General features: G+C 41.6%; 4 protein-coding genes across 5 annotated transcripts; all 4 read right to left on the reverse strand.

Annotated features, from left to right (window-relative positions):
- Window positions 1-13,201: 13,201 nt before the first annotated feature.
- TTC32 (tetratricopeptide repeat domain 32) lies at window positions 13,202-14,763 on the reverse strand. Its single transcript, XM_075708397.1, has 2 exons — window positions 14,445-14,763; window positions 13,202-13,377 (listed from the first exon to the last, which is right to left on the reverse strand). Exons 1-2 carry the CDS (start codon window positions 14,761-14,763, stop codon window positions 13,250-13,252), a joined length of 447 nt encoding a protein of 148 aa, XP_075564512.1. The 3' UTR covers window positions 13,202-13,249.
- Window positions 14,764-16,794: 2,031 nt separating this feature from the next.
- On the reverse strand, window positions 16,795-62,494 carry WDR35 (WD repeat domain 35). 2 transcript variants are annotated; one of them, XM_075707350.1, is made up of 28 exons: window positions 62,471-62,494; window positions 61,682-61,799; window positions 60,943-61,014; window positions 58,686-58,778; window positions 57,065-57,193; window positions 56,720-56,853; window positions 55,094-55,259; window positions 54,852-54,997; window positions 52,604-52,729; window positions 48,358-48,543; window positions 47,739-47,771; window positions 45,521-45,581; window positions 36,041-36,185; window positions 34,741-34,810; window positions 33,962-34,015; window positions 32,110-32,219; window positions 30,313-30,523; window positions 29,645-29,725; window positions 29,379-29,515; window positions 26,460-26,663; window positions 24,412-24,558; window positions 23,159-23,291; window positions 22,089-22,199; window positions 20,832-20,996; window positions 19,624-19,764; window positions 18,665-18,821; window positions 17,759-17,999; window positions 16,795-16,942 (listed from the first exon to the last, which is right to left on the reverse strand). In XM_075707350.1, the coding sequence occupies exons 1-28, from the start codon at window positions 62,492-62,494 to the stop codon at window positions 16,795-16,797; spliced, it is 3,543 nt and encodes a 1,180-aa protein (XP_075563465.1). The 2 variants fall into 2 exon arrangements, with proteins under 2 accessions (XP_075563465.1, XP_075563466.1); XM_075707351.1 differs by lacking the exon at window positions 47,739-47,771.
- A 4,208-nt stretch (window positions 62,495-66,702) lies between these two features.
- Window positions 66,703-83,055, reverse strand: MATN3 (matrilin 3). Its single transcript, XM_075707741.1, has 9 exons — window positions 82,999-83,055; window positions 82,878-82,968; window positions 80,356-80,925; window positions 76,601-76,723; window positions 76,044-76,166; window positions 74,807-74,929; window positions 73,105-73,227; window positions 68,503-68,610; window positions 66,703-67,174 (listed from the first exon to the last, which is right to left on the reverse strand). Exons 1-9 carry the CDS (start codon window positions 83,053-83,055, stop codon window positions 67,119-67,121), a joined length of 1,374 nt encoding a protein of 457 aa, XP_075563856.1. The 3' UTR covers window positions 66,703-67,118.
- A 3,580-nt stretch (window positions 83,056-86,635) lies between these two features.
- LAPTM4A (lysosomal protein transmembrane 4 alpha) lies at window positions 86,636-100,546 on the reverse strand. Its single transcript, XM_075707832.1, has 7 exons — window positions 100,409-100,546; window positions 93,295-93,415; window positions 90,927-91,003; window positions 90,703-90,825; window positions 89,408-89,503; window positions 87,938-88,036; window positions 86,636-87,425 (listed from the first exon to the last, which is right to left on the reverse strand). The coding sequence occupies exons 1-7, from the start codon at window positions 100,505-100,507 to the stop codon at window positions 87,351-87,353; spliced, it is 690 nt and encodes a 229-aa protein (XP_075563947.1). The 5' UTR covers window positions 100,508-100,546; the 3' UTR covers window positions 86,636-87,350.
- Window positions 100,547-144,179: the final 43,633 nt, after the last annotated feature.

A 144,179-nucleotide genomic window follows, 5' to 3' on the forward strand; every position in this document is an offset into this window, starting at 1 on the left:
TTGTGCCATCCAGTGGTGCAGTAATGTTTTTTTAATGAAATTTTCCAATGCATTAAGACACTAAACATCTTTGGAGCTCTCTGGATAACTGATACAGAAAGAAAAAGAAGCCTCTTAGCATACATTATGACAGTTTTTCTGTATTTTATGTGACTGAACTAGATTCTAGATTTCTTTATAGGAAGGTCATTGCACATCTTAATGCACCTCTAGAAAGTTACTGAACCCACTTTCTATAAAGTTGTGTGTATTTGTTGTTAATCTCCTGCAGCTTGAAGCAATTCCCATCTACTCAAGAGTATTTCAGATCTGACTAGAACACAAACACTCATTAATCAGAGCCATTAAAGAGATGGCTGTTGGCTAAGTTTCCTGGAACTTGAATGGGAGGCCACCCCAACTGTCTTCATTGCTTGATCCACATCAGCAGTAATTTGATGTTCTCTCCCTACAGATACTCTGCCAGAGGAAAGGCTATTTAATGTTGCATTTGGACACTTTCTTCCCGATGTCTCTCTGGTGGCAATTGCAATAGGAAATGTGCCATTTACCCTCAGGGAAGCACAGCACCACGGGTTTAAGATTTATGAAACTCCCTTTTCTAACAGAACGAAAGGATTTATCCTGGAAGTCTCTTTTGATGATCCGTACGTTCTAAAGGAGGTAAGATACAGCAGAGGTCACTTCAGCAGCTGAGTGGAGGAGGTAGGGCAGTCTGTTTTCAGAACACTGTCTGGCTTTTATTAACCAACAACTGTCCCTCAATCATAAAGGTGTCAATGAGTCTGAGCTCATCTGAATTAAGATTAGAGGCTTGTATGTCCCCACCTTGCTCTCCCTAGATCTCTGGGAGACATGCAGCATCAAATGTGATTAGATGGTATGAAATATGACTTCCTGTAGTGTCTGTCAGCATGGTTAATGTCCAAGCACACACGCAGCAGGAAGGGGTTTGTCAAATCTCTATTAAATGCTGTCCCTTGAAACAGGAGGCCTTGGAAAAATAAATCAATTACTGCAATCCTGCAAACACCAGTTACCAACATCCAGTAATTCCTGAACCTACTGTTTATGCAGAGCCATTTGACCGCTGGCACAGGCCATGCACCGTGCAAGCATGTACAGGCAGGCTCAGGGTATTCTAAATATAATTTTGTTAAGCTTCAGACCGTTTGTAATCTAAATATTTGTAAAAAGTATAAACTCACAGAAGGAATTCCGCCTCTCATTTCAGTGGAAGGATGCATAACTGCAAGTCCTCTACCACTGTTTCAACCAAATCACGCAGAGCTGTGATGCTATTTTTTGTTACAAGGAACAACATTGTGAATGCAGAGGATCAGGACTTGCACAAATAGTTTTCAGGCTACAGTCAAACCACAGTTAAATCGCATTAAGGATCAAAGCAAGCCAAAAATTTTCAGAAGTATTTCTTTCAGGTTGAACAGCAGGTTTTGCTTTGGGAGCACTTTCAGTGAAGAAAATGAGGATATTGAGAGGGATCTCTCATAGCATCTCCTCACACCTTCTGTTTTACCAATTACTTACTCTCCTGGGTTCAGCCCACACTCTGAGTAAAGAAAAATAAGGATTTGGACCCAGATCTCCCTCTACCAGCTCTTTCACCAGTGGGCTACAGAGGAAAAACCACTGTGTTCACTTCTGCCTCCATTTTCTGAACAGGCACTACATTCTCCACATTTATGTTTGGCTGAAAGAGCTGTTGAATCCAGCCCAGATTTCTGAATAGTTTTAGGCCAACTGAAGCGATGTTTTTGGAGACTGAGCTATTTGCAGGGGAGAGGAGGGTGTTGGAATAATTATTTAGTGCTGCTCAGGATATACATGCCTGTCTGTGCTGGAAGCCATTGCTACTGCAGCCTTACACTTCTCTCTCTTTCAGTATGTGAATAGAAATGAAACAAAATATACCCTCCTTGTTAACTATACTATAAGTGTGGGTCCGGAGATGACACTCTATTATCATTCGGCAGAGGTGGAGTGTGTGATTGCTGATATCGGTAAGCTTTCCCCTGATATTAACTGGTTTGCATCAACAGCATGGATCAGATTTTCAGTGAATTCAGTGAGAACGTCATTAGACTGAGGATGAGAGCTTTTGGGAAAACCCCACCCTTCAATAGCTCATTATTGGTAACATAGCCAACTTGCTGCTTTTCTGATGGCAGCTCTTCTGCATACTGGCAAGACAGTCTGCCCTCAAGACACTGAGAGCAATAAAAACTAGTGTGTAGAAGAAGTTGGCTTGCAAACTCAGCGAACAAGATGCCTCATAACTTGAACATACATCTACTGGCAAAACTTGCAGACATTGCTACGAGTTTCAGTTTGTCCTCAAATGCAATTCTGCCTCTGCATCCAGGGCAGAACTCAACTGACTCAAATAAATTGCTGTGAACTCCAAAGACAGCATTTCTGTAAGGAGACAATCATCCACTAAGAGCTGTACTTAGGTTGCTATTGAAACAGTCAGGAGGTCTGATTGGTATTTTGTCAAGCTTCTTAGATTTTGGATGCCACGAAGGTGACAGTCTCCTCACTGTCCTATTTTATCTTTGAAATAGCTTTGGGTTTAACCCAAAGAAGGCCAACCAAAAAAAAATATATTTACATACATAACTCAGCTTGCCTTACTGAAAGAGCGAGTAGTCCTGGAAGCAGGCTGGCAGGCCACCGCTAAAGCATGAGGATTCCCAATCCTGCCAATTGTGAGCTGCTACATCCACAACGTAGCCAAAGCCCTGCAGACGATGCCAGCATGCACGTAACAGCACTGCTGCAGTGCCAGTGCAAAATCTACCCGTGATAGAAGCCTCTGCCTGCGTCAAACATCATCGCTCTAACCTTCCTTCATTGTTAACTCTTCATCCCGCCTTCTTCCCACAGAACTACCAGAAGCAGTTGGTTACTGTGACGAAGAAAACCTGTATCTAGCCATCCCTACTTATGGCTTGCACCAGTATTGGAACCTGTATCTTGGTAACAAGCTCCTGAACCGCCACGTTGCGCTTACCAATGGGTATCTTGCAGCTACCAATTCTACACACCTGATCTTGCAAATACCTCTGTTTGCTGTGGGAGTTATCTATAAGGTACATGAACTGTATAGCAATGCCTTCTTTAAAGCACATAGGACTGTTTCCTCATACAGCCACAGTCCTACAGCCAGTTTGTAGTGCTGTAGTATCACACATATTGGAAAACCTCCAGAAGGAAGGACTCTAAGGCAGTGCAAGTAGGACAAGGGGTATCGGGCATGGACCCTTCTGGTAATGTCATGTATTATGTAATCTGCAGTGCTAAGTTGGCTCTAAAAGATATGCATCGAGTCTTCAAAAACAAACTCCTCAGTATTTTGAGTAAGATGAGGCAAAATGTCCCATCTGCACTGAGGCAGAAACAATATTTCAATATAGCTTTTATGAAAGAAGGTCTTTTGAAGGGACATTTTGTAGAAATGTTAACACATGGCAGGGGAAAACTGATGCTGTAATAAGCATCTGAATTATTCTACAATAATCTGCCAAACTTTATCTCTGTGACAGTGACCAATTAGTTCATACAAGAAAACTTCTGCCCCCATGCTGCATCAGGCTCAAGTCTTCACACTGACTTAACTCTTGTGACTTGTTAGTATTCAAGTGGCACAAGCTAAAGAGCAGAACTTTCTACATATGGATCACATGCCTTAACAGGAGACCTCTTCCATCACCTCCTTCACAGGAAGTGTCCTTTCAGAAAATTAAAGCAAGGTTTGATGTTGCCCTAAGGAAAGTGAGAACTATGGAGACCTTACAGATGTTCTCTGTTAGCTGCAGTTTTAATTCTTCAGCATTTATAAGTAAGTTATACAACAGATCAATCAATAAAAAGATCTGTGATTCTTTCCTTGAGTTTATAACCAACTCTCTGATTTTCTCAGTATGCCACCCAGATGGTACCATAATGATATCTGCCCAAATGAAGACAGTTCCTGCCATCGATATGAGTAAAACCAAACTAAGGGATAGCTCTTGCAAGCCTAGAGAGTATGATGAAGGACATGCCTTCTTCAAGTTCCATGTCACTACCTGTGGCACTTCAGTAAGGGTAAGCCCATGGCCAGAGCAGATACATCTGTTGGAAGTCTCTGTCTCTCTTGCATTTTCTGTTTTGTTCCCCTGCCCCAGCTCCTGAGAAGATTCAATTTTTAATGAGCTTCCCATATGCACAGTTTGAAGGTGATCACATTATTTATGAAAATGAAATCTCTTATGAGAAAGAGACTCTTCCAGGACAGAGCATGCCAACAATCACAAGAGATCCAGACTACAGGTAGGAGCTGCTGCTCACTGACACTGCTCACTTTGGTACAGCTGCTGGAAAGTAAAAGTGAACACAAAAATTACCCTTTCTCCTATTGTAGACTAACAGTCTTGTGCTACTATCGAGCAAAAGAGACCCTAGTGCTAGGTGCCTTTGCTAGTGATCCATCCACATCACCTCCCTTCGGCTCAGGTACAATGGTACCAAGATCAAATACTGCAGGTAGGCAATCCTCTCCCTCCATTTTTAAACTTCTGTGACTCTTTCAGTTATAAGTTTCCTTGTTAAGACAAGCTCTGCTTCCTACTGAAGAACCTTACTAACATTTCCTTTTCTGCAGTATACAGAAGGATAAGACAAGCCCTGAATGTAGTTTCAAGAGTGTCCAAAGGTAAGTCTCCTCCTAAGAAAATCAGAAAATTTCCAAACATATTTTAATTTAAATAAAAATAAACAACAACAAAATCTCCTGACATTTTCCTGAGATGAATCTTTCATGGAATTCTACGAGCCCAACATGGCAATACTCAAGCGACCTGTGGAGCCTGTGTTTCTTGAGCTGGAGCTGAAAGATGAGAGCCCTGACACCGAGTTATACCTGGAAAACTGCTGGGTAACCAGGTCTCTAGATTTCAATAGCACCCCAAGATGGAACATCACTGTGGACGGGCAAGTAGTTATTGAATGACCAATGCACACATCAGCAAAGCCCTGATTTCTTCTAGATCTGTTGATCTGTTCTCTCAAACAGGTGTGAGATTAACGGCAGTGAGTATGTTGCAGAGTTCTCTCCAGTAGCTGTTAGCCCCAGGGTGAGACACCCTTCTCATTTTAAAAGGCTAGCAGTAAGAACCCTGGCACATCGACTGGAACAGGTAAGATCAAGTGAAAGGCTCACCTCCCACTCATGGACCCTATGCTCTGAACTTCTTAAGATCATTTTAAAAATGGCCAATTTAAACACCTCACCAACTTAAGACCTAGCCAGCATTCAACCCAAGTAGCCTGACCAGTGCGCAGCTTTAATTTAGTTCTCTTCTCAAATCTGCTCTGCAACACAGTTTCAGTGACTTGAGATTGGACTGGCTGGAGTAAACAAAAGAGTTTGGTAGGTAAATATGATTTTTATATGGTGTTTCTGACTTTTATAGGATCAGATTCATAGCACTTCAGCTCAAAATGTCTAGAACAGAAAAGTCAACTTATATGCCATAATATCCACATGAAGTTCAGCTCTGTTCAGTTCCCATCCATCTCAGCCAGTCAACCATGTCCTCAGATGCCAGCCCGATGGGCAGGGAAGCAGAGGCATGTGTGTTTGGTCTTACACATTTGAGGTTCTGTCCTCCTCTAACAGATGTAAGAAGAGCAAAGAAAACCCAGGACAGTCACCTGAGAGTGCTTTGCTCCTAGTGCACCCAGTTGAGTGGACATGTACTGATACGAGCCGTGGCAGTACCCCTGCCTGGGCAGTTTAAATAACCACATAATTTTTTGACTTGGCCGTTCATAAGCAGTTCAACTCATGAACTTGCTAGAAATGAACATGATGCAATTCTGGCTTGTGCTGCTTCCTAAGTGCACAGCTGCATCTAGCACTAGATTGAGTTTCTGTCTAGCTTTGATACATAGCCTCAGTGCAGCTCATGAGGTTTTAACTTCTCCTGTCTCAGCCTCTCAGTTACCAAACTGCCTGAGGACTTCTTTGACAGCAAATTTGAAATTCAAAGCAGGTTCAGCTAGAAGGTGCTGCATGCAAGTGTTCAGACAAACCTGAGTCTAATCAGCTGTAACTTCTGCAAAAGGCAGACTATAGACAAAATGATGCTCTGCAAAGCGGGATTTGATATGGACCAAGTGGTACTTTTTCTTATTCTCAGGTGTATGTGCACTGTTTGGTGGCAGCGTGCTCTCCTACCAACATACTACCTGGCAGCCCCTGCAGAGGACAGTGCAGCTCAAGCAGGGAGAGGAAGGGTAGGTGTTCAGAAGAGCCATTGCAAAGCTCTCCTGACCTGATGTTTTTAAGGGATTTAGGACCTCTGGCTTCGGCATCTGAAATGCCTCGAACGTGGACTGTGTAACATTACCTTTAGTTCATACTTTAATACATTAACACCTAACGTGAAGCATGTATGTATTCTTTAAAAAATACACAAATACACTGTGTATCATTCTCGGTCTTTCCAGGTCACTGTTCAGCCAATCTCCAGGGCTATGCACTTGCTGGACCAGTCTGGATTGTTGATCCAGATCTAAGATGATGCATGTAAACTGAATTTGGTAAGAACACCAGGCCCTGCCTACTCACCTAGAGAGGTCACCATGCTTTGTGGAACAAACAGTGCATAGTCTGTCCTTCAAGACCTTAGAACTGTAAGTTTAGGACAAGAACTAGGGAACAGGCAGGGTTTGCAGTCTCCTGGTCTAATCTTGAGCCTGTACGAGAGGGAAGAAGCAGAGCTACCTGCCAAGCCAAACACAGGTGGCATGGCTCTGGAGAAGATGCCAGCAGTAGAGCAGGGCAGGTTGGGCTGTAGCAGGCAGTTTTGGAACCAGATATTATTTCAACAGATTTGCAACTGGACTGCCCCCAGTCTGAAAGAAAACGGATCCAAAATTTTAGAAACAAACACTAAGGCACAAATCACTGTCATATTCCAAATTCTTTTGAAGGGTCCAAATCCTCCAAACTGTTAAGGTTTACCCTATAGCTTCATCTGCCCTTGGAGAACCAGAGCTATTCATCTGTGTGCTCCAGCCTCACTCCTCACTTTGCTCTGTGTGTGTCTCCAACAGCACCTGAAGGCTCTGCTGTGCTGGCTGCTTTCTAAATGGGGCAACTAGACACAGGAGCTACCTCTTTCAGTGACCACCAGAACAATCTTGCTTGAAGTGAAAAGACCAGACGGTGGGACTCAGGACAGCACCACAACACTGGAAGGTGCTAGGGTCTGCTAACAGGATTAGTAAATGTTGTAGTCTGTTGCCCCTCTGAAGGGACCACAAAAGAAAACTTCCCAGAAAATAACCCAAGGCTGCAAAATAACACTTCTTGTTTCTACCAGCTGTTGAAATATGGACTTGCAGATCACTAAAATTATTCCAGCCCTGATTATGGCTGCTTCTTGTAATATTTCATAAAGTGATTGCCAATCCTCCCATGTGAATGCAAAGTGCAAATCTGAAAAGTCAAATAAAAATACATACGAAGTAATGTAAGTGCAGAATCTCCTTGCTAATGTGCAACAGGAGCCATCTGGTGTACCAACGTTTGCTTCAAAGAGCCAAGCAATCTGCTACGTAGGGCCTCTTCCACATGCAACACAATGGCACACTTTTGTTTTCCTTTTAATTCAGATTTTTGTCTATAACATTTCATTGATCTGAATGTCTTGGAAACCTGTTAGTTCCTCACTTTCCTCTCACCTGCCCCTGTATGGAAAAGGCTAACTCGACAAAATGGGAAAAGACAGATGCTCTAACATGAGTAAAAAGAACAACTTCCCTGGTATTTTGTTTTCCGTGCCCACAGAAAACATTTTTTTTTTAATTCTTTTCTAGAGATCAAGGACAAACCAGACACATGACCACCTGTAATCACTCTCAGGAGTGCCTACACTGTAACTGAAGGTGTGCCTGCAGCACGAGTAGGTGTTCAACAGCAGCGAAGAGAGGGCAATCGCACTGATGCCGATGCAGGCTAATAGCGCACGCGTGCAGTCCCCAGTGGGTTTGCACAGCTCGTCCGGCCTCTGTCTTCACAGGCTGGCTGGTTAGACACGCTGATTCGTGCATATACGCGGCATGCTTCCCAAAAGCTTGCAGTCATGCCTGTGATGATTGCTGAATAAATGTAGTCTTAAAGCTGTATCTACTGAAGGACTAAGTTTTGTAAAAAGGAATCGGAGGGTACTGGGTTCCCAAGACCCCCTTCAGCGGCAGCCTGGGAGATGCTTTCCTCTCTGCTGTATGAGCAGTGCACTCTGCTGTCCAGAGCTAACACTGCAGAGTCAAACAAGCTTACTGCTCACACATGTTTTCCGAGAGAGCACATTCCCCATTTTTAATGTTAACAGTAATAAACTCATTAGTTTAGGTTAACTTTCTGTTAATCTAAAAAGCAATCCTTTTGAAATTTGTCAGCTGGGATGAAGGTTAAATAATGATGATGAAATGCTAGCTCTTCCTTTCCCAGTGCTCGTGGGACACTGGCTAGTTCCACGCAGATGAGCGTCAGGTCTGCTGGTGTGTCACTAAGGTTCACTCGCTCTGCAGTCTTGCAGAGTAGGTTCAGGCAAACTTGTCTGCAGCAAGTGGGATATCCCAGATCTTTCCCTTTTGCCCTGGAAAGCCATGAAGGGGTCCAGCAGTGTTCCATACAAGTCCACCCACCACCCGGCAGATGGGAAGAATTTTCTCTTCCAGATACATTGGGAGGGAAAGGGAGAAGGTGAGACAGACATGCATTCCCATTCCAACAGGCATTTCAGGTTCACACATTCCCACAGACAAGCCAGAAAAATTCCACATCCTTGGCTTCCTCCTCCTACCTTGGTTGCTGCTCATGGAGGATGATGTTTTTTACACGGAATCACACAAGTGTGTTAGGGTTCTTTGTCTACCTTTGAGGGTGTCTTTCCCAAGCTATGACTCAGCCACTCTATTGCATGGTGTATTGCTCTGCAGCTAGGTTCTCCTGGGATTACTCCCTCCTCCCAGGTGTTGCAGATGGAACTGCGGCACCTAACTCATGTCCTAGTTTGCAGTTTTCAGGCCTATGGGCTTAAACTCTGTCTTGAATTAGGTTTTCAGGAACCACTCTAGTCATACCACTATAGTTGAACAAGCCTTCATTATTCAGCCGATGTGGAGAAAAGGAATTTGGAAGGTACAAGAGAGCTGTTAAACGCACAGATGCAGGCACACAGGAGTCCCCATACAAGCCTGGAAAGCACTGAACTTTGGACCCTCCTTTTCCATAGTAATAGGAGTTAGGTTGAAACCTACTGCTGTGATGTCTATGACAGGGTTGGACTCGCTGTTCCTTGCTGGGAGATGAAGATATCCTTCAGGTCCATTTCACTTGCTTATTGTACAACACAGAGACATGAATGATGAAAAACCTGATCGTCATGGGCTGTAGGAAGCGATGCTGTGGGCTGCATCCAATCCCTCCCTGCTCATGGACTAAAGGGATCTTACAAGGAAAATCTTGGAAACAGTTAACCTTCAGAAACAGATTAGAGTTCAACTCAAATGATCACAACATGCTGCTAGGTGGGTCTCCACCTTTACCAGATCTCACAGCAAACTTTTTTCATAAAAAGCAACCAGCCCTTCCATCATGCACCAAAGCCACAGGCTGAGGTTGAATCTGTTCTACTGATCCAGCCTCTGCCTCTATTAAAAGGATTAGCCAGACCGACAATAATCTGCTAACACAAAAGAATATAGAATATTATCCTTGTACTAGCAATCTTCAGTTCTGAACATTTTTGTCTCTTTCTGAACCCTTCTTTTTCCGGTAGTCAGGGGAGAGCATGACCCGCATAGCTGAGCTTGATTGATACAAACACATTCATTCCACACACAGTGTGAATAGTGCACCTTTCACCACTAATTTGCTTTTTACCAAGGTTACCTACCAAACAGGACAGTGCATACTGTAGTCCTTAGTTGTAACAGCCAAAGATTTTCCAAGTTTTTAATGCTGACTTACCTCTGTTGCCCACTCGGAGGGAAAGCACGTGGAAGAGGAACGTATTCTGGCCACTTCATGACCTAGCCCTTTCCCCGCAATGTGCCACAGCTTTCCCTTCGGAATGGCTCTCCTTGCTCCCCACACTGCATCTCACACTGAATGTATATGAAACACTTCTCATACTGCTCTGCGCCTTGCTAACCTGGGATTTTTGTGACCTTTTCCTATCTTTCTGCAAAAGCAAGGGAAAGGCTTTGCAACACTGCAAGTGGTGTGACAACTCCTCCTCCTGTGTTTCAGGAGAAGGACAAATGGGGTACTAGGGAAAAGCATAGGGTGATGTTATTCTTTGCCTTGTTCTCTGAGAAGTAAGATTTTACGAGACTGTTGTTCAACATACTGAGGAGGAAAAAACCCCATTCTGTAATGTGTGGAGGAAAAACGCATTTTTTGTAAGTTTAGAGGTAAATCACCAGGTGAGAACACTGTTATTCATTGCCAAATTAATCCCAGCTACAGGGAACAAACCAAACAGAGGGGCTGCCAGTGAAGGTTGTGTGAAGGAAAGAGTCAAGGGCTTTTGGAGAGTAGGTTTATAGGTAGGAAACCTTGGGAAAGCGGCTGTGAATTATTCACGTCTGAAACATTTCTGGCCAGAGTAGAGAGTCAACGCACATTAGCAGCAACCACCTGTTGGCCTCACTGGTACAGCGCCATGACTGACTAGCAAACGCTTCGCAAGGGCGATGGAGCGGGCAGACAGGATTGACCCAGACGCTCTACAGAGGTTTATAATTTTTGAGCAGAGACAACCCCTAAATCCCGGTGAAGGTGTAAAGCCACAGTACCGCTGCATTGCGAAGCATCCAAAGCACACAACCCTTGCTCCTTTTACAAGCTGAGAGGTTGTCTGAATTTCTTGTGGAAACGACATAAAAAGAATTTTACCACTCTCCATTAGACTTTTAATTCTTCAAGTATTACGAACAGGAAACTTTGCAGGACAAGGGGAGTTAGTAAACACAACCTCCTCTTGATTTTTTTTTTTTTATATCAGTAACGACGGTTTATACCCTTTCAACAGGCCCAAGTGAAAGACCACCACACAATACTATTTAATAATTTCAGACTGAAAACCCCAATTAGTCTTGTGAGGTAAAGCCAGAGAACTAAGTGACTCATGTGTGCACGTGAAAGGGAAAGATGCGTGCGAGAACCTTACTGGCCAAAATTACCTTGAAAGAACTCCAAATGGTGCTGAAATGCACCATGACAGTTCATCTTTTTACAGGAGAGAGAAGGAAATACTGTGATACTGTAATAAAATTGCTCCCAGTCCAGTGAAATATTTCTGTGCCAACAATGAATGCATTAGAATTGAGCAACACTCACAAAATGACACAAGCTGGGACTAGGAGGGATATTATCACTAGCATCTTTGTTTTCTGAAATACTTATTTGCTGTTAATCTTTTGATTTTTATCTATATCCTGTCATTTAAACGGTGTTCTGCGCAGAACCACATCTGTGGTCTCTCCTCTCACAGTAAAACTTCGTAGGTCATATTCAACTGTTCATACTGTCTTTTTAATTTTCTCAGCATGTTAAGTCAGGAACAGGCTCAGTTCTAACTCACCTTCTTGCCATCAACCAAGAGCTGGTATGATTTCTCAATTTTTGAGACTGAGGTGGCACGAAACGTGCCAAGTCCTTAAATGATCAATGTTGTTCTGGAGACAGAGCACCAAGATATAAAAATGAAATAAAAGCATGTGCTTAATATTCCCAGAAAACTCCAAAATTAAACTTTTGAAAAAAATGGTCATTGTTATGACATCACAGCCTGCTTTCCAAACTGTATATGGCCACATCCTGCTATCATGCATTGTATTTATGTAACTTCAAAATTGCTGCTCTCAGGTGTCATGGAGCACGAGAGGTAAATGCAGCGTTTTCTCAGTCCCGTGCTCCAAATCTGCTCACTGCAGCTGTTGCGGAGTTTCATCCCAAAGCTGAAAGTGATCTCAGCAGGGTTGCTGGGGAAGACGTTCAGAGGCTCAAGTCTGTTCTCATGACTTACCCCAAAGGGTCCCACCATCTTCAGTGAGCCCTGCACTTGTGCAGGCTCCAGGATCATCCACGGAGAAACTCACCGTAAGAAGCAGAACTGTCATTAGCATAATTTATTTAAAATACTTTTAAAAAAAAATCCTAATTCAAAGACTACTTCTTTTATTAGGACGTGTATTGTTATGAACATGCAAGGGTGTTTTTTATTGATGATTTACAGATTTCAGCAATGGTCCTGGTCGCATCACATGAGAAATGAAGCTGCCAGTTTAATCAGATAGATTTCACATTACATTTTGCAAGCAACTGACCTTTTCAATAAAAAGGAGAAAGCCACAATTCCTCCTGTGAATAGCCACATTCTTTACCATTAGCTCTTTACAGACAATCATGAGATAAAAAGTACATGTTCATTTTTCTTCATTCAATTACTAATCTGTCCAATACTTTTACAACGGGATTACAAAATACAGGTATGCTCTGTTCCTGCCTGTTGACATAATGTAAAACCACTTCTAGGAGTGAACATACTTCTGACAAACTAAATGCTTATACCACGTTCCTCCTGCAAGGTACGGATGGTGTTACCTAAAAAGATCTTATTGTTTTTAATACAGAAACATTCTGAAGTGAAAAGAAAATCCACTACCAGAGCATCTCAAAGACAGCACCTCATAGTTAACTGCACTTTTAGCTTAAATCAAATTTACATTTAAATGTGGACAAACACTATCATTATTAAACCAATGTACTTCTCATGAGTTCCAATCTTAAGTATTTAAATGTTTTATGTAGTTTCTCTTCCCAATGAAAGACTGTTCAAAACAATCTGTGAAAGAGTACAGAAGCACAGTTTTAATAACAGACCTACAGACTTCATTTGCTGTTACTGAGCTTCCAACACCTTTATGAAGTACTTTTGTACATCATCTGTACAAGTATCTCATACAGATCTAACATTATGGTTTTCCTCAACACTAAGAATATCCAAAAATATTTTGCAATCAGAATCCATTTTTAACGTATTTACCCAAGCATGAGGTTTCTTCAGTAGGTCATAACAGATGTAAATGATCTTGAGTTCCATCCATCAGCGACAACAATCACGTAAGTGTTCAGCAAAACCTTTTCACACCACTAGCTGCATTTTCAATAACCCCGCTTTTGTTTTTCTTCTTTATCAAGAATAGCCTGTTTTAGACTCAGTGCAGCATCTTCAAACTGGGGGTTTAACTCTAATGCTTTCCTGAAATCTTTCATGGCCTCGTCAAAGCATCCTGTCCCCGAAAAAAAAAAGAAAGAATTATCTCTCTGTAACTGCCCAAACTCACAAACCACAACTGTAGAGTAACTCCTAATACTTTCACTAACAAAAAGCAGCAACTGTACTTACTGGACCCACTACACCTGGATTCTCCCAAGGCCCAAGTTGGCGTCAAAGATCTTCAGGGCAAGAACCCAAGTGCCTATTTTTGAACCCGAAACGGGCTTAAGGCTCTATTCAGCCAGGTTATTCCAAGAGAAGGAGCCAAAAGGCCCCCACTCAGGCAGCCAACAGCCAGGCTGCCTTAACGCTGGAGCACAGGCGTGCTGCTTCCCAGCGGACGCCCTCGGCCAGGCTCCATTCTCCCTAGTGCCCTCTCTAGTGCCTCAGCCCCTGGGTCCTGGCTTTGCAATGGCCAAGCTCCAACCAAAGGAACAGGGGCGTCACTGTCTAACAGCATATTCAAAACTTGGGCAGCAAATTCCGCAGATGGGGGTGACTGAGAGCCCACTGCAAACCGAGAAGGCTGCGCTCCCTATGGCTGCACCAGCAGCAGAGACGCTTCATCTTCGGTTTAATGGCAATGTTTGGAACCGGCTGGTTTTACCCCAATGTGCATTTTTCCGAAACGGAAACTGCAACTTTCGCCCTATTTTTCCCTGAATATTATCATTTCAAATGCCACAGCAGTGCATCCGCCGACAGGGATATCTAATTGCAGACGCAGCGTCCTGTGACCGAGAAAAACGCGTCTGCGTCTGCACCGTTTACCCCTGGTGCGACGCCTTGCCCCTGCCGGTGCCAAGCAGGTCCCTCCGTCTGTGAAACGGAGGGAATTGCTCTGGAGCTTCGGGTGAATCCCGGGATAAGGCGGCGCTCCGGGCTGTCGGCCAGCCCCGGGCGGGCTCCCTGCCCTCCCCCTGCGCTGGGCGGCACCGGCGGGGGGGGTCGGGGCGGGGTGCGGGTGGGTCCGGGTAGCGCAGGGGGACCCGGGCCTGCGCCCTCGGCCCTCAGGGCCGAGGGCGCAGGCCCGGGTCCCCCTGCGCTGCCCGGCCCCGGGCCAGGCGGCGCGGCGCGTACCCAGGCGGTAGAGCACCAGGCCCCGGTTGTAGTAGGGCACCTCGAAGGCGGGCTGGCACTCGATGGCGGCCGTGTAGTCCTCCACGGCGGCGGCGAACTCCACCCGGCAGTACTTGATGAGGCCGCGGTCGTTGAGGGCGGTGGCGAGGCGGCGGGCGGCGCGCGGCGACAGAGCGGGGGCGGCCGTTGCGGCGGGCGGCGCGCGCCGGGCGATGAGGCGACCGTACAGCTCCTCCGCCGCCGACAGCCGCCGCGCCGACAACTGCGCCTGCGCAGCCGCCAGCAGCTCCGCCGCGCCGCCCGCCGCCTCCCGCTCCATGCCCGCGCCGGCACGTCACGGCCTGGGGCGGCAGCCGGAAGGGGATGCGAGCGGCTAGGGCGGGAAGCTGTGACGGTGAGGGACAGCGGGCCCTGCCCCCGCGCGTCCTGCAGGCGGAGCGCGGGATGGCGTGTGGAATCATAGAAGCGTTTAGGTTGGAAAAGGCCTCCAAGATCATCCAGTCCAACCATTAACCCACGCTACCAAGTCCACGCTAAGCCAGTCAAGGGTAGACTAGATTAAACCATGTCCCCAAGTGCCACATCTACCCGTTTTCTTGAACACTTCCAGGGATGGTGACTCCACCACCTCTCTGGGCAGCCTGTTCCAATGCTTGACCACCCTTTCCGTAAAGAAATTTTTCCTAATTTCCAATCTAAACCTCCCCTGGAGCAGCTTAAGCCCATTTCCTCTCATCCTATCGCTAGCTACTTGGGAGAAGAGACCAACACCCACCTCACTACAACCTCCTTTCAGGTAGTTGTAGAGAGCGATAAGGTCTCCCCTCAGCCTCCTCTTCTCCAGGCTAAACAACCCCAGTTCCCTCAGCCGCTCCTCATAAGGCCTGTGCTCCAGACCCTTCTCCAGCCTTGTTGCCCTTCTCTGAACACGCTCCAGCACCTCAATGTCTTTCTTGTATTGAGGGGCCCAAAACTGGACACAGTATTCCAGGTGCGGCCTCACCAGTGCCCAGTACAGGGGGACAATCACCTCCCTGCTCCTGCTGGCCACACTATTCCTGATACAAGCCAGGATGCTGTTGGCCTTCTTGGCCACCTGGGCACACTGCTGGCTCATGTTCAGAACATCAGAACTGCAGAGCCCGCAATGACGTAACTGGCGGAGCCCCCTAATACACATTTCTACTAAAGAAAAAGAAGCTCAAATATCAGGACGGTGTGGAAAAAAAAAATAGTCATATTTAATATTGTATATACAAAATGGGGTTTATTCTTAGCTAACCTAAGTTCAACCAGGCCACGAAAGACGGCGCCAAAGAGGCCACCCGCTCTCTGCGGAAACACGCGCACAACAGGAACGTCGAGGCGACCACGCGCTCTCCGCGGAAACACGCGCACAACAGGAACGTCGAGGCTCGTGGCCGCTGCCAGGTGCCGGCCGGTCTTGTCCTGGGGAGCGTGGAGCGAGGACCCACAGCACTTCCAGAGCAGAGGCTCGAATCCAGCAGTAAAACAGAACATCGAAGTGAAACAGCATTCCTTAAACCTTCGGGTATAACGAGGATGGATGACAGTTCAGCTCTTGAAATCTGTTCAACAGATGTCTGTCAGCTGCTCACTTCAAGCTACTTCAAAAAGTAGCTCATGACCAGATTCCGGTTTGAAGGCTCATAGAGTTTTCCTTAACTGGTTGAAGACATCACCGAAGCTCAAGAACCCAGATGCAGGCTGACAGCACTGGTGGCTGAATGTCTGCAAGCCCTTTACTGCTGTGGTGGCTTGAAACACACTCGGCAAAAGAAAATAATACAGATATATGCCTAAACTGGTACTGCCGCTCTAGTAAAACAGAAAAACGTACACAATATTATCACAACCACTGTGGCATTATTCCAACTCAGGAATTACTTCCTTCAAAAAATTGTGAATTTTGAGAAAACCCAGAAATTTCCTATGGAATTTAAAAAAAAAAAAAAAAAAAAAAAAAAAAAAGGGCGCTGCTTCCTGAGAGTAAAACGTATTAAGATGAACCTACATTCAATTTGCATGGTTTTTTAACTAGGCTCAATTTACAATTAGAAAAGAATGCTTTTACCTTAAAACTTTGTAAAAAAAAGTAACAAAAAAAATGGAGTCTATTAGCACAGTTATTTCTTCACATAAATGGAACCAGTAAAAGGTTTCTCCTGTGGGGTTTTTTGAGGCTTTTTTAAATGTTTCTCTAATAGGGGCACTATCTGTTACAATATATACCTGAATTGTATTGTAAAATCTAATACATCGGTAACATTTCAGAGAGTATTTTTAGGAGACTTAACAGATACAAGGATAAACAGTCCTTTATCCTCTGCTATGCTGTACTGTGGCACAGAGGACAGAAGTTATAATTGTTTGCTTCTTTGGCTTTCATGCAGTGCTTACATACACTGCACATCCAGAATCGATACTCCAGGATAGGCTCTCCTGTTGCAACACATACAGGAAGCTTCCCATCTCCACTATTTAAAAAAAAAAAAAAAAAAGGAGTAAGGAAAGCTGAAAGAATAAAAACCATGGTTTTAAAATAGCAACGAATACCTGTTCTGTAGAAATTTGCAGAACAGCATAAATACCTAATTGTGTGCCTACAGCTAATTAGAAAACTTGTGATGCTCATCTGTTAAATACTGCTGCTCTATTCAGTACATCTGCACAGTAAAATCAAACAAGACAGGTTAAAATCCTATTCATTAAAAAGAAAATTGATTCACAATCAATTTCCAGACTCACAAATTCCATGCTGTTAGCAGGAAGCATATGTCAAAGACACCATTGTGGGTATAGCCACTGCAAGGACTTGCCCCTTAAGTGTGCCTTTCATATTCTAATTCTTTCACTTGACATACCTTCTCACACCATGTAGATTTAGGTAATTCACAAAACACTGGAGACTTACTGGTTAATAATAGTTAAACATTCACTTGTTGACATTTGCATCGCACCACAATGGTGATGCAAACAGTAACATTTTTACTTTAATGGCACATGACACTTTGTCAAAGGCCCTGAAACTCCTGCGCTCTGTCCACATGCATTTCAACTTAAGATGAAGTTAGATCTTTATGCCCAGTTCCTCGAATATAGTCAGTGTCTGTTCTCCCAAATGACCCTTTCTGCAAACTCGCTAACACCTGCAACATTCTTGGCCAATATTTGGTTTAAGCAGCAAAGCACCTAATTAACTTGGTCACACAAAACCTGCTAAAACCCAGAATGCGGACAATGGCAGAAAAAACTGGTAGTGTTATTACTGTGTCATATAAATATAAACCCACCTCTCAAGAACATCATCCAGATCAGAGTTTTTGTTATACTTTGGACAATGTCTCGTGAATATCTCTAGAGCAAGGTCTTCATACTGTTGCCTCTGCTCTGGCCTAAGAGTTTCCAAGGATTCTAGTTTAACGAAGGCTTTTGAACAAATATCAAATGCTCTGTTTGCACATGCACAGAGAGCCAAAAGGGAATATATTTCAACTGCAGGGATAATGTCTTCATAATCTCGCAAATGAAGAGCTAAGAAATGAAACAAACAGACAAAAAAAAAAAAATCCAAGGAAATTATTATGTGTCTTCTGAGAAGTGCAAGCATCTGTATGAAATGTTTGCTACTAGTAGACAGTATTAATCTTACAAATAGGACAGAATGAACCAAAGTCTTTTCATTGACATGACTGTCAAGCATGCATGGTTCAACACTTTTTAAAAATAAACAGAAATAAGGGGATTTGACTGGGAAATTAAAGTGTCTTTTTGGGACACTGGGTTTTTTTTTAAAACGTATTAGAAGTATTTAAAATGGACCTTCATTACTTGGACAAAGTATAGGCCACTATTTGCTTCTCTAACTCCCACAATTTTTTATAAAGCTCTACAGGCAGGTCTGATGTGAATTCAGGCATGCCTTATAATTTATAGAGAGAAACAAAACAGTCAACAGAACACCTACAGAGATCATCAAATTTAACCAGGTAACATTTGGTAAGTTAGATTTGCATTGTCTCCAAGAAAATACTTTCCAGGTATCTTGACTGCAGCCATATTCAATTCATTATATGGTTTTGTTTTAAATTCCACAGATCTAGCAATAGGAAAATGTGCCAACTATAAATTAAATGGTGTGCTGTGCAGGTCTGTAAAATTAGAACAGTTTCTTTACAGGGTTAAAAATGAAGTCTTACCTGTTTTAAGTGCTGCATCTACAGAACCTTTATAGAGCTGTCTTTGTGCAAGTATGAAAAAATGGTAAGCCTCAGCTCCTCGCCAAGCATTGTCTGCAAAGCGATTAGTTGAAGAAAGAACATCTTCTTCTAGCAAACCAGCCAAAGCTGAAGCAGTCTGAAAACAAAGCAGTATCACAAGTAATTTTTATAGGAAACAGATACAGCAGGAAATGGGGATATATGAAAAGAACTTTTCTGTACTTGGTGATTACACCACTGTCTGTGTTAACTAGGGAAAATATAAATACATGGACCTAAAGTGAACATTGTTAGGTATTTTATACAGTGCATAGGCAGAACATATGGTGCACATTTTCCAAGATTAATATCATATACATGTGTACAAATATATTCTGTGCACATCTGCAGACTGGTTCATAGTTTGGATTAATATTGCATTTCAACACCAGAGCTCTTAAAACTTTGTTTAAACCATTTCATTTGTGAATATGAAGATGAAAGTGTGAGCAGAAAAAAAAAATTCTTCCATTTGCTTCCCCCATATCTGGAGCCGTCTCCCTGCTAAATTATAGCCAATATAGCTTAATCTAATCACAGATCTCTCTTTGGGATTGATAGCCATAAATAACAGGAAAGCAAGAGTATCGCAGGAAAATACAATCTGGAGTTTCTTAGTATGATTTTCATTGTTATAGTGAAAACATTAAGAAAAACAGAAAACTTTGGAAGTAAAATATCTATTAATACATATGATTTAAATGTTTTAAAATAATACTTTAAACAGTATGTTTTCATGGAAGACTTGCTTTACGGAAAGCTTTGTTCTTAGCCGGAAAAAGCATTTTTAAAAAAACATAATAGCCTCACATGAAGATAGCTTGCTTTATTCTGACTAGGTAGCACATACCAGAATTCAGAAAGGGCGGGGGGGGGGGGGGGAAGACAAGACACTCTACCTCTGAACTTTTTCCTTTAACTTTTCCCCTTTGTGCATTTTGCATTTGTTCATGGCACTGTTCTATAAGTAAGGCTGATAATACATAAAGCTTTTTAACTCGCAAAGGCTTTGTCCTTTTCTTTGCCTCTTCATCTGCAATCTTAAAAAACAAAACCAAGGAATTTAATGTAGATTTAAAAAAAAAAACCCAAAAAACCCCAAAAAACCAAACAAACCCATTAGAAGAGTCGCTTCATTCTCTTGGACAATTGCATGCTTGTACAAACCTAGGAAGTCATGCCAAAAAACGATTCTGCATTTAACTGTAATAATTTAGACTGCAAACAGAACTATAAATGAAAACGTCAAAGTGAAGAATGCACATTATCCTATATTTATTTAGCTAACAAGTATATGAAGCCAGATTCTTGGGAAGGATAAGTCAGTGTAACCATGTATAAGTCTATTGACTTAATATAAAAATAAACTAAAAAATAGTGATTTTTAAACACTGAAGTTTGAGAAATACGTAGCTTTCAATAAGGTCTGGTGGGTTTCCCAGAAAAGAAGAATGGCTTTTGAAAGTAACACACACACACAGACACACACACAGACACACACACATTTTACAATAAATATTTGCTGTAAAAACTACATGTCACTCTTACAGACTTTATAAGCTATGTACAGAAATCTCTGCAGCCAAACCAAATCTAAGCAACATCTTTATCTTAAAAGCACACCACAACAGTTTCTAATTGAAGGTACCAATTGAAGAAATACCAAAATTTAACTTCTAGTTAATTATATTGCTATTTTTAAAAATAAAGGAGATAAAACTAATCCACACAACATATAAAATAATGCGGATGTTGCACCCAGACCGATCTGCTACACTCCTTTACTAGGCAATGCAGGGCAACAAGACTTTTCTGAGGTGCAGTTGATCTCATTCTGAAGTGAAAGTCTCAAAATAAATGTGATGGCTTGTGTCCTGAAAGTCTCCTCTCCACTGGCTACAGAGGACATCCAGGGTAACTATTTCAGATAGAGATAGCTGAACTTAGGAGTTGGATTCATCTTTGCAATATCCTGTATAATGACAGCTGCTTATTGCCTGGACATTGTTAACACTAATATAACCCCAAGAAAATGAAAGTAGCATGGAAACAGTAAAAGCTAGTCCAAAACCCCAGGTATTTGACATAAAAATAAAACCTGCAATACCTTGAACATGAGCTTAGCAGCTTCAAAGAAATAATTGGCTTTACGATAGAGTTCTATAGCATCAAGGATTTTATTCTTTTCCAGTAAATGACTTGCATATCTGGCTAACAAGGATCCAATCTCTTTCATATTGTGATTTTTAGCCAGCTCCACAGCTTTATTCCACTAGAAATGAAAGCAGACAATCATCAACCTCATTTTTTTCAAATACATTCTCAGAACAAGCTGGTTATCCATGAATAGTCTGCAACATTTGTGTGCAATACTTCACCATTTAGAACCAGGCTACTATAAAATTAAAGTAAAAAGCAAGAGAATACAAATGCTAACATCATTGCCAATCATGTGACACAGCAGGCCTGTGAAACAAATGCTGGACCTCTGTCCAAAACCACATACAAAGCAGTTGCTTCTGCTTTGGTAAAAGCTTTGCACAATCACTTCATTGATGCTCATAGCTGGACGTGTGGATTTCAACACTTCTGATATGACTAAAACCCAGACTCTCAAAAGCATGTCTAGAAGAGGACTTCAGCTGATAAGCTTAAGGCACAAACAGTAACACTTTATTTATCCTTCTATACGCTTCATTTTGTCTGTCAGTCTTCCTGATCTTCAACAGTTTGGCTACTGTGTTTGCCCCAGATCAAAAGTTTGGCAGGACTGAGAAATGTAGCCGAATCTCATACCTAATAGCCCTTCAGATCCATAAACTAGACACTCCTGCCGTACTCGTACCTCAAGTTCCTCACAGCCATCCTCAGTTTCTCTCTTATTTCTGTTGACACAAATGTTTGCACAGGTAAGTCATACTGGGGAATGGCTCTAGCTGTAAATACATAGATCATTTTTCAGATCAGTTGTTTTCCAGCTACATCCTAACGCAGCCACAAATACATTTGCATCTGTACAAGGAAGGAGGGGGTTGTGGAAAATGAGCAGCCAGAAGCTCTCCAGACTTCCTCCCATTCCATGAGAAAGCAGCACAGCCTGGCTCTACAAAGGCCACAAACGTCTGTGTGCTGAGCATGCTTACCACAGACACACACACGGGTAGCACTGCTGCATGTAGCTTTGTTCCTCCAATGGTCTAATCCTAATTTCAGGTAACTGGCTTAAGCACTGACATAGGAATTTTCCAGAAATCATGACTAATCATCAGACACTTAACAAGCACTTCTATTTAACTGGGCATTAGGATAGAAATCTCACTGTTAAATTGGTATTGGTAAAGCAGATTATCAACTGCTGTTTTACCTGGTTAAGATGTACACAGGTATCTACTGCATCCTTTGGTCGATTACATTTCAGAAAGGCTGACACAGCTTGTTCACACATCCCCACTCTTACAAACATATAAGCTATATCCTGCAAAAAGCATCAGCACCACGTTAAATTCACTTCCAGATTTTTAGTACATTGTGTAGCAACTGCGATGCTATTATATTCTTGTTTAATTTAATTCCAAGAAGTTGGAGGAAGGGGGTTGTTTGCTTCATGGATTCCGTAAAGACAACACGCACTGCTGTAAATCTTTAGAAGTGTGCTACTTTCACATACTCCTGCTAAATTTAAAAAAAAAAGTGCTGTTTAAAAAATTTTCTTTCAAATCAAATCATACCTTGTTCTTACTATTTAGAGTATTTCACAAAACTTCACTATTAGAAAGAGGTTAAAAAAGAAAGTGCTATGTCTTGCTTTGTTCAAACAACTGAAAATGGCATTAAGTGACCATGTTTTGCATTTTTCAAGCATTTTGGATTAATCAGTCATACCATAGTTTTACATTAGCTGTTACTTACTAGGTCATTTCAGGCTATACCTCCTACTTTCATCAGAGTATCTTCAATTTTCACTGTACAGTAGCATTCCCACCAGAGATACCATGTAAGAAGTTAAACCAGGGATAGCAACCAGGAAAAATTTGGGGGAAAAAAAAAACCAGTGTAGACTAGAGAACAAATGAAAGCTAGAGTAAGTGTTCAGCCAAGAGGAGTGACTTCTTAGTGAAGGATAGCTATTTTAGAGAGAAATGCCACAATCAGGGGAGGGAAGCAGTGAATTATGGACTTAGCCATGTGGCCATAAAGCATGATGAATAATCAGGTCTTTCTGAGGAACCTGGACAATAAAGGAAAGGAAGAATGATGGAGTATGAAAACAAGAGTAATATTGGAGATTAATACCAAAGTAACACCATTATGCTTAAGTGAATAGGTCATATACTGCATTCTTTCTCTCCTTCTTTCTTAATCCTCCCAAGATGGGAAATTTTAAATAAATAGTTGAGCATAAAACAATGAAAAATAAAGGTGTTTTTTGCTTACAGGGAGCAATTTATTATTCTCTGGAAGCGAGTTAGCTAGATTCTCCAGTCCTTGGTAGTCCTCTAGCATATAGTAACATTCAGCTAAACGTTCCTGGTTTCGACCTTGTACATAATACTGTACAGCATTTAACCTAATAAGAAAAAAAAATGTGATATATAAATCTGATATATAAACATAAGTGAAGCTTCTCATTCTAAGTTTTAACTTTCAGAGATTGTTATATTGAAGTAGTAGCAAGATTGATTCTCTGACTAGCATAAGATTAGGAAGTCAAGGAATCTTAAAACTGTATTGCCACATCTGTGCAGATCACAGCTGATAACGGACAACTTCCAACTAAACATTCAGAAAAGGGCTTTACTGTTGTGCTTCCATATTTTAAAACACAAGCACTATGATCTCCAAGACTATACTGCAGAGTTACCGAAGGCATCTAAAAATCAACTTTCAAAATCTAATCACAAGTTTTCAGCTGCTTCAGGACCCAAGTTCTTTGTGATAATATAGTTTGGGTAATTGCACTACATAGTGGAGCTGTGGAACTCTATGAGACACACTGTTCTGGATGCTAAAAGTTCACATGGGCTTAGAAGGCAACAAGAGAAGTTCATGAAAGAAAATTTCTCTGCAAGTTATGAACTACAAAGACGTCACTTCTGGCTCAGTAAGTACCTGACTGCAAAATGTGTTCTGGAGAAATACTATTACACGCATACACTGTTCTTAAAATCTTCCTTGGGTGCGCAGTTTGGGCAATAGCTGGAGACAGATCCAGGTCAGAGAGAACTCTGGACATTTTTAAATATTTGTGGGTTTAAGCACTCTAGAAAGTTTGTGTTAGTTTTGAAATTCACTGATGTTTAATAATTCCCTCCTACTTTTTAACTGGATTTTTTTTTTCTTTAATACTTTCTATAACCAGCCTAATACAACTGTATATGTATAGGTATTTCTCCTCCCTCCCCCCCCACCCCCCCTGCTTTGAAGCAAACAGACTTCTGGCAAAACTGAGATTTTTATCACCTTCATTCTTTATACAGTTGATCAACAGCTCTCTGTTTAAAGGTACATGCAGCGATGGAACCATAAAGGTCTGAGCTAAATCTCATCATTCCAAAATTATCCCATGTATTGCATCCTGACTTTCCTGACATCTGTCCCTCCTCATAAATTAAGTCTTGGTGAAACTGTCACCAGTTTTATCATTTTCTTTGTAATTTCCTTCTTACTAGGTCCTCTACAGAACATACCATTTCTGACGGTCTGCAAAATAATCTCCAATAGCATTGTGTGCTTGTTCAAGAAGGGCATCATCTGAAGCACCTGAGCCAGTTTTCAATAGCTGCAATACTCGAAACCAGTCTCCCAGTTTTATCCGTAGTCCAATGGCAAGATCTCTAATATAAACAGAAAATAGCAGGAAAAAGTCAAAGACGATAAAATAGCTAACAAAAATCTTGAGAAAAGCATACAAAAGTATTTTCATGTTCATAACCTACATTGCAAGTATCACAATGATCCCGGATAGCTTGTTTACAATTTAAACAGTATTCCATAAAAGCAAATGCTCAGAGAGCTCACAGGTTATATCATACGTATGCACTTCCCTATTAGCCATACTCTGTTGTGAGGAGTTAAATGAGCAGCTGTCGAGACAGTTGGGCTGATGCTACTTCAGGTTTCCTCTTATTCCATATACCATTCTTTAGCTTTCACTGCTGACAGCTACAATAGATGGCAGCAGCTGCAAAAGGCTAAAAGCAGAGGGAGATGAGGGGAAAGACCAAGGAGCAAGGAATACGAATAATGGAGGCTAAAGCCGAGATGTAATAAAATAAATTTCAGAGACTTCTCTTTCAGATTCAAGATGACTTTGGATCAAGGAGAAAGGACTCAGAAGTAGTCTTTCCTTTTTATTACTCTTGCATACATATGACCCACCATGTGTCTGTCTGGCACGTTTTTTCCACCATATAGAATAATTCTATATTACTTCATATAGAACTAATTCTGCAGGTGCATAGAAAATAAACGGGAAGAGATCTATACACTTCTTTTAAAAATGCCCTAAACTTACAAGTGAGTTAAGGAAGGCAATAGCAAGTCAGTGCAGTCAGCTAAATAAGAGCATCTGTCTAAAAAATTTAAAATTGTATTTGAAAAATAGATTTATTTCAGCCTGATTTATGGTAGGTCCTTATCAAGATTTTTCTAGAGGTGAGGAGCCACATAAGGTCAATACAGAATTCCCATATTCTTGTAGCTGAAGAATAAGATGTTCTACTGTTGAAGACGCCAGTAAAAAAAAAAAAAGTCTTTGACTTCTGCAATCCTATAATGGCCAAATTTCTCTTCAGCCATGTGGAAAGGAATGTGCCATATCTAAAAATCTGTGTTGCAGTGCAACTGAAGTGCGTATGAGGCAGTCCACCTCTCCAAACCAGCATACTTCCATTGGCTAATTAATTACGTGCAAGAGTTTTCTGTTACGAGGCTCTAATATGCATCTCTCCCCAGCTCCTGCCTCCTCCCACCTTACTGAGGAAGAGGAAGGTTTCTCATTCTTACAGCATGAAAGAAGAAATAATTTCTTCTCCATCATTCCCTACTTTTTTTCATGGGTCCATTAATCAAAGCTTAAAAATTTCATGTGTGCATAAGTGATTCATGCTTCTCCATGTTTGACTACCACCTACAGGCTACATCATCAACTGCTGCTTATTATTTCTCATTATCCTTTTTTCAGTAAAGATGGTGCTCTACCTAATTACTTAGCATTAATTTATTTTTCCCAGTAATATTGTAATTTTGCTTTGTTTGTTTTCATTCCTGAGCAAAAATTCCATTGATTGGTCCACAATTTCATCCAGAGTCCTTTCTGTTTCTCCAGAGATTACAGTTCATTAAAAACTGTGGTTTTTGTATATGTAATTAGAAAGAATGTGTACTTCGCCACTAGCTAAGAGCAACAGTACATAAATTAAGCATTAGTGAAGATTGTTTGTTTGTATTTTTGAAATCCCAGTTGAAATACCGACAAAATACTTGGAAAAAACATCTATGAAACACAGCACTACCTAGAGCAGCTGAGGTTTTGCAAACAGTTTGGAATGTGCTGATTTACATATAGAATTGGTCATCTATAGATACAACAAAATTCTCTCTATCTGATCCTTTTCTGTCTTTCCAGAAACTGGTAAAGAGTCTTCAGTGCTAAAACAGCCATTCCATACTAAGGCAAGAGGTTCTTTCAGACCCTTTTTATTTATTTGCTGCTGAGATGACTACACGCAATTACCTTCTGTCCATATCCAGATACATTCTTTCAGCTTCTTCAAATCTGCTAAAATAGGCTGCCACTTCCGCTTGCTTCATTGATTCGCTCTGCAGGTTGCCTAGACGCTTCACAAATTTAATACCTTGATAATCTTTGCAACGTACAAAAGCTTGTTCAGCAGTCTGCAGATCCAGCTTCTGAAGAGCAGCTTCAGCCAGGAGACGCCTGTGTGAAAAACAAACATAACAGATGGAAAACCAGCTATAAAGTAAATTAAATGAGGATCCATTTAACTAGTCATTATTTAAAGACGACATTCAAGTTACTGCAATTGTATTGTTTGTTTGTCCCCAGTATGTTCTGTGATCTATCCATTACTTGCTCAGGGAATGATGTTCAAATAATTGCTAATAGTCTTTTGTTCAGCTCTTCAAATGGACACTGGCTCGGGAGGCATGGGCAGGGTTTGAGTATTACAGTTGTCCTATGTGAAATGAGTTGCTGGTCTCGATGCAGTTCCATTTAGATATTTCTACCTATGCATCTATCGTAACTTTATGCCTTAATGGCAGCCTCAGTCTCATGGCAGGCTCAGTTGGAGCCTCAGCCTCCAACCAAATTGGCCATGAAGAATAAATTATCTTTCTAGTGCATCTGGATGTTCCTTGTCCAGTTAGGACAGCAGACTGGGAGAGCAGGGCAGTTTGGGAAACCTTGTACTGGTACTGCCCCATTGGTTAGTTCTGCAGATAGAGAATTTCTACCTTCAGGCCAACCTATGTCCAGAAGGTGCTTGAATGAGCTCTAGAATTTTCTGAAAAAATAAGGCTAGGTAAATTTAGACTGGCTGATTGACATTGTGAAACAAAGTCAGTGCAGTAGGGCACTGACAAAACCAATAATATTGTTGTTGTATTCACTGACCTAAGCCATGCTTCAGTATCAACGCAGTATTTTTGAATCAATTTGGGAAGGTTAGTATCACTACAACTCAAGTGCTCATCACTGACATCAGTGAAACGAAGAGAAAAACAGTATGGCAAATTCAATCAATCTGTGACACACATCATCCTGTTTGTTGCATTCTAGCAGTAAGGGCACTGTCCCATTCTGATCTAGAATATATTTGCCTTATATCCAGCACTTCTAATCCATCTCTTCTGTGTAAGTATGTGACATATCGTATGTTTCCTTGCATAATGAAAATTAAGTTCATGGCAATTTTGGAGCAAGGTGAACAGCATTTGACGTATATTTTTTGATTTTACAATATAAAACTTTTACTGAGACACTGACTTTCAAAACTAATAGTCGTTTTATATTAAATAAATAGACGGTACTAGCAAAAAGCATGAACAACTTAAAAACTGCAAAAATCTTCAGCTAGTTCAAGACATTAGTAAAAATGAAGACTCGCAAAACTAACTTTTACCCTACATACTCAAACTAATAAAATTACAGTACTATTGCAGAAACTTTCAACATGTAGCTATCAAATCCTGTTTTTCAGAATGTGCATTCTACAGACAAAAGCACAGCTGGGTAGGAAGGAATGCTTTTTGGAACAAACTTTTAAAGCAAGTTGTCTTGGCCAGTCTTTCAGCAGTTGTAAATTCCCTTCTGAACTGTGAGAATTAAGAGAACTCTCAACCCCCGTTGATGCAAGCCAAACATCCCATACTGCAACAAATTAGTTAGCTTGAAAACAGAGCCAACATTACTAAAGAAAGGTACAGGTAGAGAAAAAAATCTCCAGAGAGTTAAAAAGAATTAGTATCATTCAACAAGTAACTTATCAATGAAGTTTTAGTTTCTGCTACTGACCTTTCATTAAATTATCTACTGAGGCATTTACTCTTCCAGCCCTTACGACACAGGATGTTAAATAGATTTCCAGAATTGTTTTCACAGGTTTATTCTTACACGTTTGCTGTGCAGGCTTTGTTTACTTTAATAGCTGAGTCCATGTTTGGTTTAAACATGCCAACATCTTGTTTTCTTAAGTACCCAGCCCTTCTCATTTCTGTCCTTTCTGGCCTGTCCAAAATGCTACAAGGTCAGTCAACTGCCCTTATCCTGTGATCATTCTAATGTGCTCCCTTTACTGGGTTTTAAAGATCTTTGTCATCAAGGTTCAATACAAAATATATAAATAAATAAATGCCCTCTCAACTTATGACCAATTTGAATTTTAATTTAACCAACTTAAAGTTAGCTTTCTGCCAGCTTTTTTGTTTCCTTTAGATTTGCCCCTAAAGCAGGAAGCACTGTGTTTTGGGGCTCACACAGCATAGAGCAAAAAGGTGTCCTGAGCCTGTACCCTATACCCACTACCATGACACACACAGCATGCCTTCCATTCTAGGTGCTACAACATTCATAAAATCATAGAGTTCTAATTTAACAACGGCCCACTTTTTTGGGTTCGAGAACTAGGAGCCTGGGGAAGCACTGGCCCTACGTTCTTTTTCAAGATGGCTGCTGAGGAGTCTTGAACACTTGGCTCAGCATCTCCCGAAACATGAATTCTCGAATGCTCAGGAACAAAAACCTCAGTTTCTTGCACTCTGGGAAATCGTAACGCCACACAGCTTGAAACTGCCCATACACGCCAACTGCAAAAGAGGAGCCAGGCTAGCAGCGGACTGCAAGGCTCTCTCTGGGCCTTCCCTCAAGGCTGTAATATCCTCTGGAGGTGATGCAGCCCTATAAAGAGACATTCTCAGTTACAATAGCAGCCCTTCAGATTGCAGCTGAGCACTGTTCCTTTTTTTTTTTTTTCCCCTCTTTTTCTTTTTCTTAAATGATTCTGTTTAAAGTATATACTGCTTTGGCTGGTTTTGATTTGAGGTTTGTACTTTAATACTAGATCTGTCTGAACAGGAAAAGAATACAAAAGAACACAAATTCAAGCAAAGCTGGCTTATAAAGAGATTTTACCAAAGTCTGGGATGTGGATTGTCTTCTATGAATTGGGAAGATTCCTCAATGCCAACTTTTTCAATCAATGCTCGACTGTCTCGCAATGACCGAATCTCGAAATTGATGATGTAATCTTTGTTAGGATGTTCAGGATTCTAACATAATGGATAAAAAAACATAGTTTTATCCCATGTCACCTTTATTTTCACCCAACATAGATATCTACTGTTCAAAGCATGGACAGAAACCAACTTTTCCTACAAAATAAAATTAATTATACCTACCTTTAATATTTCATCCAGAAGAACAGATTTGATTTCTAAGTCTTCAAAGTTGCAAATATATCCAGAAGTTTGTATAGGTTCCTTAAATAAGTTACAAAGGAATGAACTTAAATTCTGTCTGATTAAATCCTAACCAAATCTGTTAGGTATACATAAAGATACTTTCTTATTCTCCAAACTAGGATTTAATTGCATTTCCAACAGGAAACAAATACTAAAATCATTAACATTATTGACAATTCCGTATACACAGACATAATTAAAAATTCTCATGTTTTCTATAACTAAATTATGAGAAAGAGATAAAGGAACAGCTGCCAATATTTAGATTCAACTGAACTGTGTTTTATAAATATCTTTACTAAAATTGTGTTTATATTTTCCAAAGCATACAAAAAATACGCTCCTGAAAATACCTCATACATTTAAGAAAAATATGACAGCATTTTTATCTTTCCAGCACTGATAGTTCGTTCACTTAATTGTTCCTAAACAACACTCCCACATTAGAGTTGACAAGATTTTGAGATTCCCAGAAGCAAGTTTATTTATTTCTATAAACACTTGCCTAATTGAACAGTAAGCACAAGAATACTACTAGTCAACATAGAGCCATTAACTTCCGAGCGAATTTGTAAAATGCATAGTTTATGTATGATAATATTTACCTCCGGATCCAAGTTTCTGAAAACATACATTCTTGTTTTCTCCATCATTGCAAACAGATCTGGGTTATCTTTGGCCCATTTCATATCCCAGACATCTTTGCGTTCCAGTTTCAGCTGCTCACCTATCACTTGCTGTCCTGTACTGTCTACTACCCGTGTATCCAAGTCAAAGAAAGTCAAAACACCTGAAAGGTCTATGATAGCAACACGACTACAGAAAAACAAAGGAAGAAAAAAGAAGACTGCTAAATAATACTATTCAAGGTTGTAATTCTGAAATAGTTCCCTAAACTGGCACACTCAGGCCAAACTTCCCCTCTAATCTAATACCAGTATAATTCCATAGATTCAGTGAGATGCATGTGATTTTCATTGATCTGCACAGCAGAGAGTGACCAGAGACATGGAAACAAGGATTTCATCTGCTCATACGGGATCTGGCCCTGCAAAGGTTCTGAAATGTGCCCATTTTTCATCCAGCATTTTGAAGATCCTTAGTACTTCCGATACCAAGTTGAGTAAATTGCAGGTTCTGCCCCTCGCCACACTGTTCTTGACAGAGCCTAAAATTAACAACTGAACAGAATTGTTTTTCATTATTTCCCAGGAGGCAATGAAGCAGATTCTTAAATTAAAAAGACACTGTGGTCATGCAGACTGTTAATCTCTAAAACAGGATTTCTTATATTTCTACAAAAGGTATTGTTTATTTTTTTTCCAGACAATATGAAGGATAACCCAATTAATCTTTGAAGTAATTTAAAATATGGGAAAAACACAATTTCTAAAGGGTTACATTTGAAAATTTCCAGTTACATAGGTATTCAGTGAATCATAGTAGCCTGTATTTACTACAATGCCATTTTAAAAGCATTTATAAATATTGAAAGTATATAGACACCCCTAATCCCTATTAAAATTTCAAAAGCAATTTAGAAAATTAACTTCAAAACACTTATGGATCTGAGCCTTTTTCACTAGCACAAAGTCATTTAGGAAGGATTCAAAACAAAACTAATGTGGTTCTAACTAGATTGCATTGCCTGAGAGCAATCTACACACATATTATGAATTTTGTTTAAAATTATAAAGTTATTTTAAAGTGATTAAAATTGTCTTACAAGTCCTCTTTAGTCAGTATATTTTTGCCTTTTCTGCCAAGACACTCACGTGTGCTCTCACAAAAAAATAGCTGCTAAGTAGAAAGCAACCAGTATTGGCACAGCTGAAGCTTAGGAAAAATCAATCTTGCTAGAAGCATTGCCACCAGCTACAGCTTGTAACAATGAAAAATAACATGGTATGAACAAAGTTTCCAGGCATTAGAAGGACATAGAAATAGAAAGAAGCCTTAGAGATACAAAATTTCAGGTTATGGCATAATTTTGTAAATTCGTGTCATGATCACAGGAAGCTTATGTTTAGTTCATCTAATAAAACAAAGGTATTTTTCATGTATATGTTTCCTTAAACTTCCCACACACACCCTGAAGAGTTTAAAGCATAAGAGAACTTTACTAACACAGTCTCTCAGGGTAATCTCATGACTGGCCAGATGTAATTAATTAGTAATAAATAAATGGCTAAGCAACCATGAAAACAACTAAAATTAATAAGTAGTTTATATTTATAAAATTATGTTATATATTTTTATATATGATATAAAATAAAATAATAAATATATTAAAGTAAAATCAGTACATAATTATTGTAGAATCATAGAATTAGTATTTTCACAAATTGTAGTGGTTTATTTTAAAATCGAATAGCTGCATTAGAAGCAGATCTGTAACTTACCTGGAGTTGCAATTCAGAGACAGCTGATACGCACGACAGTTCAGGGTATACTTCTGTACCATACCAACACTAGGAAGACTGTATCTCTGAATAGTGCCAGATTCTCTTCCCTAGAAAAGCAACGATTGCTTATTGAGAAAATTTTTAAATAATAAATAAATATAAAAAGATACTTTCCTAAGATGCTACAATTTACAGATCTGCTTAAATCAGGCATGTTAAAACGAAAAGCCATAGTCCACATACAGCCCACAGAACAGTTTCAGTAGCCCGACAATTCCCTATGAACCTTCAGACATGGTCTACATAACAAAAAAGGAGAAAAGTGAAAAGATCCCTGTCCCACGCTGGTAAATCCACTCAAACAGTGGCATATGACAGTACCAGCTCGGGTCTGAAAGCAGTACAGCTGTGTTCATGTAGAGCTGTCTGCATGTTAACAAGTCTCACCAATTACTTCAAGACCTGAGCTAGCTTTAAATGTAAATGCTGTAAAATATACTGGTTATTCAAAGGCTTGAGTAACAGTAAACAAATCTAAGTACCAATGTGGTTTATCTTTATTTTTCCAAATGACACACCCATGCCCTGTGTCAAGACACTATCAGACCAACAGTCTAAAATGAGTTTGACACCCCTGGACTGAAATGATCATGGCCACTATTTTCTCATGGTGTTTCTGTAGACTGAACAACATACCTAGCTTATTTTACCTGCTGTTTAACCCTTATGCTGGAAATGAGTCAATACTAAACTTTAAGGTAGTCCAAACTTTATTCCTTCCCCCCCCTGCAAAGCTACCCCTAAGATCCTCAGCATAAATCACCTTTCATCTTCGACTTTTTCACATCTGTATACCCTATAAACTGAAAAGCAGATGTGGTCAGAAGCGTTAGAAATTCTAACCACTGTAATATGCATTCAGCTTCAGCACATTTATCCAGACCTAGTCTCAAAGGCATTTCCTCTCATTCCCTTCCTTTTAACAAAATTCACTGATTAATTGTCCTCTTAATTTCATTTTCTCACTCTTATTCTTCAAGCACAAACAAAATCCCATAGTCACCTACTAACCATCACACTCCTTTCATTCATGTATTTTCCTGTGACCCACTGATCTTGTAAAATCCAGTCAAAGGATATAACCAAAAAAAAAAAAATCACTGCAGTAGGAACATGGGAAAACATCAAAATCTTTCTTGGGAAGGTGGACAAAATGAAGAAACAGTGTTCTTTTTCTATCTTTGTTCTGCTCAGTTAGTTTGTTTTAAAGCCTACCTGTATGTCTGTTCATCTAATAAGATCACTCTTCAGATCAGGAAAAAAAAAAAAAATGCACCAGCTGTTTGGCATGATACAATACCTCATACATAATAGGTATGTATAATCCCTAAATGTATTAATATGTATATTATACATATAGTATAGCATACTAAATACATGTGATATTATTTGTCATCATACATTATACCATTAATATGTAAATAGACAAACTTTGTATATGTTTGTGCATTTACAGACAGCCTAGAAGAGACCTCCCAGAACTCAGATTACAGAATTAAGTCCTGACCTGGACTTTATCAAACCTTACATATAAGTACTAACTCAGGCAACTAGTCTATACATAAATTGTAAGCACTTAGTGAATTAGTCCTCCTAAAGAAAGAGTCCAGGTTAACAGAACAACCTGTTAGAATTATCTTTGAGGACATCTAGAAAGATATTTCATCTGTATAAATTCTAAATTCAGAAATGCTTTGAAATTATGACTTCTTATGAACACGTTGCCAAAGAATCGCCTGCTTACAAGCACAAGAGGCACAAGAGGAGTTATTTTAATCATGTAACTTACCACAAGTAGTATCTTATCAGATGCTGTTATTGCACAAATTGGATCTCTTGTTCCCTGAAAGTATACAAGCGATATCAATATCAGTTTTAATGCAACCGTAAGAATGCACCGCTAAAGAAAGAAGTTTTATTTAAATATACAAGAATGTTGTTAAGTATCCACATAAAAAGGCGCTATCGAACCTTATCAGTATACAGTAAATGGACAGTTTATGATAGTAGCAGCCTTTGTTATGGGAAACATGACAAAAATAATATTAACAGCTTCCTTTCTTCTCCTGCCCCTCCTCCAGAAAAATAAGAAAGCCAAAATGTAACAGGTGTTTAACAGAAAACACAAGAAGGCAACTAACCCTGACTTGTGAGGCCTGTAATTAATTTCAGGTATATTCGTAAGTACAAAAGTGAGCACGTGTGCGCACACACACACATATAAAGTGAAAAAGGACGAAAATAATAAAAAAGATTACTTTGTTGAAGTAAGGAGAGCTGCTTCTCACCAAGACAACAGCAGGTGTCTACATACTGGACCCCAGAATGTACTTTTTCTATGTTCCCTACAGTTTGGTGTGTATTTCCAGTAATACATAATGACACAGTAACAACACACTAACTACAGGGAAGAAAAATAACACGTATGTACAAAAGGTAGAAGTAAAAGAAAGTTTAAGTATGACCACTTCTACTAATGAAAATTTATGAAAATAAATACAGCAATGCTAACATTCTCTTTCAAGCTACCAGTGACACCACAATAAACTAGTTAAAAACATCACTCACTTCAATCGCTCTGCTGTAATCAAGGTGTCCATCTGCAGATCCTGAAGGACTGTCATCAATATGATAAATCCTGTAGAAAAGGAAAGTTTGAAGAAAAAGTGACCCCCAAAGAAAGGATCATTTTTGACAGCGTATAGGTATCTTCAATCCTTGGAGAAGAAACCATTGCAATTGGAAAAGAGAATAAAAGCTATGCCTGTAACCCTGCTTTGTATTGATATAAAGATATGGCACTTGGTTTCACTTTCACAGGCCCTGATGGTGTATTCCTATATGATCTATAAACTTTCATTCTGCAACAAGAAGTTCCTGCAAGCCATCAACCACCCCAGCTGTCTCTTTTCAAACATGTACTTCCATATTTCCTTAGGTTCTTCTCCATACTTATGAAGAGCTTCCCCTTCATATCCACAAAAGTTATGTATTACTGTATTCAATACTTCATAATAACTTCTCTTTTGCCTTAAAAAGTAGCATGAGGAAAGATTTTAGAACGCTATAATCATAGTTTATGCTGAATTACAACTATTTACTTTTTCAGTATTACTATCAAATTTACAATCTTGTCCAAGGCTAGGACATTCAGATACTAGAACAATATAAGTTGTTACACCATGTACAAATAATTACTCATTATTATGGATACATGGTGGCAGGAGATGGTAGATTTATAGAAAGATGCCATAGCATCTCTATGGAAGAAAACATAAAATAACACAAAAGAAAATCATAACAAAGTTGCAAGCTTGTGGAGGTGACAGAAAAGTTAATGCCACTAATGAGCATCTGGGCAGGAAACGTTCTGGAGGCAAGATGATGTTGACTTTGGCTTGTTTCACTTGAGAGGATGAAAGTCCATACAGGATTAGACATCAAAGACACACTCACACACAAGTGTATTTAGAGAGGAACTAGGTGGATAGACTATGTCCTTACAGCCATTGACACACAAGAAGCAGTTAAACTTATCAGAGGGAATACAGCTACCTAGAAACTAAGAGTATGGAGGAGAAAAAGAGGAGGAGGAAAAAAGCATCAAGACATACAGCTCTGTAAGGGAAGCACGCAGAGAGCAAATGGAGACACTGAACAGAAACTAATCCAAAAAAGTCTAAGAGATTTGGATAACAAACACACATTTGTTATGAAAACTATTCTTTAGTATTTAATCTTACATGCCTGCAAGTCAACAAATCTAAGCAGAAAAATGAGAAGACAGGGGTTCATATTTTAGGCATGGGAGAACGATATCAACGATACCAATGCAAAGGAAGAAAAATGACAAAGCCTGAAGACAAACCTTTCCCTGCCTTCTTTTCTGGTCCGTGCTAGCTGATTAATTTCCATTGCTGTGAGCTTCTTGGCCACACGATACTGCCAGATGTAAAACGCTTCTTTTGAAGCTGCTATCACATGCGTTTTGGTCATTGTGACAAACAACGGCCCTGTTATGAAACCCAAATGGTTGTAAAATTAGAGTGGCAAATAATTTGTGCTAATTTGTAAATTTTTTCCCAGATGGATGAAACCAAATCTCCATAGGTTAAAAGCAAAAAGTAAAAAAAACCCAAAACCAAAAACAAAAACCACACCACACACAACCTAGCAGCAGTTTTCATTAATTGCTAAGAAATTTCACTAGGGCCTTGTGGCCTTGTTCAGAAGAACAGAGAAATTTTTTTACAAGTTCTCGTTTTAAAATTAACACTTTTCTTCTTATTATTTCAGCAGATTTCCATGCGCTAATGCAGAAGACATCAAATAAATATAGACAAATTTTCAGGTTAATGACCAGTTCAGAAATATCTCAAATCTCTAACAAGATCTATAAAATACTTCTGTATCTGACATATTTGTAATTATTCAAATATAAATAAAAGGAAGACTACTAAAAAGTTGACAATCTAGAAGAGATTCTTTGATTAGCACCCCTTAAAAACAGTTAACAAATCTTGAGTTAGACAAGACCTAGAAATGCTGGTTTTATCTTAGTTAATAGCCAGGCCAAATAACAATTCTTTACCTGCATGGCAGCAAATTAAATGTTTAGCAAAGTGTGTGCTTAGTCTTACGTTATTGCATCCAAAGATCACAGCATAGGAAGGCAGGGCATTTTCTTTAGCCCTAAGCCCCTTTAGAATATGTGGATAAATTGAGTATCTCATTCCTGCTGTCAACGTTGAGTGAACAAAGAAAAAAAAAATATATATATGCACTCAAAGCATTACATTATTCTTTATAATACACTGTCTTGACTGTATTGTGGCGCTCTTTTTTTTTCCTTTTACAATCCTTTGCTTCATCTTCCTGAAAACCAGTGAATGCACATAAAAAGGCATAGAAAAATGTAGAAACCTATTAAGTAAATCCCCCAATGTCTTCAAATTCTACAAGTAAATCAGTATGCTACCAGACAAAACAGGCAAATTCAAAAGAATTTTGTAGCCCAGCCTGTTAGTGAAACACTGAGTCATACACATAACACGCTGTGAGCACAAAATCTGATTCTTTTACAGTGAATCTCAATTTTTTTCTGTATTTTAGCACTGAACAGAACTCTGGAGGGAGCTATAAGCCTGCCATAAAGAAGAGCAGTGCTGCAAGAGACAGATGGGGGAAGACTGGTTGAACAGATTTTATTTCTTTGAAACCAAGAGGATTATATAAGGTACCTGATGGCTGTAGAATACTTTTTCATATAAATGTAAATACTGGATAAGAAGGCTTACTGATGATGCTTAACATGTGAGCAGTACAGTTGTTTACATTATATGCAACTCTGTGTATTTCTTATAGCACATTCGTTTCAATAATTAGTCACATACAACTGAAGGATACAGTCTCCTCTGTTTCATTAACAGCATGAATAAATTCCATGTATTTGCTCTGTTCTTCTATTACCTTGCAGCTGTACATGCCATAACAATCAATGCTTTTACCCTTTAAAAATGAAACACGAGAATCTCCTGACCTGTGAGGGAGTAAGGTTTCCTCTTGCTCATATCACAATATTTTAGTACTAAGCCTCGTATTTGGACTCAGCTTAGTCAATGTCTAAACACTTTACTCCAAGACAATACTAAACCAAGCCCACATCTGAAAGCCATGGGCATTTCTCAGACTCACTAGGCAACTCCCCACTTGACCTACAGCTTCCATGGAGCCCAAACTTACTCAATTGTGCACACCTCGAAGTACCCCAATCTGGGAAAAAAGGATATTCACATCAGTTCTGTTGTGATCCAGAAACAAGATGGCAACACATCTATGCTTTATCCAGAGGAATACAATCAATTAAGCATTTTATGAACATGCCTAAAACTTTAACTGATTGTTGCTGTCAAAAAAACCCCACGCACCAACCCCTGACACATTTCCCTGCAACTTCTTGTGTATCAGCTCTAGCAGTAGCTTGACCACAGAGTAAGTTGGATCAGTTCATTCATCTAACTGAGCTCAGAATTAAATAAATAAAAGATTAGTTTAAGTTGGATTAAAGAGAAAATCACAAATGCTGAAGATGGCAGGAATGAGCAGCCAGCATGGAGGGCAGGGCCTTCCCTTCCTTGCAACAGCAGGCTAAATGATGATTGGATTTAAGCAAATGTGAAATCACAGGGAGAAAGATACACAACACAGAGACACAATCATCAGGATCAGATCCATTCAAAACCACATCCGGAAAAGCAGGATCTATATGTGGGAACCAATGCTTTTACAAAATTGCCCATGTAGCTTAAACAATTGCATAAAAGTAGGATGTGGGATTTTTTCTAGAATTGCTTTAGCATTTTATAGTAGACAGTCATTAAACAAGCAAACACACACAAAAAAACACAAACAGAAAAATCTGTGGAAAAAGAAACTAAAATCCAAGTCTAGACTGGACATTAGGAAGCATTTCTTTACCGAGAGGGTGGTCAAACACTGGAACAGGCTTCTTGGAACTACCTTCAGAGGTGGTTGATGCCCCAAGCCTGTCAGTGTTTAAGAGGCATTTGGACAATGCCCTTAATAACATGTTTTAACTTTTGGTCAGCCCTGGAGTGGTCAGGCAGTTGGACCACATGATTGTTGTAGATCCCTTCCAACTGAAACTATTCTATTCCATTCTATTCCCCTTTCTCACCTCAGAGCCTTAATCACTGGGCTACACTCTGCTCCTAAAATGCTCTCCTTCTTGGCTGCGTAACAGCACAGATTCAACACGAGGAAAGGATGCCCCAGCCACCCCAGCTTTGGGCTGTTGCTGGAATGGAGAAGGAAGGAATGGGATTTGTCCTTTCCTGGGAAAGGAAAGATGCTCATTTCAAACCCTTCAGGCTGGGGAAGATCTAGAATCCCTTTCTAGGCAGCTGGTTTAACTACTTAATTTCCTTTAGTGTAGGGAAGTATTATCTTATACAGTGGCCTTGATTTCAGCAGCAAGTGCTGCTCACTTGGGCATCAGTGCCCTTCAAAGAATTCGTGCTCTGACTATTAAGCAGACAGAAAAGCATGCGGCTTAAGTCAGAAAGAGGCAAGAGATTCAGACATTCCTCTGCACAGCATTTCCACTGCATAGCAGCTTTCCATGCTAAACATGGGGACTTCTTAGATTGTCTAGCTCTTCCCACAGACTTTGCAGATAGCTGACTTCAGTATTAATGTCTTCATGCTTAATTTTCAGACCTTGAAAATATGTATGGAAAACATTTAAACAGGCGCCTTACTTTTCTGTGATCAAATACTGAAAAGGACGAAACACACCATCCCATCAAAACAACGCCAACGTGTGAAACAACTGCCCTTTTAAGTTTTCTCTGGACCTTCCTTCTCTCCTCACCTCATTTCTCTTCACTGTTCCTTCATAAAACCTCTTCCCTGGAGGAGAGAAATCTTACTTCTTAGATATCCAGGAATCTCAAATAACCTTCTGCAATGTCTGTATTTCATCCACACTCACTCCATCTCACTTGAAAACAGTTAGAAAACACCTGCTTTCATGTCTATTCTTCTTTAAAACCAGTGAATGGAAAACAAACTTAATCCATGACTACATTACTTTGCTACAGAAAAAGCTGAGACACTCTCTAGTATATAAAATAGGATATACAAACAGAAGAGAGACAAGTAATCCCACCTAAATATGTTGGAAAGGAAGCAATCTGACAGACACAAGACTGAATTGTTTTCATACAAACCTGTTACAGGCTATTCCTGAGAAACTGGGACAAACTTAGTCTGATCAATAACATCTACCTAATTTTAGAGCTTGATTCAAATGTCTCTGAAAGTGTTAGCTCATAAATAGAAGAAAATGTCAGACAGCAGCAGGGACAACTGACCTGCACATGGGACAACTCATGAATGACCACAGTTTACAGAATGTGAAGAAATACTAAAAATAAGTTATAGTTTACTTTAAAGTGATCAACTGTAAGTAACAGCAATTCAAGTGCTGTTTCATATATAGTTCAGTCATCCTTGTTAAGGTGTCCAGGAGGGAGGCGAGACAGCTAGGCATGACTCCAGCACTCTGCCTTTAATCCACCTGTATGTTGATCAGGCCGTTTCACTGGGCGCTAACACACATGCGAAAGATAAGTCAACACTTCGCTATGTCAGTGCTCCTAAGCGCATGTAAGAAGATGATATAATCCAGCCTGAGCGGCATTTTCTTAGCAGATACCATCTGTTATGTTCCCATTAAAAAGATATTATATAACAAGGTATTTAACCTTCTGTAGTTTATATTTAGTTATTCATGAAAGGACTTTGACAGAAAGCCTGTGAGCCTGTGAAACAAGCAAAGAAGAAACTGTGTTGGTTAATTTTTGTACCTTAGTAGGATGGAACATCATAATGTTAGACAATGGAAAAAAGACTAATTTATGGGCTAGCAAACACTAGCTACTGTGAAGGACCCTAAAAACAAGGTACAGGAAGCACAGGAAGAAAAATGCCCTTGGACAAAATAAAGAGCGACATGAGGGAGATCTTTAAGGTGTAACCATCCATCAATGTCTAAAGAAAGTTGAAGTGATGGCCTTTCACTAGACAATGACCGATTAATCCTTTTTTGCCATCATTAGCAGAGACAAGCATTAGAAAGCTAATGACATAATTAAAAATTCAACAGAATAAAGGGAATAAGCACTTTTTTTTTTTTGAGCTCTTCTTGAACTATTAGCTTAGAGCCCAACAACGTAAGATTTGCATTCCTGGGGGTGAATCAAACATTGCGCACTGTCACAATTACTTTGACATTAGGAGGTTAATAGCACTTTGTTGAAACAATGTTATAAAATGTTATAAATTGGCAATTCGTACAAATTGTGCCTTAACACACGTTTTCAGATGCATTATTCAAATGCTCCATCAGCTACTTGGCATGCCTAGATTAGCAATCTTTTTTCTCCACTATCAATTTCCTACCAGGTCAAAGCCCAAGAGACCTGCAGGCACCAAAGTCTCAAGGAGGAGTAAAATCTTTATGCTCAGTAGAGTGCCAGGTGATAGCTATTCCAACAAGGGGCAGTCTGGTAAAAACCAAAGATATTGTGTGTTCCATTTGCAGTAATTACAGCCAGTCAACAAATACAGTTTAGACTCATGGCAGTCAAGAGCGCCCACTTAAGAACAAGCAGGAGCACACAGATACTGAGTGGTCTGTTGAGAAACATCCTACTATATGAGAAGGCATTTTTCATAAGCATTTATGAAAATCAAATAAAGTAACAACCTAAGTGTTTTTAAACCTCTCTGAAAGATGGCACTTCGAAGTCTGAAACAAGAACAAGAGTTCAAAGAAAAATTACCTAAGCAACTTATTTTCTGGACAGAAATCAATGCAACAATTTATCACTTTACTAAAAGAGAGTAGCCCAAAAAATTGTTTTGGTAGAAAGAAAAGAAATAAAAAGAATTTCACAGACAGATAATATATTTTTCATAAGTCAGTAACACCACTCCAATTATCCTGAGTAAGAGATATGTTAATTTTACTTTTGTACTGCTTGTATCTTAAACTGTTAATGATTACTCTCACCTGATAATTGATTTAAAGCTGATTTTTTTCATTTATAAACAGGACAAAAGGATAATGATTCTGTTAGAAATTATGCACCAACCGGAATCTTGAAGGAACTTACAGAAAGGTTTTCTGCCTTTGAGGTTTTACAAGGTCTTCTCTCTCTATTGGCCTAAGCAAGGCCAGCCAGCTGCTTAAGTTCAGCACCCTGTCAAACTGCAACAATTATACTTTCTACTGCCAAGAAGCTCCAACTGTGATAAACAGCATAATATACTGTATATTAAGACCTTGACCATGTACAAGTGTCTACACCTTGTACAAACTGACATTATCTTATAAATATTTCAAGTTGTTCTATAAAGTTGTATCTTCAAAGGTTACAAAAAAGGAAAGCAACTATGATAAAACCAGTGCAATGTGTTCCAAAAGTGTTGCATTTATAGGTGTTTGCTTTTCACTTTCACCTTCAATCCCTTCTGTAAGTTTGGTGGGCTAACTTTAAAGGAGTCTTACAGGATGCATATATTTAAAAAAAAAGGTTGACCCTTTGGCTGTGTTTACCATACAGCAATGAAAGACTTGCTTGTTATGTTTGAACTACTGAGACTACAGAAGTTTTTCAGGACTCAAAAATGTGAAACTCCTAACCTCAAGTATTTGCCCGTCTATGAGCTTGAAGGCTATAATGCCTAGCATTTTCACAAATGAACTCACACTAGGAAAGAGCACTGTAAATCTATGCACTACACTGATCCTCTGACACTGGAGGGAATGGAAGCAGACTGCAGAAAGCTTAGTTAAGCTAAAGGAAGAGAAGCTTTTTCCAGATTGTTTAACCTTTTCAGCACAATTCAAATACAGCTGGAACAGCAGCAGCATTTTTCAATTAAAATAGCATTTCTCTTTAACTGTTTTCATTCACTGGAGAAAACTCTTGTGTACAGACAGCTGTAGAGACAGGTCATAATGGGGGAATCATTTGATACCTTTGTTTATAATGTAAATAAAAAAAACTATCACAGACAGAAAGCTCACATAAACATAAACAGAACACTAGAAAAATGCAAAGAAAAGAGTTTAAATGCAGAGTTAGAAGCGTACATGCAATGCTAATTTTGACCATCTGAGTGGGATTTGTCTCACCTAATTTTAGACATCTCTGACAGAGATGAGCTGGTTGCCCTGGGCTGCTCTGCACCAAATAAAGGCCAAAACGACCCCTTTCAGGAATGATTCACTGAACTTATTTTAGATGTCAACTGTAGAAATGAGATGAACTACTCCGTGTAAGTTCCCAAATCCTCCTCCCACCACCCAAATCCCACCTGTCAAGTAGGTCCAGGAGACTAGTAGGCACATACAGTGCAGAGATATGATCAGGAGAGGGGACAGGACAGGGGGAATACAGCAGACACACCACCCACATCGCTACTGCCCACCACATCATCTTACTTCAGTGCTTAGGTTTTGGGTTTTTTTTTTTTCCCCTCCACCCACTGTGAAATCCTTGGTATTAAATTTCCTGGGCACTTTATTCCTTGATGAGCCACTCCTATTGTAAAAGGTGGCAAGAAAGCATCAAATTGACAAACAGAAATGACGAGACTAAAAAGTACCACAATATTTCATACACATTCTATAGGACAAAGAAGTCAAACTCATTCATCAGAGCAGGATACTCTTCATTTTAATTATGATCTACAATACAGGGCACAAATTTCACAATATATATTTGACTCACAGCTGATTTTCTCCTGCTATCACTGAAAAACTGAACAATGTTAGAAAATGACACTTAGAAACTTAGTTAATATATAGTAAAACTGTCTAGTAGCACTAGTTGAGAAAAACAATAATATTCATGATCTCAACTATTTCTGTTCTTTAGCTGATTTTTTTTCCCTGCCTATATTCTTTGGTGAATTATTGTTACTTCCTTGTCTTACAGTTCTTTACCTTACTTTCCTCATCATTTCTATCTCACCAAAACTTTGCTAGACACTTTTCCCATCTATTTTATCAGACAGAATGGCTGTCTGTTTATTGTTTAATACTAACACCAAGTATTAGCACTATGGCTTGGAACTAACTTCTCTAACGAGACAAATTTAGACAGAAGAGTTACTTTTTGCAGAGAGGATGAAACAATGGCTCTAGGAGGCAATTTACATCGAAAAAAGTTCATAGGGTTTCTTGTCATAATAGCTACATCTCTTTTTGGCACAGGTAGGGAAAAGATTTTGGTGTGGTTTGTTTAAAAATTAAACCTAATTTCTACAGAATCAGAGCATGTAAGTTCCAAAGCTATATACACATATTAAGTAGACACCTTTACATTAATAAAATAAGCAGAGAGGAATTCTTCCAGGTTTACAATAAGCAATCTAGTTTTATCCATAACCTGTTCCAATATGGCTATGCTCCTCTGCTGTATCAACCATGCACCGAATTTTTTTTTCCTAAGTATTTTAGTGTGCTCAGAAAGCACGATACCACTGCGCACAGCAGCAGTATAGCATATCCCACCTTTCTAACATAGTGGAATCACATTAGATGTCTACTGCCAAATACATCATCTATTTATCATGATTTTAGCTAAGAGGTTCTAAAAATAAGTATGTACTTTTCATTTAAATAACTATACTCTCCTCTCTCATTCAAAAGCAAATAAGTATTTTTGCTAAAACTTCATTACAAATGATTTAGCCTTTCAACAAAACAGAAAAGTTAATCAAAGAATCAAGCTTCAAAAAGAAAACTGCAAATGGAGTTCACAGTGTCTGTTCTGAATCCAGATTCAGATCTGTTTGGATAACAAACCAAAAATAAAGCAAAAACCAGAACAAAGGTGGATTAATTAATCCAAAAGCTGATTAATTTGTTAGTTTGTCCACACTTCCCTCATCTGTTTGAAGGGAAAAATCAATGATCTTTACTCTCTAGCAAAACTTCCAGAAAACAGTGGTTTGCAATTACTTGGCAATCTTCTGTACCATACCTGCAGCAAACCAGCAGTAGGGAAAGCCTGGAGTTCAGATCTGTTTAGGATTTGGGGGTATTTTCGTACTGTTATAAACCCACTGATTTTTTTTTTTTTTAATTTAGAATCTGAAACTATTTAGATAAAACAATTGTGAGGAAGATGATAAGATAAAGATATTATCAACATTGAAATATGAGAAATTGATCTTTAAGGTATTTGGGAAGCAGCAACATGTTATTTTTAAATGACAGTCCAGATCAAACTATTTCAATTCCTCTGAGAAACAGGACCCTCTTAAAAAAAGTACATCTTCTTAAAAAGGAGTTGAATTACCACTGTTGTGAAGGAAAATCTGAATCACCAAGATCATCCATTAAAAAACAACAAAAAAGAAGTAGTACAAATTTTTAAAAATTCTATTGTAAATAGTTTGTATTAACTGGAAGAATCAGTTTAAATTTAGCCAATTTTTACAAGGAATAGGACTGGTTTTATAAGCCACTATTTTTATTAACAGAGTAATTAATAGGTCATTTCCAACACAAATTACAGTTCACAACATGGGAACCCCTGATTACATGTTTTTTACATTTAGGGAGAGTTCAAGTAGAAGTGAGAAGCCAATATAAAATCATAGTTACAACCACACATAGAATGGAAGGTCACAACATTTAGATGCAAGGGGTGTTACCACATAGTGATTGCTTCACTGAACAGACTTGCATAATAATTATAAAGACTAGAAAAAAAATAACGTAATAAGACTATTGCAAGTTGCTTACCAATATCAATATATTTTGGGTCCAAGGGAGTGCCAATAGAATTGCAGAGAACCAGCACATACTGTATGGAAATAAAAGCAAGTGTCATTACTACCACATTTTTTGGAAATAAAAGCAAGTGTCATTACTACCACATTTTTTGTAAATTAGTAAGCTGTACAAAGTTTTCTGTGAAGGTGCATCTCCTAACCCACATCCCACGCAATCTAATGCTGATCAGCAACAGAATACCATGACTGCAGTAAAAATAAAGCAGTGTAAGCATGAGAGCAATAACATATTTGCCAATTAGCACTATAAACAAAGCCAAGCACAAAACAGGAAAATGACCAGCTGTTTCAAGTGAAGCAGCAAATCTACCAGACAAAATACAATACGCAGGATGTACCACCAGCAGGGTCCACAGATAACATGCGGGCAAGACAGCCAGCGCCTCACCCCCTGCTCTGCGGGGCACACGCTGTACTGCGATCATTTACCAGCATGATACACCAGCAATTTCTCAGTGACTCAACTCTATCCGTTGCATGAACAGCTAGGCGAACCTAATAAACTGCACCAGACCCCCTCGCTAGCTCCCAGAAGTTAGGACCCTTGTTCTATCCTTTGCAGACCTCCATTTCCTTGAACCTCCAAGAGAGCTACAATGTGGGGAGAATTGTGAATAAGGCTATCCCTCCGCCCTGCAGTATCACAGATACTACAAAACTGATGAGTTTTGTTAGTTTTGCCCTTCTTGTAATCCTGCTCGGGAAGACTTTGATAGTACAGATACCTCAGATTGGTCTGTTAAACTCAGGAAGATGCAGATAAGTAAAAATTGACCTAGACACCAATGCTTCATTGGTGTTGTCGATGTATTTATTTTTCCAGACCTATATCAAGGATTAAATAGCTTTACGATGATTGCACAGGGAAATAAGAATGTCTTGAATGAGAAGTAGCAACTTTCACTGTAAAGTCTTTAGATTAAAAAAAATATATATATACAGGGCTGCCAAAAACTTGAATCACCTAACAGCGGTTATCCTGACTCCCCAGCAAATGGAAGATAATTAGTTCTTCATAGCTCTTTCACCTCCAGAAAAATTCATGTAATTGTGGTAGCAGACTGCAGCAACTGTACAGCTTACCCCTTTAAACTGTCAGAACGATAGCTTATTAATCACATGAGAATGGCCGAATTTAGGTTTTCGGCTACTGTATGAACTTCATTCTTTCAAAGAATAAGATCCGAACAAGGATTTCTTTTCATGAAATAATTTATTTTGCTGGTTCTGCCAATAAATACCTCTCAAAAACAGTATTTTTATTTCTTTGTTCATGAGTTAAACTCTCCACCAGCATTCCCAAATTTCTCTTTTCCAAAAAATATGTTATATGTTGAGCCTGCACCTCTGTAGGAAACCACACCTGGCTTTTTAAACTATTTATTGTTTGTTTCCATTATGTTTATATTAATTCTTCTCTGGTAAATTATCCCAACATTCACTCTTTAATCAATTTCTCTTTTATGGCCTTTTTACTTATTTCTGAGACTCTAATCAGTAGATCAGAGACTGCCAAGGGGTGATGGAGTAACAGTATCCAGGACAGAGGCTGCATGAGCTACGCAGGGCAGTGCCAGGACAAGGGAGTTTGCATTGTCTGATTTGATCAAAGCAGAAAGTTCAAGCCTTGCTATCGGTATCAGCATTAAGTTCTTCATAACTTACTGCCATTCACATCCGCTTGCAATACGCTTAAACAGCTCCTGCTGAAATTAGTCTTTGTTGCCCCATCAGCTATTGCTGTACATTTTGCCATCTTGAAATCACAATTCTAATGACCCAAGTCTATTGCAAAACAAATCTGTTTTTCCAAAAGCAACTCTAATGAACTGCTACCCAAAAGATAAGCTTGTTCACTTCATTTTCTAAGAACTGACTCCCCACCGTGTTAATAATTATACTGGAGCCATTGAGAAAAAATTAGAAGATGCTTATTAACTGTAATTTTCAGATGCTAAAATTAAATCTCTTTCTTATGCTCAAGAAAGTTACACTAAGTCCCTCCACTGTTTTTTTTCCTATTTTAAAAATACGACACAGAAAAATCTCATTTTATTACACTCAGTTTCACCAAATGGTTTTGGCCACGTATACCATATTTTCAATCCATATAACAGTACACCATTTATTACACAATCAAGCAAAGCAGCACTAAAGCATTTTTTTACCGTTGCACCAATTGACTCCATCTCATGCTCCTCCTTTGTAAGCAATATACAAGTGATACAGAAAATAATTCAGAAGTGAATGTAGTAAGAAAAACTGTTTAACAGTTAGCATCACGCTAACCGAACATCCATTAACCAAAGAAACATTTATGAGACCATTTGTCACTACATTTAAAATAAATAAACAAACAGAGCAGTGTGTAGTAACATGTGATTTGTATCACCTTAAAAATTCCCCTTTTTTTTTCCCCACTTCTGACTGATTAAATATTCGTTACCATTCTGATGTTCTGCTTTTAGCTTTTCTATGGAGAACTGTTCTAAATATTTCTAAAGAAACATTAATCTTGAAGGCTGCAGTCTTCATTAAGTTACTAATGGCTAAAAGGAGTTAAAATACAGAGGCAGTTAATCGGTTCTGCACATGTTTGCTTTTACTTTTTTGTTTGTTGGGGTTGTTTTTAAACACTGAGCCCATCCAAGTACCATTCTGTCAAATGACAACTGAGTGACACACTCTGAGACAGATTCAGAATTTTACATCTCATCTTATTCTGGCTGTAAAGCACCGACATGTGGAACAGAGCGTTTCAAGTGAAAGTTAGAAGAAAGACTTTACCTGAGGTTGATTTTCATCTGCTTTAGTTGCTAAAACACAGAAGTCTCCGTAAGTTGTTATGGAAATCAAGCTCTTGACATATTTCACATACTTCTCATTGTTTTTTGTGTCCCAAAAGACTACACAGTATTCTGGACGATCAGGTCGGGTATATGCATAAACAACCGTATTGGAGCAGTAACCCCACTGTCAAGAGAGATAATTTTGATAAAACCTACCAGTTACAAGAGTTCAATAATAAATTGTTCACAGCTATGAAAGAAAGTGTTTATTTCATATACACAATCAGTATTCAATATTCTTTACCTGTCAAGTGATGAACTGATTTATTAGAACTATATGAACACAGCTCCAGTAATAAGTTCTTTGCATAATATTAAACTGGCAAAAGAAGCGTTCCCATCACACAGAATAACCTATCGCAATCAGAATTCGAGGATCAACCTCAAAACATGACAAGATCTCACTTCCCCTTGTTTATTCCTTGTTCAGTGGGTACACAGAAATACCACTTTGATGATGGGTTTTGCCATGAAAATGCTTTCTCTATGACTATTGATTTGAAAACCCAAAGTTTGTTTCCCAAGGGAAATATAATAAACACCTCAAACAGTTCAGTTCCTGAAGCAGACAAAAATAAGCAATTATATTAGAGCACTATAACAACTCACGTTACCTCTTCCATATTAGTAACACAAGACAAACCCTCCCTTCCCCCCAGAAGAATATAATTATTCATGTTAACAAGTAGGAGAAAGGGCAAAAAGGCAAAAGAAGAAATGGAATATCCAGACACTGTAAAAGCCAAGAAGATGCATTTTATGGCATTGAACTGATTTAAATTATAGAAATAATAGAAATTATAGAAATAATGAAAACCCTTTCTAACACAGCAGAATCAGAAAACAGCTCAGAAAGGAGGTAAAGCTGACAAACAAAAGAAATATAAAGCAAACCACTTAAGGATGATGATGCAATTGTAGAAAAACTAATGCAATTCTTTGCATCAGCATTTACTAGAGAGAGGAGAAAGATTGTTAGAGAGCTGGCCAGAAGGGCTCCCACGCACTACAGGGAATGAAACCAAGACAAACTAAAGTATCGGCAAAACAACTTTTAGAATAGATCTATAGACTCAATGGCAATAAATTGTCAGAACCCAATGGTTTTCACTAAGTAGAGTTCTACAGGAATTCAAACACAATGCTGTGGAATATAGCCAGAGGAACAGCAGTGGGCAGATGGAAAAAGCGTTATGATTCTGGGAATCACAAATCAGTAAATCCAGCTTTCACAAAAGGTAGATATGTAAAAAAAATAATAATATAATAAATAATGGAATTAGATGGACATGGATAAATACAACACACTGGGCAGTCGTGTTTCTAGCCCTGGAAGTTGTACCTCATTCATTTATTATTATAATTTATTATTATTTATTATCTTTCAGAGAGGCAACAGGCTTGCGAATGAAGATGACCCAACTGATATGACCTACTTGGACTTTCAAGAAAAATCAAGCTCATTTTGGATACAGGAAGAAAAAGAAAAGGATTGGAATAAAGGAAGTGTTTGACAACGAGAGCACTACGCATAAGATGCTTCCCAAAGATGCAAACTGGAACTTACATTATTCTGAATATTCAAAATTTATACGAAAGGAGTAAGTTATGAGGTAACAAGTCACTAAACTGTAAAACACATTTGTCAAATCTAAAACTGATTTCAAGAAGTGTAAAAGGACCCCAGAATGCTGGATGATGAGGATATAAAGTGAAATCCGACACAGATTTGAACAAGGTAATAAACACCAGAAGAAATGTAACTAGAGCTATAGACTCTAAATCAGTATTACAACTCCAGAAAGATACCATGTAAACTATGAATAGTTTAAAAAAGATGAGCTCAATTCATAGTTTTTACTGTCATATTAATTTAGAATCCCCTTTCTCTTGTTATGGTAATACTTGAAAAATACAGGAAACCGGATTATTCAGTAGATTGGTAATGTGATACTTACACTTCATCTCCAGGTCATTAATTCCAATCCAGCCTAAGCTAATGACAGCTTTGAATCACTACTACTTAATGACTGTCACCTTTTAGAATATCTCATTCCTCAAAGGGAATTACTGATATAATCAGAAAGAACATAGAAGTAGTAATGTGCTTTATTTATTGAAGGACAACACATATCATTCACCAAAAAAATATTTAACATTGAAACTGAATATACCACCATCAGGTTAAGAGTTTATTTGCTGCAGAAATAAATGAATTTGAGTACATCTTTTTCCACTTTAAATATGCAAAGGGGAAAAAAAAGCTCACACATGCAGTTTCTAAAAATAAGGTTTCAAAATATTATTCATTTGCAAACTGTGCCAGATCTTGAAATACACACGGTCTCATAGATACTGAGGGGTTTAAGAAAAAGCAATAGGCTTGTGTTCCAGCTGTTACATGTTTCCCAGAATAAACATTAGGTAGCATTTCCTGCAAGACTAATTTCCAGCTCAAATTTCCAAAGTCTCTTCCAACAGATTTACAACAAACTATGTGAGATTGCTCCCTAGCAGATTTGTGTTTAGAAGTCCCTGACCAATGATTTTTCACAACCAAGTGGAACAATACATTTCAATATAGCTGCAGTATGTTCCTCACATTACACTCACTCTCTCTCTTTAATCACGGAGGTTACACGCTGATGATTAAAGAACACATCCTGTGCTGGAGAGAAAAAAATATACAATACCGTATACTGGACAGTAATCACTATTTTTTGTTAAACTGTAAATTTAAGTGAAATAGTCCTAACTCTTTAAAACAAACTAACAACAAACAAACAAACAAAAAAATCCCATACAGTAGACAAGATAAAAACATTATTTAGAATTAGCTGAATATACACTTGTAAAAAGTATACTGGGAATTGAAATATAAGTAGAAGTATGCCTATGAGGTTGCATTCGTTTCTACTGTTCAGGTTTCTACACAACTCTCCTTGTTCAAACTAATAATTCACCACCAAAAAAAATGACAGTAAAAGTGAGTCTCAACCAATTCCCATTGTATCAATTAGCCTACTCAGTTTAGAATCATAGAATCATAGAATCATAGAATCATCTAGGTTGGAAAAGACCTTTAAGATCATCCAGTCCAACCATTAACCTACACTACCAAGCCCACTCTAGACTAATCAAGGGTAGACCAGACTAAACCATATCCCGAAGTGCCACATCTACCCGTTTTTTAAACGCCTCCAGGGATGGTGACTCCACCACCTCTCTGGGCAGCCTGTTCCAATGCCTGACCACCCTTTCCGTAAAGAAATTTTTCCTAATTTCCAGTCTAAACCTCCCCTGGCGCAGCTTAAGCCCATTTCCTCTTGTCCTATCGCTAGCTACTTGGGAGAAGAGGCCAACACCCACCTCACTACAACCTCCTTTCAGGTAGTTGTAGAGAGCGATAAGGTCTCCCCTCAGCCTCCTCTTTTCCAGGCTAAACAACCCCAGTTCCCTCAGCCGCTCCTCATAAGGCCTGTGCTCCAGACCCTTCACCAGCTTCGTTGCCCGCCTCTGAACACGCTCCAGCACCTCAATGTCTTTCTTGTTCTGAGGGGCCCAAAACTGGACACAGTATTCCAGGTGCGGCCTCACCAGCGCCGAGTACAGGGGGACAATCACCTCCCTGCTCCTGCTGGCCACAGCATTCCTGATACAAGCCAGGATGCTGTTGGCCTTCTTGGCCACCTGGGCACACTGCTGGCTCATGTTCAGCCGGCTATCTACTAACACCCCCAGGTCCTTTTCGGCCAGGCAGCTTTCCAGCCACTCCTCCCCAAGCCTGTAGCGTTGCATGGGGTTGTTGTGACCGAAGTGCAGGACCCAGCACTTGGCCTTGTTGAACCTTGTTTAACCAAAGAGCAATGAAAACACTGGAGCCTTACCTATATGAGAGCCTCAATTACTATCAAATTTAGAATCATGCCCAATTCTGTTAATATTAACAAAGCATACACTTCCTTATTATGAAAATAAAATCACAAATTAATTAAAAAAGCAAAGGCTAAGTCATTCCAAGACAGACACTCACATTCCACTAAAACTTCAATTCAGCAGTGTTGATCAAACAGTAATCATGTTAAGCATTGATTTATGTATTAGAGAAAGCTACTTTTTCAACCCATTCAAAAAAAGAATAAATAACAGGAATTAATACAGTTAAGTGCCACATTATTACATACCTTGTAATCTGGACGAATGTTTGCAAAATATATGTAAGAATCAACAGCTAGTGCAATTTTCAGTCCGCTTCCCTCCCAAGACAAGGCAGATATCTGTTTGCCAGGAACTTTCAGTGTGCGCAAATGCTTTTTTAAAACAAGGAAAGAAAAAGATTCTGAATTTATGATAGGAAAACCACTCTAAGATACATAAGCAACAGTTTTGATAGTTGATGAAAACCAAACATAGATCTTTAGAGTACCCCATAATGACTCCCGAATTACAATACACATGCAAACAAAGGGGGACATATTTAACATGCATTACCATAAAGTGTTCTTTTGCCTCAATTCTTTTTTTATCAGAAAGGAAGAAAAAACAGGACTCAGTGATAGTTCAAACTTACAAAAATAAATAATAGATGAAAAATGACAGTATAAACATTTTTTCCTTTGTTGGTAATTTGTATCACCTTTATAATTTCAGTTGCTACTAAAATAAACACAACAGTAGCACTGATACCTGACATGCCTCAGAAGTTTCATTTCTGCTGAAAGTGTATTAGTCAGGTGAGATACAATGCCCTTAACTACAGCTGATAATTTAAACAAATAAAAACATACAGCTAATCTATGTCAAGAGCATACAATGAACCAGCTGCAGAGGTACACAATTTGCAGTGAGGCAATGGAGATTTTCCTCTTCTCTATTCCCTTTCAAAAAAAGTCTAAGAAAGGCAGTTAGGTGCCCATTTACAATGTAAGAGAGCAAAGAAATACACTTTCCATCTTTTTTTATGTCTTTATTTTGCTGTAGAATTTGAAGTTGAATGAAGGAAACAATTGAAAAAATATTGTTTTCAAAAACTATAAACATAGTCCCACAGAGCACTTTTTTGTGGGAAGCTTTTTTGTTTGCAAATAATATAGATGTATATAATAAAGGATACGTTAATCTACTATTTACTGTAAGATTTTGAATAAGCTTAGGCTTTAAAAAAATACAGCTTTGTACTGAGCAGAACACTGACACTTAGTCTTAGATCTAACTTTCCTTTTGAGGGCATAACTTTGTGGTAATAAACTGTTGTCAATGAACTTACACAGTTTAGTACCTATTTCATGCTTTTGATCAGATGCAAATACCAAGTCCAAATACCAGTCACACATTATTCACAGAAGATACCATCTTCCAAAAAGTTAAATACGTACCTGAATATCAGAACTAGTACAAAACAATTCTAAAATCTAAAGAATTTACTTCTAAACACTAGATACAGAATCTGGAACACCTGTTTCAGTTAATCTGAAGAACATTAGCAACCAGAGATGTAACATTATTGCCAAAACCTTTGATTCCATTTAATACTTTCAACTAAGGAAAGCCCTACAGATGATGTTGGATCTTAACCCCTTTCACAGCACGGCTCACAGCTCTATCCTTACCACAGTAACCCTCAGGGCTGATGAGCACTTCCTCTGTACAAGGGATAAACTTCCTCACACGCTTATACCTAACACTAACTTACTGATTTCCAGGTATCTTCCTAGGAGGGAAAGTGAAATTACCTGAAATTACTTTGCAAGGCAAGAGTAGCACCATGAACAAAAGTATATAGGAAAGTTGTCTCTCAACTGCTGAACATTTAACATCTTATGAAAAAAGACAGGAAGTACAAGAAACATTTACAAAACAATATCCCCAACAGACAAATGAAGATTAGAAACAGTTTACCTTTTCTGAGGTTTCTGAGCCATTGCGTTTACTGACACCAGATGCCATTTTCTCAGTTTTACTGATTCCATAAAAATAGAGGGGAGCATTCACTGCTTTATTTTACACTCCTAATCTAGAGATGCCTAGGTCTCTTACAGAGCCAGTGGCGAAAGACAAGTACTTCCAGATTTGATACACAGATGTTAAGTGAGCCTCTTAACTGCTGCCTAAGTGTTCCAAACCGCTTACTGACTATAGTCTGAACTCAGGTATCTGAGTTAAGTGTTCAAAGTTAGAGGCTATACATATCCCATTATTTAGCGGTTTATGAGATGCACTCGGATTATTACACCAGCCACTAACTCGCTGTTCTAAAAGAGTACCTGGTCCTGTGTCATCTTTCCAGATCCAGGTGGACAGCCTAGATACCGTAGAGCACGTTAAACACACTAAATACCTACATTTTGGCATCCAAATTCCACCAGTAATGACCACATAGACAAAACATATAGCTCAAATGTTTTTTTATCGTAGCATATTAACTATTTTTACCTCACCAAACGGAGTATAGAACTGCACAATGTTTACATCTTTATCTTGAGAAGTTGCTTTTAGGGAGCCTGCCACCGCCAAGACACTTCCACAATGGTTCCACTGAATACATACTACATTCATACCAGTGTCAATCAAAACAGGATCTAGTTTTTAAGAAATAAACATTAAGAATATGAACACAAGTAGACATTTTGGGTCAAGAGTAGCTCAGTAATTAGCACTCCACATTTTGTACATACTGTGGTCATTCTCATCTCTCATTATTTGACATCTTCCATTGTCGTAACAGACAGCAAGACAAGGACAATCTGGTTCAATGTAGCCTTCTGTACCGTGATACCAATGTATCCCAGCAATACTGAATGCTCCAGTTAAGTTCACCAAACAACTCAGTTTCATTTTCACCTAGAGAAGAATGGTTAATTATTTAAAAGTCACATACAACATGCTATTTAGAAGAAGAACTTATATCTCTACTGATACCTTGCAAAAGGCCAGACGTCTACGCAAAATCTTTTTCCTGTCCCAAGAAAAATTTTCACATTCCCCAAATTTTAAGAGTTTGAAAAACTTCCTTATTCAAAGCCAGATCAGACATATGAAGACATATATTTTAACTACAAAGAAGTACTTTAATGTTGGCATTTTTGTTCTTTGAAAAGTAACTGAAAAACAAAGAAAACAAACAAAAAAAACCCCCAAAAAAAACCCCACCACACACACACACACACAAGGAACCCCACTGGAATTTTCAAAAAAAAAAAAAAAAATTTCAAACCATTCCTGGCCACAAGATTTTTTTTAAAAAGAAACCTTTTGTCAGCTTTTTCTTGATAAAAGTATCTTGAATAATATACAGAAATAATTGGAAAAAATAAGTGTCCAAATTAGAATACCAATTAAGATAAGTTTACTTTTGTAATAATTAGCCCTGTACATCTGGTAACACAGGTAAGGGCTTTTTCTGAAAGATAAAGAGTATACCTGGATCACTTTGAGGAGGGCTACCAGGTAACTTGAAGGGAGCACACACAACCACACATATTGTTGATAAAAGGTCGGGGCAAGCAACAACAACTTATATAAAGAATTTCAGTAATTTACAGCACATGCTAGAAACATGCTAGAAACACCATGACTCATACAGTGGAAAGAAAGAAAAATACAGTGGAGGGTTAAAAAAAAGAAAATGGGAAGGGTAACAGATATTTTCTTAGGGAAGGGAAAGAAAGGAAAGGATGAGAAAATTCACTATAATAGACATCTAAAAGTCAAGAACATGGTTCCAAATACATTGCTCTTCTCAAAGTCAGTGTTTCACTGATGGTTAGCATTTTGTCATAGTTGTATTCAAATATTCCCAATAAGTAGATAAAAATAAATAAGTAAATCGAAGTTGTAGGAATGCAGCAATATTATAGTTACTTCCTTTCATTTTTCCACTTATTACCAGGTTTTCCCTGAAGTATGTAACATTCCTTATGTAATAAAGAATGACAGGAGCAATAGGAAAATAAACTACTGCTTTATTCTAAAAGCACACTAGTACTTTTAACATAAGCTTCATTTAATTTAATTATCATTCAATTTAGTATCACCATACATATTTTTACATCTTCAATAACTATTGCAAGGCAAAAAAGGATTAGTTGATGTGATATTCATTTAGCTACCAAGAAAGAAATATTTATATGAGAAAGCTGCAGCTGCGTAAATCTTGAATAAAAACATTGTGCCCAAGACATTGTCCAGTTCTCAGTACTGAAGTCCGCCAACTAAACAAACAAATATGAAATAAATTAAGAGGAAGTTGAATTTTTATGCCTGTTGAAGTTAGTACCTTTATTATACCACCATGAACTTACAATAAAATTCCCCTGATTGTCATAAATGTGAATCTCTCCATTTGCCATTCCAAAGAGTAAAACTTTGCTGTCGGAGGACCAGGCCACGTGGCACAGGTGGGTACCTTTCAAGTCTTTTCCCCAAATGCGATTGCCTGTAACAGGACATTGATTGTACTTAATAAACATACCACAAAATTAAAAATAGGATGCAATGTAAAAATTGAAACAGCTAAAGAAAGTCAAAGCAACAATTAGAAAGTAACTATTAATTGTATTTCTCTAGAGAAACAGAGCCACTATGTACATAATACTGCAAACAAAAGCTATGTAATAGCACAACAATTAGTAGAGCTTAAATTTTACCATCCACTGATCCAACAATCACAGCTCCATCTTCATATACAATACAAATCTTTTGTCCATCAGCATTCCAGCTCATACTTCGAACAACGGATTTGTTTCTATTGTTAATCATCTCTTCATACCAAGCACCTAGTGGCAGTGAATGAAAAACTGAGTTATACTTCTGACTTGATAATCCTCTAGTGGATTCAAGATACACACTAATCACTGAATTCAAAGACTAAAATTACTCTCAATTAAAAAGATTTGCAAATAGGATGATAATGACGTTTCTTAGCAATGCGAATTCCTGAAGTTGTTAAAAAAAGACACACAAACAGCTTATAAAAGTTACCAAGCAATCAAATTAGGTGTTCAATGAAATGGAGAAACCTGAGAATGGTCTGCTTATAAGTAAACATGAGATAGTAGGTTACATATGACTCTGCAATGTAATATACAACAAAAAGGTACAGAAGCAATGGATTTTGGAAAGGAATTAAAAACAAAGTTGTTCCACCCTTTCTGTAAAAGTCTAGCAAGACTACGCTATAGTGTCCCCCCGACTACACAGACATAATTATTGCAGTGTTCAGATGTGAGCTACTTATTTCCAAAAAGACCCTGACAAATAAAGAATCGGAGAGGGGAGCCAAAGTCCAGGAGGAGCCCTACAGGAAGAGATCTGTGCTTACATCATTTTAGAACTGACAAGAATATACTAGGAAACATAAACGAAGGGAACAACTGTCTTTGATAGGAATATGATTAAGGAATTTACTGGTTCTTTTCCAAAAGTAAGAGATGATTTATGTGACAGTAGCCACCACATATCAGGCAGAAAGACTAATCAAGTGATATTATTTATTCCTGAAATGAGAAGCTGAGCTGAGATTTTATTTGTTTCCATTTTTCATTAAACAAAAATCCCTAAGAGAAAAAGAAAACCCTCTATTTTCTTTTTCTTTCCCACATGTGTTGGAAAGTGGTTAATCTGAGTGAGAGGTTTGCTGGCTTTCAAATTAATTTAAGCGTACCAAAGAAGTACATGTATGTGAAAAGGTCAAGAACAATAGAAGCCAATTACAGCAATACACTGGTTAGTCATATTAGTTCACTGCCTTAATTAAACATTTCTAAAGCTTGTTTTTATGAAAGTATTTAATTGATGTTCTAAGCAGGGTTGCTAAGTTCTTGTAGTTCTACCAGTATGTCTGTGCTTGATGCACTTTGCTGAACTATTTAAATATTACAGTGATACCCAGAGCAGAACCTACACAAAGAAGCACTGCTTCTTTTTTTTTTGTTCAATATACTATATTCCTCCAAGGGAATAAAGTAGCAGAGATAAGAAAGTAAGAAATTTAGAGCAGTTTACCAAGCATATGACTAGGAACTGATATCTTCTCCCAAGGTAGCTCCACAGGACAAATGCCTTTTTATTTGTGACTACACTACAAAAAATGTAGGCAAGTATTACAATAAAAACTTGGAAACTGATTTAAATCTATTTTGAACTTTACAGTCTGCAAAATAAAAAGTCTGAAAAAGAATTGTAAAAATTGCTGGGGGAAAAAAAAAAGAAAAAATATTTCTCACAACATGGAATATTATCCCATCTCAAATTTGTCCTGTAGAATACCTTTATACAGCATCCACACAATGATGAGTCCATTTTGATCGCTGGTAGTCAGTTTTTGATACTGTTCATTCCATGTCACCACTTGCACAGAACCTAGAAAATGAAACAAGTTTTTTATTTACACTGTATAAATAAGTTAATAAAACCCACCACATCTGACTTAATCAACCTGGAGGTTTTCAGAAATTTGCACTGCTGACTTTGATTTAGTTTTAGGCATTCTTTCTGTACCACTCATTTCCTCTTTCAAAATTCTGCTAAACAGCTCCTTTTGCTTCTGTATTCACCCACTTGAATAACATCCTCTCCAAATTCTGCTCAGAATATTGCTTCAATATGCAAAACCCAAATCATAGTTTTGCAGTTTCTGACCACCTCTGATGTGTTAGTTTGGGAAGCTGACAAAACTCTACTGTTGTAAGAAGTTTTGGGTTTTTTCTTCCTCTTAGTATTTTGATCCTCAGTAGTGCTGCACTTTTTAAAACAAAATCTCCCTCCCAATTACCAAAAAGAGCACTTTACACACAATTCCTTCAGACCCATGAGTCTCATATGGGATCCTATACATAAATATTTGACTTGACTTGAAACATCTTCAGACCATTTCTAAGCAGCATCTTATTTCATCAGTTCAACACTGGATATGAACTTGGCCACTTCAAGCATCACACTCTTTCATGCCCTCACCGCTAGTCATCCATTGCCTCTGTATCCTTTCCATTTTTCAGCATTTCAGTCGTGAACTTTATCAACAGATGCAATCAAAGATATCCTGAACGTTGGGGATTTTTGACGGTAACAGTAATCTATTTCAGAATTGAAGACATCCATTCAAAATATCAACTAAATCAATTCCTCACAATTCATTTTTTGATCGTATTTAACCAGGCCCCTAAAATAACCTGACTGTTGGCAGGTTTCAACTGCAAATCCTCATAAAAAGAACATTTCTTTAAATAATGTAAGGATTTTAGCATTCTCTTCATATCCCATTGTACACAGATGATAACCATGTAACATTTCTCCCTTGAGAGTTTAATTCCTCCCTGTCTGATTTCCCTGCATTCAATTTTTACTTTCACACACTATCGTTCTCTAGCCTGTTTTCTAACATCTCTAAACTTTGTCTGTATACTATACTGCAGCCTACATACGTACCCATTCTGTAGTCTGTCAGTAAAGGGAAAATGAAGATATATTTCAGACAGAGATCAGGTTTGCTGAACTAACTTTGATTTCTTCAGAAGAAAATGTAAAGCTACCCATAACATATAAGCAAATCTCACAGACACTATCAAAAAAGCCAGGCTTATCCACACATGTGTCACTAGAAAAATGCTCAAGAAGGCTTTTAGTCTCATTTCTCATTTTAGCTTATTGTACAGAGGTTAAAATTTCATATATTCAGTGTAAGAGGAAATCGTTCTTTTTTTTTTTTTTAAAGACAGTAGAACATAATTGTTTCTTTAACTCAGAAATTCCAGCATCAACCGCCCCCCAGTTTAGCTTTTCTCTTCTGCTCTTAAGCATTCTTTGTCTGTCATCTACCAAGGCAATATGTGAACAAAAGTACTGGAGCAAATGTATCATGATCTCTTATGTAAACACCTACAAATACTTTCCAGTGCCATACAACTGATTAGCACTTCCAGATTAATCGTGCTGAAGTTGGCAATAACAAGTACTATACCAGCCGCACTGCACAACTGGGGAAAAAAAAAAAAAAAAAAAGGAAAAAGGTCCCTGTGTAATATAACACATACAATAGCATCATCCACTTAAACAGAAATCAATACTTCCTTCTCAGGATAATGAATGGGGACCAAGTAATTTGGAAAAAGCAAAACCTGAGCTAATACAAAACACAAGTTAGGCTGTAATGTCAAAGTTCACAGACTTAACCTTGCAAAATCCATAAGCAAACTTTAAATTGTAAGAGGCAGAGCACAGCTTGGTTTGTGCAGCATGCACTCTGCATCACACATACTGTATCAGCCAGGAGAACTGAGGTAAGGCTAGATCAGTTTGATTCTCAACCCAGTAATTCACTCACAGATCATGAAAGATTGACTGTAGATCTTTCATCAGACAACTTGGAAAAAAGATAGCCAGGCTGCTACATACCTGAGTTGAATACTGCTAATCTTTATTTCAGGCTTATAATAAAGTTACAGCAAAATTACTCTATCAACTTCACAAAATCTTGTATTTTTTTGAATTCTAATCAAAAGTACATTAAATGCCTGAAGACACTTACCACTATGACCTTCAAGAGTTTGATTCACAGAAAGATTGCTAGGAGCTGCAAGTCCCTTTATTTTTGCTTCATCTAAAAATAACAAAAATAGCTATAAAACAAACCTAATAAAGCATACACATCACTGTGTCTCTATCAATACTGAAACTCTAATCACTATTTACGTAGATAACATTACTTCACCTAAAAGTATGTAAATTGTAACTGCAGGATGAATTTTCCACCCTTCAGTTCAATGTGTTTGCTATTCGCATCTGTCATCCAAATTCATATACTTTTTATGATCTAGCAGTTTCTCAGGAAAAAAACAACAAAACAAATATATTAGATTTTACTTTTCTTAGAATGTATTTATTTTTTAAAAAAATACACAGCTTTCTCCCTAAAATAATGAAGATGGTACAGAACACTTAAACAAAATATAAGTTCCAAAATAAACTGGAAGCCTATACAAAAAGAACAAGAATGAAACATATGCCCTGAAAAAAAAGAAGCACTGAAGAAAACTTCAGCAGAGATAACAGACAGACAAATTACGTGTGCCATGTAACACAAGCTGGAGGAAAACAGTGTTCAAAAGAAAGTGACAGCACATTTGATGTTTATGCAAATATATAAATATCTATGTACAGATTTAAAACATATGCATATTGTCAAGTAACTTGTGGAAGGAGTTATGCTTTCAGAATTCTGCAGTGCGGTGCATTTTGCTCTTAAAAAAAAAAAAAGTCTTATTTACCTGTCTGTGTTTCTAATTTTAAAACTTTCAGTAATCCATCCTCTCCACCACAGGCTATGAAACCTTGATCCTTATTCCAGGAAATACATCTTAATCGAACATTACCAGGAATTGCAATCTGAAAAAGAAATATTTTGTATCTCTACATAGTTCTAAGAATCATGTTTTATTTTAAAAGTCTATTGGAACACCTCAAAGACACCTATGACAGCATGCATGCAAGATAAACTTAATTCTACGAACAGACCAGTACATGCAAAAAGAAGATAGAGTTACAAGCACTAGTGAAACTGAGCAACACAACACTTAAGGGAAATCTAACATATGCAGTAAATAATAACAACAGGACATCTTCAAAGTGTGCAGAGAAGGCGCCACGAGCAACAAAAGAGGTGAGAGGGATGACACAGTGCACAGGGCTTCCCAACGAGCAGGTCTGCAGCTGAAGGGCCACGTCCAAACTCTCCTGGGGGAGCAGTCGCATAGGAAACAGCTGAAGACCAAAGAAACCCCAAGGCCCAAACCCAGACCGAGAGGGAGCAGGCAGGACAGAGCAGGGCAGCACTCCGGGCAGGGACCAAGCCCACGGCCGCACCACCAGCGCCAGCAGAGCCGCAGGGCCCGCAGGCAGCGAGGGGGAGCCCCGAGGGTCCCCTCAGCGCCCCGAGGCCTCCGCGCTCCCGATCCCCGGGGGCTCACGGGGGAGTGGGGGGGGAGCGGGAACCCGGCCTGCCCCGAGGGCTGCCTGCCCCCCGCCGCCCCGACTCTTCCTCCGTGCCCCAGGAGCACCTTCTTGCACAGGTAGATGAACATCCTGGGGGAGCGGGCGGGCGAGGGGTGCCGACCCACACCGCTCCTCAGGGCAGGGCGGCGCGGCGCGACGGGCCCGGCGCGGCCTCCCTGGTAACCGCGTCACCCTGGCAACCGCCACCGGAAGTTCGCCCGGGCGCGCGCTCCTCTACTTCCGGGAGCGGGAGAAGAAAGGCCCGACTCACGCGCTGCCGCCCGCCTGCCCGGTGCCTGCCCGCAGCTCGCCCGCAGCTCGCCCGCAGCTGGCCCGCAGCCTGCCCGCAGCTCGCCGGAGGCTGGGCCCCGGAGCGGGGAGGTGGCTGGGGGTTTGCCCGCCCGGGCAGCAGCGGGCAGCACATTCCGGGTCGTGCTCAACTTGGGTAGAAAGCACCGGTAGTTCATGAGTAAAGGCCACTCTGCTTATCCACCAAGGGCAACCTGAAAGGTTGCGAATCCCGAAGCGGCTGCGCACGGTGGTTTTAGCGTAACTTACACCAACGCATCGCCAGGGTCGTGGTTTAGCCCCAGCCAGCAGCTCAGCGCCTCGCAGCTGCTCTCTCACTGCCCCTGCCCCTGCGGGATGGGGGAGAGAATCGGAGGAGTGAGAGTGAGAAACACTCCTGGGTTGAGATAAGAACAGTTTAATAATTGAAATAAAGTAAAGTAAAATAATAACAATAATAGTAATAACAATATACAAAGCAAGTGATGCACAATGCAATTGCTCACCACCTGCCGACCGATACCCAGACAGTCCCCAAGCAGCGATCGCTGCTCCCTGGCCAACCCCCCCCAGTTTCTATACTGAGCATATGGTATGGAATAGCCCTTTGGTCAGTTTGGATCAACTATTCTGGCTGTGCCCCCTCCCAGTTTCTTGTGCCCCTGGCAGAGCATGGGAAGCTGAAAAGTCCTTGACTAGCATAAGCAGTACTCAGCAACAACTAAACCATCAGCGTGTTATCAACATTCTTCTCCTACTAAATCCAAAACACAGCACTATGCCTGCTACTAGGAAGAAAATTAACTCTATCCCAGCCGAAACCAGGACACAGAGCTACCCAACCGCGGTTGCCCCGGGCGTCTCCGTTCGCCCAGGCCACCGGTGGCGGCGGCTCAGGGGCCATTCACTCCCTCAGGAGCTGCTGCTGGCGCCCGCGGCCCGGCCCGCTCGGTCACGTACACGATGCATAATGCTCGATCGGTGAGTTAGAGAGGGTGAGCGAGCCCCATGGCCGCTGTTACGAAGCTCTGGGACACCGAGCAGGGCAGGGGGAAGGATGGAGCCCAGGTTTGTGCCCGCAGGAGGGGTCAGGGGGCTTCAGCAGCCGCTGGGCTCCGCAGCACTGACTCCAAGCTAGGTTGGACCCAGCTGCAAAATAAGTATTTTCCATACTGAGGCTGTTTTGTAGCTGACGGACAGAAAAGGGGAACATGGGGGATGTACAGAAGCTGGGCTGTCCTGTGCCTTCTGCATCCTGCTCTAAAAACGCGCCTGCTTGACACGGGAGGAATAGGAGTGCCATGTCTCCCAGGGCATCCCCCTTGCTTCCACAGCGGCTAAGCACTCCACAGTGCAATTAGATACAACACAAACACTGAAATACAAGCCATTTTTTTTAATGTCAAAGGAGGATCATGACGAAGCCAAGTTCTCAAGCCTGTGTCTCGTCAAGTTTAGCGCGTTCCCCTCTTCTCAGAGAGGCTGTCTGGAAATGGAGAGAAATAGAACCAGCCATGGGTTATCGTCACATCATTTTATTCAAGTTACATGAACGTGCAACAGTGAGGAGCACCGGTGTCGTGGTTTAGCCCCAGCCAGCAACTAAGCACCACGCAGCCGCTCGCTCACTCCCCCTGCCCCGGTGGGATGGGGGAGAGAATCGGAGGAGTAAGAGTGAGAAACACTCCTGGGTAGAGATAAGAACAGTTTAATAATTGAAATAAAGTAAAATAGTAATGCTAATAGTAACAGTATAATAATGATAATAATAATAATGATATACGAAGCAAGTGATGCACAATGCAATTGCTCACCACCCGCCGACCGATACCCAGACAGTTCCCGAGCAGCGATCGCTGCTCCCCGGCCAACCCCCCCCAGTTTCTATACTGAGCATGACATCATATGGTATGGAATAGCCCTTTGGTCAGTTTGGATCAGCTATTCTGGCTGTGCCCCCTCCCAGTTTCTTGTGCGCCTGGCAGAGCATGGGAAGCTGAAAAAGTCCTTGACTGGCATAAGCAGTACTCAGCAACAACTAAAAACATCAGCGTGTTATCAACATTCTCCTCCGAAATCCAAAACACAGCACTATGCCTGCTGCTAGGAAGAAAATTAACTCTGTCCCAGCCGAAACCAGGACAACCGGGCATCCAGCTTTTTGACTGATGCCAACTTAGAAGCAAATACGTAAGACAGAACTGTAAAGCAAAGCTGGCTGAACCCCTCTAAGCATCTTAGAGCTGGGCAAGATAGCTAAAGGTAATTTAGAAAAATGCCAGTGGTCTGGCAGCTGGACTAGATGATCGTTGTAGGTCCCTTCCAACTGAAATATTCTAGTCTAGTCTAGTCTAGTCTAGTCTATTTTAAGCAGAATAAAAATAATTTAAATATACCATCCAAGAGATTAAATTTAGTTCTTTTCGTAACAGTTCTCTGCATTAGTCTACATTAGTTCTACTGCCCCAATAATTAAAACAGTATAATTACTCATTCCATATCAACAGGTACATCTGTATTTAAAATAAAAATGTGCAGTCCTATGTGCTATTTTAAAGAAATCAGTTATATCACTTTGGAATTTTATATGGTGCTCACAAACACAGTGAGACAAGATAATTGCTCAGGGGAATTGAATGTAAATACTATCATTTGTAACGTAAAATGGAGTTACGAATACTAATGCACGAGCAAAGCCTGCACAGCTGACAGCTTACAAGACACATCTGGCCTCCAGGACAATTTTCCACTATCGTATAAAATTATACATCTCATCTGACAACTGGCCTTAGTGTAAATGGGACTGATGTCATCTGCTCCCAATTGCCAAGAAGTTGAAAAGTCTTGCATTAGATTTACAACTTGTTTATTCTTACCAATTACGGAGGCCAAGGCATACTTCTGGCCCTGTAAATCCTTATCTAATACCCACGTCTAAGCAGAGGACATGCAAGTAAGCAAAGTAGAGTGCTGGATATAAAATTCCGTGACTTACAGAAAAACTATACACACACAGCCCTTTGAGGAAGAAAGTGTAGCATACCTAGGTTGTCCCACACTAACTTTAATTGAACTACAGCGAGTCAGTATTAGTGGGGACACATCACAAAATATCAACCACAGACCAAGCCAGCAGTCTTGGAGAGTTTATAGTCCCATTTTTAGCCCTTGATGAAGCTGTGTCCCATGTTCACCTGTGCTGTTTATATTATATTCTAACATTACTGTCTAGACGTATCTGAAGTCTCACTCGTGTGCAGTGAACACAACTGAATTTCTGCCCACCCATTTTCCTTGCAATTTTTTGTATGTATTATGTGGAGGGTAGAAGCAAGCACATATGTCGTTATAATATGTCCTTGACATACCAGCTACTGATACAATATTTTGTGTAATTATATTGCAAAGCTCTACAAAATATGTCGGATTTTTCAATTCTAAAAAAAAAAAAAGAATAATCATCATAGTTTTGACTCCAAATTTATTTAAGTATAGTTTCTAAAGCATTTGGATGATTACAAATGCCAAGTGTACAAAACAAGTGGATTCCTTTAACAATTACATTTTTAAATTGTTAGCTTGTGTGTTTTAGCCTGCAAGCCCAATTGACTCAAGTAGTCCCAGTAAAGTCCGTGGTATGACAACAGGAATGACTGACTAATATAAGTAAATCTTGCAGGATAAAAACCTTAAATTGGAGGATGTCTTTCATCCTTCTGAGTGTTAAACAACATTATTAATACTTGAAATTACTATTAAACTTTTTATCTGTATTAACAAGGACTTGTAGGTTTTAAAATCAAACGGTTCTTTTTCCAACTATGTGACTTGGGGATAGTATCCTGTTTAATTATGTTTCTTCCATTTATGCCTGCTTTATCTTTTGTTTCCTTGTTTCTGTTAAACACTTTATTTCATAACACACATCCTTTAACTTGTATACAAAAAAATTCCAACATCAGTGTGCTGATCGTACTTTGTTTTATTAAAATAAGTTACAAGACCCCAGATTACTTTCCCATTTAATGGACAGATGACATAGGCACATTTTTTACTCTGCTTTTCCATTTCATGTTTTTATATAATGTGATATACCGTATCCATTCATTTTTTTCTCTATTTACTTTTATATAAGAGAATAAAAATGAGGTTACTGCAGAAAAGCAGTACCTGCTGTACTACTTGTAGTACAAACTGAAGCACAGCAGACATAGGTGGCTTTATGGTTGTAAGGTGACTGTACGTGAAGATCCTCAGGGTCACTGTTATTTTGAAGACTGTTGTCTTCCTGAAGTCTTCTTGACATTTGTCAATAATAACAAACCAACTGCTGTTTTGTAAGCTGTGCAACAAAATAAAGCTGGCTGAACACAATAAAAAGGATTGCTTCTGAAAGATTATTTTAAAATTAAGTAGAACGGTAGCTCAGACAACCTGCTGTCTGCCTTGATACGCCTGCAGCTTCTCAGACACTTCATCTAGTGGTCAGTTGTTAAGGGCAATATAATAGATGGCTATAAGGTTGGTTTATTTATAATCTTTCTCATTGCTGCATTTTCAACAAACAGTCTGATTTCTAAATGAGGTCAATACATTCTTGAACCAGAGATTTCAAAACATTTTAGAGATCTGTCAAGGTCTGGCCACTTCTTAAATGATCTCAACAACCCTGATTTCTTAGAAGGGGTTGGACCAAGTGGCATTCAGGGCTCAGGAGCAGCAAGTGATTGTCTCTGCTGCTTTTTCCAGGTTGTCTTGAAAGGATGCTAGGGATACAAATTGCCCACCAAAGAATGACTTTGAAAGAAAGCGTCAGTTCTTTCTGATAAAGTACTCCCCTAAATCAATTACTATTTGAACAAGAGCAGCTTTTACAGAAAAAAGCATGTAGTATCAGAAATTTCCAGTGATGAAAATCTTGGTAAGTTGTCACAGTGATTAACCACTCTCACTTCTAAAAATTGTGCCTTATGTTGAATCACAGCTTGCCCAACTTTAATGTCTAGTTATTAGTTCCTGCCATGCCATCTGAGGGCATTTATTTTCCAGCATTCATGTTTGCTGTGGTACCACAGAGTTCACCACTTTCTCTTTTTTTTTTTTTCCCTGTCCCACATGTTTGTGAAATGTGTAATCCAGGGGCTGACCACATTTCTCTTCACTGCCGCAGGCGCCGCGCTGCAGCAAATGAAGCCGGCAAATTCCAGCACAGCGTGGCTGGCACCCACCAGCCTGCACCACGTCCCATGGACCTGAGGCTTGCCCAGTGCCTCCAGCTTCGGCACCCTGCCTCGCAGCTATCCTATTCACGAACATCCCAGCATCTGGATATTAACAGGCTAGCACATTTTCACGGAAAAGAGAAGGTGCGTGAAAATTGCCTGGGACAGTGCCTGCCTGTGGAGGTGGGAATACCGCAGCTCATGGGACTACTGTCACACTGCCTGTGAAGTTGTCCTGAAAATTTTGGGACATAATAGGAGGGCTCAAAACAGAGCATTTGCTGTAACAGTAAAAGTCATCTGAAAGAATTATGAACAGAGCAATGCTTGATGTTCAACATAGCGTATATAATCTAGGGGATGTGGGCACATGCATTTTTTCTCTATCTTGATACTAAAGCCCTTCAGTGAAATGTGAAAGCATAATATTTGCAACAACCAAGATTTTGCTCCATAATATTTCTAAAATCACCACGAAAACAATTCCTATTTTGAGGGATGTTCCTTCCCTGGCTTGTATCAAAACAGCTCCCTCTAAAATACCAGTAAAGAGCTGAATGCAGAAGATCATGTAAGAAAAAGGATATATTTTCTGGACAGAGCTTCAAGGCGTGAGGTGACTGAGTCCTGCAGGGCAGCTATGGCTTCACACTTACAGGATTCTTCAGTTGTTGTAAGGCTGCTTGTTACAGCTCCTAAGAGAGAAAACAGCATTTAGAATATTTATGACAATTATCAAACATTTAAATTCCAGGAAAATGCTTGATTCTGCAACGGGGGTTGAACTCATGCTGTTGAGAATACAGCACGCGCTGCAACCAGGGCATTCGGGAGGGAGGGAGGGACAGGGTGGGCAGGGGCCAGCGTGTAGCCAGAGACACGACTGTCATAGTCCAGAAACAGGCCAGGCCAGAGAGGGCTTGACTCTGACTGAGGAGGAGTTCCTAGCCTGCCTACCTGGATCCTCTGCACACTTTAAATTAGACCATTATTGAGTAAAAAATAAAAAGAGGCCTGGTGCAGGGACCAACCAGCCTTCCCCATCAACTCTAATAGCTAGACTAGAGTGAATCTTCCCTTCACCTGTTCTCTCTCCCTCTCATCCAGAATATCCCCCACCTCAAAATGTAAGGCACCCCGGGAAGTAGAATGAGTATATTCAAGGGACACAGACTGAGAAGGACCTGCAGTCCAGGTCTCCATCTTGTACATAGTACTTTGACCATCAGACTATCCACACAGAGGAAGGCCACTGGCATCACTGTAAACAGAATCTATAAACTTAGCTGTATTTAAGGCAATGACTAACTTGGGCTTCTCTTCAGAAGAGTCACTGAATCACAAAATGGTTTGGCTTGGAAGGGACCTTTTAAGATCATCTACTCTAACCACCCTGCCATAGGCAGAGACATCTTTCACTAGACCAGGTTGCTCAAAGGCCCATCCGACCTGACCTTGAACACTTCCAGGGATGGGGCACCCACAACTTCTCTGGGCAACCTGTTCCAGTGCCTCACCACCCTCATAGAAAAGGATCTCTTCCTTTTATCTAAACAGATCTCTCTATAAAAATCAAGGTTGCTGCCCTGTCAAAGCTGGATTGTAATGGCATTTGGGGTACCCATCACTCCCAAACACAGCACTTCTGAGAATGCATTAAAGTCCAAAATTATGCCTCCAGGGAGTTTTGCAAGCCAAGCAGGAAGGCACCGAGTGATTTTAGGCACATAAAGAGTTGGTCAGTGTCAGAAATTGGTCAGTTTGCATCAGTTTCTGAGATGTGGGTGGAATTTAGGTACCTAAGTCTTAGCTTGGGAAGGAATTAGAAGAGCTGAATTTACCACTTGGTAAATAATACAAAAATGAAAGCCGGAACACATGGATTAATTTTACATACTAAGCGATAGAGGTTCAGCTAAACCATCAATGCGTATCACCTCACAAGTACTCTTGGTGTGTAACATCGGCACTACACATGCATAGGCAGTATCATTTTTGATTCATCAAGAGGTGTGAACGCGGGTCCATTCCAATGTCACGTGAATATGGATGGAGGGAACAACAACGTTCAAATGGGCCAAAATGAATTTAAAAATCTGGTAGAAAGGCACAGCAATATTAATGGAGGAGTCGGTTAGTATAACAGAAAAGTAATCAGTCTCTTAGGAAAGAGAAAACAAGCATTGCCATACTCTGCAGTGCTTCCATTGAATCTGTTCCTAGGCCTTGTCCTCAGTCTTCCAGACTTACCAGGGACCAGCCTCAGCTGTCCTCAAGAATTCCTGTTTCTCCATAATCCACCACAAAAACAGGGATGATCACAAAGGGCTGAGAGAGGTGATAATTTCATTGTTGAATAATAACATGTCAGGCATCAGCTGATGGCTGTGAGTTCTTAGCTGCATGAAAGGCAACTTAACGTCACCTACTCCATAAAGAAAATAGGAGTTAAGGCAAGCTGCACCACTTGCTGCAGGCTAAGAGCAAACATATCAACAGCTACTGAAGCACCACTACTGTCTACATTACTGTCTACGTCTGAGACCAGAATAATAAGCTTCCAAAGGCAGAGCCTCCTTAAAAGAGGGTCTACAATTATGAAATACCCTTTCAACAAATTATCAAGAAGGATTACTTGTATATAATACCTGTCACTTTATACGTGTATTTTTATGTTGCTTGCAAAGGCAATGACAGCAGATTATGCAATTATTTTTTCTGTAAATATATAAATGTATAGCTGATCAATGCCAAACAAATTATTTGAGCATTATAACAGTAAAACAATAGAAATATTATACCTGGATACAATTTCTCTTTTTTTCTGAATTGTTTTGGTTTCTCTTTTTGCTTACCAATCATGCCACGGATATTTCAATTTCGCAAGGAAACTGATGGCTGCTTGAATTACAGAAAAATGACTGAAATATATCCATTTCAAAAGATTGTTCATTCAATGTTTCACTGAAAAAATCTATGAACAGATTCATTTCTAGCAGTGTGGAAGTTCATTTGTCTTAGAGCCAATGTTGAAACTGGTGTCTTCTTGATTCCACTGAGCCTGTATTTGTTCAGCTCCCTTCTTTGGAACATTCCACCAGCTTTGGTTGATGTACAAAGAAGAGCTGTTCAAGATTCAGCTGGAGGAAGGCCAGTTCAAAATATCACACCAACGTACTTGGTTTCCCGAACTGCCAGTTACATTTTCATGTTTGCATTTAAATTCTCCAGCGACAGATACAGATCCTCCTTGGATTATGTCTGTTCTAACAAAATTACTTTTCCAACCAGCTTTGGCAACTGCCCAAGTGTACCCTGAAGTCTTCTACAGTCCTTCTGTGAAATTTAGAGTGTTCCAGTATTTCATATTCATCCCATTGCCACTGGGATGCCCAACAGGTCATAAAAAACATGCTAGATGTTTTTTTACACTGCATTTATGTTTAAGTCCAGACCTACAAAAAATTACTATTTTTGCACATGGTGTTTGGCTATATCCACCTATTTTATAACTTTGCTCTTACATAGGGTCCTTAGCCACTTGATGTAATGGCAAATGATTCCTGCTGTGAACCAGAGATCAGATTAGATACTTCTTGAGGTCCTTTCTAACCCAACTTTACTTATGATTCTACATCAAATGGTGCAGAGGTTCTGCCAACAGTTGATGCCATTATTGCCCATGTGAAAGGAAAGCAGTTGGTGAGTTCATGCTTGCCCCACTCAGCTTGGAGGAGTGGACAAGAACACATGGTTTAGCACTGCAGTAGTTCTTCTGACACCAGTTCTGTTCCCTGCTGGCCCCCCACCATCCTCCAAATGCTGGTACGCAGTTGAGTCCCATGCCCCAGAGACAGATGCCCCAGAACCCTGCCTTGCCAATCCCCCCAGTTATTCCCATTTCATAAGGAAATGCAGATTATAATAGATTTTTTTTTTTAATACGGTATAGTCCTTAAATGTGTGGTGATAGGTAAGAGTCAACTGTAGTTTTAAATACAGTAATTGCCATAACTAAACGAGAAGGATCAAACCAACTCAAAATATTATTGGAAACAGGCAGAAAAGAATGAAAAGGGATTATACTTTCAGGGAGTGAGTGAATTGACAGAATGTTTCTCAAATAGATTAAAAGGATTTAACACATTAAAGAGAGGTACTTCAATAAATATATTCAGGGAAAAAAGCCATTAAATTATTACTTGAGCATGTTTTCTCATCTGGATTCAAGGTAAAGCCTTCATAGCAGTCACAGCTATACGATCCACCATTGCTGACACAGACCTGCTCACAGTCATGGGTTCCTGGTGCACACACATCAGTTCCTACAGAATGCATTTTGGAGAAACAGTCATCCAAAAACAAAATAACATTTTTTAATGCTTCCCAATGGCAATGCTTTTTCACGCTGGGAGCCTGTCCTATGTGAATCTTACCAGGAACTACTGAGATGTGTACCTGATCCTGCCTTGGGGCAGCGAGGTGAACTAACTGCCTTGCTGGGGTCTCCCTCGTTGCCCTGCTGGGCTCTCCCTCAGTCCTTACTTTGTACAGTCTATGCTCCGTCTGACTGCAGTTGCCTAACCCTACCAGGTGTGAAGTGCCAGATCACCTCCAAAGGCACGCTACGAAAAGTTTCCAGCACACAGTAACTTTACAGTAAGGAGACCGGGAAGGAAAGAAACATTTTTTAAAAAATTGCATTTTTACTCTAACACAAAGATAGCTGAGAAGCTAAAGAAACAAACAGCAACGTGAAATTCAGCCCGGAGGGAAGGACACCACCTCAAACTGCCTCCTGCATGGTGGTACGCGGTTTCCACAGTACTGCAGGGTGTGTGACTGTGTGACTAATCCCAGCTCTTCTCTCTTCAATTATTTCTCAGTTCTGGGTTTGCTGAATATTGCATAATTGCAGTTTGTTAAATACAGTGAAGGCCTTAGTTATTAGGTGATAAAGAAAGACCAAATGGTAAACAGTTACTAGCATTGGTGCATATAAAGTGCTTTGTATCTCTGAATGTTGCTTGAAGTGGAAATGGCAGAGTGACATAGAACTGTCTTATAACACTTGAATGCATGTGAAAGTTTCTCAAAGAGATCCAAAACCTGCTAATGAGAGCTATTTCAATACGTGTACTTAGCTGGGGAGGGTATGGGGGGGATAGGGAACAGCAACCTGCTCTTACTTGAGCAAGTCTTCTTGTCTGGATTCAGGGTGTAGCCTTGGTAGCAGTCACAGGTATAGAACAGATCATCTCTCACGCAGACCTGCTCACAGTCATGCCTTCCAGGTGCACACATGTCAACAGCTAAGGAAGGCGTTTGAGAAGAGAAAAATATTAATCAATACCCAAACTTCAGCCTTTTTAGGTGGTGTTAGTAATTCCCATTTGCAAACATATCTTCATTTGGATTCAAACCAGGATGTTTTTATTGCATGTCAGCACGCTATTAGCCATAGTAGGGTATACAGAGTGTGTTTTTATCTGGCTATCAACAAAATTAATACAATTTTCGGAATACTGGCCACCTCTTCTGCAGTTGTAACAGACTGCAAAAGGAAGTGAACTAGCAGTGACCCAGTTACAAAATAATTACCCAAAGGAATTTCAGAGAACAAGTATCTGGATTTTAAGATACTATTTGGCATTATTTCAGCTCTAATTGAGTTGGATAAGACTGTTTTATGGAATGAAAAGATCATAAACAGAAGGGTAGACATGGCTCCTAAAAAAAGAGACGTGGCACCCGCTGCCCGTTACAAAGTGGGTACTTTATGTGCGACACTGATGTTTTCTGCCAAATTTAACACGTCAACTCTGAAAGGGCAAGCTGAGAAGGAGTTCCTGTATTTGGATATCTTTGCAGTAAGGAGGTCCAGTAAGGCACAAGCAAAGAAAGAAAGAAAGAAAGAAAGAAGGAGGGAAGGAAGGAAGGAGGAAAGGAAGGAAGGAGGGAAGGAGGGAAGGAGCGAGCCCCTCCTGGACCTAGACTATTTTTATTGTATCACAAAGACCTGGATGGTTGAGAAATCATTAGCAGCATACTGCAAAATGAGATTCAAAAGGAAAAAAAAGCAAGCATATTGGGGAAATAATCTGAAATTTGACTATGCAGGGGGAGAATCAGTGCTGTGAAAGGAGGTTCAGGATTGGACTCCCAGAAGGGATGCCTAACTGAATTCACATTCCCTCACAGATGTTTATTGCATCTATATAATGCCAGGTGAGAGTTAATCTTAGGAACTGTATTTACAATATCAGCTCCTGAACTAGGCAGGAAGAAATATTGAAGCCCTCTGGCTTCGCCTCTTCAAGATGCGACACATATGACTTAATTGGAGAGATCTGCCTAGGAACCTCCTGGAATTGGAAGCCTAGGTGCAGTGCTTTGTCATACAAAGTGTAGTAAGGAAAGGGATTATGATGGAAGTGGAAAAAAGGATGTTGCGTGAATAAATCATCAATGAGACGTGCAAAGAAATGAAGAGTGAAGTTCAAATCCTAATCAGGTGAAAATAATATAGAATACATATTAATTTGTAGGTGCTATATTCTTATACGTACATCCTGAAGTACCACCTACATCTGTGCTCCTGTTCTCCACAAGAGCCCAGCACTGGGAAAGAACATTTCCCTCCATCCTCTAGAGCTCTAAGGCTGGAGTATTTTTTAAGGTCCAAACACATCCACCAGAAAGAGTGATCGCACTCATGATGCACAGGTCTCAAATTATTACTGCAAACATGTAGAAAAAAAGTTGCACTGTGTTTTCAGGAATTGTACAGAAACTCTTCGATAATTTGTCAGAAGAATAACATAAATTAACCTGATTTTTTAAAGTTACTTGGTTTTAGCTGAACACAATATTTCCTTGATCAGGTCTTACCTGAGCAAGTCTTCTTATCTGGATTCAGAGTGTATCCTTCAAAGCAGTCACAGCTGTAGGTTCCATCATTACTCAGACAGACTTGTGCACAATCATGCCTTCCAGCTGCGCACATGTCCATGGCTGTGGTGAACCATGTTTTAGAGACAAAAGCTGTTAAACCCTCCCAGACAGTCAAGCGTTTTAAAAGCTTCAACATTTATAAGTATAATTTAATTAGGATTCAAATTAGGATTCAACCAGTGCCCTACTGCATTATTATATTATGTTGCAGACAACTGAATTCAGTTAGTAATTGTTTAATGCAGGAGGTAGATATCTGGACTGCAAGACATTACTATACCACGTCTCACGCAATCTGATTTTCATCAGCAATTCTAACAGCCCTGAATAACCCCAGTAAGGATGAGGCTAAAACACCATCCTGAGATGAGCAACAACCTGCCACGTGTCAAGGCAGAAGTTGTTGCAATATTAGCAGTAACTATGGCGAATCCAAATTTAACTTCATACTTTCATGCATGAGCTGAAGGCAGGCACAAAAGCCAGGCATGATATGTAGAAATGCTATTACATGGCAAAGAGATATAAAGCCTAGTGAGAAAAGCAAGCAAACAAACAAAAAAGCAGGAGCACTAGAACATTATGTTCTCTCTTCAGAAATAAGAAGAGTGAAAACTTCAGTGAGAAGAATGCTTATGTGCTCTCAAAAGGAAGGATGCCCCCACCAGTCATAAAATAGCTACCCTAAGGCTGGTGCTGCTCAAAACTTCCGGATTTAAAGAAACAGCTCCAGAGAAGTATTTGGGAAAAAAGAGTTTTTATAATAGGCTAAAAAAAAGAGTTCTGACAGGAGAGATGGAGAGGACAGGGGAAAATCATCAGGTTTTAAGTTCTCTATGCACTAGTGGTACTCGCTCTCCAATGGAGACACAGTGCTGGTGGACATCTCTGGAATAGGTTCATCCTCTCCCAGGGACTAAGTGATGTTTATGAAGTAATGTGAAGACCATAAAATGGTAGATAAGTGCCAAATTGCATTTTTGTAATCAACACATTTAAAGAAAAATGCAGTTTTACTGTTACTGGAACCAAGGGGAAAGTGTACAGGTGAATTATCATTTTAAGAGTTGATGTCTGCAAGCAATTTTTCAATTGGAAATAATGAAGGTAACACACAGAAAACACATCCATGTCTCCATGAGTTTTATATATTATAGTAGCCTTTAATTCTTACCTGAACAAGTCTTCTTATCTGGATTCAGGGTGTAGCCTTCATAGCATTCACAGACATAGGATCCATTGTTACTCACACAGATCTGATCACACTCATGCCTTCCAGGTGCACACATGTCCACAGCTGCAAGACACACATTGCAGAAACAATTTGTTCTTAATAAAAAGTAGGTTTGGGGAGTGCATATTCACATTTTCAAATATATTTCTATTTGGAATCAGCTCAGAAATGGCAGTAGTAATTGAAGGAATTAGAGGAAGTCATAAGAGGAAATATCTATACAGTTTCTACATCTGAAGACTTTGTTTTGGCATCTGGCCCTAATGAATGGTTCTGTGGGCATAATAAAAAGGATGGTGATGGAATCAAACTACTTCTCGCTATTACTTGCAGTAGACTTATTTATTCATTATTTATTATTAGATTTATTATTATTGAAGGAGATACAGATGTTCACTGTTTCAACAGAAGTACTCGAGTAGCTTCTCAAATCCAATTATGGTATTAAAAAGTGATTTTTTGTTTCCAGTTGAACACATTTACCGAAGAGGTAATACCTGAGCAGGTTCTCTTATCTGGATTGAGAGTGTAGCCTTCATAGCAATCACAAAGGTAGGATCCGCCGTTACTCACACAGACCTGCTCGCAGTCATGGGTCCCAAGCGCACATACATTCGCAGCTACAAAGAGCATTTACAGAAAAGGCATTTCAGTCATCCCAGAGGAGAGAAACAGTCATTAATAATTTATGCTCACAAAAGTACGTCTTGAACTGTTTGCTGGATTAGTAGTAGTAAGTGTCAGTGCTGTGTCACTGTCACAGAAGTTACAGCCATCTTTTGCATCACTCTGTAGCCAGAAGAAAGAGGTCATAAACAACACTGGAACAACTACGCTGAAATAACTCACCACCTGATGTGGCAGAAAGATAAGATTAATCTGAAAAGGGTACAACAGGGAGACAGAGATTTTAAGCATTTAGTAACGTTACACTGGAAATGAGAACTCAGCAATGAAAAGGACCTTCTGGCTTATTGTATCCAGTCCCTTTCTATTACAGAGAACCGGTTTAAATAATCCCAAAATATCAGTCACTGTCTGACAGCATACTAAATTCTCACTGGCATAAAACCTGATTTATGAATTCCTGCTGCACTGTAAAAAACTCCCATGTAAACTGAAACGCGACAGAAAGCACAATAAATAAAATAAAGTAAAAACCAAAACAAAATAAACTCAACTAAACTGCAGTAGAAAGAGCATCAAGACCAGGAGGAAAAGAAAAATGACTCAGAGGCACGAGGATAACACACTGTCTTCTCAGGGATGAAGAAAGTGTCTGCGTAATGATGGTCCAGATGTATCAGCCAGCAAAGAAACCCACCAGTGTAAGATGGGTATGTGAGGGCTGCAGCTGCCTTGTTCCGTCAGGTTTAAAAAGTCAAGACCAAAAGAGGATATGGGGGAAAGTTTCTACAGTGAGGTAGCTTTACAGGCATGTGAACGTCCTAATTGAAGGACAGTGCAGAAATAATGTCCAAACCTCAAACAACTGAGAAGCTGAAACTGCAAAATGAGATTCAATTTTCGGGGACCAGCTAATTCCCCAGCAGACAGCACGGCTATCTCATCAGACTGAGAAAACAGAAAACAGTGATAGGAAAAGCAGCGTGATGGATGGCAGCTGATCCGAGTGTGTTGTGGTGACAGGGCAGACAAAATGACTGTTGTAATGCTGGGCTCTCTCTGCAAGGCACTGTGTGTGCTGACAGTCTTTTCCTTCACAGATGGTCTAGCTAAGTAACTAATTAACTTCTGACCAGTTTTTCTCAAGTGTATTTAGCTGTGGATCTACTGCTTCTTTGGTCTCCTCCAGATGCCTCTGTTTCTCTCCACAGACTGTAAAGGAACCCTAGATACTCACTTAAACTTAGATGATTTTTAGATTACTAAATTTAGATGAGATGAAAAAGGGAAGGGGATAGGAAAAAAAAAAGGTGGAGGAAAAAAGTGGGAAGGGGACAAAAAGGGGAAAGGAAGGAAAGAAAGAAGGAGGAAACAAAAGCGAAAAGGAGAAAAATAGGAAGACAAGTCTGTTATTAGCTGAGATTTTAATTAGATGAGTAGTTATGATGTGGATATTGACTACTGATAAAATCAAACTCCAAAGCAACAGTGGTGAGATAAGAAATGAGAAGCAAGAGTGCTTGAATCCTCTCATGTATTTCTGAATGCAAGGCAACATTGCCCATTTTCTAAAACGTGGAAAATTTAGATGTCCCCTAATAAGGCTGATAGAAAATGTGTCTTGTATTTCCATCGGCAAAAACAAATTTCAAACCAAGACAGCATCTTTTCATTCTGCTACACCCTTGGGAGTAAGAGAATTAATCTCCATGACTCTGTGGGTGATATTTTCAACCATAACTGAGAAGCTCAGACTCAAACAGTCAGATTTTTGTGGTAGGAAAGTCAAGCTTCCACTGACTTGGACACCAGTTCAAGGCTAAGATTTTCCATCTCCAGGATGGTCTTATGTTGAATGATGCTCTCAATGCATCAAGAACTTGATCTCAGCCAACTATTTTGCCCCTGAACATAAGTTTTCCTGTTTTCAGTTCACCCTACAAACAAATTTATTTGGCTTGGCCAAAGCAAAGAAAATCCTCATTGTCACTGGTGAGTCTAGATTTCTGACCAAAAAGCAGCCTGGAGCTGGAAAAGACCCAGTTTACCCACACTGTCTTACAAGACCCTCTTAGACTCATTTGGTTTGTAGGAACCTTTTGAAAAACTATTCCCTTTACCCCATTTTTGTCCATGAACCCCACAGATTCTTCCTAATTGCATGCAGACAACTCAGAGTTACATTGGAAGGGTGTATGTGAGAGCTCTCTCTGGTTTATCCTCCAGCTTAGCAGGGGCGTAATTCCTATGCTTCAGCACAATAAACAGTACGTTTACTCTTAAGAACAACAGATTTTTCTTTGGTGCTATGAAAGGACTTGCTTTGGCGAGAACATAGGTGGAAAATTAGTGCTATGTTCACAGCACACATACCTGTCCAGCTAGGTGGGCACTTGTACCCACTTCCAGCTACCAGAGAGAGATGTGGTCACATCAGCCACACAACACGATGCCAAGCCAAACCTCAAGGCCTTTCCTATGTTAACTATTGGGCAAAGTGTCCTGTCTACAGATGGTCCTACACATTTATTTCCTACCTAGAAAAAGAGGTCTGTTCACTCAAAGCATATTGAAAAGGCATGGTGGTAATTTTTAATAAGGCTCTGAAATAACAAAGTAACACATTGCCAACCAAGTTCCCAAGGCAATGGCTGTTATTTTAATTCTCTTACAATGTTCTTTACACCTGATTTTACCCATTACTTACCAGAGACTTATTTTACAAGTAATTTCCTTAGAAATTTACTAGAAAAATCTACTTCTTACAAGTTTTTTAATTGTCAAAAAGTCGTCGTTTGATTTTTGTGGGTAGGGCTGTGGCATAGCTAGCTATAGGCAGTTCTAAATACTCCAGATACATGACCTTTCTTTTTCTGCAAATGCCAATAACAACCCACGCTGGCCTAGCATTGTTAGTGGAGTTCTAGCCCAAACCAAATACACATCCAGCATTTTTCCAAGACCCGCCCTCAAAGAGCAAAGCTAATTCGACCCATCCAACAGGAGGTGCAGATACAGCTCCCTGTCTTAATCAAGTTGCAGAGAAAGGTGTGAATCTGGCACACGCAAAAAGCCCAGCAATGCCTGCAGAGTGAAAGCCCATCCTGAGATGACCTGCCGTGGTGTTGGGGCACTTCATCCTGCACCAAACTTCTCAAGCTAGCATGGCGTTTCACCCGACACACTGATTTTCCTACTCTGAATCTCTAAGGAGCCCTTCAGAACCACACTTCCACCCTCCTTGCTTCCCAGCCAGGTGGGAAAAGAAACGAGCAGACTGCACAGCTCCGGTGTGCGCTCTCAGTAAGTCAGTAAATACACATAGCTGAATCCTGGCCAGATTGTCATGCTTTCTCTTGCACTAAATCAGACCAACTGCTCAAGGAGGTCCACTGAAATCAGGCCTGTTACTTGCATGGTAGGGTCACTATTCAAAATGAAAGGTCATTACTTGGCCTCCAGTGAATAAAAGGGTTGACTTGTTTGCCCAACAGATAGCAAAGGAAGTGTTTAAATGTGATACACAACACTTCTCAAAAAGAAAAACTTCTTTCTTAGGGAGTGGAACCACAGTAGGAGCCAAAAGGATCCAAATTACACCACCCTCTTGGACTGAGCACCTTACCACAGAAAGTCTCTCTGAATTTGGATGTCAGCTTTTCGATCACACCATAGGTCTCCACATAAAAGACGTGTTCATCCAGCGGTTCGCTGGCCATTAGCCTCAGCGACTGCATGTCTGCCCGGTCTACCCCAACTGCATAGATCTCAATGCCAGCTGTCCGGGCGCTTGCTGCCACGTCTTGAACCTGGTCTTGCGGTCGTCCATCTGTCACAACAATGACCACCTTGGGGATATTGAAGGTTGCTGGCCGGGTGCCCATTTCCTCAGTGAAGACTTCATCCATGGCAGTTTGGATGGCAAGGCCGGTCATTGTGCCAGTAGACAGGGGCTCAATGTGAGAGATAGCCTCCTTCATAGATGCTTTATCAAAGTAGGTCTGGAGGGGAAACTCCACCTTGACAGTGCTAGCATAGTTCATGACCGCCACATGGGTTGTTCTTTCACCAACGTCCAGAGTATCAATCATTTTTGACAAAAAGATTTTCACTTTCTCAAACTCTTCAGGTCGGACACTACGGGAACTGTCTATGATGAAGACGAGGTCTAGGGGCCGGTTCTTGCAGGCAGCATCTGTCAAGAAGGAAGGAAAACACTTCAGTCATCTCCTACACAGGACCGGAGCTCTCACCCTAGGGCAGTGAGAGCTGTCATGGCAAACTGCTCCTACCAGATAAATGCTGGCACTCGATTCTCTAGGAAGAGGCTTAAAATTATAGTGAGCAACACATCATTTTATATATCTGTAATATATATATAAAAATAAAAAAGATCTGTGCATATATATTAAATATATATATATTTATGTTATATAAATTCTTAAATGCTCATTTTGACAAGTAATAAATAATTGAACTTTTCTAAGCATTAAAAGATGGGTCCACATTTGAGCCCACAAAATGTCTAACTATCCTTGAAACAAAGGGTTGTAGTTTGCATGTAAAAGCCAACACAGAAATGTAGCAATGATATATAAGTGTACTTACTTTTTATTTTTATAAAAATAAAGCCTGAATTCCATTTTTGTAAGCTACAGAAATAAAGTGGTAAAACAACTGGCTCGATTAGATCGTGAACAGATCCTAACAATATTTTTTATGATAGTTATAATATAGATTGCTGATTAGGAATTATTTCTTGTTTGTAATTCACAATCCAAAGTACACAACAAGAAGAAAGAAAGGCCAACAGGAAAAAGATGCAAACGATGCTGTGATAAAGGCTTCTTTAGAAGTTGTTACTGTTTAAAGGCTTCTAGAGCAGAGAAGAAAAAACTTATTTATGAAGTAATTTTACATATAAAATGAACATTTAAACAAATATTTCTAGCTTCTAAAATTCCTCGCTGACATATACAACTAGACTGAAAGAGAAAAGCCATAGCTCAGATCAGAGACAAGCATCACTTCCAGGAAGACAAAAAAGAATCAAGACAGCAACAGCAAGCAACCGAAGCTGTACCCTCCCTGTCCTGACATCCTCGCCCGACATTGACGATACCATCAAGGTATGGATTTGTACTGCTGGGTTATGAAAACCAGACAACCCAAAAGCACAGTATTTGTACAAAACAGACATTCCTGCTCAACAGTGCATTAAATAGCAAAATGTGAGGTGTTTGGTTTGAATATATTCCCTGAAGAGCTGTTTTGGGAATGTGACACACCTTTCCCAGCTACTATCAGGTTGACTTTTATTATCCCATTCCAGTTAAAAAATATAAAAATTCTTCACAAGTCTCTTAAAAGTAGAGGTGAAAACAGCACTTTTTTTTTTTCAATGCATTAAAAATCTTCTTGTCTTGTGCAAGTGAAAAGGGAGGGAAAAAAATCGAATTGCACAGATACATCTTACTTCCATCAGGAAAGAGTAGTAGAGTTGACTTTGCCTTTGGACAGAGAAACGGACTGGATGAATTTAGGATCCCGTCCAGGTATAGTATATATAATTCTACATGCATCGCATAACTCAGTTTTCGCAGAAGGATTTAGAAGAATGGCTTTGTGCCCTTTGGAAAGCTGAGAAAACAGGGAGAACCGTTTGTGCATGCATGCGTAGCTTAAGACAGGAAAGAAGAAGACACACAATGTTTGTCCTACAAAAAAAGACCAAACCCCAGATTTGCAGGCAGAATTGTCTTTTTTAGATTAGGGGGGGAAAAAAAAAATGTATTTTCAGCAGCCCGATCCTTCTGTGAGTTTGAAAAAGATGTTTTGAGAAATGAACACAGGTAGGGAGCAGTTATTTAGGTTTCAGAGGTTAGCAAAGTCAGCTTTGCATAAAAAACAAAACCAAACCAAAACTCCTGGTACTTCTGCCTACAAGCGCCTGGTGCGCGGACGGCGGCAGCTGCAGCCAGGTGTCCCCGGGCGCCCCTGCAGCCGCTTGTAACGCCACGGTGCAGGGCAGCGTCCCCGGGTCCCCGGGGCCGCGGCGGCAGCGGCGCCCGCAGCGGGCGGCAGCGGCGAGCGCGGAGCGCAGCGGGCGGGCGGGCGGACCCTGCGGCGGCGCGCGGGGTACGGTACCTGCCGCGGCGGGGCTGCGGCGCAGGCGGGGCGGGGAGCCCCGCGCCGCGGGCAGCGGCGGCAGCAGCGGCAGCAGCGGCAGCAGCAGCAGCAGGAGGAGCAGCGGCGGGAGCGGGAGCAGCGGCAGCCGCAGCAGCAGCGCCGGGCGGCAGCCGAGGGAGCCGAGCGCCCGCCGCATGGTGCCGCCGCCCGCCCCGCGCCCCGCCGCGCCGCCCCGCATTTAAGGCCGCCGCGGGGGGCGGGCCAGGCCCGCGGCGGCACCGGCGCCCCCCGCCGCCTCCTCCCCGGGCTGGCCAGGAAGGTGCCAGCCCTCGCTCCCCCGCCCCGGCGGGACGCTGAGCCTGGGCGAGAGGGAGGGGCTGCCGGGCTCGGAGCCAAACTTTGGGAACTGGCGGCGCGGCAAGGGCTGGGTTTAAACCTGGGCGGGGGGAGTTAAAATACAACCAGTTGGTCTCTTCTCCCAAGTAGCTAGCGATAGGACGAGAGGAAATGGGCTCAAGCTGCGCCAGGGGAGGTTTAGGCTGGAAATTAGGAAAAATTTCTCTACGGAAAGGGTGGTCAAGTATTGGAACAGGCTGCCCAGAGAGGTGGTGGAGTCACCATCCCTGGAAGTGTTCAAAAAACGGGTAGATATGGCACTTCGGGATATGGTTTAGTCTAGTCTACCCTTGATTGGTTTAGGTGGGCTTGGTAGTGTGGGTTAATGGTTGGACTGGATGATCTTAAAGGTCTTTTCCAACCTAGACGATTCTATGATTCTCCCGCCGCTGGGTTTATTTGATCCAGGTCTGCTAACTTTGCACTTCTGGTCCCAAGGCTTTCTCTCTAGGGCACTGTTTGCAAAGAATGGGAGTGAGCTCACAGCGTGACGGCCAAGGCACCAGCGCTGCCCTCCCTTGGCAGACCTGCCCGAGGGCGTTGTGTCTGCTCCCTCGCGTTGCAAGCCCTGCTAGTCCTGGGGAAGCTGCAGCAAGCTTTAACGGAAAGCAGTTTAGGGCACAAACCCACTGTGATGTCCGGCACAGGCTTTCAGAAGACACTTTTGCTGAACTGGCAGTCGACATGTTGGATTGCAGCACCATCTTTTCTCTCTTCACCTCTGTAAGGGGAGCCAGAAGCCCCAATTTAGAACAGCAACCAACCACCACATCCTCACAACCCACCAGCAGTGCAGTCTTGGGCAGGCATTCACTCGCTTCAGCAAGTACTATCTTCACTGCACAGTAGAAGATGCCACCATCACATTCGCCAAGCCTGCAGATGAAATCAGGGAAGAGGGAGCAGCACCCTTCGTGCAGGGGAACACCACAGGACAGGACAGGGGTCCAGTGCGGTACGACGGCTTTCCTCTCCTAGAGGGACCCGCAGCTGTGTTTGAGCAACAAACAGCACGTGCACACACACCACACGAATTTCAAGCAGTGCCCGCTGCTGCCAAATACTGCTCACCCATATGGTCATCCACCCACATTTTGGAAAGTCTCAACACCCGCCCCTTGACCAGAGCTCTCTGCCCATAGCCAATGCTTTCAGTCATAGAATCACAGAATTATTTAGGTTGGAAAAGACCTTTAAGGTCATCAAGTCCAACCATTAACCTAAAATTGCCAAGTCCACCACTAAACCACGTCCCTAAGCGTCACGTCTACACGTCTTTTAAATACCTCCAGGGATGGTGACTCCACCACCTCTCTGGGCAGCATCTTCCAATGCTTGACTACCCTTTCCGTGAAGAAGTTTTTCCTAATTTCCAACCTAAACCTCCCCTGATGCAACTTGAGGCCATTTCCCCTCATCCTATCACTTGTTACTTGGGAGAAGAGACCAACCCCCACCTCGCTACAACCTCCTTTCAGGTAGTTGTAGAGAGCGATAAGGTCTCCCCTCAGCCTCCTCTTCTCCAGGCTAAACAACCCCAGTTCCCTCAGCCGCTCCTCATCAGGCCTGTGCTCCAGACCCTTCTCCAGCCTTGTTGCCCTTCTCTGAACACGCTCCAGCACCTCAATGTCTTTCTTGTATTGAGGGGCCCAAAACTGGACACAGTATTCCAGGTGCGGCCTCACCAGCGCCGAGCACAGGGGGACAATCACCTCCCTGCTCCTGCTGGCCACACTATTCCTGATACAAGCCAGGATGCTGTTAGCCTTCTTGGCCACCTGGGCACACTGCTGGCTCATGTTCAGCCAGCTGTCTACCAACACCCCCAGGTCCTTTTCAGCCAGGCAGCTTTCCAGCCATTCTTCCCCAAGCCTGTAGCATTGCATGGGGTTGTTGTGACCCAAGTGCAGGACCCAACACTTAGCCTTGTTGAACCTCATACAGTTGGCCTTGGCCCAGCGATCCAGCCTGTCCAGGTCCCTCCAGCAGATTGACACTCCCACACAGTTTGGTGTCACCTGCAAACTTACCAAGGGTACACTCGATCCCCTCATCCAGATCATTGATAAAAATATTAAACAGAACTAGCCCCAAAATGGAGCCCTGGGGAACACCGCTTGTGACCGGTCACCAACTGGACTTAACTCCCTTCACCACAACGCTCTGGGCTCACCATCCAGCCACTTTTTTACCCAGCGAAGAGTAAGCCTGTCCAAGCCATGAGCAGCTAAGTTCCTTTGGTGCCCACTCGTGGTCAGACAGCTAATGAAGGAGCAGGTTTTTGGCTTCATTCTGAATCTCCCTCAGTGCAGATGGATCCAGGCCAGAGTCTATGCTCTGGGATCAGTATGAGCATCACACAACTCCCTGGTAGTTTCAGCTGTGTGTTTCCTAGACCACTTCAGTTTCATGTAGTCTTTCAGCTCCACCCCAGAAGTCACATTTAAGCAGTCTTTGCCAGCATACAAAGATTCCCTGGTTTTGGCATCTCTTTGGGAGTCCAGATCCAATGCAGTTCCTTAGCGCTTGGAAGCCGAGGGCAGCTGCTGAGACACCCGGGTGCACAGGGTAACTGGAAGGGCAGGGCACTGCCAGAACAGCAGCACAAGATGTTCTTACCCCACCGCAGCTGAAGGTGCTCCCACAGACAGCCACTCGGGTAAACAGAAAACTAAGGAACCTATTACTGATAGCATGGTAATGACAGAGGGCATTTTTATACATGTCAGGGGACAGGAAGGAGGATAAATACTTGAACAGACTGGAATGATCAACAACCTGTATGGTGTAGCAATCTGAATCCTTTTCCCCAGAGTTTAATCCCAGATCCCTTTTATCTTCCAGGGTAGAAAGTAATTTTTTCTTCAGATGTATCAGCAGATCATTAAATTATCTTTACCTCTTACTACAGAGGAAGAACATTAGAAGGTCATTGTTTGTGGTTGTTTTTTTGTTTTGGTTGGTGGGGGTTTTTTATCGTTTTTAGAAGAACAGTTCTGAAGTTATGTCATAGGTCCAACAATTTTGGACATTTTTTCCAATGTAAATAATGTTCTAGTCCTATTGGGTGTCTGTCCTGCTCTTAACACCTGAGCTCATCTAGAAGCCTCCAGTACAATCCCCTTTTCCCAGCTTATACATAAGTAGCAACCAGAAGGCACACAAGAACTTGAACTGCAAAGGCTGCAATACAAGCTTATACATTAAAGGGAATCCATGTTCTCCACCCACAGGAGGACTTTTGCTGAAGAACACAGATCAACCACTCAACCTGTAAGAAGCCAGTGTTCACTAAGCTTGCATGTATGTGGGACTATCTGCAGTACACTGAAGCACTTAAACCCCAAACATCCCAAACTAAACAGATCAACCAAGCCTACTGGTAAACATTTCGTAAAAGATTTATTTAGGTATCATTTATCACAAAGAGGAAAATACATACAAGATTAGAAGCATGCAACCATCTTCCACATTTCTATTTTTTTTTTTTTGCATTCGCAGCACATTGTAATACAACTCCTGTGCCACCCTCACTTCCTCCTGAAAAATACAATGTTTCAGGACATAGGATAACCAAAAAAAAAACCACAATAACGTAAGATAACATAGGAGAAAAGTGCAAAGTAAAAAAAGTCACATATATACCACATTCAAACCCCCTCCCCCTCCAAAAAATGGATAAAGGCAAACTGTCATTTTGCTGCACGATCAGATTGTCTTTATGACCTACTTTACAAAAAAATTAATATAAATTAAGGGCATGATCCTGCAGACACTTATAATTGTCGCTAACTTCAATCACAGATTGGCTCAGTTGGTATTATTAAAAGCCACAAGTTAGTCACATGCATAAGTTCTTGCAGTATAAGGCCCTAAGGCAAGAAAATGTTTAAGAGCATTAAGGAGAACAAAAATTAAAGCAAACAAAATCACTCCCAGATGTGTTTTGCTTAGTAAGTTTATATCAAACATATTTTAAACAGAACAGTTTGCTCCTAAAGCCCTGAATATTTCTATTACTTAAGCAGTTTTGCAAGATTAAAAGACAAAACCCCCAGGAAGCTGGTACAGATGTTAATTAACATAAAAATTGCTTCAGGCAGGTATGTAGGGAGGTGGAGGTTCCTTCTCAGGCATCTTCACTGCCATTTCATAGGTTGGCAGAACATACTAAAAAGAAGACATTTTGAAGAGATTAATGCAGAACGTTTAGGGGAAAAAAAACCCAAGAGAACAAGAACATACATGTTCCATCAGCAACTTAATCCTCTGTTTAAGAAGGACATATTTAAGAAGAACTTACTGCTGTTTTAGTAAGCTAGTGAGGCAGTGAAAGGAGGTGCAACAGTAGTTTACTGTTCTGCTGAACCTAACCCTAGGTCATTCGTTCCTCCCCACTGTCTCTCAGTTTTGCAAAGCAGCAAGCAAGGTTTTGACTGGTGCAATCAGAAAGCTTCACTCTACTACAAGAAAAACATTCAAAGACTTTTCTCTACAAAACCTCCTATTTTATGCACTATAAGAATGTAACTAAGAAATAACCCACTGTAACATTAGCTGCTTTAACTTTTTTAATCCTTCTAGTCTTTGATTAGAAAGCTTGTAAACATATATGGCTATGGTGGTTTTCTACTTCAAAATTAAACGATGCTCATTCCTTTTATCTCAAAGAGAGGTTTTACCTGTGGAGGAGCTTCAAAAGCAGGGTACACAGCTATCTCTGGCAAATTTCTGTTGCTGATGTATTTATAGCAGTTCCATACACAGTTAATTAGATATGCCTGAAAGAAGAGACATTTCTTTTTAAAGACCTCATATGCATTAGCTGATTCAGAAATCAGATGCCAGATTACATTCATATGACAAAAAGGAGCATAAATCAACTTAGTTGATACATATCTGAGGAATGGTTGCTATTTCACAGATTTAGCCACATACCTATGTTGTTCCCCATTTAGCTCTGCTACCATAGTGACTCAGGATGAGCCACACAGGTTTTAGCAAAAGAATTCACAGATCCATTCAACTAATCCCTCTATCTGCCTCAGCAGTGCTAATCAAATTAATCCCCAACTGGCTTATGCTTCTGTGGATCTCAGTCCAAACTTGCCAGGAGGAGCAGAAGGCGGACAACACAATCCCACTCATCCCTGAGTTTGCATTACTATTTGCCCAGCTACCAGCGCACGAAGGAGAGGGCACAAACACACACCTGGTGTGGCAAGAAGACAGTAGAGCAAAGTAGCCTGGACTTTAAGTGAACGTTAACTGCTGTAATCATGCTCTAATGAGGATTAGATTTTTTTTATTGTTAATCTGTATAACATTAATCTCTCTGAATTTTTCACTGGCAAGTTCACACGTGGCTACGCACAAGGTACCAAAATTTCGCAATCAATAGAAAAATATTATCTACTGTATTAGGCTTCCACTCCCCCGAGTCAGACATCCCTCTTGGAGAAAGTATAGAAAAAAAATATCAGTAAAATACTTTTTCATCACTTCATTTTTTCTTAAATTCAATCTGAATGCAATAAAGGAATATTGTCATGGCCAATGTGTCTTATCAACTCATTTTTCTAATATGTTTTGTCTGCACAAATTTCTGCAATTCAAATGAATGCCTCTGTATTTAGATCATCAAAAAGAAAGTAACTAATATCACCCTTCAGTAGGAAGAAAGACGCAGCTCTGAATTAACCTATGCATTTCCTCCTTCCATCATCTTCCTTCCCAAATATGCATCCTGTTTTTTTAAAATCTCTCACTGTGCCCAACAGTTTTGTTTAGAATCTAAACTTGTACACAGTAACTCAATATTGTTTTGCTACAAGCTTAATTACAAATATTAAATTTATCTCCACATATGCAAAAAGATGGTATTTGAAGTCTTTGTGCATTCCTACTTCCTATTGAGGAAGGGCAGAGCTGCATAAACACGCCCCACTGCATACAAGTTAGCTGAAGACACCAGTACACAAAATAAGACTTAAGTCATACCGTAATTGAGCATCCTAACAATTCTGCTCAAAGAAGTTCTTAACTCAGCATTGTCAGCTGAGTTCTTAATTCAGCATTGAGAATTAACTCAGATTGATAGCATCTTAATATAGTAATTAATGAAGCAGACATATGCTTAAGTTTTAACTTACCTTTAAAATGATAAATAAAGCAAAGAACACCAGAAAAATAAACAAGAGACAGCTGGAGTCCAAGGCAAGGAGATCATCTTTGTAAGGGAAATCCGGCTAGTTTAAAAGAAAAAAATAGGGAAGGGAGAGAAAGGGAGGAGATAAGCACGAACACTGCACAGTCACAAATGCAACAGAAGGACATCCAAACTTCACACCAAATGAAATGAACTCTTCTGTAAACTAATCTCCCAGAAACAACAAAAAGTTCCCTTTCTCACTAGCTGCTTCTTTATCCTCCCACAGAGCACAGTATTTATCCTGCCTCTGTCCTGCAAGAACAGGTTACTACAGAAGCAGGCTACTATACAGAAGCCTTTTACAGTCTACATCTCTAGTAATTTCCTCAGTCTCGCACTAGTACAGATTTTGTACTTACGCTTTTTGTACAACATTTGTACTTATGGTCCTCTACTTGGTAACTCTTTAATGACTTAGTATTAATTACCTTCTGTCAGTCCAACCAGTAACATACATGTACACAGAGTAGAAAGGAAAAAAGTTGCCCCCAAACTTCAGAAGAGCCAAAACAAAGAGCTTCTACAAACTTCAAACTCTTCTCTTTCCCTGACCACAGTAACAAAGCCTCTCTCCAACACCAGTCTGTTTTTAAAGGATTTTTTTTTTTAAACATCTACTTGAACAGATCTAAGCACCAGCCAGAAAAAGCTTGTCATCCCCATTAACTGACACCATCAGTTAATCCATTGACTCTTCTTGTAGTTAAAACACAGGCAGTGTTAATGACAACTTCATTACAGTTTCCTTAGAAGGTATTGTTGCAAAATGAGAAGAACCACACAGAACAAAAAAAGGAACCCTCAGAATCTCAGATTCCATCCCATAATGCTGTAGGACCCTACATCATATGACTCCTTACTTATACTCTTCTCCCATCACCTCCCCACCCCCCGCAACATTTCTTATCTGCACTAGCAAACCTGCCACAGAACCACATTGCTTAAAGGGTTAGGAACATCTTTGTTTCGAGTTCAAGTGTAGCAGAGGCAGTTTAAACCAATGACTCCTATCACAACTCGTTCTTTACTCTCCCTGGCTTTCCTTTTAGGGAGCAATGACACCCTTGGCCCTTCCACCTCTGATAAGCTCTCATTCTCATAACCACCCTAGCAGTGCTGCAGCCTGAACTCCTCTTTTGCATGTACAGGAAGGTAGCTATAGCTCAGTCACTTATCCAATTAAACCAAAGTTTAATTTAAAATGTAAAATATCAACTTGAGCTAACAAACACTTACCAACTGATCCAGGTAATCCTTGATTCGGGGCAAGTAGGTTAGAGAACTGATGGCAACCAGACAACTGAGCACGAAGTCAAACAGTTGGTAACAGAAAAATGGGATCAGCCAGCCTACACGATGCTAAGGAGAGGAATAAAAAAAAAAAAGAGAGCAGCAGCCTGTAAGATATTTCAGTAAAAATTCAAGTAGCAAGTTAAAAGCCATGTACTAAATATACTTACAGCGATTGCGCCATACACCATCATTGCACTGATGGTGAACATGAGGAGGGAGATAGCAAATAAAACACAGGCATTTTCTGCATTAAAAGAAAAACAATAAACATCAGTCATTTCCAGAAGTTGTCACACTGCACCTGACAGGTACACAAGCTCCAGCCATTACTATGATGTGTTCTCACTCAACTGTTTCATCTGTGCAGCAGCAGAATTGAGTAACTCAGACTTCTCCTAATGGAAAAAGATCTGGTTCAAGAAAACCAGCTGACGTTTGGAAAAATCCCTCTCCCTTAATCAAAAGCCTGAATAAAGCTCAGACACACCAATTAGAAGCCTGACATAGTTTGATAGTAATGCAACATAATGATGTTGATTTGCAATGTATGTCAGTGCTAAAAGTATGTGGGTGATTAACTTCACAACTGGAAAGAATTTTAAGTGAACCTAGCACAGTATCAACCTTTACATTTTAAAACTGTTTGATTATGTAATTTGGGCATTGGCAGTGGGAGCAGCACTGCTCCTTCAGTAACACTAAGGAAAACAGGAAATCACTGTGTGGAAGGTATCCCATTATTTACAAGAAAAGGCAGCTGAACAGAAGCCGAATGACAACAGAATCCAGGACACTCATGGAAACGGAATGATAAAAGATTCTCCTTGCGCATCACAGTTACAGATGACAGAAGCACAGCTGCTTTCCACAAGTTAGATAATACTCATTCTCCTACAGCAAGCAGAGTTTACATTTTTAAACACAGAGAAAGAAACCAGCTTGAGAGTCCATAGATGTTGTAAGCAAATGTTTTTAGCAATCCTGAAGCCAAACTGTTGTGGTTCCCATGCTTGAAACACATGATCTGAGAATCTTAACTTTCTAGTCTGCAACTGATTTGAAAAGTTACACTGTAGAAGCACTGACATACCCAATTCAGTGCAAGATAATATCTACATACACAGATGGCATCAAGGAGATCCTCCCATGTCTGAAGTGCACTGCATTGATCAGAGAGCCCTAAGTACCCAGCAACAACCAACAAGTGTGATTTTCTTCTCAGGATTTGTAACTCACAATATCCACATTCACAATCAAAATTGTAAGATCCCTTGACGCACACAAAACCCTCTAGCCCAGATTCCAACACGAGAAACAAGAATCTTTAAGTCAAAAGCACGCAATAGCCATTTTACAAAAAAGAGTGGAAAAAAGCACCTTCAGAAAGCATCTCTTAGTAATATAAGCTTAAAGCTACTAAGTACACTGACATTTGTTACAAAACATACCACATTTTACAGATATCTGCTGTAATTTTACTTAATGCTTTGGCTTCATGAGCTATTTGGTCCTTGTTCCCACCCTCATTACTAACAAGCGTGAGTTACAGTCACAGGACAGAACTGCCAGACCCTCAACTCAGGTTGTGAACAACTATATGAAGACTGTAAACCAGAACTCTCAAAATCCAGATTCACGCTTTACTATTTAGCTTCACTCCAGACTGGATCTGACTCTCCCTAAATTTTAGCGTAATACAACAAACTTAGATGAGACACATTCACGCTTTACTATTTAGCTTCACTCCAGACTGGATCTGACTCTCCCTAAATTTTAGCGTAATACAACAAACTTAGATGAGACACATTAGAAGTGCCACACTCAACATATTTCTGCACATTTAAAAACAAGAAAAACAAAGCATGCGCACAAGTTTACATGTCATACTACAGGTAAGAAACTTGGTCATTACACACAAAAGTTTGACACTGATTACACTTGTACACATCATACACTTCATCTACAACAGAGTGGAAGTAGGTTTAATTCTGCTCATGATGCTTTCTCTTCTGTTTCTTCTGCATGTCAAACTTTTTAGATAAATATTTTGGTTTCACTGAAGTACTTGGCATCCCAGTTCTTCCACTGTCTTAGAAAAATGGCATGGTTTTCCTCTTAGTAAACTCCTACACAATAGCTGTAAGTGCTTTTCTTAAATCTATGAGGATCGCCAAAAATTTTTTTAAAAAAATCTGTAAAAATAGCTTTCTGCTTTTTGTAAATGTTTATGGAGAAAGTGAATTAGAGATGTTCCACACACACTTCAACACTCAAAGCATTAGAAGGCTAAGAAACCTTTAGAAATCATATAATTTAAGATGCTTAGGAGTAATATGAAATAAAAATAATATTCCATGTAAGTTTTTTTTTTTAATTTTTGTAGAAGACATCAATCCCAGAATAATTAGAGAAATTCAGAAAACAAGACAACCATATTTAAAAGCTGTATGCATATATGACACACTACTGTAAGGCAAATATACCATGACACAGCATGGTTTATTTTCTAATCAAACAGCAGAGTTATATACCTACCAGCCATTCTCTCGGAAGCATAGTAATTTCCGATGACTTCATACTGGATATCAACAGTTGGCACTATATTTGGATGAGTCACTTCTACTGTCAACAAGATGCCCATCAGCAAGTTCACCACCTGAGAAAGATCACAGTTACCTAAAGGTTATTTAAACTGCAGCACCAATGATCTTTTTAAGGACACACTAATAAATCTTATTTCAGTTAGAAATAAACTCTTTGCTTTGCCTATATGTGGAAGAAAAAAAAAACAACCCAGCTTACAATTAAATTTCAAGTCAATTTAGTTAAACTACTACCAAAAAAACCAGAACAGTGGACACTTGCAAGTTTTAATGAATCACAACTAAATAACTTCACAAACTAAGAGGACGGATAGGGTTTGTAAGGATTCAAACGACATAATTAAATTGATACTGCATGATGAATGCACAGATTTGTGAACCAGAAAACTGGAAACAGTTAAAAGAGGCCAGAAAAGAAAAGATACAACAACAGACACAATGAGGAACATTTGGAAAAAGTTTCTGCTTTCTACAACAAATTGAAAGGCAGAGTTAATTTAATGTACAAATAATGTATTGCACCCTAATCTTTCAAATAGTGCTGGGGGCGGGGCAAGCAGTACAAGGGGATGTGCAACCATCACACAGTAAATACCAAGTATGAAGAACTTCCACTACAGCTCTAATCCTCAAATGTAACTTGCTTCTTGGTTTCTCCGATGTTACAGTTTTAGTACAACAGGGGAGACCAGCCCCTTCCCCTATTAAAACCTCATCAGTCAGGCTACACAAACACAGGTAAAGTTAAAGAAATCTCAAGATTGAGCCCCAAAATTTGTAAGCATTCAGCATTAGCTATCTACTTACCAGGCCTTCTCCTCACTTACACTGCCATTGAAGACTATTTCCATTTCCCCATTTTGGTACACACCAGAAATGCTTTCAGTGACAGTAAGAACTCAAAGAGAAGTAGCTTAAGCCTCTGCAAAACACTATGAAGGCAATTTATAACCTATTCAAGATTTACAGGGGCATAGTTTCTGTTACTAGTATCTGGAGATACATGCCAAAGAAAAAGGCTGCTAACAAACAAACAAAAGCCACCATGGTATTTTCAAGCTGCAGTTCTTTTCCAATCAATATTCAGTACTATCACCACCACCAGCAGGATCTTTTACAATTAGCCTCAAAAGAAAAAAACAAACTGGTTTGCAGTTTCTCACAACTTAAGGGTATTTGCCAGATATTTATTCTTTTACTGGCCTGGTTCCAGGAGTCAACAATAGCAACAGTGGCAAGTCTGTGCACAATTACTGACATTCAGTACTGAAAAAAGCTTTAGATCATTTAAAAGTAGTTTTAGCTTTCAAGACTCACAGTTCCTACAAGTTTTTGGTGTTTTGCTTTGTTTTGGGGTATTTTTTTTGTTTTTGTTTAAAAAGGGTTTTGGTTTTGTCATTGGGTTTTTTGTTACCACACCACACACCCCCCCCCCCAGGTTTAGAGATATCCTGGTAATAAGCTTGCTTACACTTTCTGCTAAAAAGAACCCTTTAGTGAAATCAAAGGTGATGATTTTGTAGAAATGCTATCATGTCATCATGTATTATACAAGCTTGCTAGAAATTACAGCTACTTTCAGCCACTTGTATCCTCCATTTTATGCCTTGGAATGCAAAATATAACAACTAGTACAGCGGGCAGTAAAGAACTAAGTTTGGCCACCAGTATCTTTAGCCTTGAAATAAGCATATTTTCCCCCCTCACAAGACACTTCCTACAGGGCAAACAGTCAAGTTGCTCATCTGCGACTTGTCTAAATCTTACTCTGCTTCACCATTGGTCAAATGTACAGACTACTACATTCTCTCACCACTCCTGTTTCATCCTTCTCTACTCTGTCTTTCTGCTCTCAGTCTATTTCCAAGCCTTCTATTTTCTCCTCTCCAGGGGTTGAACCAGGGTATACTTTGGAAAATAACTTCCTGCTCTCTACTTGTTTTAAAAAGCCTATGTCAAGGTTCAGATCTCTGGCCACTGAAACATTGATTTCTACTTCATAAAACATAGATACATGTTCAATTATAGCTACATCATTTATTGTTTATACACAGTCATCATTTTAACTTAAATAGTGGTAAAGTTCAGGATGAAAGACAACGTTACTTCAATACTGAGTTTAACTGCCAGGGTAGGCTATCTGCCTCAAAATAAAGAGCAAGCAGCACTTAAATTAACATAGAAGTAGTGAAGAACTTGAATGCTTTGAGACTGTGATCCTACATCTGTCACTTTTTTTTTTTTAATTTTCATCCTATCCGTGGCCCAAATTTAGCATACAGAAGTCCTTTGTAATTTCACTAGTTACTGAGTGCAGTTCAAAGTATTAAACCTTTATTTTCTCAGCCTGAAATGGCATACAAGGAAAATAGGAAATTAAAAACTCATTCAAAATACAATCTATTGGGATCAGGGAGACAGAATAAAAATACTAACTTAAAAACCCAAACAACAACAAACACAAACCTCTGCCAATTAACACCCCAGGGTTTCCAGTACTCCATTACTGCTCTTTGTGGATCAGATCACAGCACTGAGCAATTCATCATATTCAACATATGGATTTCAATTAAGAGTTACCAACAACTCCAAATTAGGAGTCTTTTTATATACAAAGCCAGAGCCTATATTTTAACTAACACCACTCTTCTTTCACAGAAGCTTGATAACAGCAAGACCACAAGGCTTGTTTCAGCTTGATAGTCAACGTGACTGGCAGCAAGAGTATGGCTTAGATTGCAAGGCATCGTCAGAGCTTAAAAGAATATACTCACTGTGAATGAGATATATGTTCACAAATGGCCTAGATGGAGAAGTAGTCAGAAAAAACACAGCACAGGTAAGCCTCAGTGTAATCTGAATATTAAAATGACCCCTCCCCTAAAAAACCCACCAACCCTGACAAGCCAGCACTCAGTGGATAGTGCACCATTCTGAGGTAACGCCTCAAAAGTCCCAGCAGTCCCCATCCTAGTCTTTTTTGTCAGGAAGTCAAAAAATAATAATAAAGATTACAAAATGCATGTTCAAATTCTTATTCAAAAGATGGTTTCATTAAGATGAAAAACTTAATTTAGTTTTGTAGTAGTTTAACAAGTGTATTTTACTTTTGTAATTGGGGTAACTGAGCTTAATGGTACTTTGGTGTAGCTTATATCAAAATTTAAAAATCCAATAGCTGGTATTAAAGTAGAAAGTCAGCATTTATTACAAACTGGTAACAGAAATACGAGCTCCCTGTATGTTCAGAACTCAAAAGACTGTGGGACTATAACAAGCATTAGCTTTTTAATTAGCAAGTTTTATCTCCATGGTATACATTTAATGCCTAATCATGTAAGTGCCTCATCTCTCTGGAGGCCTGAACATGAAGCCTAGGTTTCCCCACGCACTCTGAGTGACTAAATGTCTTGGACATAAACATGAATTCCTACTTATCATTTGCTTATTTCCTTTTATGAGTGGGAAAGAAGAGGGAAATTCCCTTGCACTACTACACTTTCTCATCTTCCTCTCACTTTTCCAGTATTTTTCCTTAAATGTGTTCTTGAAGAAACAAACCAACGTAGGTTTTTTGTTTCATTTTTTTATTATACTAAAATAATAAAAACTGAAAAAGAGTAACTTTAAATAGGGCACTTCAGAGCTTCTAGCACTTGCAAGATTAGATTGAGATTCCTTCATTTCCAGAAATCTTAAGTGAAAAAATGACTCCAGCGATCATCATCCCCACCCACCCGCTAACCAGTACCAATTGCGTCATTTTGACTCCATTGCTGAAGTTTGCTGCCAGAATGAAACAGCCACTCCCCCAAAACAATGCTATTACTTTTAGACTGTTTATTGAACTCTGATCTGATTTTTGCCAGTGCAGCGTTCACACTTCCGGTTTCTGGAAAGCGCCGTGCCTAATAAAAAAAGTTTACAGGAAGAAACCAACTTCAAAGCCACATGTTTGCAATTACGGAGCTAGGAATAGAAGGTTTCTTTTTCCTTCCTACACAGAACAGTAGTGGGTGTTGCAGAGTAAACCAAACTATATTAGTCCTGGAACTCAAGCAGAAGTCTGCTAGAAATGTTCTTAACTCATCTTTTTGCAAATACAGTTTTATCTCTTTATCAGAAACAGTAGCAGTATACAGACTGAAGCATGCTTGAAAGAACAGTTCGATCACACAGCATCAACAGCAGACATTTTAGAAGATAACGTCCCTGTTCTCTCTAGACTCACAGAAGTACACAACGAGGACAGCGATATAGCTGTTTTAGTGAGGAGATAGGTTAATTAGATGCAAGATTTAAGAGTGTACAAATAAGCAAGGAATAGGAAGATACCTAAAGAGACAGTTACATAAGAATGCAAATGTGTTAAATAGCCAAAACTCTTATCTGACTAAACATCTGGAGTAAATTGCTACAAGACTCCATTTTATGTTTGGTATCAAATTCCTTCAGGACTGCACAGCACAAGAACACACTCTATCCAATAAATACAGGCTGACCAAGATTTTCAGTAACACAAAGCTACTGTTGAACTAAGCATTCTCACCTACCAAAAAGCTACCTCCCTCACAAAAAAAAAAACCACCACAAAAAACCACACACCACCAAAAAAACCCCACCCCACACAGTTATTACTATTTGTCCCACTCTAACTTACAAGCACAGATTATTCAATTGATTTAGAAATACTTAGCACAAGCTAGTGTCTGAAAGACTGGAGTTAGTGTTATACTTAAATTGTGCATTAATTAACATGTCTGAACAACCTGACATACCCTAGGCCATTTAAATTTTTTTAGTTTGTCAGCAGAAAGGTAAGTTTAATTTTCACTGTCCAAACTGTACTTTACCTTCAAAAGGTATGCATTATAGTTGAATTCCAATTTAAGCATTAGGCAAGACCACCTAAGACTTCATGGTGACCTTATTTCAGCTCAAACAGCTAACAGTTACCAGACTTAAAAGTTATTACCTTTTCCTAGCTGACAGCTGGGAAGAACTGGATAAAAATTTTCAATGCATAGTTTAACAAAGTGTTGGATACAGTTTATAGAAAAATGTAGCTATGAAGTGCTTTGCATGCACCCTGCTACCCTGAACTCAACTGTATTTTTCCCCTCTAGCAGCCTGAATCTGTTGCAGTTACACAGGATCAAAGGAACCCTTTGCCTCAGACACCACTCCACCTCTGAAGCCATGAGCCTCATCAGCGACCAGCATACTTTCCACCAGCCATAAGCACTACAGATACTTGCACAGATTCAAAAGGAAGGAAGAGGTGCTGCATCCAGGCAACAGGATGAAACAGAAGCATAGTGAGAGAGGTAGAAGCTGGAAGTACTACCGTGTCTGTGGCCAGGGAAAGCACATCCCTGCCCACCACCCCCACCAAGTTCCTTCAGTTTCCAGATAGGCCTGCGAACAGAAAACTGAAGTTGGGAAGGCAGTAAGGTGCATTTGTTTCATAACAAGGATGAGTGTCTCCTTGCTGTTAACAATTTATGCTTTTACTTGAGGTACCAGAAGCATATTCTTGATCTCCTTCCATCAGCATAGGGTAAAACTTCTGAGAGTTTTGCAGGTTTCCAGAACAAGCCCGATGTTCAATACCGCAATGGACCTTACTTTTCTATTCTGCATGAACTAACAGTAGAACTTAAGATTAACACCAAGACATATTTTCCAATTTCTTTTTGAAACAGAAAAAAAAATCCCTTTCCTAGAGTTTTGTTACACTTCCCACCCCCCTACCTTGCTTTTTCTTCCATTCCTCTCTCCTGCCATTTTATTGTTTGTTTGTACATTTCTTCATCAATGGAAAGACCAAGATGGGGGAGAGGAAAAGGAAAAACCTCCCCGTACGTACTTGCTGAAGGTAAACCACAAACTCTCCAAACTCAAATCCCCATGACTGTAAAAGCAGTTTCTCTGTATGGCTCCTTCACATCAAGGCATAAAAATGCCACATTCTCTATTTTTACAATCTGGGGAAGTGTGAAGTAGAATACAGGCTTTGGTTACAGCTTCAGGAGAATAGAAGAGCTGACACCACATTTTTAAACTGTCCTTGCATTTTTATTGCCCAGTAAGAGGAAGGAACGATAAAGAAATGACTTCAACAAAGGGGAACTCAGTTCCCCTTTAAGGGAACTAAGGTAAGTTAAGGCTCCAGGCCTTAACTTGCTGATACCGTTTCCACATTCCTACTTTACTCTAGTTCAAAACTGCCTTTAATATTTCAGCTTCACCATCACAGCTCTCTCCCAAAGCACCCACCACTCAGAAAACAAGGTGTTTTGGAAACTAAACCTCTTTCTATTGCTCCTCAACCACTGCACTGAGAACAGAGTACCAAACAACTGGGAACTTCCCCTTTCACGAAAGTCTTCAGCAAGCAGAAGCCATGATCATTTTGAAGAGCCTCACCTACCTCTCAGAGGTTACACACTACTCAGGGGAACCACACCTTATCACCCTGTTCTCAACATACCACAAATTCCAGTCTCCCCAAAGGTTAGCATCTCCTCTCTTACCAAAGACACGTTCAGTACTGCTCAAAACATACATAAGGCCCTACACCTCCAATTTAAGAAAAGGAGTGGGAATAGTAAGAGAACCGCTCAGAGACCCGGGTTAAAACACCCTGAACTTTCCCCTCATTGTATTTTTCTAACCACAGCAACGGAGGCCGCCAAGGCACAACTGGGTCTGGCAAGCCCAAAACAGACCCCGGGAAGGAAGCGGGGCCGGAACCACGCCGGCCGACCCCAGGAAACTCGTGCAGCTTCCCCCGCACGGAGCGGCACAGGGGGCAATGGCGACGGCCGGCACGACGACAGCTGCCTCCCGGAGGAGAGCAACTCCCCCGGCGCGGACAGGGGAGCCCTCGCCGCCGCGGCCCCTCGCCGCTCGCGCCCGCCGCCCGCTCCGCGCCCACCGCTCCCAGGCCGGCCAACGGCCGCACTCCCACGCATGCGCGCTGCGCACGGCCCCAGTCGCCGCCCCCTGAGCGGCGCCGGCTGCCCCCCGCGCCAGCCTCTCACCATGTACCAGGTGCCCAGGATAATGGTGCCGGTCCGCACATGGCAGCAGCCGCAACAGCGAGTACTGTAGAAGCGGTCCCGGCTCCGCTTGAACGTCATGGCGGCGGCAGCGGCGACGCCAACCTCCCGCCTCCAGGCCTGCCGCTCGCCCTCTGTGGCCACTTCCCCTCCAGCTGAGGGCGGTAAAACCCCCGCGCGCGCGTCACCGCCATTCTGGCCAATCAGGCGCCGACAGCGGGGGCGGGGGGGGTGTGCCCGCGAGAGGGCGTACGCGTTGCCGCGGCAACGGGCGATTGGCGGCGCCGCGGGCCAATCACAGCACCGCTGGGTGCAACGCCCTGTCGGTCACCTGTGGCGGCGGGGGGCCGGGGCGGGGCTCACCTGAGGCCAGGCCCGGGGCCCGCCGGGCCCGCGCTGGGCCTCGCCCCCTCCGGCCGCCATGTTGGGGCGGAGCCCGGGCCTCCCGCCACAGCCCCGCGGGGCCGGCAGCGCTCAGCATGGCCCGTCCCGGGGGGGGCTGCCCCTCGCCGTGCTCGCTTGGCCTCTGGGGTGCGGTTCGCGGTGCTTCCCCACGCAGCGTCGGTGGAGGTTGGCCAGGAAGAGACGGTGCTCGGCCTCTGGGGAGGCATCCAGAGCCTTACGCGGAGAAGTGCGTTGTCCAGCGACAACCCTTCCTTCCACGAGAAACTGCAGTAGGTGTCTCCTTGGTAGAGCCCGAAGTGGCCTGCTTTGAGGTAGTACCAGCGTCCCACGGCTTTCACTGAAATTCAGCCAGTACCGAGGAGGGTTTAATTCACTTAAACCCTTTTGCTATTCTTTTGCATTAATTCCTTGGATTAAGTTATTAATATTGTGTGTTATGTGATAAGAGGATATGTGATAAGAGGGTAAACTGAAGAGGTGAGTTTCAGTCCGCAGTGCTGCTTTACTTTTTTGTGAGTCAAAGTCCCTGTTTATGAGTGGATAATAGTAATACTTAATTTGTCCCACTGAAAATTGCAGGTGCTGCCAGACACGTGTTAATTAGAAATAATGTGTATAAATCCAAGTGCTGCCTTCGTATATGTATGCAATGAGGTTGCTCCACTGCTTAGACCCATGATCTGTTCCCGTATGGAGCAGGACTTACAAACTTCTTCTCACCCAAGGGCAGCCAGTGGTTTTAGCAGACCTGGGCTGTTGATACAGATACGCGCAGTTTATTTTAACCCTGGTGCAGCTGCAAGTATTTCTTGGCCATGTACAACCAATTTGAGATGCTTGTAGAGCCATAAATACTTGCTGTGCATATATACACCAAGATGCATGTCATATGTCAGTGTTAATACTGTTTTTTTTCACTCTGAACAATGAGAAGGTAGTGAAGGTGACTGTACTTGTCCTTTTGATATATTCCAGATCCTACAATTAACACATTTTATTGTTTTAGCTACTTAGTCTGTTTTTAAACATGAGCTGTTGCTGAGTTGTTTGAAATTACTTAAAGGCTTTAAAACTGACCTTTTTATTTTAAATCCCCGGTGTCCCATAATTGGTGTTTTTCTTCCTTAGGGCATATTTCATTTTTGAATAAGCATGTTGTAAGTGCTGCTAAGACTGCTCTAATGATCCAGTTATAAACTATTGTTTGTTTCTTTAGTGCTCCTAACGTTCTCAGCCCTGTACACAGATGCTTAATTATCAACACTCTGATTTAACGTAGCAAAACCAGACTAATTTTAATCAATATACATGCACGTATTTCAATAAATAGAAAAGGAATGTGCATTTTGTTGTAACCAGTCATTTAAAAAATCAGTTTTCTCACAGATGGTGCGTTGGGAAGCCTAAGCCAACTGTTCTTGCAGCATGCACGCCTGAATTGATTACATTGTTCCTATGGAGCTGAGGGTCTCCCTCCTGTTGGTCTGTCCCTGTATGAAGGAGGAATTCACAGGACTAGCATGTGTCAGAAGAGAAGGCAGGAGCCTCTCGCTTGAGTTAGGGCATCCACTTGGAAACACCTAGATACCATTCTCAGTTCAAATGGTTTGTGAGGGCAAGTGTTCCAGCTAAGATCTTGCAGCTGGACACTTTGCCTTCACTAGTGTCACTGGCAGCTCTCATGTCAGGCTCGGATCTTCAGGGCTATTTTCATGAGATGAAAGAAATCTTAATTAAGTGTTCATATCTTTGTCAGCCAGGCTTAGAATAAAAATTGATGCAATTCCCTTGAGCTTCACTGCTTGTTATACCCTGCAGACAACAAAGATACTGGGAAGAATAATGTGAATGCCATTTAACATCACAAAGCAGCTTTCCACAGCAGGATAGATGGATGTGGAACTCTGTAGTTATTGAGTGGGCATAAAAAAACCTCTCAACTTTCTCTTCCCCTCAAAAAAAACCCCAAATGTAAAAAAAGTATTTTGAGAATGATTGCATTGTTTCCCATACTTGGGGGAAGAGAGGATAGGTTAATGATTTTAGTCCTACCATCTGTGAAAGATCCCAGTTCTTCCATGCCACAAGCAGCCCAGATGACCTCAGGCAAGACACTTCATTCTCTCTCAGCCTTAGTTCTCTCCTTTTTGCTAGTTCAGAGAGGATTTGTGAGGCTAAATATATGAAAAATTCTGAAGGGCTCCGCTTATAGTCATGGCAGCCAGAGCAAAATCTCAGAGAGACAGAGAGTAGTGGTGATAAACTTTTCTTCCCAAATAGCAAAAAGACCTTGACATTGCAGGAGCAAATCCTCCACTTCCACAGCAGTAAGCAGAAAGCCCTACATACATCTGCAAGTCAGAAGCAGCTGCAAAAGAATGATTCAGATTCCTTTACCAGCATGACACTTAACTCCTTCCCTCTCAGCAGGTAGGGAGGGAAGGAGTTTTGATACCATGGTGTTCCTCATTAGCCAAACTAGTTAGGTCTTTCAAAATCCATGTCTAGACAGGAGATTTGAACTTGTGTCTTGAGAGGGCATGGCAATGTTTTAGCAAACACTTTTTTTTTTTTTAATAATCATATTTGAAAATAATACAAAAACACATGTGACAGCAGAACAGTTAGGATTGTGTAAACAAGAGGCCAGGTTGCATTCTCCTTCAGCTTCTTCAAAGAAATGAAATTCAACACCTGCAAGATGTCAAAACAATAGAGCACTAAGACTGCTTTATGCTGATCTTTGTAATTCCACAGTCTCTCCCTTTCGTGCCATTCAGTCTATCCTTGGCTAAAAGGTGTTGGTTTAGACTTTAGACTTATGCTGTAATCGTTAGTTCTCCTCTGCATGCACTGAACATTGCCAGGTTGCTTATGAAAGATGAGGTGCTATTCTGCTTCAGCATTTGGTCTGTGTTTGTGTGAGGGGAAACCTGCAGACCATGAGCTGATAATCGTACGTAGCCTCCACGGACAGAGTTCATATCACTTTATAACAAAAATATTGTCCTGTTAGGGGTTGGGGAAACTGAGGCATGGTGAGATGAACTGATTTGACCAACACCACTAAGGCTAGTGAAAGTGATAGGAACATCAAGCGGGTCTCCTGTCCAGGCTTTTTTGCCAGGGAATAAAAGGTGCAGTGCAGGATATGTTGGAGCTCTTCCATCCCAAACAGAAGGTGCTTGACTGAGGGCAGTAATAAGCTAATTCTGTGATTTTTTTACTATAACTTTACTCTATGCGTGTGTCTGCTACTCTACATTATAAAATAAAAAAAAGAGGAAAGGTGACTTTGCTTCTCAGACTTGTTTATTTTCCACACTGAACAACCATTTTTAAATTAAAAACAATAAAGCAAGGTTTTTCAACATCCCAGAGAAACTATCTTTACATAGATAGTGCAGTATATAACACTGGATCCCTTCAACAGGATTTAGAAAAATCAATAGAACTGGTGCAGATGTGAAAAATATCTGGGCTGAGAGCATGGATTGGCTTTTTGCTTCCTTAAAAAAAGAAGAATGTGCTGGAGTAAAAGCAAAGCATTAACATATCAATGAGGGGAAAAAACCTAAAATAAATTAGTCAGGAGGGAAATTTTCCTGTTGGTGACTCACACAGTGAAATCCTAGATATTCTGAAGTCAGCATTAACAAATTTTACCAGCCTTTTTCTCCAAGATGGATTCTGCTAGAAGAAAAGAAGCTAATCCGGAGATTCAGTGGTTTCTTGTAAAACAGAGAAGTAGTAAGAATGCATCACGATGAGTTTTGTGGTTATTAGATTTTACTTTTGTTTATTGAATTAATCAACATCACTTTGAGATTCCTAATGTAATGTTCCAAGCTTCTGTACTTTTTGTTCTAGTTGATGGCTGTTAACAATATGAATTATCTTTTACCAGTAAGAGTCAATTTAACACAGTTCCAAACCTTTTAACTTGTAACAGATGGATCAGAAGGTCAGGGCTACAAAAGCAGCTAAAATATGACAGCGTGATGTAAAACTTTTATTAGCACAAGACTGTGTTTCTGCGTTACTTGCTGTACGCTCAGGTTTTCTGAATATCAAATACCGAAGAAAAATTCTTGTATTCATTTACAGAATCAAAATCTGCTAAACGGAAAGAGCCGTGGTTCATTTATATCAGCCTTCATATAGCTGAGGAGCTATAAAAATGTCTAAAAATAACGTACAGCATTTTCCTCCATCTAAAATGGTACTTGCAAGTTCAGATATCTCAGTACTTTCACATGACTAAAAGTGAGTGCTGGAAATGGGAAATGCCCCGTACTTACTGGCAGTCTCCCCCTTCCACCCCGCAGCCTGGACTTGCCTCTCCATGAATCTTGGCAGGGCTAACAGGAGGAGCCTGAGGACTGGAATGCTACCCACTCAGGGAAGTAGGAAGAGTTGCCTTCTGGTAATTGTTATTTCTTTCCACATTGGCTCTTTGAATGGGTTTGCAGCTTGGGACATCAGCAAAGATTTCCAGGAGGAACACAGTGGCAGGCAGCTGATGCTGCCAAAAGTGCTTGAAGTGATTTATCCTGTGTCTCTGTAACTTAGAGCACTCAGAATCACCACCAAGGGAAAATAGTACATGGATACAGAAATCAAAGTTTGACATAAACTAAAGTTTACCAAGTTTCTAGTAGTCTCTTGATGGGATGGTACAAGGGTCAGTTATTGTTACAGTGCCTTTTTCCCAAGAAGGCACAGGGAGTTTGTTTCTGAGACGAACACATTACAGCAGCCTTTCAGTACAGGAGGATGCTTCCTTTGCACATGAGAACATCTGCAGAGCTGAATCTCAGGGACAGCACATACTGGAAGGTTCAGTTTGCCTTGAAAAGACCTGTGGGTCTGGTTCAGTACAATCGCAGAAGGAGGACAAGATTTCCTATATCTGACCTGTGTAGCCCATAACTTAAAAACCCTCTCTCCTCACAAGGAGCCAGCTACCCTTAAGAGCATTTTCAGCATTATGGAGTAAATAATTTTCTGCCAAGCAATTAGCATGTCTACCTGATACTCGGCTCATCCAGATTTGTCAGCTGTGCCACTGATCTGCAGATTGGGTGGAACAATGATACGTACAGATAATTACGATGATCAATTACAGATAATTATGGAACAGCAGGCCAAATTCCTCTCTGCAGTTGCCCCACTTAACCCTGATGGTGTTACACCATGGTTTGAGTGTGAAGCAAAGCTTCAGCCTCTGCATCTGCATACTGCAGTCTGCCTGTGAGCAAACACAGCTTTGTAGGTCAGCAGTTCATTGATTGCAGCGTCAACCACATCTTAATGCCTGATATACTCACAGACCCATCACTTATGGATATGGCCCTATTATTAGGGATAGAGCCAATCTTCCAGCTTCAGAAGGCTTCCCACAAGAAAGAGCATCATTACAAAAATAGAGCAGACTGAGTTTAGGAGAAAGTTGAAACTTAAAGCAGTGTATTTCATCACTTGCAGCTGCTGCTGTAACAATTAATTGCTTGCTCCTAACAAGATCATAGATGTTTTCCCAGCCACACTCCCACCTCCCAGGCCGCGGATGCACCAGAGGCTGAATTTCCAGCTGCTGGGCCATCTGCAGATGCAGGGAGAGCTTTTGGTTGTTCCCAAGGCATGTGTCACTGAAGCAACTAATAAATTGCTTAGGGAAAAGGCATTGGGAGCCAGCTGGATCTGGCCCATGAACTGGCGATTAGGCTACACTGGGTTGATTAATGACCAAAGAGAGGCTACTCTAGATTTACCCTTCTAAGGGATAAGTTATACAGAGAATAAAAACTATTCAGCTATAGCACAAGCGATGCTACAACCTGTTGGAGGGATGCTGAATCTCCTGTCTGAGGACTTACACTACTTTCCAGCTAGTATAGATCAGAGACTAGGAGAATGAGCATATCAAGCACATTCATTTAACACTTCTGGTGCCAGAAGCAGCATAGCAAGCTGGTGATTTGTGGAGAACAGTTAATTCTCACAGAAGAGATGGGGAGACGTGTCTTAAAAGCATAGAAACCAGGAGTAGCCTGAACACAAAGTGATGAAAGGAAGGAGAATTTCATACGGGTCTCAAAGGTCTGCTTTTCAAAGGCGCTGGCCATCTGCAAAGACCATTTGTTAAGCTGAGTGATGTTTTTTTCAGTCTCTGAGGACTAGGAAGTGAAAGAACGGAAGTTAACAGCCGCTGCTGAGTGCTTTGTGTTTTTGGTTTGGCTGGGTTTTTAAACTCAGTCCACTCAGTGAGGAACCAGACCCTCAGCATACACTCCTATCCCCAGGAGCCCGTGCAGCAGCAGCACTGGGGGATGCGGTGCAGAAAGGCTCCCAGCGCTACCACAGCCACGTCAACCAAATGGTACCCAACGTACCCAACACTCGCAGCAATGGTACCGATACAGCAGATGAATCACACAAACAGTATGTTGCCACCAAATTTGCCCTGAAGAGAGCTTTGCAATTATTTAGGAAAGCCTACGATCAACAGCATTTAGTTGTAGGAATGTATTTTCCTTGCCTACATTAGAATGTGGTATTAAATAAGGTGCTGCTATAAACTGAGCTCATCTATATTACAGTGATGACTTCCCATCTATGAAACTGTGGAGCCAGAAGAAAAATACAGCTCTCCTGATACTGCTGATGTCAGTAAGAGTTGCACTGATGAATTTGACAGAAAAACTGGGTAATATAATTTGCTGCTGCTTGTCATCAGCACTGCAGTCAACTTGTCAGTGTTACAGGTCTTGATTGTTCTTTTATCCCAACAGCAGAAGAATGTTATGAGGATTTCCTAAACATAAAAGGATTCAGATTAAGGAAATCCCTTAAAAACATTTACAGTACCTCAAAAAAGCTTGAAAATGGAATGGTTTTAGCCAAAAGCACGTGCTCTTACTCACACACACACAAACTAATTAAATAAAACTGCTCATGAGTGCTGGGCTTTGGGCAATATTTTTTTATTATAAAAACAATGAACATTTGAAATACTGTAACATGTTGAAGTAAAACATAATTACACAGACATCAAAAAGTTTGCAAGCAGATACAGAGAAAAAAAGCAGAAGAAATCTGGAGTCTATCAATCTTGTGAGCTTCTCCTTATCTCCTTCATTCTTTTTTTTTTTTTGGATGACAGAGGTTATCTTCAATGCTAAACAAAGACCTTGGGCAACATCCTGGCCCCAATGAGGTCAATGAATGTTTTCCATTGGCTTCAGAGATAGCAGAACTTTACTCATTACCCACATACTCATTAACACATCTTTTAAATCCTTGAACTTGCTGTACTTGTTTCTCCACTGAGGCTATGTATTTTCTTGTTAGGCATCTGGTCCAAATCAGTTACTTTCCAGATAAAAGCCCTTTGGTCTATTCAGTCCATTCATAAACAGCCTATATTTCCCCTGCACTGAAACACAAACACCAAGATGTGCAGATTCCAGACAGTGGGCTGCAAAGTGGCATCAGTTAAGATTACCCCTCACCTGTCTGTCTGAAACAATCCTGCTGTGCTAAATTTCAGAGCACACTGTACAGCTAGCTACCCCAAATATCACAGCACAAGAGAACTGCCCTTTAACATATAGTAGCTAAACTCCAAACACAAATGCGTTGCTGCGATTAATCGCTTCTCTGGAGGATACAGCTGCTTTGACAGCTATGCAACAGATGAAGGCTATCAGGTAAAAGTGTTGAGCTGCAGGGAAAGCTCAGACAAGCCAGCATCAGGGACTGGGTGGCTGCGATGGCAGAAGCACAGAGCTCTCCTCTGGTTCCATGATGCAAGCAGGTGTGCGGCTGTAGTGGTGTAAAGCCATTAGCATCCCTGGTTACTCAGTGTCCTACATGAAATGTGTTTCACAGCATCAGCCCAATGCCTATGAACGTGCATACATTTAACATGCATTAGCAAGGTAATCTTGCCATGTGATCTCCAGAGGCACAAAATCAAATGCAGACAGAGATTTGACAATCATTATCTCATCCTTTGAGGCAGCACTTCTAAGATGGGTCAGCTGGAGGCACAGTCTCAGGACCGTCTAAGAAACCCTCACAGCTACCACCAGAGCTGCAGCTCCTCTAGGGATAAAGGGCTTCAGCTTTTAGTGGTGTCAGCTCAGCACTGTTTATAAACCACAGTATTAAATCGTAACACATTCCCTCCTCCATACCATAAGCCCTCTGACAATGAGAAATACACACTCTTCAATAAATACTAAAATGACATTTTTTTAAAAAATCTATTCACAAATTTAGTTTGTATTAGAATATTTAAGTAACAAAACGATAAAAACTTCCAAACATCAGATTAAGACAAATTATTTCAAAAAGTTACTTCAGTCCACTATAACTACAAATTCAACATGCTTTGGACATACAGACTTTAAACTTTAGCCCACCATGAAATCTGAGGAGAAAAAAAGGGTTTAGACCATATTTCCAAATAAGTGTAAAACCTCCTCTAGAAATTTTCCCTTGTGGAGCAAGCTAGCCTGATGTGGAGTGAAAAGTATAAATATGTCAAGATAGGAGGCAAAAGTCTGACTGTAGCAGCCGACAAGGATTTAAAAGATTTAGGAGGTTTGAAAACGATCCACGTTATTTTCCCTTTGTCTCTGAACAGTGCTTCCTTCTGTACGTTAGTAGCCTGTCAATGAGCACCTCTGCAAAAATGCCAGGGACCAGACTAGCTGGTGGACCCTCCATGGAACTGAAGTACAATCACGGTCAGGTACATCCCGACCATTTCTACAATGGCATATAACATTACAAGCTGACAAACAACATGACAGTGAAAAACTGAAAGGACTTAATGCAACCAGTCAAAACCCATTCAACAGCTTTTAATCAATGGCAGCAGTTTGTAATGAACAGCCACTCTGTTTCAACGCCACCTCCTGTGCACAGCAGGCTCATTCTCTCCGTTCTCTCACACAGTCACGCTCTCTGGCTCACTGCTCCTCTTCTCCTCTTCCTCTCACTGGGAGGTCTCCTAGAGCCTCTCTTTACTTTGGGCTCAGCACGGCATCACAGAAAGCAGAATCCTTGCAGCTCATTGGCATGCCTGCCCCATTGGGTTGTCACTCTGGCAGCTGCACAGCTCCCTCAAGTCTCTCTCTTCATTTTCTTCCTCTTCCTCCTCTCCTTTTTTCCAGGTACACCTGCCATACAAACAACAGGGGCCAGTGCACAAACCTTCCATGTGCAATCACATCCCTAGGAACTGTTGACTTTTTGCCTGAAGAAGAGTATTTTGGGGTTCCTAGATGTGTTTTACAAGGGCCGCCTACGTACAAGGGTAATCCAAAATCATGGGGAGAGCTCTGAATGGTTTTAGTGGGCTCTGACTCACACATACATTTGCTTCCGTTTCACATTTAAAAGCGCTGTGCAAAAATTACTCCCACTAAATGCAATAGCAGTCTTGCTCATTAACTCTGGCAGGAGCGGGAACAGGTATTTGTCACAGAAAAAAATGTAACAGAGCCTCTCTAAGAATGAACACATACAGCTAATGGAGAAGCATTTTGCATATTCACTTAAAAATGCAGTTGTGAACACTTCTCAGATTATGCATTATTCTGAAACCAAAATTCATCAGATGTGCAAAACCAATCACTTACCATTATTGGGTGAATTATTAGCAACGTCCAAGGATTTTCTGAAGGAAGCGCAGACTGCATCACTGCTACGTTTTGTAGATATCAAGTCCCTTGGGCCTTCTTCCATTCTTGTTTCCAAACCTTGCTGGGGCTTAATTGAAACAATATGCTTCACTGAGCATATGCGTTAAACAAAGCATATGCAAGTACAAAATATGAGAGCAAATGTCATTATTGGGTAGGAATTTGGGTATTTGAAGAAACTGCAGGACAAATTAGTTTTTAAATGGTTAGAATATTCTGGGATATCATCTACTTACCTCCTGTTTATTTGTTTTAGAAGGGATTAAAGTATTGAAATTGTCTTTCATTACCATCTTTCCCTTTGTTTTCCCCCGTGAATAGAAGAGCAAGATATATTGAGGTGAAAGTACTGTAATTGTATAGTGAGACTGACTAAGATGTGCCCAGTGACTGCTAAATGACCACAGTCCACAAATACTGGAGGTAGCATAGGGAGTATGACGAGCAACTTTGTATATCTGGCTTCATAAGTAATTTCATTTTTTTATGTCCATCTCCAAAGGATGAGCTTGCACAGCAGCAGACATCAGCATTTGGGGCTGACGTGCAGCACAAACTCCTTCTGGCCCATCATAAACATGCCAGAAGAAACAGTGCTGTCCTGAGGAGTCTGAACAGCACTATTAAGATTAGTCATTAAGCTACATACAAAGCTAAAGCAACTAATTGGATGTGCAAAAGAGGGAGTGGCCTGGCAGCACTCTGGTAACTGATGGTCTGTCCTAATGACCATGTGGACTGTGGTCAGGGAGTTAGTTAAAAGCTTTTCCCTTAAAATGGGAGCATCAGGAGTTCAGGGAGTAAAATTGTCCCAAGGATCAGGAGAGACCACAGTGGATGAGAGGGGAAGACAAATGATACTACACAGCCATACGAGTCCAGAACAACATATTCAGTGACAAGTGAATGAAAAACAATTAGGACATTTTGGGGGTCCCCCCCCCATTTCTCATTTCACTGAGAAACAAAGACATCACAACCAAGGACTGGTCCAAAACTCAGTCAACACTCTGTTCCTTTGTACTTCCCATCCCAAATGAGCTGACATTTTCCGTAGCCTTTCTCTGTTGCACTCTGAGACATTTTTCTCTTAATAAGCTTTCCACTGGTATAACATTGGTCTCGCTTTCTCTTTACTGGCTTTTGGGAACCATCTTTGCGTTACTGTTAATATCTCCAGGTGACCTTCTGCCATAGATTAAACACAGCCCAGTTGTACACTAAACTTGGAGTGCATTTGCCTGAGAAAGCATTTTTTCTTCCATGATTAAAGCCATCTGCTCCTCTCTGCATTGCAAAATCAAACTGTTTTGTAAATATGTTAGGGAATACCGGTTGCAAAACCCCACTGGTCACTGTGCTCACCATTCTTTTATGGGAGGACAGGGAGAAAAAACAAGAGAAGAGGAAGCCAGAAGATGGAGAGGAAGAAAAGCCCCCCTTAGGTCACATCATCCTAATGGAGAAGACATCCCCCTCTGCTCTTGGAAAACCAGATGCTACTCTGGGAATACAAAATACTCACATGCCTCAGCCCAGCTCCACCCCTTGCTTCCTTCACTTCAAATTTCTTCTTCTTTCGCTGCGTTTTGCTTTTGAGTCCAGAAAGGCAGAAATGAATGCCTGCTTTGCCTTTTGGCAAATCCTGAAAGCATCAGAGATTTTATAAGAGGAGGCCTGGGACGGCTGATTCATGTTTTTTTCAGCAAAACTGATACCTCCAGGAGTGTGTGCTGACAGTATACAAGCAGGGCGTCTCTCTGGATAAGGTACGCAACCTCAGCTTAAGACAGCTGTTCGCAAAAAGCTCAGCACGCTCTTCCCACTGCTGCCAAAGAGGGACATTTCCCTGGTCTTCGAGAAAGCATTTAAACAGCAAGCTTTCTGCTTCTACCTCTCCACTCAGGCTATGACTGTATCACTACCAGCAAGCCCTCTCACTTAAATAAATATGTCCCAGTCGCCTGGGATGGTGTGAAGGCTGGTGTCACCTCTTTTAAGCCCCAGGTATTCAGGAAGGTCAGCGGCAGTAGAAAGAGTTCATTCACGCAGGGTGGCAAACACCTGATGTTTGCAGCTCAGGACAGCAATGCCACCCAGATGATGAACTCCCAGAACCAGCCAGCTCCCCCAACCCATCTCGCACATCCTGCAAGCGTGTCCCCCAGCTCCAACTATCTCAGACAGGCCAGGGGAGTGACCACACCTAGCACCTCCTCTCAGCGTGAGAAAGCCCCCATGACCGGAGGAGTCTGGGTCTAGGGCTGGACTGGACACCCGAGTCTGGCTGAGACTGGCCCCAGCGGAGCAGGTCTCCCTTGGTCATCAACGCCACTGCCTCACCTTCTCCTTCTTGGCCCCTGTCTGATGCTCCTCATCTCCCGTCCAGTTTCCCCACTCTTCCGTGGGAGCCTTCCAGTCAGAGTCTAGGTCAACTGCTGAAGGATCATCTATTAGGACAAGCATATGAATGAGTTATGTTCAAATCCACACTAATTTCCAGGCTCGTACTAGTAACACAAATGCTACAAAGATTTTCTGTCATCTCCCTGCTTGCCAATGGGATGTCTGGGTGTGCATGTATGCACATGCGTCTTAAACGTATTTCATAGAATCATAGAATCATAGAATCGTTTAGGTTGGAAAAGACCTTTAAGATCATCCAGTCCAACCATTAACCTACACTACCAAGTCCACTCTAAAACAATCAAGGGTAGACTAGACTAAACCATGTCCCAAAGTGCCACATCTACCCGCTTTTTGAACACTTCCAGGGATGGTGACTCCACCACCTCTCTGGGCAGCCTGTTCCAATGCTTGACCACCCTTTCCATAAAGAAATTTTTCCTAATTTCCAACCTAAACCTCCCCTGGCGGGGAGGTTTTTTTTTTTTTTAAAAAGTATACATTGACTGCTAATTCATAATTAGTGACTGTACTCTTCAGGGCAGGAGGAAAATTAAAGAAGGGCAGAAAAACACATACAGGAACAAAAGCCCTTCAAAACAAGCTTTACAAAACTAATAGCAAGGCTTGTCAAACATTTTCTTTTAATTTCAGGAGAAGGATTCAGGCATATCCAAAAACATTGGCAGAGGCGGCAGGCTTTTCCACGCACTGCAACACACAATCCTCAGGGCAATTATTTGTATGTAAGAGTAATATTAGCAAAGGATTTGTGCATTTGTTAATGCTCTCATTGGCTTTTCTTTCCTATAAAAAAATAGTACCAAGTGCACTCTTGACTTCATCTTCCTCTTCCATTTTCTCTTCTTGAATGTTAGCCAGAAAGGCACCAACATGGCAGAGATTTCCAAAGCTCCCTAACATGCAACTCTAAATATGCATGAAATAGATAACACCTACCCTGCATCGATTCTGATCATTTGATGGGGGCTAGGCAGAAAACTTTTGAAAATCTTTTAGGTTTCTGTATCTGCCAGCATCTGGTACCTTTGAAAATCTGGCTGCAAGCCCTCGACTGCCTCTCCACAAAGCACTGGCAAATGATCCTCCGGCAAGAAGGCAAAAGAGACCAGTCTAATTTCTTTGCCCAAACTGAATGAGGTGCAAAAAAGCAGATAAATCAGCATAAGATGTTGAAAGGACTACTTGATTATGTTTTTTAATGGTTTGAATGTAAAAATCTTAAGTCTTATCCTAACAGGGGGAAAGACTTTCAAAACACAACATATAATAATAACTCTTAGCTGATCACATCTCTTAAAATAAAAACAAATATTAAAAAATCCCAGGCTGGATGGAAAAACTTCTAGTTGAAGCAGGGCCAAAAGCAAAAGCATGCTGGGGATGATGAAAGAAAACTGTTTCCAAAAAGTTGCTCTGTCCAGTTTGCTGCCAAATGTTATAAACATGATTATAAACATTGCTCAAGTTTCTCAGCTTAAAATCCATGCCCTGTACGTAGACAGTATTACTTTCCTCCTTCAAAAGGGACAGGAACAAGTATTTTCTAACGTATTCCCAAAAAAAATTCCAATCTAAATATTTTAGGCAAATGAATCCATCTAGATTCACGAGATGCACAATATACATGAATGGCTCAGATGTATGAAGAACAGTTTGTGTAAGCTGTAGCACCAGATAGCATGACCAAAAAGCTGCTGCTGCTTCTCCCCAGTTAGGTTACATGAGGGTCTGGCTCACAAATTCTGGAGGATTTAGCTGCTGTGGTTGAAGGCAATACCAACCTGCACTCTGCACCCCGTATCTATGCCAGAAGGTACATCAGGGTGAAGACACAGCAAGTCCCAGCTCCGTAGCCCGTGCGTGCACACTCTGCCTCTGCACTAATATACCACAAGTGTGCCATGGTAGCAAAAAATACAGGCAAAACCATGCTGCTACTGCTAGAGAGGAGGCAAATTCTGTCTACCAGGAAGGTACACACAGGGACTGGTGAAATGACACCAAGACTTCAGGAATGACAGTCCCTCCTGAGCTGCATGGCAGCAGCTCTGCCGATGGATGCTCTCATGGGTGTGCAAGCAGAACGGACTGTAACGTAAGGAAGGCACCCTGGAAGGCAAGACTATTGTTTTCACTTATTTAACTTCTGCTCTCTTAAACAGTATGTTTATGCACTTATTTTTAAGCATGAAAATAGTTTTAATGGCTAAATTCCTGCAATGGGCTTACGCTCGTGCTTCACCCTTGTCATGCAGGTAGGCATGAAGCTCAGCCAGGCAGTGGTGACGCTGCCTCATCTCAGAATTACTCTTCCCAAAGCATTATGTCCCAGGGGTGTTTAAAGTCAACTCAGAGTAAAATTAAGTGCAATATAAGATTATTTACAATTTGCTGGATTTGATGGGAAAATAGGATTAAATGTACTTATCCTAGAGCTCTGGCTTCAAACCTCTCCTGTTGTGTAGTGTATTTCCCTGTTAGCTACAGTGACATCTCCTGGAATGGCTTTAAACTTTGAGTAATCTCCAATATTTTTAAATCAGCAACTGGTCCTCCTTGGGTCACAACTTCTCTCACAGGCTAAAACTGGTCAGTAATTCCTTCAGTAGGAGAAAACCATGAGCACAAAAAGGAATGTACCATGCAACAGCAAGTACTCCTGCTTCCTTGGTGTGTTTAGCACTAATGGAGGTGACCTCTCCCAGCGCATCTATAGACCAACATCTTGATAATTCCTGCTATTCATTTTTACAAAAGCGGTGCTGTTAAAAGCCATTTTCCAACTAGATTCTTGCATGCACCTCAGACCCCCAGCAGCTCCACCCAGACAAAGCTGTACCTTTCTGTACCCTGCTAGCAGCAAACATGTCCCATTTGCAGTGTGCATTTCAGGGCCAAGGTGATTTCCACATACCCCATATAATGAAGATACTTTAATATCCTGAAGGGCGCTACTTTGAAGATGTCTTCGGAAGTCGGGGGGATGCCAGCACTTCTACAGGCAGAAAGTCCATCCCAGCACCGACCACCTGAACGCCCTCGGTCTCCAGCTGCCTGGGCAATACCAGGGAGCAGCTCCCTGGGAGGTGTTGGGGAGCAGGCAAACAGGGCCCCACAGCAACAGGGTCTGGTCAGAGGGGACAATCAGCAGGTTCCCTATGCCATCTGATAGAGAAGGTAGAACAGAGTACTCTACAGGCTGAACCTAATTATGTGGCCTGGAAAATGAAGCTGGAAAGTGCTGCAGCAAAAATCAGTCTGTGTCACCAAGAAAGGGATTAAAGTATTTCTAGTCCAGAGTTGTAGGTTTGGATCCTATGCTATCAGCATCCCTCTTTGGCATGCTCTCCCCCAACATGGTCAGCAGAAACCTAAGGGAGAGCAGCCCTCCATCTGGCAGGGCAAAATCCTCAGTGGACTGCACATTGTCTACGGTGCTGAGTCCTTCTGTGGCTGCTGTAGAAAACCTGTCCCTTTGCAAAAGGCAGGTGGCTGTGTAATGAGCATGGTCCTAACCCAAATCCTTGCTGAGCCCTCACTTGTAGACCAAGTGGAATCCATTCAGTGCAAATGGATAGTCAATTTCCAGTCTAAAGCTTGCATTTATGTGTTACAGGTCAAAATTATTGCTACCAACAGCTGGGTGTAGGAGTCCCTCAGTTGGCACCTTCCTCTAGCATAATTCAGTAGATGCAAAAATATCAAATAAATCCCAGACCAAAGACTTCTTTTAATCCAAAGAAGCCGCTTATTCCCATGAAACAAAGGAATTAAAATTCATTTTAACCCCAGGACAGAAGGAAGGATAGGCATCGTGAGACACGGGAACTTTCTGAAGGTTCCAGGGAAAATCTGCCTTGGCAATCAAGAAGGATTCATTGGGAAGATGCCAAGTCACAGGTAAAAAGACAGCCCTCGTGGTCATGAGACGCGCTGCATTTGCGAAGCAGAACATGGGCCTTCTGAGACAGGCCCACTGCACTTGGAAGCAGATGCATGGCATAAAATCTGTATTTGCTTGCCTTGGATCCAGATACAAGCGCTCTAAAACAGCCCAGCTGGCTGCACTCTGTGGGTTACACATTTTGTAACAGAAAAACCAGTCACAGCCTGTAATGTGTTTTGTGAGACAGCTAAGCATTAAGTACATAAATGTCACCAACGGGGCAGCGGGAAACATGTGGTATAGTTGCACAAAGGCAGCACGGGGAAACACGTGCAAGCAGTAGGGCTGGCGAGGGAAGAGCGCAGGAGGCAGAGCAGGCAGGAGGTGCCTGGTGGAACCACAGCAACCCTGCAGAACAGGCAAGAAAGGTGCCTGGCAAAACCAGAGCAACTCCCAGGACCAAAAGTAAAGTGAACTATGCCAGAAGCACCAGAGATTTTCTCTTCATGAAAAGCATGCAAACAGTAACAATCAGCAGGGAAGAATTAGGATAAAAGAAGTTGCCCACTTTGGAGCCCCCTTCCATCATGGAAGAGTCCATGAGCCTGGCCACCTCAACCTCCTGGTGGGACTGCAGGGACTGAAGCCATCAGTGGCTTCAGCTCTGAGACACTGAATACCCCTAGCTAACAAAGGCTTAGATTGCTAAGAACTAATTGCTTGAATGAGCAGAGACAATGACGGATGACAGAATGAGGATTACAGAATCACTGTGAGGTTGGAAGGGGCCTCTGGAGATCGTCTAGTTCCACCCCAATACTCAGGCTCAGCTACAGCAGGCTGCTCAGGGATGTAGCCATGTAGGTTTTGAGTATCTCCAGGGATGGAGACCCTGCAACCTCTTCTGGGCAACCTGTTACTGCTGCCTGACCACCCTCACTCTAAAAAAAAAGCTTTTTCTTATGTGTACATAGAATTTCCCATAGTCCACTTCATGCCCGTTGCCTCTTGTCTACTCACTGGGCAGACCAGAGGCAACCACCCCATCAGGTGCTCATATACATGGATGGGCTCTGCTGCACCCACTCCAGTACGTCCATGCCCACCTTGTACTGGGGAGTCCAGAACTGGACACAGCACTCCAGATGTGACAATGATTAAGAATTAACCATGGGCAACATGTATCATTAATGAATGTCAACCTAGCACTGTGTTGTTTTGAAACCAGCCTGATTTATCAGTCTTTTAACACTCCCATATGTCATGGTTTAGCCCCAGCCAGCAACTAAGCACCACGCAGCCGCTCGCTCACTCCCCCTACCCCGATGGGATGGGGGAGAGAATTGGAGGAGTAAGAGTGAGAAACACTCCTGGGTTGAGATAAGAACAGTTTAATAATTGAAATAAAGTAAAATAGTAATGCTAATAGTAATGCTAATAGTAACAGTATAATAATGATAATAATAATAATGATACACGAAGCAAGTGATGCACAATGCAATTGCTCACCACCCGCCGACCGATACCCAGGCAGTTCCCGAGCAGCGATCGCTGCTCCCTGGCCACCCCCCCCCCAGTTTATATACTGAGCATGACATCATATGGTATGGAATAGCCCTTTGGTCAGTTTGGATCAACTATTCTGGCTGTGCCCCCTCCCAGTTTCTTGTGCACCTGGCAGAGCATGGGAAGCTGAAAAAGTCCTTGACTAGCATAAGCAGTACTCAGCAACAACTAAAAACATCAGCATGTTATCAACATTCTTCTCCTACTAAATCCAAAACACAGCACTATGCCTGCTGCTAGGAAGAAAATTAACTCTATCCCAGCCGAAACCAGGACAGTATCCACCCCTTATTCTATACCATCTACGTCATGCACAGGCCCTCCCCTTTCCAATGTGTTCTAATTCATCACCACCGCTTTCCCTATCTTGATATACACACAGATATCATTCCCTTCGTCTATGGCCCATCCCTCTAAAATGTCCATTGAGTTCATTTAGCCCATGACTTTGGGTTCCATCTGTCATCACAGTCTTTCAGAGCAGGAGAGGTGGTGTGCAGTGTTGGACTGTTGCATGCTGAAGTCAGTTCTCATTCCAACACGGTTTCATCAAAGTTCATTTTCATTAAGCTGGGCAATTCTTACTGCAATACCATTGATGCGGCATATAGCAATCATAATATATAGTATTATATACTTAATATTAACCTACTATATTATTATATTAACATGCAGTTAAGAGTTAACATATAGTTAAGAGATAACATACAGTATTATAAAGCAATTAATATTATACAATTCAGTTCATTGGCTATTTTCACCCAAAATCAAATTCCCTTGAGGTACACATTGGGCTTCCCCATCCTTTCGCATCACCCACCAAGTGCACCCAGGTCCTTGAGCAAAAGCAATCCCACGAATGGGTTTGCCTTTGCCAGAGGGGGAAGTAACCCAGACTGTCTTCCCCAGCATATTTTTTATGTGCACTGCAGGAACTTTATCTCCTTCTACAGTACGTAGAAGTTTTGATTGGGCAGGGCCAGCTCGATTGGCAGATCCCCTGGTGTTGACTAACCAGGTGGCTTTTGCTAAATGCGTATCCCAATGTTTAAACGTCCCACCACCCATTGCTCTCAGGGTAGTCTTTAACAATCCATTGTATCGCTCAATTTTCCCGGAGGCTGGTGCATGGTAAGGGATGTGATATACCCACTCAATGCCATGCTCTTTGGCCCAGGTGTCTATGAGGTTGTTTCGGAAATGAGTCCCATTGTCTGACTCAATTCTTTCTGGGGTGCCATGTCGCCACAGGACTTGCTTTTCAAGGCCCAGGATGGTGTTCCGGGCGGTGGCATGGGGCACAGGATATGTTTCCAGCCATCCGGTGGTTGCTTCCACCATGGTGAGCACATAGCGCTTGCCTTGGCGGGTCTGTAGGAGTGTGATGTAATCAATCTGCCAGGCCTCCCCATATTTATATTTCAGCCATCATTCACTATACCCGAGGGGCTTGAACTGCTTGGCTTGCTTGATTGCAGCGCATGTTTCACACTCATGAATAACCTGTGCAATACTGTCCATAGTTAAGTCCACCCCTCGGTCACAGGCCCATTTATATGTTGCATCCCTTCCTTGATGGCCTGAGGCGTCATGGGCCCACCGAGCTATAAATAATTCACCCTTATGTTGCCAGTCCAAATCCACCTGAGCCACTTCAATCTTAGCAGCCTGATCTACTTGCTGGTTGTTTTGATGTTCTTCAGTGGCCCGACTCTTAGGTACATGAGCATCTACATGATGAACTTTTACAACTAGGTTCTCTACCCGGGCAGCAATATCTTGCCACAATGCGGCAGCCCAGATTGGTTTGCCTCTGCGCTGCCAGTTGCTCTGCTTCCATTGCTGCAGCCACCCCCACAGGGCATTTGCCACCATCCATGAGTCAGTATAGAGATAAAGGACTGGCCACTTTTCTCTTTCAGCAATATCTAAAGCCAGCTGAATGGCTTTCACCTCTGCAAACTGACTCGACTCCCCTTCTCCTTCAGCAGTTTCTGCGACTTGTTGTATAGGACTCCATACAGCAGCTTTCCACCTCCGATGCTTTCCCACAAGACGACAGGACCCATCAGTGAACAGGGCATATTGCTTTTCATTTTCTGGCAATTTATTATACAGTGGGGCCTCTTCAGCACGTGTCACCTCCTCCTCTGGTGATATTCTAAGGTTTTTTCCTTCTGGCCAGTCCATGATCACTTCCAAGATTCCTGGGCGACTGGGGTTTCCTATTCGAGCCCGTTGTGTGATCAATGCAACCCACTTACTCCATGTAGCATCAGTTGCATGATGTGTAGAGGGGACCCTCCCTTTGAACATCCAGCCCAACACCGGCAGTCGGGGTGCCAGCAGGAGCTGTGCTTCAGTACCAACCACTTCTGAAGCAGCTCGAACCCCTTCATATGCTGCCAGTATCTCCTTCTCAGTTGGAGTATAGCGGGCTTTGGATCCTCTGTATCCCTGGCTCCAAAAGCCTAGGGGTCGACCTCGAGTCTCCCCTGGTGCTTTCTGCCAGAGGCTCCAGGTAGGGCCATTCTCCCCGGCTGCGGTGTAGAGCACATTTTTAATATCCTGCCCTGCTCGGACTGGCCCAAGGGCTACTGCATGAACTATCTCACGTTTAATTTGTTCAAAGGCTTGTTGTTGCTCAGGGCCCCATTTGAATTCGTTCTTCTTCTGGGTCACTTGATAGAGAGGGCTTACGATCTGGCTGTAATTTGGAATATGCATTCTCCAAAAACCCACAACGCCTAAGAAAGCTTGTGTTTCCTTTTTGCTAGTTGGTGGGGACATAGCTGTTATTTTGTTGATCACATCCATTGGGATCTGACGACGTCCATCTTGCCATTTTATTCCTAAAAATTGGATCTCCTGTGCAGGTCCCTTGACCTTACTCTGTTTTATGGCAAAGCCAGCCTTCAGAAGGATTTGGACTATTTTCTTTCCCTTCTCAAAAACTTCTTCTGCTGTGTTGCCCCACACAATGATGTCATCAATGTACTGCAGATGTTCTGGAGCTTCACCCTGTTCCAGTGCTGTCTGGATCAGTCCATGGCAAATGGTGGGGCTGTGCTTCCACCCCTGGGGCAGTCAGTTCCAGGTGTACTGAACACCCCTCCAGGTAAAAGCAAACTGAGGCCTGCACTCTGCTGCCAAAGGGATGGAGAAAAATGCATTAGCAATATCAATTGTGGCATACCACTTAGCTGCCTTTGACTCCAGTTCATACTGAAGTTGTAGCATGTCTGGCACGGCAGCACTCAGCGGCGGTGTAACTTCGTTCAGGCCACGATAGTCCACTGTTAGTCTCCACTCCCCATTAGACTTTCGCACTGGCCATATGGGACTGTTAAAGGGTGAGCGAGTCTTGCTGATCACTCCCTGGCTCTCCAGTCGACGAATCAGGTTATGGATGGGAATCAGGGAGTCTCGGTTGGTGCGATATTGCCTCCTGTGCACAGTTGTGGTAGCGATCGGCACCTGTTGTTCCTCAACCTTCAGCAACCCTACAATCGAAGGGTCCTCTGAGAGACCGGGCAAGGTGGACAACTGTTTAATTTCCTCTGTCTCCAAAGCAGCTATACCAAAAGCCCACCGGTACCCTTTTGGGTCCTTGAAATACCCTCTCCTGAGGTGGTCTATGCCAAGGATGCACGGAGCATCTGGGCCAGTCACAATGGGGTGCTTTTGCCACTCATTCCCAGTTAGGCTCACTTCAGCTTCCAGTACAGTTAGCTGTTGGGATCCCCCTGTCACTCCAGAAATACAAATGGGTTCTGCCCCTCTATAGTTTGATGGCATTAGCGTGCACTGTGCACCAGTGTCCACTAGAGCCTTGTACTCCTGTGGGTCTGACGTTCCAGGCCATCGAATCCACACAGTCCAGTAAACCTGGTTGTCCCTTTCCTCCACCTGGCTGGAGGCAGGGCCCCTCTAACACTGGTCACAGTATTCGCTGTTCACTTCCTGTAAATGTGAATCAAAAGTCCCCTGATCAAGGTCGGAAGTAAAATTAGCCCTCTTACTCTGTCTCGGGAACTGCTCACTGGAAACTGGAGCTGCAATTTTCCTGGGAGAACCGCCTTTTCTAATAGTTTTTCCTTGCAACTCACGCACCTGTGCCTCTAAGGTTGAGGTGGGTTTTCCATCCCACTTTCTCATGTCCTCTCCATGATCACGCAGGTAAAACCACAGGGTGCCCCGTGGTGTGTATCCTCTACATCCTCTCTCTTGAGCATAGGGACGTTGACTCCTAATGGCTGAGACACTGGTCCGTGCAGGTGGGGAGTAGGACAGATCCTCTCTGAGTTGTTGGAACTCTTGGCACAGTTTTTCCACAGCCAAGACACAGGCCCGTAGGGAGGAAGAGAGCTTTTCTTCGTAGTCCCGGAGTTGTCTAGCCACTTCATCCACCGTTGGTGCCTCGTCGTCTTTCCAGGCTAGTATTGCCAACGAGTTGGAATACGATGCTGGTGCGCTCCGTACCACCTTCCGCCACATGGATTGTGTACACCTGACTTCATCTGGGTCTTTGGGTAACCGCTCATCATTCAGGTCACTGTAAATCACCTCCAGCACGCCTAATTCCCTCAGGTACTGGATACCTTTCTCTACGGTGGTCCATTTGCTTGGGCGGTATAAAACATCCTCCTTGAAGGGATACCTTTCCTTCACGCTTGACAGAAGTCGCCTCCAGAGGCTGAGCGGTTTTGCCCCTTTTCCAATTGCTTTGTCAATGCCCCCTTCCCTGGAAAGGGATCCCAGCTGCTTGGCTTCCCTGCCCTCTAAATCCAGGCTACCGGCTCCGTTATCCCAGCATCAGAGCAGCCAGGTGATGATGTGCTCGCCTGGATGACGACCGAAATCTTTTTGCATATCTCGCAGCTCACTCAGGGATAGGGATTGGGTGGTCACCATCTCATTTATGGGTTCTTCCTCCTCTGGTTCTCATGATGGCCCTGGTTCATCTTCATCCCTTACTAAACGAACTGATTTCCTCGTGTATTTTTTCTTCTGTATAGGGGCAACTGATACCGGCGCAGGTTGGTTCTCTGGTTTAGCCGCAGTGTCTGTCACTGGGGTTTGAGTAGCCGCAGTGCCCATGGCTGTGGTTTGAGTAGCCACAGTGCTCATGGCTGTGGCTGGAGTAGCCACAGTGCCTGGGTCAGGGGTTGGAGTAGCCGCAGGGCCTGTAGTGGGGGTTTGAGTAGCCACAGTGCTTGTTGTTTTGTCATCAGATCCAGAGACCTTCTCTTTCTTTTGAGGGTACTGATTAGTGTTGACCACGGCTCGATAGGCATGGGCCAGTCCCCAGCATGTTGCAATGATTTGTGTCTCTCTGGAGCTACCAGGGTGACAACATACTTCTTCCAAATACTTTACTAATTCTTCAGGATTCTGCACTTGTTCAGGGGTGAAGTTCCAAAACACTGGAGGTCCCCACTGCCCTAGGTACTTGTGCATAGGATCCCACACACCCTGCCACTCATAACTATCCAGCCTTGGGGTAGATCTCTGGATGGTATTTTTAAACTGCTTACTGACCTTTATCAAAACGGAAACAACATTCCCAAGAATTATCAATAGAAGTATCTTAACTGCCCAGGGGTGTTCAAGATACTGGAAAGTTGTTGTAATGAAGGAGGAAACATCATAGAAGAAAGCAGCAAAGGTGCCATTCTGTATTTCCTCCACAACAAGCCTCTCAGAGTAAGAAGTATAATTGCTAACTCTCTCTATGAGGTAGTACCCGAAGTACAGTAGTGACTTCTGTATGAAACCCAAATACCAAAGAATGCTCAAGGTCAGGGTTTTGATAAGGAGCCTCCCAAGCAAAAGATCATGAATCACTGCAGAGCATAGCACCCTACACAAACTGACAACAAGCTTTAATGCGTGCTGCAAAAAAAAGAACATGGTGCAGATCAGATGAACTAATATCGTGACCGGCAACTGTTAACAGACTCCTTAATACACTCTGGTTAATCTGTTGTTATCTCAAACCCTTCGTGCCCCACGTTGGGCGCCAAAAAGGACTGTCGTGGTTTAGCCCCAGCCAGCAACTAAGCACCACGCAGCCGCTCGCTCACTCCCCCTACCCCGATGGGATGGGGGAGAGAATCGGAGGAGTAAGAGTGAGAAACACTCCTGGGTTGAGATAAGAACAGTTTAATAATTGAAATAAAGTAAAATAGTAATGCTAATAGTAATGCTAATAGTAACAGTATAATAATGATAATAATAATAATGATACACGAAGCAAGTGATGCACAATGCAATTGCTCACCACCCGCCGACCGATACCCAGGCAGTTCCCGAGCAGCGATCGCTGCTCCCTGGCCAACCCCCTCCAAGTTTATATACTGAGCATGACATCATATGGTATGGAATAGCCCTTTGGTCAGTTTGGATCAACTATTCTGGCTGTGCCCCCTCCCAGTTTCTTGTGCGCCTGGCAGAGCATGGGAAGCTGAAAAAGTCCTTGACTAGCATAAGCAGTACTCAGCAACAACTAAAAACATCAGCATGTTATCAACATTCTTCTCCTACTAAATCCAAAACACAGCATTATGCCTGCTGCTAGGAAGAAAATTAACTCTATCCCAGCCGAAACCAGGACACCATATCACAGTGACCACTCCGTTCCCTAACTACTAACTCCCTCTCTCCCTCTATGTATATATGTTTTCAGTTGCGACAACACTTAAGCCTCAAACCTTTTGTGACTTAGGCTGCTATTATTACTGGTACTTCACAAAAAGACAACCCAAGGCTGCTCTGCAAGCTGGGGGCAGAGGCAGGAGACCAGCATCCAGCTCCTTCTTCTGCACCAGCCCATCATGGAACAGACTCATTCAATGTACCGATCTGGATTTGATAAAATGACCCCAGCTCATATTCAGGTTGTGAATGGCATTTTTTTTAGTTTACTGGCCTGCAAGCACTGACAGGCCTTGTTTAACTGTCAAAGAGCTCATTTTGCCTGCAGCGCAGACCTTAATGCCAACCATTACCTCATCTAAATTCAGGGAATACATGTTTGTGACACTCCCCTCTACATCAACATCAAGGCTGATGATTCAAAGGAAAAAAGCTACTACTACTAAGAAGCAAGCTGTAAGGCAGGCAGAAGTCCTTCCATTTCTGCTTTCAGTCAAAATGCATCTGCTCTGACGTTTGCAAGAGCAAGCTGCTGAATTTGCTCCTACCTCTTCTGCTCTCAGACAGAGGCAGCACCGAAGAAAGAGGAGCTCTGCCTGGGTTTGCAACTGCAGAACAAATCCAGAGCGTGCCGAGTGTGACATGGGCTAAATGCAACACAAGGAAATGCTGCTGAAGAGCTACCTATGCTGCCTCCCTCCTTCCCACGCGGGCCAGCCTGGGCTCAGAAGTCACAAAGGGCGCGGTAATGTGCGGGTAATCAAACACAGCAGTAAGGGAGGGGAATGCTTGGGGCTGGTTTTCTTTTTTTTTTTTTTTTAAGCAAGCTATGCTATTTATTAAATCCTCTGATGGCCAAGGTGATGCGTCTGCTGCAGAGTCTCAGTTACCGCTGGGCAGAGAAGCAAGACGATCGCAGTCTTTTCTCCTCAGTACATTCAATCACCCTGGGTTCTCCTGTAGTTAAGGCAATCAGAGCAGCCGGAGCAAGAAGGGGTCTGCCCAGCTCATCAAACATCATTCCTGCAAGAGCAGGCTAAGGCTTCCCAACAACAGGGGTATAAATAGATACTTCGCTCGATCCTGACCAAAAGGTCAAGAGAAAAGGCCATCTAATACCCACACTGTTTATGCCAAATTATTCCAGCCGCTCAGGACCCACGCTGGCCTTTCAAGCAGATTGTAAAAGTTAAAAAAAACACATTACCGGTCATAAAAAGACTGAAATCCTGTTTGCCACAGTCCACTGGTGTTGGATGCTGCATCGGGGTTCTGGGTATTACAAAGGAAATTTTAAGTTTTGGCAAAGGTACCCCATGCTCTAGCAGTGCCCTGTCCTCCCTGCGGCTCTTCCTTGGCCACCCCACTGAGCCCGGGCTGGGGGCTGCCTGGAAAGGGGCCACTCAGCTCCACCTTCCCCACCCAACGATGGGAGGGAAGGGAACACAATACTTCAGTTATGAAAACCAAACCCAACTTTGAATTCGTTTTGCAAATTTAGTAATCTGAGATGATTGCTAACACGTGTTTTTTCTGAAGCACAGAGCCCATATTGTTGCATCCGGCTCAGGAAATCCCTGACCCACTCTCTGCTGGGTGTGGGGAGGGATGTGGGGGATTGCCCTGTGCTTGCCCTGTTCCTGTGCTTATCTGCCAGCAACTGCGATGTGCAACTGCTGGGGAGAGGACATTGGGCTATGGGAGCCTTCAGACAGCCTCCCTACAGCTGGCCTTGCTGCCCAGATGCTCTAATTACACTTTGCACAGCAGTATGTACGCACCGAACAAGGCTGCACCTACTGCATCCCTTTTTTGTTGCCTTCTCAGTAAAAACATAAATAAATTGCATGTTCTCGCCCTTCTCAAGGGTCCCACGCAGGGCGCCTGCTGCTCTGACCAAGCTCGCAGCAGCTTTGGGCGCCTGCCCAAAACCAGACCCAAACTGAATTTCTCCCTTACCTCTGCCAGCCTCGTGCCAGGTGGGAAGTGGACCCTGATTTTTGAGGCTTAGAAAACAGACTGAAAAGGGTATCAGCATTAGTACACTCATCTTTCAATAGAAAATGAGCAAAGAGACGTACCCTGCCCCTGCCACGCATCATCTGTGGGGAGGAAAGTCAGGCTGGTGTGCCAACAGCATCTGGAAGGACTGTCCTCAGATGATTTACTCTTCATGTTATCTGCATACAGGAAAAGCATCTTTTTTAAAATAAAAACAAAAAAACCTCCCAAACCCTAAAAGATAATCACATAGGTATATTGACATTATTAAACCCAATTAATCATGCCTTTATCTGCTCGCTATGTCATGATGCCTGGACATTATGTAATTCAAGCCACACATTAACGTATGGTGCTCATCACAGTGGATTTATTAACGCAGGCTGGATGAGGACACTACATGCATAAGTTATTAAAAACAACCCACTCAGGTGTGGCTACACTAACAATATTCAGAGATGTAAACTTCCAACACATCTCTGTTGGGGATGTAAAAGGGAGCTCTAGTTACTGCAGAACAAAAGCTGCATCCCGTGTATCCAGCTCCTACTGACTCCAGCGAGAAAGCTTCTGCTCATTCTAACAGAAATCCATAATTACCAAATTAACTACTCTGAGAGCGAACACAGATGAGAGAGCTGCTGGAGGAAAAAGAAGAGCTAAAGTTTTTCTGATTATTATTTTCAACAACTAAAGCAACCAATAGGATTCACATGCCTCCCTGAATGACTCCCCTTAACCCATTTCTAAGGCCTGTACACAACAGACTAGTGTTTTCTTCATTTCTTTCATACACAACAGATTTTTTTTCGTATCTGATTTTTCCTTTCTTCCTTTCACCTAAAGAACTCCTTTGTTTATACAGTTTTGCTCTGTATCAGCTTGATTTTTTGCTGCATAAATGTAGATGTTAACAAATATTTCTCCCTGTTGAGTGCTTGTACATTAGGAACTGCTTCAATCCACTGATGCAGTGTTGGAAAATAGGTGATAAAATATGGCATGTATTATATTGACTACCATGTCTGGCTTTAGAAGTGAATTGCAGCATTCTGGCTTACACCTCACATGCACAGATGTCTCTCTATATGTATCTATGCTTGCCTTTAGCATCTCTGAAAGATTCAGGACCAGACTTTGCATTCATCAAGCAGTTGGACCTCCAGACAAATTTGAGTTTCTGGTAGGCAGAGAGTGAATGAACCAGGAACGCTCAGAGACAGGCAGTGAGAAGGGCTGACAGTTGCAGAGAGGCCAAGTGAAAGCCAGAAACGAAGCTCAAGACTAATAGAAAACCAGAATATGCTCCATCCTTCTCAAGGCCATACATGGAGAGGCTTAAGCTGAAAATCCCTCACTGTGCTGGAGAGGAAGCTGCTGGCTACGCAGCCTCTAACAGGGCCTCTCCAACCTGGGCATTTGCTCCCTCCCTCGGTCTGAAATTCTCTGAATTTGTTGGTCATCAGAACACAACAGAAACCTCCTGTGCAAGTAAACCTAACAGAGAAAGAATTTGCTGAGGTGGCAATATGTTTTTTTATTTATTCCAAGATGAGACACGAGTTTGGAAAGCGCTCAATAAAGTGTTCTGCCGTCACTCCTTAAAACGCTGGTAGTGCTGGATTGCAGATGCAAGCAAGCTCTACAAGTGAGAGTGACTAATGAAGTGTGGCTCCAAGGGAAAAGACCCATATCTAAGCAATGAGAGTACTTTTAAGCCAAGCATCTAAGAAAGCAATAGAAGAATTCAGATAGAAGTCCAAAGAGAGCCCACTCACCTAACTCCCTGGACAGCTCTGGTAACGTCCCAAAGGTCACAGGACAGGATTTTACTTCTGCAATATCCCATGTTCCTGCATTTAAAAAGCAAACAAACAGTAACCCAACATGCGATGTCACATTCACAGCTGGCAACTGCAGTTTCTACCTGACTCTCCCTATCTGATTACAGCCCTTCCATGTTCTCTCCATCCCAAGCCTGCAACCACTGCTGTTGCTGGAGAAGAATCAAGCAGGGAGAAATTATCGTCTGTGGACAGAGGGAGTCCAGCCTAGTTGCCATGTACACCTCCTCAGCCCCTCAAAGTGCACGTCACACCAGCATGGCACTTCTCTGAAGTCTCATCTGAACTGATGTCCCCTTTACACACAACTGGCAGAAGCTGTCATCATGTATCAGCTTGGAATTTGGCCTTTTGAAAGCATTAGAGTAAAAAATGGTACTAACATCCTCCCCCCATCAACCCTATACTTTGCAAAAAAAGGACTCTAGCAGAAAAAGCAACTCATGTACGAGCAACCTAAGACTGTTTTCTGAATCACCAGAGTCCTGTATTACTGCTACTGAAGGTGAGTCATCATATGGCCTTATATACCAATCAATCCAGCATGATTAACCAGTGAGATTGTAATGAAAACCAAATGCTTCTGAAAATTAACCAAAAAGCAGTATTAACCACTTTAACTTTTAACTCGTAACTCTCCCGGCCCACCAAGAAGTCAGGAAGAGAGATACAAAGAAAGATATAAAGTTTTATATATTTTTATATATATATATATATAAAACCTAGTTATTAATTATTGGTATTGCTCTATAATCTACAGTATCACCCACAGTAGAAACACAACATGAGACATAACTTTGCCATAAAAATTAAACCATGATGGAAACAAAAAGTCATCAAATACCAGTGAGAGAGCTGATATCAGCGTCTCCTAACCTTTAGCCTTATGGCCTGGCAGTCTGTCCCTTCACTGCTTTAAAGGTGTCTGAGGTTTCGGAGCCAAAGTTTCCCACCTCCAGCTTATGTTACACAGAGAATGTCCCAGCAGCACAACCGAGACCCAGAGTAGCTCTAAATGACCTTGTTTGGACACTAACAAGGGGTGAATCAGCTGGGAAGCTGGGCAAACTGTGTAGGTACAGCCCAGCACTGACATGAACAGACTGCTTCCGACTGTCAAATACCCAAACTGATGTAGGAGGACCCTGCCTCGTACTGCTTTGAAATGCACAGGTATACCTGAAGCCTAACTCTGACTGTGTGTGAGCATCCTCGGCAGGAAAGGCTTTGGTCCCTTTGTAAAGGAACCAAACAGTAAATACCTGTGGGTAGAAAACAACTTGCACGCAACAGGTAGTCTGCAACACGGAAGAATTTTCTGCCATAAAGACCCCTCTTTTCACATTGCTGGAAAATAAACGACAGCTAGCCGGGTTCAAAGGGGTGGACAACACTGCGTGTATGCAGGACAAACATCAGTGGGGCTGTACGCTGCTCGACACAGTAATTCATGAAGCTTTCCCTCTGCAACTCTTGAACTTCGACACTCACCTACATTGGAGAAAATGTCCTCTTCTGACAGGGAGGGCACCAATTCTTCCCGTATGGCTCCTGAGGCCTTCAGCACGTTCTCACACGATGCTTTGGCAATGAGAGCACCTTTTCCACCACCGCTGGTGTCCTCTGTGAGTGGCCACACTGCTCCCTTCTCATTCCAGTCAAAGGCTGGCTCAGCTGCCGAGCTACGCAGGGATGCTCTGCTGGAGTCTTCTTGGGAATAAACATTATCACAGGGTCATCATTATTTTTAATTACAATGAAGAGTTTGTACAGGGGAAACAACAGAGAAAAGCCTGATCTAAACCCATCAGACGTAATGGCTATATTCCAACTGAAATTATTTACAGATACGATGACAGTAAAGCAGAGCCCCTGGGGTGGGATGCTGAAGCAGCAAACGTGAAGGCCATGTGAGAAGGAAGGCACCACACAGTCAGGCAATGAGTCCCACAGGAGATGACGCCACACCGCAGAGGCCTTGGGCAACCCTCCGTGACTGCAGGGGTGGCTCAAGGCCACCCTTGTCCAGCTGGGGACCCAGAGCAGTAAAGGGAGAGAAAGAGGACAGCAGAACCTCCAAGGAAAAAGCAAGCAAGCCTCTTGGATGTTGGTAGTTCAAGGCTGCTAGAGAAATCAATGCCAGGCATATGGATATTATAAATAATGACAATTACTTCCAACATCTTTTGTTCCAAAGGACTCCCAAAGCACTTTAGGACTCCATTTTCCTGTAACTCTGGTGGGGAGGGGACCACTGCTGGCATCAACCCCACCTTCACACACCTTAATGCTGCTGCTGCTGCTTCTTCCCTGCTAGGAAACAGCAATCAGCACTCGGGAGGGTTAGGGTTTTTTCCTGGAAGAGCACATTTCACTGTTCTGTAAATGTCCATAATAATCAGGACCACCATGATCACCTGGTTGAGCCTCCTGCACAACCCAGGCTCCAGGATTGCACCAAGGACTTCTGGTGCTTCAACAGTGACTTAGTCTGCTGAGCTCCCTTGCCCTGGGCCAGCAAAAAAGCCCTTAATGCCTGCATGGGCTTAGTGTTAAACCACACATGTGTGGTTAACCTTCTGCAGATGCAGCTGGCACCACCGATGCCAGCAGGCCAACTTACATGAGTAAAGCCAAATGTGGACCCGTCTACTTTGCTGGAGAGCAAGTAGAGACCTTAGCACCTTAAGCCCTTAGAAACTGTCATGCAGATATTTAACTCTTGATTTATAGAATCCAAATGATAAAGTGGTCCCAAAATGTCTATATATTTTTTGATTACAATTTGCTGTTCACTTACCCCAGTCTTCAATTTTAGTAGAGCATCTGAGAGCACTTTAAGATAGTCTTATTGCAGACAGTGCACAAACACCCGCATTCATCCAGCTGTCTCCCAATCCCAGACTTCCATCTTAGCTTTGAAATTACTCTACTATATTAAACTTACAGGTTTGTCTATTATATTAATAATTTTATCACAGATAATTAAAACATTTCCAAATGCCTTAATTCCATGACCTGCTTTCATACAGCGGTTATAATAACATAATTAGCAGAAATGTATAAAGGCATAAGTGCATAGCAGACACTTCGAAAGCCCCAGAGGAAAAATGTGGAGTGCTCACAAAGCATTTTTTCATTTTATCTCGTTAGGATAAGAGTATATTCCCCCTTTTTAGCTGTTTACTCTGGGCAGGCCTGAATTAAAGAACCTGTTTGGAACTGAGCAAATTACACAGGTTTTTCATACATCCATTATCAGAAAACTTCTGTCAAGTCACGCAAAAGTAACTAATCCACATTACACCAAACCTTTAGCAGATCTCAGATCTAATAGACATTTGCTTTCAAAGTCCTATGGGTAATACTATGTGTTTTAATGAAAGCCTGGAGTAAAAGGCAAGCTCCTACCTAAGAGCTCCCAAAGCTGTCTTTTCCTAAGTAAATAGCCTAAGTAAGTGCAAAGATTTTGCTGCCAAATGACAAAAAGAGCAAACAGAAAGATGCTGGGAAGTGAGAAGGGGTGACAAGCCCAGCCAGATCAGGTGTGTAAACTGAGCCTGCACATTTACCTTTTTGTTTCAGCCTTTCCTTCCTTAAGTGTCTCTTTTCTCTGCTGCTGATCTTCGTCTGCCAAACTCCTACAACACAGAGCAAAGTTCATTTTTAAGCTAACAAGAAACTGCTTATTGCTTTATTGCTTAGCAACAAAGTAAATAGCTATCTGATAGTTTGTGACGCTGGCTGTAAAAGTGGCATCAGGGCAGCGAGTGCTGCCCCAGTCTCATGCAGCACCTCCCCTGCGTGCAGCATTTGCTGTCTCCGCAGAAATGCATTACATAAGAAATCCCCATCACAGACCTGTCTGTTGTGTCCTGACTCATGTAACTGCACATATTCTTCTGTCCTTTGTGTCAGCCTGATGTGACACCCCTTTCCCTTGGGGGAGATGTCACAACAGAGCATCAACCGCCTTGTACGTCTGACAGCGGAGAGAAGTTTATGAAAATCTTAACCATCAAACAAGGCTTCAAATTACTGGCTTTCTCTAGCCCTGAACATATCCTAAGACTTGTTCTGCGATGTCGAGGCCCTCTGCCACGCAGCTGATTTCCACATACGTTCATTCACACCAACGGGGCCACGTTCTGCCTCCACCCATGCTCTCCATGACCCAAAAAGTCAGGGGAGGGACTGGCACAAATGGTTAATAAAGAAAAAATCGCAGTCCACATATTTCACTTGAGACAAACATCTTCTTTCTCTGAACCACCCCTGAATAATGTGTTAAACAGTTCAGCTGGCTCATCTTTTCGAAAAACTAAACATCTGGTTGAAGAAAGCCTCTGCTGTTTCCCATTCTCCTCCAGCAGCCTTGCAGGCACTCTGCTCCTGACACAAGAGCCTACAGGGAGGACTCCGGTCCAACAGCAGCGAGAGCCTCTCTTGCTCTCACCACTGCACTAATCACATTACAATCTTTTAAGCCCAGAAAAGCTTAGAATTTGTTGTTTTCAATATGACCCTTGGTGGGGGGAGGCAGAGAGAGGCTCATGGGATGCAATGCATTTTCCAGTGAAATTCTAGCTGCCTGAGCCTTGCTAGCCTCTGCCAGATTTCTCTGCAGATTTGCTTGCAACCAAAGATCTTGGCTCTGTTCACGGGCGTGCTAGAAATTGGCTGTATATTACTGCAGTGCCTTTACTAGCCTCAATCACGGGCACAACGAAAAGCTGCCTGGGAAGACCACAGCTCCAGCTGTGTATCAGTGTGGCAGAGGCCACAGGATTACAGTAAGAGTGTGAAGACAGGACCCCACTACTCAGTGGACCTCTGGACGCTTCAGAGATGCATCCTCATCTGCAGATTTGCCACCCCTGTGAGTGTGGTAAGGACCCGAGAAGTGGGGCAGGAAAGCACATGGTCCCTGTCCACGTAGTTACACGTAGTAAGAAGCAGAGGATAGAAAGAGCTCTCAAAGTGGCAATTTGTCCCAATAACGCAGAACATAAGAACAGTAGAGAAGACCTGCCTTTTGAAATATTTCATTCCATGTTATTATTTGGTAATATAAATCAGATAACAGAAGAACCACATCTTTTGTTACCTTCCTCCTCCTGCAGTTTGTCTTTTTCCACAGAAAGCAGATCTTTTGGCACCTCCTTGTCTGAGCACTGGGCTTTCCTCTTCTTCTTAGGCTACAGTATACAGGAGATACATGGCAGAAAGATAAAACAGGTATTTGTTACATTTCATCATGAAGAAAGAAAGAGTCAGGGCAATAGTTTTGAAACGGAGACCACACGGTGGTACTCAGAGAGAGCAGTAGGTTGCTGGAGTCTAAGTGGGTGCAAAAATCTTCCTGAGCAGATTTTATTGCAAACTCCAAACCAATGAATCCTATAGCTTTTGGCCTATGAAATTTGACTTATCTGCTAGGTTAGAAAGCTCAATTTTATTTGAGGCACCTGCTCTATAATAATATTTGCAGTCATAATTCCTAAGTCCTAATTTTCTTCCTATAAAGGAGGAAAACCTAAAATTATTTACCCCCTTTACAATCAGCAACACTGAAATCAAGAATTAGGACCCTGCCTATGCTTAACCAAAAAAAAATCCCCATGGCACAGCCTATTTTTAATGAAGGTATCTGTAGTTTACACTAATCTGAAAGGGCACAGCAGTGGCTGAAGCCATTTTCATATGGCTTGATGAAACAGTAGAGCTAACCTTAAGCCTTCAGTTTTGAACATTCTAGTTTTAACACAGCAGTTCTTGACTTTTCCAAGGCAGGATAACCCTGCCAGGAACACGCTTCCCTGCCCAGGCTGGTGGCCTGCTCCTCACTTGGAAGTGTCTGTAAAGCACAGACACTTTCCTCCACACCAGTACAAGTGCCCAGTGCCCAAGATAAAACCCTTGCCCAGACCCTTGCTCTGACCCGTGTCAGAGCAGGAACTGAAATACAGGAGACCCCAGCTCCCACTTCTGGGCTTGGACCACGAAGCCATCCCGCTTGTGGTGGCAGTGATAAGCACCACAGTGTGACTGCCAGAGAGTTACTTGGTCTTATGATCCTAAGTCATCTTTTAAGTGCTCCAACAACAGGAACAAGAGATTATCTTTAAAAAGGACTACCAAATAGGGAACATTCCTAAAACAGGTGCCTCTTGAAAGACCATATATGAACTCTAAAACTCTTGCTGGTACCTTGAGGACCTTTTTCTCTCTGATGTTGACTGATGTTATAAGCTGGCCATTCACTGGAACCTAGAAGACGGACAATGAAAAATGCATTATGGCATATATATATGTGCATGTGTGTGTGTGTGTGTGTGTGTAAATATACATATGAATACAATTATTTCAATACCTTCCTATAATACATATGATAGGCTGAAAGACACAGCTAAATAACCCCCAGTATAAATCTGGGCTAGAGTTTGTGGCCTTGTTCCAACTTGAGTTAATTTATTCCAAATTAATTAGTGTTAGCTAAGCCTTTATGAATGTAAATCCAGAAACCCCACATAGATTTATTCCAAAGCAGACATATTTGTGGTTTATCCTAAGATTTGCCTAGGATCAAAGCTGTTTTTCAAATAGGGTAAGCCTGTCTTAGAAAAGCAGCATAGAGAGGAGAAGGCTTATTTTAATTCTTGTTTACTGGTTGGGGTGGACCTTATGTTCCCCCTCAAGTCTATCTGACCAGCTAAAAGAATAGCTTTCATCCTACATAGATGCTGTAAAATAAACCATGAAAGTTTAAGGACTTTTCAAATTACAGTTTGATTAATGTCTCGGCTGTCTTAGAATTCACTGGGAATGGCCAACCTCCAGCTAGAGGGGTGGGAGGGTGTAAATCTGCAGCTGAGACAGCAAGGGCTGTGCCAGCAAGGGCCACTGCACGCTACACAGAAGCAGCAGCACCCAAGAGAAGGCAGACCCACCTTCTACAGGCGCCTCTGCTTCCCCCTGACACGCACAGGAGCATGTTGCGGAACGTATGGCACTCCTCTCCCTCGCCCTGGTTGCCCTCCTTGTGCAATGCAACCCCGGTTCAACGCTGCTCAAGTTTCCTCCAGTTCCATCAGACCTGTTGGGCTGCCTGGCTGAAACCAAAGCTCACAGCAGGGAGCTTGACTCAGGCTGTCACCATAGCCCCTGACGCATCGCCACCTCTGCCTGGGGCAAGGGGTGGCAGGGAGCCCTGATGCCTGGCAGGTGAAGGCAGCCCTGCAGGGAGCAGAACCCCGGGCTGCAGCCCAGAGCTGTCCCCTTGGCATCAGGAGACAGCAGGCACCCTGTCACAAGCTTCAGGTGCCCGCAGTCCTCTCGGGGAAGGGAGGACTGCTGATGCTTTCCACCGTCTACTCCTCCTCCCCACCCTCACAAGTCATCTCTGTCCCCGAGACACTGTGGCAGAGTTTAACCACACGCACGCTGGAAGATGAAACCCGCTCTGGTTCAGCTGCAGAGGAGCAGTACCTGCTCTGCGCCGTCACAGATGCCGTTAGCAGGGCGAAGAATAACACGTGCAATTAATGAAAAAGAGAGAGAGGAATCAGCATGCTCCACAAAACACTGTACAGTAAATCAGGAAAGCTAAAACCTGATTTTTTTGTTCTAAAAAAAGGCTCACTGGGTGGCCACATCACTTTGGGTGATGGGGACACCAGCCCAGATGTGAAAGGCAAAGCCTCGGAGCCACCTTGTGACGGGCGAGATTACAGCTCTCACACAGGCACATGGGGACATAAGGAAACTCTTTTCCACAGAGCAACAAGTTTCTGTGTGTTATCCCAAAGGCACTCCGAAACGTTGTCAGAACTTCAAGCAGCTTCTTCTGAGAGATGAACCAGAGTTATTTCTTAGACACCAAAAAGCACTGCTGATGTTTGCAGTGATTACTTACCAGCAAATAAAATCCTGTGCGTGATTGTCCATGCCTGTCCCCAGCAAGCCCAGCAGGGCTGCAGTCCTTCAGCCTGTTAATGCTTACTTCTCTGGTATTTTGAAGACATTTTAGAGCTTTTTTTCACAAGTCTCAGAAAGGTCTGGTTTGACAGGCATATTAAAGACAGCACGGCGGGCATCTGCGCACTGGCAAATGCTTCGCTCTTGGAGGTGCTTGCTTGGAAACTCGGACCAATTACAAACTCATGGTGCACGAGGGTGTAGCATGGACCCAGCAGGCTGGTGTTCAACCGACCCCCCACCATCATTTGGAGGAGCCCCAAAATTGTGGACTTTGCAACATACACTCTCTGAACACACAGACAACACCGATTCTGTGTCTTCCAGTAAAATACCACAGTAACGGGAGCCCAGATATCGGCTTAATTACATCAGTAATTCCACCAGCTTCAAATTATAAGCTTACACCAAATGGTCCACATCTCTTTCATCTCCCTTAGCTGTCATTTGGTATGTTTACAGTTATGTTGTTCTGAACATTTACTAGCAAAATAATGACTTCTGTGTTAAAACCCAGCAAGGTTTTGTAATAGTTAGCAAGGCCATCATTGTTTTTTCCCACAGGCAGTCATCTCTCTTCTGAGACTCTCAAGTTCATTTACTAGAGGCACTCCATAAACCCCATCACAAAACAGACCATCTTCCATATCCTGGAAAAAAAACGACTGTGCCTGCAGCTGGGAGGGAAGCAGTCTCTCACATAGGATGGGAGACATAAAATACAAAATCAGGGGAATTTTGGTGAAAATTTAAACCACTTAGGGAAGATCTTGAGCTTACATGATTCTTTCTTTCTCAGCATATGCTTCTGTCCAATTAAATGTGTGAAAATACAAATAGATCATGTCTTAGTGAACAACAATTCCTATGCAGTATAAAATGTTGGAGGGGGCGTTGATTTTCCACTGTATGACACAGGACTTCAGGAAAACTGAATTTTATAGCATGAATACACAAAGGCATAACTGGGGGAAGCCACACAACATGTAAGCATAACATTCCTTTCCAGTCTCAGCAAAGCCTGGTGATTTCCCAGTTCTCATGATGTCTTCAATGTTTTGTCAAGGCTTTGCAAATGGACCTCCCAAATTAAGCCACTTTCAGCAAGACTGCCACCGTCAGCAATAGAAACAGCAGCACCGACTTATGAAGCAAGGAGGAGGATGCTTTTTTGCCTTCTTTCAGACACACCCGGAGGATAAGAGACAACCTATGACATATTAGTCTCTCTTTACATCAAGATGCTTCTGCAAGCATGAGGGACTACATGCAGAGAGACGAGGAGGTGTCGAGATTAAGGACATGCAACCGTCTTCCTCCCCCAGGCTGCCATAAGCAAGCACAGCCCGAGGCTGTACAGAGCCCTCACAGAGGCAGGGAAAACTCCAGAGGGAAAATGTTCAGTGCAACAGAGAATTAGGGACGATGCAAACTATATTGGCACTGACAGACTCATCTCAGCTGGGGCAGGATCACGTTCCTGGACCACCTCTCCATAAAAATGACAGCAAGCAAGAAGCTGGAAAAATTGCAGCACTCTGTTTTAATGCTTTGCCAATCTGACAGCTATATACTTTTACCAGATGAGCACAACATTTCCTACTTAAATGATATTTCACCTGCTAGATAAACATCCCACTCTCTCTCCATCACTGACTAAGAGGTTAAAAATATACTGTTGACAGTCGTTTACTATATCCCAGGGGTCTTCATGCTGACTGACGGGCTATTCAGCCCTAAATACCCGCCTGGGTCTCCTGAACCTTGCTGCATCCATCCTAATGAGCAGCTGAGTGCAAGAAAAATACCAAACCTGACCTGACCACTGACTGATGATCACCAAATAGCCCACCACTTCCGTGATGCTCTTCTTTCAAACCTGAGTATCTGTTGTTTCTCCACTGTCCTTTGGTAACAGCAGCAACTCCCTTCCTTTCATCACCAAGTATTTTTACCGGGTTCAGCTTCCTTTCAGTGGAAAGGTATTATTCTAGCCTGACCTTTTGTATTAAATCCTGCCTTTATCCAGCCCCTTTTCAGGCAGTAAGCCAGCTGTATGGCTGAGGAACCCCACCCTACCCTATTCTTCCCTTTTGAAGCCTTTAGGGTATGGGATTTGTCATGCCTCTTTATCATGCTGAGGAATTTTCATTATTTTATTGCACTTAACCTAATGAACTCATTAAAGAGAAATGAATTTTGTCATGGTAATTTTTTTTGTAGTGAAAAATGTAGTTTTGTACAGGGTGAACACATCTAAACCCGCTGCATTAAGTGATTGTATAGACACATCAGTGCAATTCCAAATATATTAAATATATGCAGAGAAACAGAATCCGGACTTTCAGTGAAATCAGACTTAGCATATTAATTTCTACTCACATTCTGTGCAACAATAGAAAGATTATTTTTAGTTCATGGCCATTTGGTTTGTGACCCAGTGGAACAGGATTTCCCCCCCACCCCCTGCCTTTTTTTCCTTTTTATGTAACCTAAGGTTATATTTCTGATGATTGCTCTGAAACGTTTATTCTCTTGAGCTAGCATTTAATTTATTTTACGCTGTTAATATAGTTCTACATAAAGTCACAAAGAAAGAAGGCCTTCAAACGTTAAAAGATACTGGGTTTAATCATATAAACCGTGTATTTGAAGCCATAAAACTGTACCCCTAGACACTTACCTTTATGCATTTCAATAGTTTCATGAGACTAGTCATTTTTACAAAACCAAACACCTTGGTAAGTGTCTATCAGGTCAGGAAGTCTGCTTTCAAATATTAGTGTCACCAACTGGTTACAAGATTAATTAAAAATTGTGTGAACATTAGCTTCAGGTTCACTAACTGCCTTTTGTCCCACTTGGGGAAGGTGCTTAAAATTGCCTTCCTTAAGAAGGCATGCAAAGGTTTCCCCAGTAGAGGGATACTAGGACAAAATAAACTCAGCGTATGAAACCCAAGGGGAGCTATTATACTCTTCACACATTGGAAATCAGGGAATTCATTTAAGAACATGAATAAAGATTCAGAAAATTGTTTTCGGCTACCACTTTCAGAAAACTCCAATTAAGTGGGCTGGACACTGGAAATGAAAGGAAGCAAAAACTACCCCATTCTGGCAGGGGGTCTGTGAACACAAAACCATTTCCAGATTTAAGAAATACTTCAATTAAATTGTTTCCTAGTGCTCATTTCCAGTGCAAAAACTAAATTTTTTTTCACCTTGTGTTATGCCACAAGATAAATGTGGTGGACTTAGGCCAAAAGGCTACACTGGTACAGCAAAAGCAACACCAACATGCACTGAATTAAAAAATGAAGGAAAATTTAAAAAAAAAAAAAAAAGAGAAAAGAACAAAAAGAAAAGGACTTTCTAACCAGGGCACTAAAGAACCTCCCTGAAACATGCTGTGTTACTACTAAACAAGATACCCCTGCACTCTTCAGCTTTCTCAGGAGACCTTCAACAAGCTGAAAACTGAGCAGAAAGTCTTAATTTCTCTCAGCATACTCTGGAATATCTGGTTTTTGCTCCCTACACTATGCACTACGAGTTGGATGTCTGCAATACCGCTTGCAGTCCACTGTTAGCTCTCTGAAGATGGTTCTTCTCCCCTGAGCACAGAAGCACAGGCTCAGCCACAGAATAAGCAAACCAGAGCGCTGCTGTGGCCAGCCAACAGCTTGTAGTGTTCCATCAGCAGACGGTGAGCAATCTGCATGACAAACGCGTTGGGAAATAAAGCAGCACACTGAGTTTCATTAATTCTGAATCAGATTTTCACAAATGGAAGCAGACATCCTGGCCAGTCTGGCTTTGCCACATGGCCCTGTGCCAATGACGGACTTCAGCCTGGGAGACCATTTCCCAAACCAATGGGAACCAAGTAAATGGGAAAGGACAAGCCTGCATATGTCAGAGGAGAAAGGATGGGGTTTAGGTAGAGCAGGAGTCCACCAGAGAGACAGGAAGGCACCAGCTTCAAAGATAATTACTTGTTCAGTCCTAATAGCTAGAGAAAGGATAACAATGGCAGTTTCTGCTAAGGTGACAATGGGAAGCCACAAAAGCACACTGTTTGTTAGCAAAGGAAACTGAGAGGCTCTTCATGCATGGCAGAACATAAAGGAACTTCTTCAGGCTGTGCCCACTCACAACACTACACACACGTACCTGCAAAGGAGAACAGAATCATAGAATAGAATAATTTAGGTTGGAAAAGACCTTTAGGATCAAGTCCAGCCATTAACCTAACGCTGCCAAGTCCACCACTAGACCATGTCCCTAAGCACCACATCTACACGTCTTTTAAATACCTCCAGGGATGGTGACTCAAGCACTTCCCTACGCAGAGGGAAAAAAGAGCAGGATCTTGGTTTGTGATCAATATTGTAAATATTAATCACCTTATTATTAATAGCTATTATTGATATGCATGAATATATATGAATATTGTGTTCAGTTTTGGGCCCCTCAGTAGAAGAAGGACATTGAGTTGCTGGAGCGTGTCCAGAGAAGGGCAACAAGGCTGGAGAAGGGTCTGGAGCACAGGCCTTATGAGGAGCGGCTGAGGCAACTGGGGTTGTTTAGCCTGGAGAAGAAGAGGCTCACGGGAGACCTTATCACTTTCTACAGCGACCTGAAAGGAGGTTGTAGTGAGGTGGGTGTTGGTCTCTTCTCCCAAGTAACACGTGATACAATGAGAGGAAATGGTCTCAAGTTGTGCCAGGGGAGGTTTAGACTGGATATTAGGAAAAATTTCTTCAGATATTAGGAAAAATTTCTTCACCAAAAGGGTTGTCAAACATTGGAGCAGGCTGCCCAGGGAAGTGTTTGAGTCCCCATCTCTGGAGGGATTTAAAAGATGTGTAGATGTGGCGCTTAGGGACATGGTTTAGTGGTGGACTTGGCAGTGCCAGGTTAGCGGTTGGACTTGATGATCTTAAAGGTCTTTTCCAACCTAAACGATTCTGTGATTCTATGGTTAATAGAATAGATAGATAGATAGAATAGATAGAAAACAAAGTTTTCCCTGACAAAATCACTTCAGACAAATGTGTTCCCAGTAGGACAGAAGAGTCTGTTGGAAGTGTAAATTACATGGGAAACACAGACAATGATTACACAGAATTATATGGGAAATAGGCACTGGGAATATGTGAAATTTTTCCTTTTGTTTAAGGCACCTGGCAGAGGAAAGAGGTGGTGCTCCCATCAAATGGATGCTCCAAGAACCTCAGGGAAAAGGATCTGGACTATCAGCACGGAAAACCTGTTCCTCTGCACATATTCCCAGGGATGAAGTTGCCCGAAGGAATCCCTTGAGCACTAACAGGTAACAAATACAGGCCGCTGACAAGTAGCGGGAGCCAGAACTGCAGTTGTTCCCATTCATATCCAAAGGCAATTCCAAGAGAAAAATTAGAGAAGCAGCCCTAAGATGCTGCTGCCTATGTTACATATCATCCCGCTGGCCAGCCTTCCCAGGATACACGAGAGGCCATATCACAGCAGCCATAAATAAAAGCTGACAGGTATCTGCCTCAGCTCAGCTGCTCTTATCATCTGATGAGACATCTGGGGAAAGACAGAAGAGTTTCCCCAGTGCGAGTGGATTAAAACCACTGTTGCAAGGAGGGATGAAGAAATCAGTTTCCTGGGATTTGCTATTCTAATTAATTAGAGCAGCATTACAACAAGGGATCAAGGCTCCATTTTAAGGAGGCAATTACCAAACTCCAACACCTTCCAGGATACCTATGAAATGAATTCTCATCCAAGACAGGTGTATGAAAATAATTGTGCAACTGTGTTGCACTGGTATGAAGAGTACCATATAACCTGCAAAGGTAGGAGAAAAGGTCTATCTGCATACTTCTGGAACTGAGGGGATTGAGTTTTAGTTCTGGTGCTGTTAAGCCATCCCTGCAAGAGGCAAAAAAGTATCTCCAGTTTACACAGACACTTCTGAAAAGCAGAAAGCTTTCTTTTGCGATGTATCAGATAATACATATTTTTATAAGTTGCCTAAGGCAGATGATATCACTGCATTTGTGCAAAAAGCTCTTCTGAACTGACCAATTTGCAGAACAACCCAAAAACTTTGAATAAACACAAACCCCAAAACTCAACAGCAATCTTGTTCAGATCAGTTGGCTTCCAGCAAGTCTTGTTAGCAATTTCTTAAAAGACTCTTTATTAGGGAAAAGGCTATCCCGAAAAAGACTAAACACCCTCCAGCATCACTTCTAGAGATCTTTTGTGTGTGACAACAGCCAGAATGTAACTTGTTATGTGTGATGCATAATGTGATCACATTCAAAATGCGCTTGCATGATTGTGTTGAGGCCATGCGTCCATTTGAACAAAGTTTGTTCAACAGACTTATTTCACATGGGCTGTGAAAGCAGTTCAGGCTGGATTTTACAGTGCACAGCCTGCTCTGAGGCTAGTGATCACTCCATCCTGTTACTCTGCTATATGCAAAGTTAACAAGTAGTGAGATGAAAGGCTTGAGAGCTGCCTGCCAGCAGCACTGGCACTGGGAGAGACTAACACAGTCGTGCACCGTTGCATTTTAGTGACTTGGACCTGGGAAGGATTTGGATGGAGGTGGCTGGGAGGGTTGAGCTGTGGCTGGGAGCTGCAGGCTGGGAAGGAGCCCCACGGAGAGCCGAGGGTACGCTGCACCCCCCAGTGAAGGCACCCTGGGCAGGCGCTGGCTGCCGATTGCTATGGGGGATCGGGGCATGCAGAGGAAAGGAGATCAGTCCTACATCAGAGGAAATGCAGCCCTGTAAAAACAGACTCCTGGGGAAGGCGGTCTCACAGCCCACCCATGGGGCAGCGGCTGGGAATCACTGGCAAACACGCATTCCCAAGCTGAAAAAATAATTAACCGCCTAGTTTCTTTTAATTAAGATCTTGACTTATCCACCACTCCAGGATATGCAGATGTTTGGCTGCTGGGATGTATCAACACACCTGAGCACTGGAGGCGATTCCTCTCTTGGCTCCATACCTCAGCAGGCAGCAGAGAGGGGCTCCCATCCTGTAATACCTGCGCACCCCAGCTTATGGCATTGGCCGTGTCTATGGATGGAAGACTTTGTTATTAATAATATCTCTGATGCTGCCTTGGTAGAGATTTCCATATGCAAATTTTGGCATATTAAAGATGTTCTGCCGTTCTGGCATCCTTGCATCAGCTAAGTGCCAAAGCAGTATGCAGCACTTTACACTTACGTAAGGAGATAAAGTTCTTGCCTC

Source organism: Pelecanus crispus, chromosome 3 (genome assembly GCF_030463565.1).
Source record: "Pelecanus crispus isolate bPelCri1 chromosome 3, bPelCri1.pri, whole genome shotgun sequence".
Classification (NCBI taxonomy): Eukaryota; Metazoa; Chordata; class Aves; order Pelecaniformes; family Pelecanidae; genus Pelecanus; species Pelecanus crispus.

Coding starts and splice junctions, on each gene's coding strand:
- TTC32 (XM_075708397.1), bottom strand. CDS start 14,763: ATGGAGCGGGAGGCGGCGGGCGGCGCGGCGGAGCTGCTGGCGGCTGCG. Junction 13,378..14,444: donor CCTGGTGCTCTACCGCCTGG/GTACGCGCCGCG, acceptor TTTCGGGGACAG/GATGCTTTGACGAGGCCATG.
- WDR35 (XM_075707350.1), bottom strand. CDS start 62,494: ATGTTCATCTACCTGTGCAAGAAG. Junction 52,730..54,851: donor TCTATACTCCGTTTGGTGAG/GTAAAAATAGTT, acceptor GTTTTAAAAAAG/CATTTGCGCACACTGAAAGT. Junction 23,292..24,411: donor TTTGCAGACCGTCAGAAATG/GTATGTTCTGTA, acceptor TTTTCTTATTAG/GTTAAATGCTGTACAGTATT.
- MATN3 (XM_075707741.1), bottom strand. CDS start 83,055: ATGCGGCGGGCGCTCGGCTCCCTCGGCTGCCGCCCGGCGCTGCTGCTG. Junction 76,724..80,355: donor ATTCAGAGAGACTTTCTGTG/GTAAGGTGCTCA, acceptor TGCTCTTTGTAG/CTGCGAATGTATGTGCGCTT. Junction 67,175..68,502: donor TGAAGCTCTGTCCAGAAAAT/ATATCCTTTTTC, acceptor ACAACTGACCAC/TAGATGAAGTGTCTGAGAAG.
- LAPTM4A (XM_075707832.1), bottom strand. CDS start 100,507: ATGACGTTCAAGCGGAGCCGGGACCGCTTCTACAGTACTCGCTGTTGC. Junction 90,826..90,926: donor TGGTGTATGGCGCAATCGCT/GTAAGTATATTT, acceptor TCCTCTCCTTAG/CATCGTGTAGGCTGGCTGAT. Junction 87,426..87,937: donor CTTTTGAAGCTCCTCCACAG/GTAAAACCTCTC, acceptor TCTTCTTTTTAG/TATGTTCTGCCAACCTATGA.